Here is a 121965-nt window from a genome sequence, read left to right as displayed (position 1 = left end):
CTTTTTTCAATTGACAGTTGCAGAATTGTGGAGTGTTTTTACATTGATCTTTTGTAATGCAGTTAGCAGTATGTGTTGCACCTATGACTTAATAAATCCTTGAATCAGAAAGAAAAAAAAGACCTGTGCCATTGCCAGTGTCCCCTCCGCATCCTGGTTGCAGATAAAGATGTGAGCTCTAGGGGTTGGGGATTTAGCTCAGTGGTAGAGCGCTTGCCTAGCAAGCGCAAGGCCCTGGGTTCGGTCCCCAGCTCCGAAAATAAAAGAAAAAAGAAAAAAAAAGATGTGAGCTCTCTGCTGTAGCTGCTGGCCTGCCTTCGCTCTAACCCCCTGCTATCATTGGACTCTAACCCCCTGCTATCATGGACTCTAACTGTCTGCTATCACGGACTCTAACCGTCTGAAACAAACAAACAAACAAACAAACAAACAAATCCAATTAAGCCCTCCCTTTCATAGATTGCCTTGGTCGTGATGTCTCACCACAGTGTTAAAGAAGTAACTAAGGCTTTCTTCTTGCAGGACCATGTTGCAGTGAGGTTTGCTAACCTGCTCTGTGCTCCCATTGGGTCTCATGCATGCACCCACCCAGGAGCCATCTGGATTCTCAAATGAAAGACACATGCACGCACGCACGCGCATACACACACACACACACACACACACACACACTAGCTCAAAGACTGAACAGTTCTAATCCTTCCTGCTGCTAGCAAACATTCCCCTCTGGTACTTCTGAGTTAACATCTTTTAAAATCTGTATTTTGTGTCTGCTACCCCAAACGTAATTGGGGAAATGGCCTGTGTTCCTAGCCTGTGCAAATCTAAAGGTCTAGCCATTGGCCGTTGGCTCTTTATTGATTGGTCAAAAACCAGTTGGGGACAAGGATCTTCAGCATTTGGACACACAGGTTCCAGATTTTGGGAGCTAGACTAATTCAAACCAATCCCCAACAGGACCAAGATACCAAAGCTTAAGAGTGGGATTCTGTAACTGAGGAGAGCTGCCTGTTCTTACCACAGGTGAAGACACCCAGGGCCTAGAGCCAATTAGACTGCAGACCCAAGTGGAGGTGCATGAGTCTGAGGGCCCCTTGCCTGCTTATTAATCTTTTTAAAAAAGATTTATTTATTATGTATACAGAATTTTGCCTGCATGTACGCCTGCACGCCAGAACAGATCCCATTACAGATGGTTGTGAGCCACCATGTGGTTGCTAGGAATTGAACTGAGGACCTCTGGAAGAGCAACAGTATTCTTAACCACTGAGCCATCTCTCGAATCCTTCTACTTATCAATCTTTACTTCCTTTCTGGGAAGACAGATTGGATCCAAGAATTGACCCTGACCCCCTGGAAGCAGGAAGCATCGTTAAAATAAAAGCAAATTGTTTGTTGGTTTTTTAAAATATTAAACTCATCCATTCATTCATTTACACATTCATTTATTTGTTACATGTCACAGTGTGTGTGTGTGTGTGTGTGTGTGTGTGTGTGTGTGTGTGTGTGTGTGTTCCACAGCATGCATGTGTAGGTTAGAAGACAACTTTTGGGAACAGTTTCTTCCCTTCTGCTGTGTGGATTCCAAGGATTGAACTCAGGACATCAGGCTTGACAGCAAGCACCTTCTCCCACTGCACCACCTGCCAGCACGGTTTTTGTTTTAAAGGCAGGGTCTCTGTAGCACGAGGTAGTCTTGGACTTATGTCCCATAAGTTGTCCAGTTTGCCTTTAAAATTATATAATATATACATATGTGTGTGTGTATGTATGTATGTATATGACCAAAGAGAGTGGGAGAGGGGACAAATGACCTCCTGTGCGTAGGGAAGCTGAGACAGCTCAGAGGCCAAGCCTCCTCTGCAGCCCCCTGGTATCTACCTCTTCTTATACAGGGCCTGGCCCTGGAAGACTGGTATCTTACCCTCAGGATCGTATCTAATTTTTTAAAAAAGATTTATTAATTTTTATCTTATGTGCTTTCATGGGTTGCCTTCCTGTATGTCTGAAGGTTCCAGATCCCCTGGACTAGGAGTTACAGACAGGTGTGAGCTGTCATGTGGTTGCTGGGAATTGAACCCAGGTCCTCTGAAGAGCAGCCAGTGCTCTTAACCGCTGAGCCGTCTCTCCAGCCCCATCCCTATCTAATTTCTTAGTGGCTTTCTTGCAACATCAATTTGGAGGATGTACTCAGACCATCGAGGTCCATGAGCGTTCACTCCTCATGTGGGCCCTGAGTCTGGATCACAATTCTCTGTCTGGAACTAAAAACAAGCCCATCCCCACCACACACGTCTCTCTACACGCCACTTCACAGAGAAGTCTGGCCTGCTATGAGTCTTTCCCTGTGCCACGTCATGCGCAAAGCTTTAAGCCTCTGTCACCCTGTGAATCGTCAGAGCATGTCACTGTGAGGACTCTGTAGCCTGAGCAGTCACCAGATTCCAATCTCCTCTGTCAGCACTGCAGGTGGCTTGTACCGGAAGGGGACACCCAGCAAGATTTCTGACCATTGGCTCTGGAATTGTTAAGGACACGGCCTTAGGATCATACCCGGGCAAGTGTCAGACATGGATGTGTCACCTGACGCCAACACCCTCTTGGTGTGTGCATTTCATTGAGGCCTCTTTGCTCAAAAGGTCAGGAGGCATTGCTCACTGAGGAAGCTGATGGATGTGACTTAGAAGAATGCCTCTCTGGGAAGGGCAGGACAGAAAAGCTTAGTTCCAGGCAGAGCTACACACCGTAGCTGCATGTTGTGGTATGTTTTGAATGCAGTGTGCTAGATGGACCAAGAACATATCACAGCTTGGAGGATGCCTTGGAGCCATGGCAGCCTAAGCAGCGTAGCAGCATCAGCCTGGAGGATATAATCTGACTGCTGGGGTGGGATTGGTGTTTAGAGGTGAAGGGAGATAATGTCCTGTATCCTCAGGTCCTCGAGGATGGAGATAGTGTCCACTATCCGAGCCTTACAACACAGGTTGACTGTGTTTTTCAATATATTGACTAGGTACGTCGTGTGTTAGTTAAGGTCTCTAGTGCTGTGAAGAGACACCACGAGAGTGGTGGGAAGCATGGCGGCACACAGACATAGAAGATACTGGAGGATCTGAGAGCCCTACACCCAGATCAGCAGGCAACAGGAAGATTATGTCACAGTGGGTGTGGCTTGAGCACCTGAGACCTCAAAGCCAGCACCCTGTGACAAACTTTCTCCAACAAGGCCACCCCTCTTAATAGTACCACTCCCTATGAGCTTCTGAGGGCCGTTTTTATTCAAACCACCACAGTGGGATTTGCCTCTGCAGGCTCCCTCTGAGCCCTCATTGCCGTCATGCCATGGTTCCTACCTCAGAGAGCAACTGTGAGTACTCATACTGAGTAAGCCGGCTGCCGAGGATGCCCAGGGGGCGGGACTAGCCATCTCCATGACTTCATGGGTTAGACCTTTTGGTCCCTGCCCTTAAGTATGACATTTGCAACATGGCGTTTGGCAGAAAAGTGTCCCCTCTGTTATGTTGGGGTTATCTCATTCTCATCATGCATGTGCACAACTTGTTAGAAATGATAATGTCCTGACTGTTGCTATTCCTGTGACCTGGATAAATTGTATACAGGCTTTTCCCAACACTCTTTTTCAGACAGGGTCTTACACCGTGAACTAGAACCTGCTATGTAGAGCAGTGGTTAAGAGCGCTATTGCTCTAGCAGAGGACGTTGGTTCTATTCCCAGCGCTCATATGATGGTTTGCAAACTATTCATTCATAACTCCCCCTTTTTTGTTTTTTGTTTGTTTGTTTGGTTGGTTGGTTGGTTTTTTTTTCCCATGTGGAGAGGTTTAATGAGAGAAGAGTAGAAGAGGGGAGGAACAAAGGAGGCCCGCCATGGGCACATGGAGGTGGGGAGGGTAGAGAGAAGAGACAGGGAAGAGAAGAGAACAAAGAGCAAGAGGGCCATAACTCCTGTTTTAAGGGATCCAACAGGCATGCATGTGGTTCACAAACATGTATGGATCTAAAAATTTCATACACATAAACAAAAATAAATAAATCTTTAAAAAAATCCCTTGCTTTTCTTTTGAACCTGAAGCCCGCTAGCTTTGGCAAAGATCTGTATGGCCTCACTCCTTACATGTCCCCTGCCTGTGACTTGGAAATACCCATTAGACAGCTCCAGCATTGTTCCCACGTATTCAGTGGCCCAGCTGCAAAGCTGGCATGTTGTGTAACAGTTTCCTCCTAGATTGAAACATTCTATTCTGTAGGAAGCATCTTAAATAGGAAGGTAAACAACTCAAAATACCTTCAGGAAGTCCCTGAAACTAACCAGATTCACTAGGCCCTCTTTCTGCCAGAAAAAGCAACAAAAACTAAGAACTCCTCTCAGAGGATCCAGGCTGTGAAGACTTGAGGCCTGTGCAGCTGCTTGGAAGCCGTTTAAACCAATTGAGTTGCTTTCCAACTTGTTGAGCTGCCTGCTGCCTGTGCAGTTGCTCCAGGTTTCCCAGCTTTGTGAATGGTCAACAATGGTGGGGTGGGCCTTAGCGATATACCTGTCTTTGAGTCATTTCTGCTCCTATAAATAACACCTCATGCAAGTAACCCCAATAAAACTCTTTGGTTCACTAAGCTGGATTTTGGTGGTATTTAGAGTACTTTGGTCTGACATGAGATCCCTAATTGGGGTGAATAGACATGTGTATTTCATCTTTCCATTCCAGGGAAAGTTTTGTCACTCACATGGTATAAAGGCCGTCACTTTCTGGAAGTGAGGTGGAGGTTAAGCCAGCACTGCAGATGAGCCTCAGTGAATCCAGACAACTCCTTGAGAGACATCTCCATGTTGTTTTGCTGACTTGAGACTTCATTCAGGGTGAGGGTGTTGCTGCTGGTGGGATTCAGGGTCTCAGGAATTTTGGTTCTTTACAGATTGACCTCTGTCTTAGTTGGGATTGCTGTGATGAAACGCCATGACCAAAAGCAACTTGGGGAGAAAAGTGTTTATTTGGCTCACATATCCTGAATCACACACCGTCCTTTGTGGGAACCTGAGGCAGGAACCGATGCAGAGGCCGTGAGCGCGCTCCATGACTCTAGCTGTGTCAAATTGACATGAAAACTTCTGCAGCTCGGCCTCTGTGCTTAGCCTTTTGCTTTTCTGATGCAGGAATGACTCTCGGGTGCTAGATGCTGGGTCCAAGTCTTGGCCATCACTGAGTATAGATGATGACTGGGGGTGACCCTTTGCAGATCTCCAGTATTCTAGACTACAGAAGCCACCCTTCCAGGATTTCCTGCCTAGGGCCAGGAGCCACCTTGAGTGTGGTCTTGCTGTCGATAGAGTGGCTATGCTTAGGACAGCACTGAGTTCCTTACCTGCCTCACTGCCATGGTCCTTCTAGGGGACAAGAAGTACCTGTGTGTCCCAGGAGCAAGGCCATCTTCCAACCTTTGCCCCAAACTAAAGGAATTTCTTTCCTTTTTTTAGTCTCTTTCTTCTTCTTTTTTTTTTTTTTTTTTTTTTTTTTTTTTTTTTTTTTGAGACAGGGTTTCTCTGTGTAGCCCTGGCTGTCCTGGAACTTGCTATGTAGACCAGGCTGGCCTTGAACTCAGAGATCCACCTGCCTCACTCTCCCAGGTGCTAGGATTAAAAGCATATGCCAAAAAGAAAAAAAAAAAAAAACTTCTTGGGGTTGGGGATTTAGCTCAGTGGTAGAGCGCTTGCCTAGCAAGCGCAAGGCCCTGGGTTCGGTCCCCAGCTCCGAAAAAAAGAAAAAAAAAAAAAGCATATGCCACCACCCACCACCCTGCCCCCGGCTGAGGAATTTCTTGATATTTTTTTTTTCTGGAGTGCTTTTGGGGTAGGAGGGGTGCTCTGTGCATCTCCAATAGGGCAACTCCACAAACAGCTTGGGGAGAGCCCGCCACCTGCTGGCATCCCCAGAAGTTGCAGCTGGAGAGGACCTTCCCCAGGTTGCTGTCTGGTGTCCAGGAAACAGAAAGGGAGAGCAGGCTAACAGCTCTGTCTTACACATTAGCACCCCAGAAGGAAGTTCAAATGTCACAGCCCTGAAAAAAAGTAGGTTCTTCACTTCAAAGACCCAGCGTGTGTGGCTTAAAGTGGCAGGGTTTAGACAGAGTCTGACCCCAGCATCCTGCTGTCCCAACAGATCTGTCACTGTCCCAAGGATGCCCTCTACAGCTGCAAAAGTGGCTCTTCAGGCTTTGAGTTTGGTATTACCAGAGGGACCTTGGACCATGTCTGTCTGTCTGCCCACATGAAAAGTCCTCTGGCTTCTCTCCAGGGCTTGCTTCTTCTGCCCAGTCTGCCTGAATCCATGTTTCAGAAGCTGCTTGTTGGCATTCTGGGATCCTGCAGGCTTTCAAGTGTCCAGGCTGCTGCTGTCAGAGGCAGGAGCTAGGGGAAGGCCTGCAGCCGGCATTGTGGAGCAGCCACGCTCTGACCCAGCATCGAGATCTGGGGAGAGCTCCGGACCAGGCAGAAGATAAGTCACCACAGCCTTGGGGAGGAGAGCAGAGAGGGTGGAGGTACCTCAGGTGTGTGCACAACCCCTCCCTCGTTCAAGTCAACCTCTCAGTGCTGTACTCTGCCTACAAGCCCTCATGGGGCAGCTGCACAGATAAGGCCCCTGGCACTCAGCCTCCCAGGTGCTAAGCAGGGATTGGGGGGAGGAGTCAGGGTTTCTCTGGCAACCCTCGTACAAGTCCGCCTCTCTCCCTGACTCCAGCCCTGGGTTCTTAGATACCCACCCAGCCTCCTGTTCCTAGGCTATTGCCTACCAGCTGCCCTTCCAGTGAGTGAGTACCTGGGGAGGGTCCTACCACATCCTTGCCCAGTCTTCTGCAAGTCTCTGGGGGGAGGGGCAAGTTCCAGAAGCAGAGTATGGGAGAGGGTGGTGCAGCAGAGGTGGACAGGAAAAATGTTAGTCCCTCCGTCCTTCAGGCTACCCTCCACTGGGCTCAGGCCCCCATCATTGGGAGTTCCCTGTGTGTGCCCTAGACTGCAGTGTCTGTTGGAGGGCTACAGCACTACCATTTGGCTGAAAGGCCTGCTGGAATGGCCCTTGCCCCTGGAGTAGGGGTGTCTGTGTTAAGGGCTAAGGCAGCTGTGGACACTCAGAGCTGGTGCTTACCAGACCCCTGTTCTGAACCCTTTAGGAAGGGGTGCCCACGGGCTCCTTTCAGATGGATGCTCCTGGGCAGGAGCTGGCATGTTGCAAGGTCCTAGGAGCAGAGCTCTGAGGGCTTCAGCTTCCAGGAGATTGTATAGAGGCGGCTGTCTGCTCTTCCTTTTATGAATTTGGTAACACTGCTTTCCTCATGGCTTCCAGTAAGGAGCCAGAGCCTGGTGCTCTGCAGGCTGGGTCTGAATGCCCCAGGTGGTGGCCTGCTGAAGAACTGTGGTCCACAGTAAGGAGGATTACCAGAGCCTATTCAGCAGGGACTGCTGTTGTTGGAAGGTGGGGCTGAGGGACAATAGAAAAGCTGGCAGGCCTTTGCCTCCTGTTTAGGCTCACATTAGCAGTGAGCTGGGAGTTGCCTTCACTCTGGCTGCGTGGGTCCCAGTCGTGCTGGGGACCTTGGTGGGGCAGGGACAGTGTCTCCCAAGGTTTACTGGGCTGCTGTGTCACAGTTCTTGGTTGCTTAGCAGAGGGAAGAGCTTGCAGGAGCTGGGCTGTAGGGGTGACTTGGAGGGGGGCTCCTTGCATCTGTGTCTGCGTTTCCTGCCACCTCCTCTGAGGAGAAGTCAGCCATTGGTCCGCTCCACTTCTCTGCTTCAGTGCCATCCTTTCAGGACTTGTGTCTGCCTCCCTGCGTGGTACCACCCTTCCCAAGTCACTTCTATTGTGTCTGGTGTTTGCACACTTGCATCTGCTACCTCTGTGTAGCCTTTGTTCCCTGGAGCTCAGATCCACCCGAGGCATCGGTTGGCTTCTGTGGAGAGCAGACAGTTGGAATAGGCTGTGGGGGTAGAAAGAGAGGCTCACGAGATTTAGAAGTGCACCCAAATCAAAACCACTAGCTACAGAGCTGGCTGGCCGAGTTGCAGGTTTGTGTGTGTGTGTGTGTGTGTGTGTGTGTGCGCGCGCGTGCACTCGTGTGTTTCTCTGTGCTATGTGCATGATGTGTATGCTGTGTGTAATGGAAGAGATTTGTGCTTTATACCCAGGGTGCCCCTGCCATCTGCCAGTTATTCCCAGCTGTGACCTGCTTTGGCCTGTGGAGACCAGGGTGCTTTTGTTAGAAGCCAGAGACTCTGCTCCTTTTCCTGGCCGTTCGTCTTATGGTGTGTTCAGAGTAGGACGGTTGGCAGCTGCAGAGGCGCTGATCAGGCTGCAGTCTGGGAGGCCTTGTTGGCGGTTGGGTGCCATGCCAACGTGAGGACGCCAGGCCTGAATCACTGTTGCCGTGGAGTGCACTGAGGTGTGCAGCTCCAGGGCCCTTCACTGTGGTGGGTGTGGTGCCCTGCTCCCCTTCACGGTTCACTGACTGCCCCAGCCTGCTCTGGGGTTTGCCTTTGCCAGAGAGGAGGCGGTGAGAAATAAACAATGGGGCTAATTAGAGTCATTGCAGGCTTCCAGAAGAAAGCCCCTCCCCACAGGCTGCCACCTGCCCACCCAGACTGTAGCCTAAACAGAGCAAACACTTTTGGCTGAAGCCTGGAGGGGGCAGAGGGAGGTGCCTCTTAGCTACACTGTCCAGTAACTGTCACTCCTAGCTGTACCTAGGGGGTTCATGGAGGACCTGGACAGTGGCCTGGGCTCTGTCTATGGCATGCACAGACAGATAGACCTACAGACAGACAGATGAAAATTCCAAGCCCATCCAGGTGAGCACCTTGTCCTCTATGCACTTCTGACCTCCCAGGAGCCCTGCTAAGCCCTTCCCACTCTACTAAGGAGCAGACTTAGGCCCAAGGATCTGAATGAACTTGCCTGAGGTCACCGACCTAGCCCTCTTTCTGCTGCACAGACAACACATGACCATTCTGATGGCTTTTCCTCCCACCCCTTTCCTGATAGCAAGCTGTCTGCGAGGTGAAATTCTACACGGTCCCAAGGACCCCCAGGTGGCTGCTGGTTGCAGGGGTGTAGTGAATTGTAGAGAAGATTTGGTATTCTGGATATGACCCTGCCCGGGACCTTAGACATGTGACTTAGTCCCTTTGGTCAGCGTGCTTTATAGGGATGTCAAGACATGACACAAGGTCAAAGCCATCAGTGACTGACATAATTCCCAGCCTTTCAGGGGTCTCTGTCAATGCTATGAAGGGGACAGGCCAGAGCTTGCAAGTCTGTGCACATCTCTGATGACCTGACCTTTGAGGAAGGCAGAGGGACTCTGGCAGGTACCACCAGTGTGGGATCAATGTGGGGACCCCAGTCACACACTAGGATGGTAGGGACTATCCTCCCAAGAGAGGCAAGGGAGGAGGCAGGATGAATGGGGACATGTGTGACTGCTACTTTATACCCATGGACACAGAGGATGGTAGGTTGGTAAGTGTCAGGAGCCCGAGAGCAGGGTCTTGAGGGGCTTAGAGCTCCAGAGCCTTGCAATGAGTTTCCAGGTTGGCTGAGGTGCTGCTGGCAGTAGGTGCAGGCCTGGCTTGTGTGGGGCATGTGTGCTCTTTTTCCTGAGCTATGGTCTGCCCAGAGGCCATGAAGCCTTGCTCCTAGCTACCCTATAGCAGACACAGTGCAGAGTTCTGTCGTGCCAGCTGCTGTGGCAGTCCTAGGGCAAAGTGGGAAGTCTGTAGATTTTGTCCTGTCGTGGACTGGACAGCAGAGGTAGCCTGTGCTCCAATTTGGAGCTGCAACTGAGGCGTCCAGTGAGCCTGACCTGTGAGAAAGGGCATGCCAGAAGTCTTCACTGAGCTGTTGTATATGCCAAGGCTGAAGGAGACAGGAAGGGCGGGGTGCCAAGCCTGTAGGGTGGCCTGGGAGACACAGGATAGGAACTCCCAGCCCGAAGCATGGCGGAGGTAGACATGGTGTGTGGGAGCCGCTCTGCAGGGTATGCTGCTGCTTTGCATGCTGGGTATTATCTTCCTGCTCATCAGGAATGTTTTAATAACTCAGTTCAGGGGCTGGGGATTTAGCTCAGTGGTAGAGCGCTTACCTAGGAAGCGCAAGGCCCTGGGTTCAGTCCCCAGCTCCGAAAAAAAAGAACCAAAAAAAAAAAAAAAAAAAAAAAAAAACCTCAGTTCAAAGCGACAGCCACTACTGGTTCTGGCTAATCTGTTGTGTTTATGGTGCGGCTTTTTTCCAGACAAGTCAAGCCCCAGTTGGTGGACACAGCTTGGCCCCTAAGCAGCTTCCTGTAGGTGGGAAGCAGGGCTGGTAGCCAGTGAGGAAGTGCTGTCTCCTCTTCCTAGAACCACCCTGTTCCTCTGCCGGTAGGAGAACATTAGCAGGACCTCATCAGCTTCTTGGTGCCAAAGGTAACCATCATTCAAGGTCTTTGTGTGACAAGACTTTTCTCAGGGAGCTGCAACACACTTGTCTACGCACTCCAGATAGGGAGCTCATGACAGAGCAAAGTAGGGATACCACCAAAGTTCAACTTGGTGAACCAGTGAGTTTTATCGAGGTCAGTTAGAGGAATGTGGGTGAGGGGTTCCTTACAGGAGCAGAAATGGCTCAAAGACAGCTGCATGACCAAGGCCCGCCCCAGCGTGGGTGACAGCTCACAGAGCTGGGAACCTGGAGCAACTGCACAGTCTGCAGACAGCGCAACAGGTCAGAGAGTGTTCTCTGGTCTAAAACTCCTTTAGGCTGCTGACTGCTTTTGCTTCACCCAGAAAGCTGTTCTGGTTTCAATCTGATTTGCTTCTCCGACAGTGACTCTTGGCAGTCTTTGTTGCTTCTGGGCCACTGAGTAATCTGGTCAATTTCAGGGACTTCCTGAAGCTATTTTGAGTTGTTCGCCTCCTTGTTTTAGGAGCCTCCCTTTAGTTTGGAATTCTTCAATCTTGGAGGAGACTGTTTCACAACAAAGGTCCCAGCCCTGGGAGCCTGACCTGTGAGAAAGGGCATGCCAGAAGTCTTCACTGAGCTGTTGTATGCCAAGGCTGAAGGAGACAGGAAGCACCTGGCACCTCAGGGCTGACCCTATCTTGCAGGCAGCAGGGTGAGAGACAGGCTAGTAAAGGCTACCAGGGTTGTTCTGGGGAGGCTCTCTGGAGTCGGGAAGTCTGAAGCAGAGCTCTCAGAAGACCCTAGGGTGTGGTGATGTAGCTTCCTCATGTCTTGACTTGGGCTAGCATGCGGCAGTCTGGTATAATCTTAGCTGGCTGTCTTGTCCTAGGTACATGCCCTTGGAGGAGCATATCTGGGGGTCTAGAAGGCCTATGTGTTTCCTAGACAACTGAATATACTTGTTACTGCCCTGTAGTTTGCTTACAGAGAACACTGATGACATTAGGGGACATGTGAGTGGGATCTGCTCCAGGACCATGGGAGTACATGAGCCCCAGCAGGGTTGACCTAGGCCAGGGCAGTCAAGGCAGAACCATGCAGTTACTATTGCCAAGACTGGTCCACCTGGGCCCCCAGGTGGCCGAGCTCACCCTCCACATCCTCAGCCCCACAGCAAAGTCAGAACCCACTTCCTAAGGGTAGCTAGCTCCCCAGGGGCAGCCAATTGGAAGGTCTCTTCTCCCTCAATCTTGGGGAAAGTAGTGGATAGAAAAGCTGGCACCAGATGTGTCCAGGGTCCTGGAACTTAACTCTGGATCCTACCTATTCTGTACCAGAATGTCCTGGCTATGAGGAAGAGCCTAAGAGCTGGTGACATAAAAGTAGTCTCCTCTCACACTTAAGAAATCTGTCCTTGAGGGGCTGGGGATTTAGCTCAGTGGTAGAGCGCTTACCTAGGAAGCGCAAGGCCCTGGGTTTGGTCCCCAGCTCCGAAAAAAAAGAACCAAAAAAAAAAAAAAAAAAGAAATCTGTCCTTGGATTACTGTCTCCAGGGATTTGTGTCCACTCCCCTAGATCAGACCCTTTAGAAACAGTCTCAAGAATGATGCTTTGCTCAGTGGTAAGAGGCTCGCCTAACATACAAGCCCCGTGAACCATCTCCAGTGCCATTAAGGAAAAGAAAAAAAAAATGAAGTCTTGGGTTTTCTTCATGCTGCCTAGTCTTCTGTTCTCTGGGAATGTTTGGGAAGAAAAGCCCCAAACTAGGTAGGGTTCTAATCCTGTCCCTACCTTTGCTTCCCAGCCGATATGGAGGAGGCAAGACAGCAGAGGGTTTATGAGGGGCTCACAGTCTTCAGGGTGGAGTGTGGTCTCTAGTGTCCAAGGTTATCCTGTTTAGAGTTGAGATTCGAGTCTTTTGTCCTTTGAACTGTGCTGACCACAGGGCTTACTGACCAGAGAATCCCTATTCTTCCCATCATATTGACTTCCAGAAGTCTCTGTTGAGTGTGTGCTCCCTAGAGTGTCAGGGGCAGCTGGCTGCCAGCTAGAGCCATGAGTAGGACTTGAAGCCACAGGCTATCACTCAGTGACACGGGGTTATTATGCTGTCATGGGCCACCTGGAATTCTCTCCCATCCCATGACAAGCAGCCCACAGCCATTGGGCTATGAAATCCCATGGCCATTGTTTACCCAAGGCTAATACTCATTGTCCCTACCCTCCTTCAATGACTGTCCTGAGGGTCAGTGGACCCACACTGGACAGTACCCAGAGCAAGTCAGTGGCCAGTCCATGACAGGCACTGTGTAGTAGACCTACAGACTACCATGTGATTATACTGTTAGGCCCAAGGCCCCAAATGGTATGGCTTGCCATCTGTACCCTCCTGTCTCAGCTACAATGACAACCCCACTCATGCACCCAAGGGGAACCCTGCAGAACTGTTCCAGGGACAACCAGCCAGAAGGCCTCTACTCCCTCAAGGCCATGGGGAGAATGGCTGGTCAGAAGGACAGCACCAAGCACAGGTAGTGTTTGTGTGGATGAGGACAAGAGCATTAGTAATGCTAGTAGTCTTGTGGTTACCTTTCCCCAGGGGCAGCTTGTTCATGGGAAATAGGAGGGTACAGAGGTCAAGTGTGTGGGTCCCTGGCCAAAACTTGCTTGTGCCTTTGGTTTTGGCCTGGCTACTCTAGCCTTAGTTTTCTCAAGCATATATTGAAATGATCTGGTACCTACCTTAAAAAGGTTGTGGTTAGTGTCTGAGGGAGAATTTTCTGGTCCCTCTTGTCTTAGGCTGTGAGGTAGAAACAGAGAGAAAGGGGTGTTGGGGAGTATAGGACTCCATCCATCTGAGATACTGTGCTCTGACTGACTGTGTTGTCCCTCTCTCCAAGGGATGAAGCGTTCCATCCATATACAGCCAAGGACAACCTTCTGGCCACAACGCCGAGGTGGCCTTTCCTTTCTCAGCAGCTGAATCCATCTGGAACAGCTCCCCATGTGGCCTTGTCTGATTATATGAAGGAGGTAGACCCCTACATGAAGGCCTGCAGCCTGCCCACGTGGTCTGCATGCATGGACACCAGGAATGGGGACAGCTCTGTGTCATCCGGTAGACTGTCTGGCTCCTCAGGGGGGCATGAATCATGCACACTTTTCAATGGGCCCTGGAAGGAGAGACCACCCCTGGTATTGGGGCCCCAACGCCATCCCAGAAAGAGTAACCCTCGTCTGGAGCAGTTGAGGGACAAAATCCGAGCCCAGGCACAGTGGCAGGGTAGCTGTGCCTCCCTGGGCACCTCTGCCCCATCTAGTGTCTCATATCTCTGCAAGACTTCCTCAGCAATGCTACGGCGGAAGACCCCCAGGGTGACAAACGCTCTGCCTGTGCCTGCTTTCCCAGGTCAGTGGCCACTTTGCCCAGCTTGTGTGGGCCACAGCAGTGGGAAATATGGAGGGCAAGTAGTAAAGTTATGTTCATAAGGCTCCTGGAAGGGCTTGAGGACTGGGGGAGCAGGGTGGCTTGGGGTGGGGCTTCTCAGCTGAGTTTAGGGTGAAGAAGATTCATCATGGTGTCAATGAGATGAGAGGGATGGAACCTTGGAAGACAGAGTCCCAGAGAGCCTGTGGAGTTGTAGAAGGGACTTATTGTTTGTCCACGAAGCCTTCGGGTCTATTTAAGACTGGATAATGTCAGGTGCACCTGGTAAAGCCAGTGTGGGATTTAGAAGGTCTGCCTGCCACCCCACAAGCAAGATAGGTTGTGTTTTCTGGAGTGACAAAGGTGAGTGTCAGTTAAACAAATACCTGAAGAGCTTCCCATCAAAAATGCTGGAAGCTAGGCAGCTGCCTAGGAATTTCTCTAAGGAGGAATCGGTCCATTTCGTAAGGTAGTAGCAACTTTTTAAAAGCCATGGTAAGGGGCTGGAGAGATGGCTCAGTGGTTAAGAGCACCCAACTGCTCTTCCAGAGGTCATGAGTTCAATTCCCAGCAACCACATGGTGGCTCACAACCATCTGTAATGGGATCTGATGCCCCCTTCTGGTGTATCTGAGGACAGCTACAGTGTACTTATATATATAATAAATAAAATAAATCTTAAAGAAAAAAGCCGTGGTAAAATACATAACATAAAATTAGCCATCTCTACCATTTAAAAATGCATCTTATTATTTATTTATTTATTTATTTATTTATTTATTTACTTATGCACATATGTATCTGTGTGGGGAGAGCATTGCTGCAGCCCAGTTGTGGGAGTCAGAGGACAGCTTGCAGGAGTCAGCTTCTCTCCTTTTCCCATTTGGGTTCTGGGGATCAAACTCAAGACATGAGCCTTGGCATCAAGCCCTTACCTGCTGAGCCATTTCACTAGTCCCGTCTCTGTCATTTAAAGACGTTCTGTTCATTGCAGGCAGCCAGTCCTTGCTATGCAGCCATTGCTACTACCCTTCTCTAAATGGCCTTCACCCTCAACCCCAGCAGCCTCCCCTCCCCAGTCCCTTGCACCCATCTTCTACCTCCTGTCCATATGGGTTTGATGACTCTGGGCACCTCGTAGAAATGGGATCCCATGGGACTTGTTCTGTGACTGTCGTTCAAGGAGAACACCTTTTGGAGAGTTTGGATAACTACAGGGAGGAAACAAAATCATCACTGGCTTCTATGTGCCTTTTCCCAGCAGACTGCCCTGGCCAGTTCTCTGAGGTATGGCCTTGGGTTAGTTACAAAAATGCTGGAGAAAAATAACCTAGAAAAGGAAGGATTTTCTTTGGCTCATGTCTCAGAGGATTCTGCCATGGTCACTTGGCTCCATTGACTTGGCCTGCAGTGAGACTAAGGGCATGGCAGAGCCAACCTGCAGACCCCACGGTGAACAGGAAGCAGAGAGACAGAGAGGCAGAATCGAGGGATAAAATGTTACCTGCAAAGACACACCTCCTCCCGTCAGGCGCCCCTAGCCCATTCAGCTAGAAATCCATCAAAGGGCTAACTCATTCCTAGAATTAGTTTCTGGTCACCTCGTGTCACATCTGGGATCAAGCCTTCAGCACACATGTCAAAACCATACCATTTTGCCCTGGACTCGGAGGCTTGTCTTGGTGCAAAATCTACTTAGCTCATCTTCAAGAAGCTCAGAGACTTTGGAATTGCTGAAAGATCCACTCATGCTCTCCTCAGAGACGCAAGGCAAAAAGCGTTTCCGAGATACAGTGCTAAGGGCCGAACATACCCATTTCAAAAGAGAACAGAGAAACATCAAGGAGGTATTCGTCCAACCAGGGGTTCAAACCATCAGGGAAATCATTACATCCCACAGATTAAAACTTTGAATGCATGCCTGCGTGGAGGCCAGAAGAGGGCTTGGGAGTCCCCGCATCTGGAGTTAATGGCAAGTGAACTGCCTGGCATGTGAGGTGGGAATCGAACCAGTATCTTCTGCAGGAACGGCCAATGTGAAAATGCGCTTCATCAGTGAGCCACGTGCCCAGCCTCCGCTCGTGTGTAGGGTTATGTCCTTGGTTGCATAGGAACATGATGTGAGCTTCCAGGGGCTTGTGAAACCCCACTTTGAAGCCTTTCTTGCCGCAGCCCCTTGTCTTCTCTTCTGGGCTGGCTGTATTCGCTACCCGTGGCTTCCCACAGCAAGTCCACTGCCCTGGAACCTCTAAGTTCCCAGGGTCGTCTTTGCAGCTTACCCTCCACCTTCAGAGCGTCAGACTCATCCTTCCACGGGCAATCTATGTGGGGGGTTTGATCTCCAAGACTTTCCTTTGAAATTTCAGCAGGAGCCTCCACAAGTGCGTTATCTCTGTGTTCTATATGCCTTTAAAAAATGCCGACCGTGCTGAGGTCTGCTTAGCAGTAAGTGGGTCCAATTGGACTTTGGCTGGCTGCAGTGGCCTTTGAGTGCCTGGATGATGGACGACAATGAAGTGAAACCGTGGAAACAGCTTTGTAGGTGTCCCTCTGCAAGCAGGGTGCCCCAGCAGCTCTATCCTGAAATTCCTCTTTGCCCAGATCATCCTTGCATCCACCTTCCCTGGTGGCTCTTTTCTGGCCAAACTGAGACTTTACACATCCTCTGCTTCTTGCTTCTGATTTTCACTGTAAACCTGACCAAAAGCCAGCAGTACCCATACTGCACCCTGAACACCGGATTGCCTTGGAATTTCTTCTGGGAAGTTGAATAAGCTACCACCTTTGAACTCAGCCTCATACGCAGTTTCCGAGTGGAGACAAAATGCAGAGAAGTTCTCTGCTGCCATCAGTACATGAGGCCTCATGTCCAACTCCTTGCAGAACCTAAATCCTTAAGAGTTTAGGCTCTACCGCCCGCACTGCTATCAGTACTCTGGCCTTCTTGGCTTATGCCAAAGTCACCAAAGTCACCCAGTCACCCACTAACCTCATGGGATGGCTGTGGCTAATCTCACCTGTCAGTTTGATGAGATGTGGAATGACCTGTGCGACAGGCCTATCGGAAATGACCCTTTAAAAAAATCTCTCTCTCTCTCTCTCTCTCTCTCTCTCTCTCTCTCTCTCTCTCTCTCTCTCTGTGTGTGTGTGTGTGTGTGTGTGTGTGTGTGTGTGTGTGTGATGAGCATCTGTGCCATCACAAGTGGACGTCAGAGGGCAACATTTGTAACATTGGTTCTCTCCTTCCATTTTCCTGTGGGCTCCAGGGATTTAACTCAGGTCACCAAGCTTACATGGCCATGTGGTTTTACTTGCTGAGTTACCTTGTTGGCTCCAGAATTATCTTGAGTACATTGATTGAGGTGCCCAGTATGAATGGCATCATTCCCTGGGCCTGGATCCTAGACTGTATATACAAAGGAGAAAGATGTGAGATGTCTTTGCTTGTAGTTGGACTGAACAAGATGTTTGTGCTGGTTTTGATAAGAACAATGTGTGGCTTTAAGCACAATGCGATGTGTTCAGATGGCCTTTTGAGATGTGTTTTCTGACTTGAGGTGTTGAGCAGGAAAACACTTAGAGGGCTTCCGAGGGCTCTAAACTGGAACTCCCTTCTGGAAATTATTTCACTATGCATTCGTCTCTTCTTTTGTTTGATTTGTCTCCAGGACCAGGCATCCTTCGTACGGCTGAGCACAGAGGCAAAGACAGGGCATCTCTCGGCTTGAGACGGGAACTCTCAAAGTTTCCCCAGCATCGTATTTTAGGTGAGTGGTTCCAGGTTGGACCCTGATACTGATAAGGACACTTATGGGTCAAAAAGGACCCTGGCTAGGAAGGGGTCATGCAGGGCTTTCCTAGGATCCTGTATTTTCATGCTCTGCTTCTCAGGAGAAGAAATCAAAGTAGGAGTGCAAAGCAGGGCCTTCTCCTGGCAGACATCTGTGTAGAGAAGCCCAGGCCCAGGCCCTTCCCACATCCTTGTATGCCAGGCCTGTTCTGAACTCACACCTCTATCCCCTGACAGAACTGAGGCTCATTGTTCCATGTTGTAGATGGAAGGCAGCACTCAAGACACCCTTGACTGGCCCCGGGGCTGCTGAGTGATGGGCGCAGTCAGAAGACTCTTAGGTAGTGACAGCCATGGTCTTGGTCATTCTCCTGGTCAGCAGTAAAGGGGCATAGAGAGACAGCAGGAGCCTCTGCCCTGTAAGGATGTTGGGCTCACGTGTTGCTGGTTAGACCGCACATTAGAGTCTCGGGCTGTGCCCATAGGAGGGTTCAGAGATGCAAGGGAGGGGAGGGGAAGCATGGGGACACAGGTGCTTTGGGACTTCCCCAGATCATGGAGACCCTCAGCACTTTGGGAATAGGAGAGTTTCTTCTGGAAGGAGCAGGTCCCTAGCAAGGTGTGAAAGCTGCTCAGTACTCCAGTTGACACCTACTGGACAGCAGACAACAGGAGCATGCCCTGCCTTGTGATCATGAACCAATGGCGGATGTAGGCGGGAGCCCAAGCTGGCTGATGGGCAGGCTGGGCAGGACCTTCTTGAGCCGTCTTCTCTTCTGCCTTCCATGAGATCCTGTCTTTTCAGCTTGTCTGTTAAGCCATCATCCCTTTCGCACCACAAGCATGGCTCCTGGGCCACAGGTCAAGTTCAGAATGCAGAATACACTGCCCTCCCAGGCCCATTGGTCCCCAGCTCTTGGGTGGCACACTTTCTTCCCCATTCCTCTGGAAGCAGGATAGGATAATAAGCAAGAAAGCCTTGTACCCACAATTCTACTTCCTGTCTCTGTGGATCTGACGATGCTGGGAATGTCACATGATTGGAGTCCCACAGAACATGTCCTCCTGCCTCTGATTCTCTATCACTCTGCTTTTTCCTTTTCTCTTGTTCCTCTTCTTTCCTTTTTAGTCACGACCTCACTACACAACTCAGGCTGACCTTGAACTCTCTATTTTCCTACTTTAGCCTCCCAAACAGAAGATTCGACCCTAGTTGGCCACTGAACTTGCTGAGGGATATTGAAGGGGCTCCCCCATCAGAGTGTTGTCATCATGCTTGTTAGAGACTGGACCCTTTAGTTCCAGCCCCCATCTTCCTTCCCTGGTGGGAGCTACGTCCAGGGCAAAGTAGCTACCCTTGGATTCCCTTGGGGCTTGGCCCATTCAGTCATTCTTTTGCTCAGCAAATGCAAACCCAGGTCCTAATGTCTTGAGTATATTGCCTACTTGCAAAATATTGTCTGATTAAGGTTCCCTCCCTCCCTCCCTCTCCATTTCTCCTGTCAGATTCAAGGACAAACATCAAAAAGGTCAAAAATATTTCTTGCAAAAGAGAGATCTCTAAGTCATCTATCCTTCGCAGAACTACCAAAGGCAGAGGTAAGGTTTGCTACTTCAGACCCCAGAGTCTGTGATTCTAGCTGTTAAGATACATTGCTCTGGATTCCGTGCTGGGGACATTGGCTTCCAAGGGCTACCTGCTTTGCCATATGCAAGGAGCTTGGGACTCTGGGATCTGAAGGTTCCTTGCCATGAAGTGGTAGTCCACAGCTCCCCAAGTGATGTCTTGTGCCCCTGCAGACTGAAATGACATAAAGACATTGGCCACACTCCTAATGTTCTCAGCCCATTGGTCTCCAGAACAGTGGCATGCTGGGAAGACTGAGTAAAGTGGCACCCTTGCCTTTCTTCTTGTCAGAGATGTGTTGCTGCTTTGCTGCCCTTCCAGGTAGCCTGGAAGAGAGTGTGCCTTCCTGATTTGGGATCCAGGACTACAGGGGGAAGCGTGCTTGGTGGTACCTATGTCTCGGTAGCACCATGAGCTGCCTACAAGCGCTCCACCCTGACCCATGTGGTTGTCAGTTTTATGGCAAGTCTTCATGTGATCTAGTTAGTAACCCTGTGTGTGTGTGTGTGTGTGTGTGTGTGCGTGTGTGTGTGCGCGCGCGTGTGTGTGTGTGTGTGTGTGCATGTGTGTGTGTGTGGTAAGCTTTGATCTAGGATAGCCCCTTTCCTGAGGTTGGATCCTTATAGAATCCCAGACTCTCAGTCACTATGCAGACTGCTGCTTCTACAGCATGTGGGGGCAACCAAAGGGGTCCCGTCATCTAGCTGTATCCATGGACCCCAAAGAAAGGCTTGGTGTGAGCATTTTGAGATTGTTGGGAGAGAGTCAAGCAGAGTCTAGAATGTCTTTGAGGTATGTTGGGAGTGAGGTAAGTTGGCTCCCATTCTCTAAATGTGGGAACTGAGACCCAGGGAGGCTTGGCAGCCTGCTCACCACAAAGGTAAAGACCTGGGCTGGGCCTGACCCATCTGGCTCTAGAGCACCAGGTATATTCCGAGGCCATGCCTGAGCTCTTGCCGAGGCCCCCCGCTCCAGCCCAGTGTTCATTAAGACTTCCCAGGTGGGGAGATCACTACCCAGTGGGGTGGTTGTCAGTTTGGCAGGACTAAGCATATCTCTCCGCCTCAGTTTCCTCACCCCATGAGGTTACCATTCTGGACCTACCAGCATGGGTAGCATGTGTTCTGTGCACAACCTCACCTTCATTTCTGTTCAGTGTCCTGTCCTCTCTGCTCCCAAGCAATCTCCGTCTTCTAGAGTAATGAGTCTTTGCCTAGCGCACACTATGGAGGGTGTACATGACTCTTCCAGCTGGCCAGAGGTAAAACAGGTCGGGAAGGGCAAATACCTCTGGAATCCAAGACAGAGCTAGCAAAACCACAAGAAGATTCTGGAAGGTTTCGTGAACATACGTAAGATGTAGCTGGCGTCCGCACCATCCGCACCATCGTCTCCCTCATCCCCAGCTTCCTGCTGTTTTGTTTTAATGGCTTGCTTGAAAAATGACCTGCTGTCTGCCTGACACGGGGTCAGAGGGCGCGCCACCAGCTGCATTCATCATCGCAGTCACCGTGTCACCCTGATGGTAGTGACCATTAGTTTCTGTCAGTGACGAAGCCACAGCTGGGCTAAGGAGAGATGAGTTTGGGTTCAGGGGTCAGAACTACAGGACTTGGGAATTGGATGAATTAGAAATTTGCTGTAGTTAACAAAAAATTAAATCACAATAGTTATAAAATATTCATCCATCCGGGCCAAAGGAAAATGAAGCCCGATATTTAATTTCAGATTATATCACCTCACTTTGCATTTTTTATCATAGATTAGGTCGGCCTGGAGCTTTGACAGGGCACTCAGGGACTCCATCCATTTCCACAGATTAAAAATCCTCCCATAAAAAAATTAATTGCCATTAAACTGTTCAGCAGGAGAAAAAAATGTGTCCATCAGGACCCATTTATCGACCAGGACTCCTCTGGTGGGCTAATGGGGAGGCTGGATGGCTGTGCGGGGGGCCGGTGGGGCCATCCTACCTACATGGTGCCTCTGGCCCAGTGCCTGGGAGAGCACAGTCAGCTCGATGCATCACCACAGGGCAGGGCTGAGATGCTCAGGAAGCTCGTCCTCACCCTCACCCTCACCCTCACCCTCACCCTCACCCTCATCCTCGTCCTTGTCCTAGTCCTTGTCCTCGTCCTCATCCCCGCTGTGACCTGGATGTGGCCAGTACAGCCAACCAACCTCACCCCAGACTCCAGAATTCACTTGTGTACCCACCTTGCCTGTGAAGGCAGCAGCTGTCTTTGGCTGTCAGGAGGCACTGCTAGGCACATTCCCTCCCTCTCTTATACATGGGAAAGTCTAGGCACTCGCCCTACAGCCGGATCTGATGAACAGCAACTGGGCTTAGCCTTAGGTCTGGAACCATGAGGCTCCAATGTTGACCTTTCTTGGCCTGGGCTCCTGTTCTTCTGGGGAGTGTCTTAAACTGTCTCCGGTTCAGTGATGCAACTGTCTCCTAAAACAAAGCACATTTGCATACTAATGGATGCGTGCTTATTTGCATGTTTTGCATAAAGGATTAAATCCTTCCTGATTATTTGATACTGTAGGGTGCAAAAGCATCCTCAAATTTTTTCAGAGTTGATTGATGTGTCAGGAGTGTGTTCATGGCTATTTCAGAAACTGTTGGAAACTCTGTCCTAATCCCTTGCCAAAGTCCACTTGTTAGGGTTTTTTTTAAAGTTTATTTTACTTGAGTGTTTTACCTGCTTGTGTGCATATGCACCATATATATATATATACATACATACATATATATATATATATATATATGTATATATATATATATATATATGCCAGATGCCTGTGAAGCTAGAAGAGGGTAGGTAACTCCTAGACTGCCATTACAGGTCACACATGAATCACCATGTGTGGCTGCTGGGATGTGAACTCAGGACCTCTGGAAGAGCAGTCAGTGCTCCTAACCACTGAGCCATCTCTCCAGCCCCATAAGAATTCTTTTAAGTGAAATTGAAGCCAGCAACTCAAAGAGCAGTTTTAAAAATCAAACGCTCGAGTGCAATCTAGTCCAAGTGGACTGATTTGAGACTTCCATACTGAGGCATGCTCACAGGAAGATAGAAATGTTTTTCGAAGACCAGCATGTCTGTAAACTCATGGCAGTTCACGACATGCGCTGATCCGCAGTCTGGCTGAGGTGTTTGAGGCTGTGTGTGTTGGAGCTGTGTGGTGTGATGGCGTGTACAGTGCTCAGACCTGAGGTGGCTGTGAATCCTTGTGATGTTACATGGGTGAGCGCTGGCAGACGTCTTCATGCAGCGTTTGCTTATATTGACCACAGCTAGCAGTTTGTTTTCTATTCCGGGAGTTTTTGCCATGTTTTTTTACCATTGTCTTTTTTCTGCCACCACATTCAATTATAAAGCCCCTAATGGGATCAAGACCTACAGTTTAAGAAGTTGGTGCTCAAGCCAGGCAGTGGTGGTGCACACCTTTGATCCCAGCACTTGGGAGGCAGAGGCAGGAGGATCTCTGTGAGTTTGGGGCCAGACTGGTTTACAGAGAGAGTACCAGGTCAGCCAGGGCTACAGAGAAACCCTGTCTAAAAACAACAACAAAACCAACCAACCAAACAAACAAACAAAAAAAAAAATAGAGAAGCAGCTGTTCCCATAGAGTGCCTGGCTGCCGTCTTCTTCCCAGGAAAGGTAGTTTAAGGTGACTTGGAGCAGCTCACCCCAGAAGCAGAGTTTCTTCAGACTATTCAGCATAGGGCTTTGTTTTTCTTTGACCTGGAGAGGTGAATATTTTACAACTATCATGATTTAACTATTTTTCAGAATGTTTTAAAATTTTAAAAATATTTATTTTTAAGTTTTTTTGTGTGTGGGTATCTGCTTACATTTGCATGACTGGTGCCTGAGGAGGCCAGAAGAGACAGTCAAATTCTTAGGGACTGCAGTTGCAGGCATTGTGAGCTGCTCTGTGGGTGGTGGGATCAAAGCCAGGACTCTGGAAGAGCAGCCAGTACCTCTTAACCGTTGAGCCGTTGAGCCGTCTCTCCAGTCCCCAGGGGCTTGATTTTCTATACTAGGCAGATTGCTATTTAATTCACAACTGTCAGGTCTGGGGAGGGAGGAGAGAGGAGTGAGGAGAAGGGGTTGACTCAGGTAGGCTGCCCGCAGGGGTCGTGCTCTGGATGGTCTAACATATGACGTGCTGCCCATAGGGCAGAGGACAAGTCTTGGCTTAGTCTACATGGGTGATCCCAGCCTGGAGCAGGGATGTGGGCAGAGTGACTGGGAGATCACCAGATGTAATCTCAGGTTTGAAGAGCAGACTGGACACAGTGGTATGTCTGTGCCTGTGACCGTGTTTGTGTGGGAGCCTGTGTGTGGATGTGCATGTGAGTGTGGCAAGCATTTATATATGGTTGCCTGTGTGCTTTTGAGTGTGTGCTTGTGTATGAGAGGGCACTTCTGTGAGCACATGCGTGTGCTAGCATGTGTGCTAATGTGAACAAGCACATGCAAATGTATGTGAGCCCGTGCGGAAGCTTGTGAGTATGTGGATATATAAGAGCCTGTGTGTATGAGTGAGTGTGAGTGAACATGTGGACACGTGGATATGCAAATCTGTGCGTGAGCATTGTGGAAGAGCACTGGGAACTGTGGATGGGACGGAGTGCAGAGCGTTTATCCTACAAGGTAGCCTTCTAGAAGGAATTGCATAAATTGTAAGCGAATGTACCTGAAGGCAAAGGCTGGTGGGAATGCCCTGGAATGGCCACGTTTTCTCTGTGGGATGAACATCCTGTTCTCTACCACATCCTGGTTTATAGTACGTCCACAGATTGTTGGTTTGGTTTGGTTTGGTTTTTGAGACAGGGTTGCTGTGTAAGACCAAGCTGGCCCCAAATTCTCAGAGAGATCCGCCTGCCTCTGCCTCCTGAGTGCTGGGATTAAAGGCGTGTGCCACCATTGCCCGGTCAGTTCACAGCTTTTTTACACAGGCGTCTGTAGAGTGTGAGAACCTATGTGAGCCTATGAGTGTATGTGGGTTCGTGTGGAACTGGACATCATAGCTTGTGAGTGTGTAAGAGTGAGCCGTGTGAACACACGAGAATGTGAGTGTGAGTGTGAGTGTGAGTAAGGCCTGCCTCCTGCCTTTGTGGGGCTTTGTGACTGGGGTTGTCACGATGGCCAGTCAGTAATGGCATTGGATGCAGTTCGAGATGATGAAGTGAAACCTGGAACAAGCCTGTTTACCACGTGCGGTGTGTGTTAAGAGGAGCTTGGCTGTGCTGGCCATTTATTCCTGGACGTTAGGCGGTCTACACTTGTCTCTGATCCTGATCCCACTGCTGTGACTCTAACCAGCTTCACAGCACATTAACCTCTCTGCTGAGGCGTGCGCTCATCACGTTGCTGGCTGTGGTGACCCTGGTGTCAGCCCGTATGGCCAGATGCAAGTGTCATCTGGGGCTGTGGTCTTGTCATTGTTCCTGGTCAAGCCTGGGCTGGTGTTGGGTGGCCTGCAGGTAGACCTGTTAGGGGAGAGGTTTTATATACCCTCTACTGAGCAGAATCCTGGGGGTTCACCATCACACTGAGATGTACGTCAGCCATGCTGGCTAGTGTTCCCCCAGGGGTTCGGATATGAGGGGTTTCCCTGTGGGCCCTTGCAGGGTCTGCCAAGCTATCTCCAGGACTGGTGTGAACCCAGTGTTCTCAGAGCCACGAGTCCTGCTGTGTGTTTTCTATTTAAGATTCTGAGTTGGCTGGTGTGTACGCCTGGCGAAAAGGACAAGACCTTGTGAGGCGGTTGCTTGGGCCCCCTCCTACCTTCTCCCGGCTCCAGAGCAAGGCCCCTGCCACGGAATTAGGTACCTCACGCCTTGGCCTTGGCCTGGTGCTTTGCTCTGGCATTAGTGGGTGGGTACAGAGGAGATTCCTTTGTTGCTCTGGAGGGTGGGTATCCTCTCTTGAGATTTCCCTCGGAGACGGAAATTTGAGAGTAATTCTCTTTACAAACCTGAAGAGAGAGGCTCTTCTCAGCTTTGGGAGCAGATGGACTACTGCAGATCTTTGGTGAGGAGAGCAGATGGGAAGGAACGGCCACTCCTGTGGTGGCCACCCCTCCATGTGCATCCCATTAACACACATGGAGCAGGTACTCACTCAAAAGCAGTCCCTGCTCCCCTTCGTGTGCTGATCATGAGGGCTGAGGCTGAGAGGACATTTGCGGGGCTGAGGCCATGGCCTCCCTAGTCACCCCATGATGTCCCCTGAATGGAGGAACAGGTCTGTTCTTTCCTCCAGACCACAGACCCCCAACACTCCTCCACTGACTGTCTTTGCAGGCTCTGACAGGAAAGCAGCAGCTGTTGGGGCCTCTGCTGCCCACACCTGGTTGTGTAAACCCACATCTGCCCACAATGACCAGCAGGTTTCCAAGCATACACCCAGCCTGGCTTTCCATGACCAGTCAACAACTATCCAAGGTGCCATGGAGACCCTGCAAGACCTGCGCCAGCAAATCCAGGCTGGTCTGGAGCTTGCCAGGAGCCCCAGAGCGGCCAGGAAGCTCTCGCCATCAAAACCAAAGCCACAGAACCTGGCAGGGAAGAGGCACCAGGGACCCCGAAGCACCCAGGACACCCAGGGCTCCTTCTCAAAGGCTGCTTGGACAGTTACAGAAGGGAAGCGCTTCTCCTTGGGCAGAGCTGGAAACTTGCACAGTCAACAACACTGGAAGAACACTTTGGCTGAGCAAGAGTCTTGTCCACAGAGGGCCTGGACAGCACAAGGCCAAGACACCTCTTTCCTGAGACCTGGGAGCACCCGGGGAAAACCAACCCCCTTCTCACAGCGGCCCTGGAGTGCCCTGGCTTGGCAGAGTTACCCACAGAGGGCCAGAAAAGCTCAGGGCCAGGACACCTCCGTCCGGAGGCCTGGGAGCCCCCTTCAAAAGCGAAGCCCCTTCTCACAGCGGCCCTGGAGTGCCCTGGCTGGCCAAGCTTACTCTACTTGTAAAGATTGGGAGGTTTTTGAACCCAGTCTGAGTAGGCCACATTCCGCTCTCCAGGATTCCTGGAGTAATTCTTATGTGCAGAGGTCCAGTCCCTACAGCAAGAGCAAAAGTGCTGTCCCTCCTTCCTCAAAAGTCAAGGCAGCTTGGCCAGAGCCTGCCCAAGACTTTCCTCAGAGTAAACCCTCAGAGGAACAGGACATACCCTGTCCAAGGTCATGGGGGTCTCTCGGCCAGCCACATAGTACTGAGTCCTTGGGTGACTTCGTGCGTCAGAAGGTGCAGGACCGACGGCAGCAGTCCATGGAGCAGAAGGCCTTGGCTGCACACACCCTGGAGCTGCGGAACCAGAGGCTGCAGGAGGTGTACCGGAAGCAGCGAGAGGCTGTCAGTGTCAAGGCCATCCCTGTGGTCTCCCAGAGAAGTCCTGGCATTGTCACCTTTGTTCCCATACATTCTGGGGTATGTGCTGGATGGGTGACAAGAAGGGGACCAGCAAGTCTTTGAGCCTGAGGCTCTGTGCTACACCTGGCTGCCTACTGTCCACCCACATATGGGTGGCCGGGTGCCAGTGGACCCAGGGGTAGAGATAGCATTGGCTCTGGGCAGCTTCAGGCATTTACTTGAGACAGAGACCGTGCTAGGGCAAAGATGATAAGCAGGGGACCTTGGCCGTGACTGGAGTGGTGACAGTGTTGGGGAATGTTCTAGCTGAACTTGGTTCCTCTTTGGCTCTTTGGGGGAGTCCTGGCACACTGTCTGCACAGGCAGATGGGGCTAAGGGGACCCGTTTGCCTCCTCACCCCTAATTCTTTGAAATGCTCTGAGAGTCTAGCCTGAAGCCCTTGGTGGGAGCTGGAGTCCAGCTCTGAACTGAAATGTGGCTGTGGGACTTGGGAATCTTCTCTGCTTTAGGGCACGGAAGCCCCTGGGAACCTGGGATCTCCAATGCGGAAGTGGAGCAAAGTGACATCTGGCATGGTGCTTGGGGACCAAGAGGCTCCAGACAGGTGGGTGCGGAGGCAGGGATGCTCTTCCTGGGCCAAAATATAGGATGTCAGGGTGGGGGTAGGGGGAGGAACTCTGACATTGCCCGTGACAGTGGGTCCTTGGGGTCATCCTTTTCTTTCTTTCTTTTTTTTTTTTTTTTTTTTTTTTTGGTTCTTTTTTTCGGAGCTGAGGACCGAACCCAGGGCCTTGCACTTCCTAGGTAAGTGCTCTACCACTGAGCTAAATCCCCAGCCCGGGGTCATCCTTTTCTACTGGTCATGGCACTCCAGTGCTTACAGAGGAGAGACACTATGGTGTTTTGCTGAGGTGAGAGAGAATGTCACTGCATATAGGCCCGGGCTGATCTCAGATACTGGTTCTGGTGAAATAGCTACCTTGGGGATTTGAGTCAGGGTGTCTCATTGGGTCCTTCGGCTTGCTGGATAGAAATGTGATACTGTCCTTTTCTTGGCCCGTGTTTTGAAGTTTACTGTCGCCGTGGGAAGTTGCTCTTTTTCTGCAAGGGCCTCACTTCTTGGGGACCCTCTAAGGGTCTCTGAGGATGGCATACTTGTCTTTGGAGAACCCCTTGCAGGCGTGAATATGTCCCCAGGTTTCTAGGTTCCTTCCTTCAGTTTGCAGGAGCGGAGGCTGTGCAGAGAGCAGGTGGGCCCCAGCCACAGAGCCCGGCTTGCCACCCTCTCACTCAGGCCTTTTCCTGAGAACTTCAGCTTTCAGGTTTTGGTTTCAATATTCGGAATTTTATTACTTTGGGATTAGGATTTTAGACTTTGAGGAAGTTACTCTTTGGGGATTTCAACATTTGGCATTATGATTGGCCCTGAGTACCAGGGAGAGGACTTAACCTAAGTGTCCAGCTCCTAATCCACTACCTTCTGCCCCAGGTGCCCCACATCTTCCATCACAACCAGCCCAGCAAGGGGAACACAGAGCCCCGCTCCAAGGGGAACACAGAGCCCCGCTCCAAGGGGAACACAGAGCCCCGCTCCAAGGGGAACACAGAGCCCCGCTCCAAGGGGATGTGTGGTGTTCGTGTGCACTGTTTCTCTGCGGAGTTCTTTGAAGAATTTGCATGCTGTTTGCCACGGTGGCTTCCCCACCTTCCATCCCCACCAGCAACATGTGGGGGCTGATTCCTCCACATATCCCTCTTTCTTTCCTCCCTCCTTCCCTCTCATCCCCTTCCAGCACCACCAGAACAGGACAGCTCTTCCCCTCCCCCACCTCTGGTCTTGCCAGCCACTCCCTGGCCCCCTGCTAAGGTACTCACTGTACAGAAGGGGGAATGGGCGGGGGTTGGTGGTGGGGGTGGGGCTCAAGAGGAGCTTCCAGAAATGCCCTGCCTTAGGCTCACTGGGGACATTCCTGGGTATGTTTTTGGCATTGGGAGGAACCTGAGCTGACCTCCTCTGGTGCCTGTTCCTACCCCTCCATATAAACCATTAGCCCTAGATGAGACGGAAGATCCTCTCCTTCCTCCGACTCCTTCTAACTCCCTTCCCTCCTCTGCCCACTTGGTCCCTGACTGTACAGCCTGAGATTTCATTCTATGTCTGAAGGGCAGCCTAGGTTCCTGTGTCTGTGAACTTCTAAAGCAGCGTCTAGCTCCAGAGGACAACTCGGGTCCAACCAGTTACCACACCCCTGGGTAGCCCTGGCTCTTCTAACTCACCACAGTGTAAGAGGGTGTCCCCATCACTGCGGAAAACCATACACTTGTCTCCCTTCAACGAATCCTGACCCTTTTTTATTCCCACTTTTTAAAACTGTGCTAAAACACACATAACATTTACAACGATAACCATTTTTTAAATCCTCAATCCATCTGGATTTTGTTTTAAGTTTTTGCCGAACTGATACATAAAAGCTAAAAATTGCACATACAGATAGATGGGGTACATGTGGTGTTTTGATACACACACACACTGCATGATATTTAAATTAGTTTAAACGCACTCCTCTCCAAACATTTATCATTTCTGTGTGACGAGGCATATTCAACACCCTTTCTTCTAAAATCCTTGGTGTTTTACAGTATGTTTTGTTATGGGTGGTGAGAATGACCCCAACTATGGCCTGGGTGGTCAGCTTCTCCCCACCGTCATCTCACACACCCTCCTCTTGTCTTCTGTGTTGGGTTTGAACCTAGCCAGAGCTCCATGCGTGTTAGGTAAGCCCTCTACCATTGAGCTACGCCCCTCGCTTTTGGGTTTATGTCATGTATTTATTTTTGACAGGACTTTACTAGGCCCTGTGTAGTTTCAAACTCCCAAAGATCTACCTGCCTGCGTCTCCTGAGTGCTAGTATTAAAGGCGTTTACCTACATCATAGCCTTAAAAACAAAAGCAAAACGAACAAAAACCAGCCTTTTATTTTAAGACAGGGTCTCACTAAGTTGCCCAGGCAGACATTAAACTTGTGATTCTCCTGCTTCAGTAGCTGGTCTTATCAGGCCACCACCTAGCTTCTTTTTAGTTGATTTGAATAGGTTTTTATTATTTGTTTAGAGACAAGATCTGGTTGTGTAGCCCTGGCTGGCCTAGAACTCACAGAGATACACAACTGCCCCGCTTCCTAAATGCTGGGTGCAGCACCACAGCGAGAGTCTCACTGTGTAGTTTTAAATTCCCAGTGTTCTGACATCAGCTTCCTGGGTGCTGAGATTGCAGACATCCACCCCAGTACCTGGCCCAATGCTCTTAGGCGCACACCCATGGCCTCAGTTCCAAGTACTGTGAAGTCATCCCTACCATCCTCCCTTAGAATCTTCTCCTCTTCCCAAGTGGATCCCCCTTAATACCAACCCCTGTCAGTCCCTGCATTGCTTGTCCGTCTGGATCGGATGGCTTAGGTGAGCTCAGAGATGTGGAATGCCGTCTCACATGTCCTTGTCACTGGATGTCTCTGAGGTTTACCACTGGTGTAGCAGGTACCATTCTGTCTGTGCTTACATATGAGAAACCTCCCACTGTGCGCATGGCTGCTCCATCCTCTGTTCATGGGCACTCGTCTGTCACTGTGAGGAAGCTGTGCAGACATCCGTCCACACCCGATACTTTTACCCATGTGGTGATTTGGTATTTGAGATTGGAGGACTTGCCAAACTGCTGTCCAGGAACTACAGTTTCTGCCATTTCTGCTAGCGTTTCTCAGGTCTGCATCCATACTTAGTTCTGGCTCTACTGAGCTGTGTGTGGTCTGCTATGTGACATCGTGGCCCTGACCTCTGGTCTGTGGTCAACCCTGACTCTGTCACAGAGGTCCTCATCTCCCCTCCTTGCTTCCCACGTATATTTTGCACAACCCCGTGCTGCTGGGGCTGCGTCCAACAACTCTCCTCTCCCTGCAGCTTCTGTCTATGTTTGAACAAACCATGGAACCGCACTGAGACCCAGAACACTGGATGTTCCCCGGAAGGCGTGAGTGGTGCCCCCCTGCTACTATCTACTGACTCCTCCTCTGACCCCATGAAGTGTCAGGTCCTGCCTGGGGTGGAGGTGGGGCTGTGCATCTCTCTGGACCCCCAGGACACTAAGCTATCTGGGCCCATGGGCCCTCCTGCTCTTCCAGTACAAGCAAGCCCGGCTGCAGGCACTGGAGACCATGGCTGAGGCCCTTGAGCAGCGTATTGACATTCTATCCAACAAGCTACACAAGCCGACATTGCCTGACACAGCTGGTGACCTGGCCTCGGACGTGCTGCCCTTGCACCCCAGCACAGCACCCAGCAGCCCCACACTTATTCCTCCCTCATACCTCAGAACCGTAATGTCGAAAGGCGGTAGAGAAACCTCCCAGGACTTGGTGGATGTGCAGACCAATCCCCTTCTCCTCAGCACCTACTTGCAGGATGGTGAGATGCCATTGAGGCCCAGCTGGGAACTGCAGAACCCAAACCTGAGGACTCACACTGAGAGCCAGCCCCAAGGTAGGGCTTGGCAGTGGGTGTCATGTCTGTTGAATTACCTTTGGGCTTGGAGCAATGGGGCCCCAGTCAGTGTCTTGTTTGGAGAGCAGGGTGGTTGCTGCCCAGACAGTGAGGGTGGTGACAATAGCTGATGCTTCCTGGGTGACATATGGCACAGGCCATAGCAGTCTCATCCTGTGTTGGGGGAGGGGAGGCTCTTTCTGAAGCCTGCTGCCTACCCGCCCTACTTCCCTCAAGGGCAAGAAGGCCAGCAAGGCCTCCATGCTCTGCAGGTCCTGTTTCTAGCACTCCTGCCTCAGTGTCTCAGATCGTCCCTCACACTCAGCCTTGCCCTGCTGGCTCATCAAGTCGTGAGGCTCTTTCCAAAGACGCCATAGAGGGGCTGGAGAAGAAGTTGCAGAGAGAGATGGCTAACCTCCAGGCCCTCGGCGCCTGCATGAGGAGGTGAGTCCAGTTTGCTGTGCTACAGCTGTGAAGGCTGCCTCTCGTGTCCTCCGAGTTCACAGCCAGGAGTCTGGGTGCATCAGGTCGGGTGGACAAAACTCCCCAGATGTGCTATAGGCCATGCTGCTGCTAGCACTGGCCCATTTCATACATCTGCCCTGAACCTCACTGGGCAGGGAGTCACTTCTTGTGCTGGCCCATAGGGTTCATCAGCCTGCCTGGGTTCACTGCCCCATGTCTAGTTCACAGGCTTATCCATGTACCTTCTTCTGGCCTTGGTCCCTAGCACTGGCTTAGCCTTTTCAGGTGCAGCCCACGTGTGCTTATGATGTCATCTTCTGTGGTTTTTATGACCCTCGTCGTGCCCTCATGCCCATCTCACCGTGTCTCCTTTCTGGGCCCATCCTGCTCCACCACATCCAACTTTTAGTAGCCTCCACTGAAGCCCAGGTTGGGCAGGGTCCGGGAGGCTTTTGTGCTGTAGGAACTCTGCAGATGACCCTCAGCTATCGCCCACCAGAAAACTAAGGGTTTCCTCTGTCTGCAGCTGTGGTTCCTGGCCTCTCCAGGACTGAAAATTTCCTCTGCCTCCCAAAACATCTCCCTTCCCCTGCCCGCTGCTGTCTCACTGGGCCTTGTCCAAGGCATCCTCCAGCACTAGAAGCTCTGTGGTCCCCAACTGCTACCCCAACCCCAGCCTCCTTCTTGTAATCTTTTGTGCTTCCAACCAGAGGGACCACTCCGTGTCTCTCTCACTTTACTGTCCTTAGACTGGAGCACCCTAGGCGGTAACTCTAACCTGAACAGCCTCTCCACAGAGTTGTGGCCAGAACTGAGAGCACACACCCTGGAGAAGGCAGGGAGAACACTGCCACAGAGGCCCAGTTGGCCCCATGTCTGTGCTTGACACTGTTCACCAGGATGACCCCTGACCTCAGTTTGGCCCCCATGTGCAGGGACTGTGCCTCACTGCTAACCACAGCCGAGCTGTCTTCTACTTGATGTCTGGCTAGTTGTTTTAGAAGAGGAGAGGCTGTGCAAGCCCAGGAGATGCCGCATACTCCGAGCTGGAAGAGCAGGCTGTGAAGGAGGCTGTGGTTAAGATGGCTGAAGCCAAAGGGTGGCTGCTTCTCCGCTTGTGGCCCAGCCATGGAGGAGGGTAGTTATGTCAAGTCTCCGTTCTGTTTACCTCGAGGAAGCTCGTGCTTCCTCCCCTCCCCATCCACTTAAAGCAGCAGGTGATGTGACATCTCCAACCCCTGTTCCTCCTGGAGCTGAGACTTCTCTCCAGATGCCTCCCCTGCACTAGGAATCCCACCCCTAATTTAGTCACTCACCTTAGACTTGCTGTTTCCTGGATGGTAAGGTCTGTGGCATCACTGATTTAGGAAGGCCAGTAGGGGGCAGCATTGGGCCGAGATTTTCCTTGGCTAATTCACTAACACCACTCCAAAATGGATTCTTCCAGAATTTTGGGAGGGTTAATTTCAGTATCCCAGGCTCTTAGATAGACAAAGTGGCCCCAAGGTCGTAGACCCAGGTGTAGAAGGTCCTGGTGCCAACATTCCTGACATAGCTACACAGGGGTCGTGGCCTGGTCTCCCCTCCAGGGGTGTCCAACTTGTTGGAGTTTCTTCGCCACTTTATCATCTATATAGTTCATGCTGAGAACCTCTAACATAGGTTTCCAAGTGTCAAAAATAAATTGATTTTGCGTTGGACGTATTCTCAGGCGTCCTGGGGTACAAATCTTGGGCTGCAGGTTGGGCACACCTGTGCTGTCTTTCTACTGTGTTCCTGCCCCACATGAGCATACCTGTGCAGGCCACAGAGCTCTACAGGACCCGTCCTATCCCAATAGTTTAGAAGAGACCAGAGGAGGCAGAAATGATACTCAGAGCCTGTTTCCCAGAAAGGCAGCGTTTACCTTTCCAGACTTGTGGTTTTCCTTCTGTTCTCCTGAGATGCACCTTCTAGGGTCTGGACTCTCATGCTGAGATCTTCTCCTCGTCCTACAGGCACTTGGTGATGGGCGAGGGCCCAGCCTGTCATCCTCCTCTCACAGTTAAGAACACCATTGTTCTAGCCAGCTGTCCGTGGGGCTTGGTCCCACCTGCCTTCACATTTAACTCCACTCCATTGCTTCTGCTTTCTGGAAACTGCTTCTAAGTCTGCATTCCCATCATGCCTTGCAGCCTTAATGTATGCCTATATGCTCAGAAGGAGCTTTACTCCAGCAGGGGCTGGGTGTGGACATGCCATATCCTCGCCCTGCACAGTACCCGACTTGAAGAAGGGTGGAGTTAGAGACCTGCAGGCTTTGAGGGCTGTTGAATCAGGCACGAGTGACATTTGGTGATTCAGGTGGAGTCCAGGTCACTATGTACCAGGGACAGATGGTGCCTCAGGGAGAAAGTAGAGTGGCCAGAGGCTGTGTTCACCACCTACACCAGCCAATTTACATATCCATCGTCTGTGCTTCAAAGCCTTCTAATCCCGCAGCTGCTGCATACGCACCTGCACCAGCAGCTTGCTACCCATTGTGGCTGTTTTGACCTGGGTATAGGCCATGGCCTTTCCTGTCTGAGGGAGGGCAGCTGCCTGAGACCATGCAGAATAGAGAGGATCCTTCGTGATGATTGTACTTCTCTCCCGATGACCCAGCTGTACATTACGAGCACCGCTGTAAGGGCAGCGGCCCAGTCCTAGCCATGGTACTGTGAGTCCTCACCCTCATTCCACAAAGCCTTGTGGATGGTATTCTTAGCAGCTTGCAGGGATGACCAGGATAGCTACACTGCCACATCGAGCTGTGATCTCACCTGCACAGCTGGCTGTGATGGAGCTAACACTGCATACTGGCAGGGCGCTACACACACACGCACACATAAGCACACACACATGCACACACATGCACACGCGCACACACACGCGCACACACACACTCACACATGCACACACACGCACACTTGCATACGCATAGGACACACGCACACACACGCACACACACGCACACGTGCACGTGCACATGCACACACACGCGCATTATGCCCGTACTTGGCTGATGGAGGCTGTGACCTAGTGGCCGTCCTATGAACCATCCATACAAGTGCTACAAGCTCACTGCTGCTCTGTGTGTCAGAGGCCCATCCTCCGCCTGGGCTTAGTCGGGTCTGCTCTAGATATTCTTTTTTTTTTTTTGTAAAGATTTATTCATTTATTATATATAAGTACACTGTAGCTGTCTTCAGATACACCAGAAGAGGGCATCGGATCTCTTTACAGATGGTTATGAGCCACCATGTGGTTGCTGGGAATTGAACTCAGGACCTCTGGAAGAGTAGTCAGTGCTCTTAACCGCTGAGCCATCTCTCCAGCCCTGCTCTAGATATTCTGCCTGGATCTTGGGACATTCCCGCTGAGTGGGTATTGGCACTCATCCTTCCTCTGCCCCAGCCTGGTTGTGACTTCACTCTCCATGTATTCGTTGTTTTCTAGCTCACTTGGGGTGCCAGATGCCCCAGACCCCACCCGTGGCTCCCTTTGGCAGGAGGAGATACCAGAAGCCAAAAAGGCAGGCTTGGTAACGCCCTGGACCACCCGGAGCTGCGGTAAGAGTGAACCTGCAGCTAGGCCCTGGGCTGGCTGGTCGGGCAGCCACGGGGGCCTGCCATGGGCCTCTTCCACGGCCTAGCTTGAGGTTGGTCCTGCAGTGGAGAGACCTATTTCTATGTGGACAGCAGCCACAACTCAGCATTAAAGTGTTTTGAGGCTCTCCAGCCCCCACCACCAATTCTGCTCCTGTTGTGATTGTCACGACAGTTGTCCTCGTTATCTCTAGAAGAGCCACACTTCTGCAGCCAGGAGTGTGACCCTTGTTTCTTTCCTTGTGTCTGTCGGCCCAGGTTCTACCTTTTCTTTGGTACTTAAGTGTCCTTGTTCCTGGGGTTCAGCTAAGGAAACTGAAGAGCTGGCACCTGGCAGGGGGATAAGGCATTCTTCTGCTGATGGCAGAAGCCACACCCCAGGGGATCAGCCTACCCTTGGGTGCGTCTTGCTAGTGTTCTGTAGAGCTGCAGTGGGAGCCTCCCTGCCCAGGGTGACATGGAGCTGTGTTGGCACAAGCCTGAGACCCTGTTCACCCTGTCAGTGCTGTTTGCTTATTTTCCTCGAAGGACAGGTTTTGAATATGTAAGATATCATCCTGTGGGCTGGAGAGATGGCTCAGTGGTTAAGAGCACTGACTGCTCTTCCAGAGGTCCTGAGTTCAAATCCCAGCAACCATATGGTGGCTCACAACCATCTGTAATGAGATCTGATGCCCTCTTCTGGTGTGTGTGTGTGTGTGTGTGTGTGTGTGTGTGTGTGTGTCTGTGTGGTGTGTCTGTGTGTGGTGTGTGTGTCTGTGTGTGTGTGATGTCAGCTACAGTATACTTATATATAATAAATAAATCTTAAAAAAAGATATCATCACTTAGGAGGCTAAAGGAAGGTGATCATAAATTTAAGGCCAGTTTGGGATACATAATGAGACTTAACAAACAACAGCAAAGCAAAACAAAAGTAAATCACACACACACACACACACACACACACACACACACACACACAGGGAAATGGGACTGAGGATATAGCTAAAGTGTAAAGTGCTTACCCAGCACGTATAAGGCCATGGGTTCAATCCCCAATATTACACAATGAAGCCAAACCAAACAGCAACAATAGAAGTGGTTATGCCTGACTTTGAGAAACAGAGAGAGTAAATGTGACCCTTAGCTGTGCCCAAGTCCCCAACCAGACAGAGAAGCCCTAGGGAATCACAGGATAGGCATTAAGGCCCAAGAATGCCTGGGCAGTTAGCAGAGGCCCAGGCTTCCCCTCCAGGGTAGAGCTGGCAGGGTAGGTAGGGGAGGTCTTAGACTGGGCTCAGAGCCATAGACATACTGGTAGGTATGAGTCAGATCTTGTGTGGACTTACGGAGAAGTATGTGTATATGTGATGACGGGTATCTGTGTGAGAAACAGCAGTCTCTAGCTCTGGGGGGGCTCGCTCCACCTAAAACAGGACATCTAGGGGTGTCAGGCAAGAGCTGTCAACGCTCTCAGGCCCCAGGCTACAGCAGACCTCCGTGGTCCGTAGATTTATTGCTCCTGACACAAACTGAACCTGATAGCATATGTGACCTTGGTCAGAGGTCAAGCCCTATTCCAACAAAATCTGTACTTTAGGGGCGCCAGGAGATGGCAGGTAAGAGTTCTGAGCCAGGAAGGGCACGAAGGGGAAGGCCTCGGCCAGCACATGCCTGATGTTTTGGTTACTTGCCTTGTTACTGTGACAGAACAACCCAACTGGAATTAAGCTTGAGCGAGGAACGGTTATCTTGGCTCACTGCAAAGACAGAGGCTATCACCATGGAAAGACAGGGCAGTGGGGCTTGAGGCCTTCAGGAGGCACAGAGTAATGGAGGCTGGGGCTCAGTCCTGACCTGACCCCAAGGCATGGTAAGAGCCACATTCCAGGTGAGCCTTCTTACCTCTGTTAGCCTCCTCTAAGCAAACCCCCAGAGAGGCTTGTCTCCTCCGTGGTTGCAGAGCCTGCCACATTGGAGCATTAACATTGCGTGGGCTTCCAGCCTGTTCCTGAGCAGATAGTATAACAGCCTGAACTTACAATGAGCAGAAATGTGTGGGCTCACAGGCCAGAGGCGGCAAAGCTTAGGAGTACCCCCGGGCCTTCTTGTTACCCCACCACACAGGGGAAAGTCAGCAGAGCCAAACCCTCCCATCTGTACTCACTTGTTTTCCTTTGAGACAGGGACTCATGTAGCCTAGGCTAGCTCTTATTTAATCCACGATGTAGCCAAGGATGACCTTGAACTTCTGATTCTTCTTTCCTCATTTCCCAAGAGATGGGAGATCACAGGTATTGCCATTAGACCCAGTTTATGGGGCACTGGAGATGAAACTCAAGGCAAGCACCCATTGTGCTGCACTCACATCCCAGCCCCCTCCATTCCTGGCTTTAGTGGCCCAATTGCCCTTTAGAAGCCTTACCTCCTAACCCCGTTACCATGGCTACCAAATGTCTACATAAATTTGAGAAGGAACATTTAAACCAAAGCAAAGCCCCGTGTCTCCCCTGACAGTGAGATTCTCAGATTACCCCTTGGCCCTGCCCACCTGGCTGGGTTTATCCATGCTCTTCTCCAGCCTGACTGGACAGGGTCTGATGCTGTGTGAGAGTCAAGAGCTATTTCTGATCACAGCAGGAAGGCCAGCTCCTTCAAGGGTCTGGCCCTCTCCTTACATGGGGTAGGGACTCGGGGGACATCCTGTCCCTCGGCCTCATTTGCATTCTTGGAGCAGAATGTGCTGGTGAGCCCCAGGGACAGCAGTGAGAGGGGCCTTCAATTCCAGCCGTTAGTACTAGAAGCAGCCGCATCCAGTGGAACCCTCAGGACTTCAGCTCCTAGGCAGCCCTGCTCAGTAGGGTGTTTGTTGGTGAGGGGTATTATGGTAGCTGTCAGATACGTGTGGCTGCCGAGACCTGGAACTGTAGTCAGTGTGATGGGGTAGAGTACATTATATGTATGTATGCATGTATGTATATGCATATTTATAGTGTGTATGTGTATATGCATATGTGTGTGAGTGTATGTGTGTGTGTGTGAAGAGAGAGAGAGAGAGAGAGAGAGAGAGGATGTTCATGCTCACATGTGAGATTCATTTGTAGAGGCCAGAAATCACCTTGGGTAATATTCCTCAGACCTCTGCTCTGTTTTGACTCTCGATGGCTGGAACTCACCACTTAGGCTAACAGGCTGTCTTTGTCCTTCATCTCCGAAACGTTGGGATTACATGTGTAGCCCACCCTTATATTTTTAATATGAGGGGTCCAACTTGGGCCCCCAGTTTCCTCCTCTAAATGTAGAAAGGTTAGTATCAACTATGCCTTCTGCTGCTTTTCTGCTCGGCTCCCACACTCAGCGGGTCTCCTGGGGGCAGAGGTACAACCTGACTGAGCACCCTTGCGTCCTTCCTACAGTCTGCCGCTGAGCCTTCGTGAGGCCATCTCCCTGGGTCCCCACAGTACTGGCCTCAGGTGGTGCTGACTTCTTGGGGTTCCTCCCTAATTGCCTTTTGAGAGGAGCCGGGGATAAGGCAGGGTCATTCTCTGCTTGTAGGAGGTGATCTCACCCAGGGCTGACCTGGCTTTCTCCTGGGTCACAGGTCGGTACTCAGGGACATCAGCATGTAGTTCCCTCTGACCTGTTGGGGTGCCGACATGGCCAAGAAGACCGAGAGCTACCCCCAACTCAGATGAGTGGCTTAGAGTCTCTGGGTTTCAGTCTCTGGGATCTGTGGAAGGGTGACTTAGTCTGTGCACCTGCTCTGGCCTCCGTTTCCCTCAAGTTTCCCAGCCATAGCAGTGAAGCCTCGTCTCATGCAAAGGAACGGAAGTTCAGCCAATCCAAGAGTTCCGTTATACGGGGTTGGGGATGGAGTGGAGAGTACCCAAGTGTTTAGTGTGTGTTCTTCTACCCCCTGCCATACCCTGATGTCTCCTGGTCTTTTTCTGTCGTTGGCGATGCCCAGGGACTGTGTGACCATCGCTCACAGTTTTTCATCGGCTCGTATTCTAAGCTGTGCTTCTCTGTCAGTGATGACACACAGTCTGCTGGGGAAGATGGCCCTCCCTGGCCAGAGGACTAGGATTCTGTCCATGGTCCTCCCTACAACATGACTGCCCAGTGACTGAGGGTCGTCAAGGGCCGTCAGGAAGCCCTCCCCGCCTCTCGTCCAATCCAGAGTGGTCAAGCCAGGCATCCTCTGAGCCCTCTCCTAACAGCTAACTCTGAAGAAAAGGGGCTTAGGGTAAGGCAGAGGATAGTTCAGGGGGAGACACAGTCTCCACAGGGTGGGAACACACATAGCACGGTCTTGGAATACCCACAATGTGACCTTGTCCTTGGACTGGAGGGGGGCCATTAGAAGGATGAGAAGCCCCCTTTGATACCCTTGGGGACTTCGTAACTTACAAGAGATACAGTGTGAAACACCCCAGATTCCAAATTGCACTCTGGACTCCCCTCTGTAGCACATACCTACCTGAGCACCATAGGGAACAGCCATGGCTTCTGCCTGTCAGGCCTTGTAAAGCTATTGTGGGAGTCTCACACAGGGAAGCAGCGTTCCCTCAGACAACCTGGTTGGCCAGTGAATTGTTCCAGGTCACCTAGAAAGGGCAGGACAGAGCTGAGACTGGGACCCGAGTCTTTCTGGTATCGCCTGTCACCTATGCTAATTCAATTCTTGCTTCTGGAATGAAAGGTGGCCAGAATGAGGTGCAGCGAGGGTGAGGGAGGGAATACAGTCACATGGCAGTCACAGTCTCCTGAGACTGTAAGGAAGGATACCAGCACAGTCCTTGTGTCGTGGGCTTTTTCTCCTGGCCTCTGGCCTCAGTTTCCTTGCAGGCCAAGAAGCGCTGAGGCTCAACCAGGAGAGAGGCTCAAAGCGTACCTGCCACTCAGGTGCCCTCCTCCGTGGTCTGCAGGTCAGCAGGAGCCCGAGAGGCCACATTCCAGAGGCCTGCATGATGGGCACCTGACCAATTTCCAGCTGAAATCTTCCAGCTTTCTCGTGTCACTGAAGGTATGTCCTACGCCATGATCCCAGGCCAGTGGTAACTGTGTCTCCTTTAGGCTTCTTCTGTTTGGAGGTTAGCTGTGAGCAGCCTCTGTCTCCAAGGTTGAATAGAAGGCTCTGTAACTTAGCACTGAGGGTCTAGAAGCAGCCTCTACCCACTTTTGCTCAGCCTGGATAGAGAAGCCACAGAGAGAAAGAGTAATCAGTTGCTAGGGGGAGCAGGGCCTGACCAGACATGGGATCTGTTAAGGTGACCCCATGCCCCATTGCCAGCGAGACATAGGTGAACCTGGGGTGTGGTTCTCATGACAGCTGGACCAGCAGAAGCAGGAGCAAGCAATGGCCCTTCTGCGGCAGCGAGCAGAGCAGGAGGTGTGTGAGACACAAATGGCACTCGATGAACTTCTCTTCAAACAGCAGCTGAAGGTCAGCTGAGGCCTTAAGTGGTGTGCCAGCCCTGCCCAGTGTCCCTTCTACCCCACCTCTGACCCTCCCTGCCCCTGCCCTGGGAATGGTCAGCCGATATCAGTCCACGAGGGCAAATGGAGAAGAGACTACGAATGGGTGGGGGTGGGGGAGTGGGGAGGTGGGGGAGTGGGGAGGTGGGGGAGTGGGGAGGTGGGGGAGTATTTGAAAGCCCTGTGAGTACTGAAGGTAATGGCATACTGGGACCAGCTTCCTGAAATCCCAGGTGCTAGCAGAACGGCTTCTTATAGGCAGAAAGGAAGTTGAACCTGTAATCTAACGAAGGCTACATGACATCCTGCAGGTAGAGGCCTGTGGGGGTTATGGTCAGAGAAGGAGAAGCCCTACCGGTAAAGGGAGTCCTCCTTTTGTGTCGAGCCTACAAGGCTATCCATGCAATGGTAGACTTCAGCCTTTAATTAGCAGGGTTTTTCCTGCATCTCTCCCTCATTTATTTTCTAATGGTGAGGTATAACCGTACCCCTCAGCCTATGTGCTGGGGATGGCTCAGTATTGAACCAGAATCTGATTAGCAGTGGCGCTTGCAATGTGACTTATCTGCAGCTTTAAACGTTGGACAGAGCGGGGTGTAAGCATCCAAGTAAAACATAGCACAGTGTCGTAATGGGGTAATGAGGGGTGGGGCCAAGGAGACGACGGATTATTGAACCAATTTAATTGCTCGGTGGATTGAAATCTCCACAGCAAGTCAGAACAGTTTTTTTTTCCGGAGGGTATAAACATTGGTCCTTCTAAAGCCGGTCCCGCTGTCGGTCACACTGTCGGTCACGCTGGTGAAGGCAGAGAGGCACCAACAGTCTCAGAGGGAGCACAACCACGTGAACAGGGGACAGGGACTTGTTTGAAGAGACTGGATGCTTTGTCCACTCGTGTCCCAGGAACATCCACACTAGGGTGGGTGCCCATGGCTGCTTCCAGAGCTGGGTCACAGGTAGTCATCGTTGTCTCCCACTGGTCCCACTTCAGGACCTGTTAGGCACTGAGCAGTAGCTCTCTGTTGGAGCCCAGAGCTTATGACCTGTGGTATGCGTGACATACAAACTCCTGTGTGTCTCTCTTGCCTGGTCCTGGGATCCAGCCTGGCCTGGCCAGCCACAGAACCTTATCTCTCATGCCGCAAAACCAGACTCTTTTTCTTCACAGAGGTGGATGGAGAAACCCTCAGTCCAGCAAGGGCCAGAAGAGTCTTCAAAACAGAAACAGCAGCAGATGTGTGGTGGCCCAGAGCCGAGCACATTCTCTCTCCACACGATGACAACCAGATCCAAGTGAGGCCAAGGCTGAGGCCAGATGCCACCCCCCAACCCCAGGGTAGAGGAGTACGGGTGACCCGACTTCAGGTTTCAGGTGCTGGTGATGACAATAAGCTCTGGTGGTTTTCTGGCCCTTATATCACCGCTTTCCCCACATAGAGACAACACCTGGTCCTTGAAGCATCTTGAGGAAGCAAAGGCAGTTTCTGCAGGTGAGTGTCTTGTGTGACCTATGCTGGCAGGGGTAAAATGGGTGAGGATGGCGCTGTAAAACCTCCAGATGAACTTTTATCCTCAGAGAGCTAGTCATGCCAGCTACAGCTTCACACCCAGGTCCATCTGACCACTTCTCTGGGAAGTTTGGCCCCTCTGTCTAGTTCTGGTGGCTATAAAATTCATTTGTAAATGTTTGATCATCTCCACACTTTTGCTAATATATACCGTATGCTCTGTTCTGCAGCTGTTGGGTGGAGCATTCTGCAATCCTGGTAGACCAGTTGGCACATAGAATTGCTCAAACCTGCTCTTTGCTTGGGGAGTCTTCTGCCTCACATGGACCTGTTATTGGGGTTGGGAGGGAAGGGCACAGTACTGAAATGTCAAGTTGTGGGCTTGTCTACCAGCACATAAACATTTAGGATTCTAAGCCAGGGGGTGGTGACACCCCTCTTTAATCCAGCGCCTGAGAGGCAGAGACAGAGGCAGGTGGATCTTCGGGAGTTCAAGGCTAGCCTGTTCTGTTCTACACAGCAAGTTCCAGGGAAGCCAGGGCTAGACAGAGAAACCCTGTCTTGGAAAAAAAGAAACCATACAAAAAACAACAATAAAAAAACAAACATAAACCAACAACAACATCAACCAAAAAAAAACCCCCAACGAAACCATTTAGGATTCTGATGGGCTCTTGATGCACTGGCCCTCTTGGTCCAGGCACCTCTGCAATGTGTTTGTTCTCGAGTCCACCTTGTATGTACGTTGTTCTGTTTTGTTTGTCGTTGGGTTTTTTCCCCTATGCTATCATCTTAGGCTCTCCTAGGCTGGCCTGGAACTCCCTATGTAGCTGCGATGACTTTAACTTTCTGAGCCCCCTGCCTCTGCCTCCCAAGTGCTGGGATTACAAACGTTTGTGCTTATGTCTGGTCTATGCTGTGCTAGGCTTTGACTTTGGGCTTCCTGCCATGAGCATTATCAGCTGAGCCACATACGCTTTCCCAAGCCTGCTTTGACATTTGTAGGCGGTGACAGCTTTCCTGTGACTAGGAGAAGGGGCATCTGCCTCCTGCTTTGTATTTGAAGTGTTTTCTTGTGAGCAGTATGAAGTTGGGTGTTGCCCTCTTTTTAATCTAGTCTCTGACTTCTGAGAGGCTTATCCTATTTACGAGCATTGGGGTTGGCCTCAGAATCAGGTTCAGGTTATTCACCTTGATGTCCATTTTTTGTTTCTTCTATCTTTTATTTTCTTTTTTCACTTTATCTGCCTCCGTCTGGGTTATTTTTTTATTTGGTTTGTTGATACAGGCTCTCACTGGGCAACCCAGCCTGGCTTGAAACTATGGGGCCCAGGCTGACCTCTCACTCATAACAGCCTTTCTACCTCCCCGCTGGGGTGCTGAGGTTGTACGCGTGCACCACCCCTCAGCCTGGAGCACTGAGATTATGTGTGTGCACCCCTTAGATAGTCTTTAATGATCTCTTCCTCAGCGTTGAGCTAGGGTGAGCCATACCCACATCACAGCGGGTGCCTTAGGGCTGATAGCGTGCAGGCCACAGGCGATTTCTACTTCAGCTTTATACTGATGTGGCATACTGATATATATGGTATACTGATATGTTTATTCAGTGCGTTAAAGTGTGCTTCCGTGGTGGGAACTGAAGAAAGGGCTCCGTGGTTGCTGTTCTAACAGAGGAGGGAGGTTTAGTTCCCAGCACACATGGTGGCTTACAACTGCTCTCCTCTGGATCTGTGGGTGCTAGGCACTTACATGGTATATATACACATGCATGCATGCATAATTATACACATACATATACACACACCTACATATACACATGTGTGCATACATACACACATGCATACACATACATACATACATACATACACACATACATACATACACACATACACATACATACACACAAGTGTGTATACATATGTATACACATACATATACACACACGTGCACACATGTGTACATACATGCAAACATACACACATTCATGCATACATGCATACACATACATACACATAATACATACATACACACATATATACACATCCATACATGCAAACATACATACACATACATACATACAATATATACACATACATACAATACATATACACAAGCATACATACAAACATACATATACATACATACAATACATACATACACACACACATACATACATACATACATACATACATACATACATACATACAGGCAAACACTCATGCACATAAAATAAAAAATAAACACAGGGCTGGAGAGAAAGCTCAGTGGTTTAGTGTACACATTGCTCTTCCAGAGGGCAAGAGTTTAATTCCCAGCACCTACACTGAGTGGCTCACAACCATCTATAACCAGTCCTAGAGGACTGGACTCCTCTGGCCTCCATGAACACCTGCACACCTGTGTACATATTCACACAACAGGCACACGCATACACATAACTCAAAATAATAAAATAAAAGTCAACCTTCAAAATGTTAAGCCCATCCTTCATTGACATATTTTTGACAAACGATTCTCTTTTACTAGTTTTAGATTAGACCCAGGCCTAGAGTGAGGCTGTACCGAGTTCTCAGCCACTGTTTTTGACACTCCTGATTTCTCTGGGAAGATCGTATTTCTGGTTAACAATACTTCCATGTCCCTCACCTGACATGAACATCTACCAGTAACAGAAAACAAAATAAAAACACTTGTGTGTCCAAGAGCATCTTCATTCTACTTTTTGTTCCTTAAAGACTCCTTACTGGACAAAGTATTTATTTAGAAATAGGGTCTTGGGGGTTGGGGATTTAGCTCAGTGGTAGAGCGCTTGCCTAGCAAGCGCAAGGCCCTGGGTTCGGTCCCCAGCTCCAAAAAAAAGAAAAAAAAAAAGTGGAAATAGGGTCTTACTTTACAGCTCTGGCTGGCCTAGAACTCACTGTGTAGATCAAGCTGGCCTTCAACTCACAGAAATCTGCCTGCTTCTGCTTCCTGAGTGCTAGGATTAAAAGCATGGACACCATGCCTGGGTCTGGGTAGATTTTTTTTATAGGTTAGTGTGTGTGTGGTGTGTGTGTGTCTGTATGTGTGTCTCTGTGTGTGTGTGTGGTGTGTGTGTGGCGTGTGTCTCTGTGTGGTGTGTCTTGTATATGTGGTGTGTGTGTGTGTGTGTATGTGGTATGTGGTATGTGGTGTGTGTGTGTGTGGTATGTGGTGTGTGTGTGTGGTATGTGTGGTGTGTGTGTAGTATGTGGTGTGTGTGTGTGGTATGTGTGGTGTGTGTGTAGTATGTGGTGTGTGTATGGTGTGTGTGTGTTGTGTGTGTGTGTTGTGTGTGTGTGTATATGTGGTATGTGGTGTGTGTGTGTGTGGTATGTGGTGTGTGGTATGTGGTGTGTGTGTGTGTGGTATGTGTAGTGTGTGTGTAGTATGTGTTGTGTGTGTGTGTTGTGTGTGTGTTGTGTGTGTGTGGTGTGTGTATGGTGTGTGTGTTGTATGTGTGTTGTGTGTGTGTTGTGTGTGTGTGGTGTATGGTGTGTGTGTGTGTGGTGTGTGTGGTGTGTGATGTGTGGTGTGTGTGTATGTGTGTGTGATGTGTGTGTGGTGTGTGTGTGTGATGTATGTGGTGTGTGTGTGTGATGTATGTGGTGTGTGTGGTGTGTGTGTGTGGTGTGTGTGTGGTGTGTGTGTGTGATGTATGTGGTGTGTGTGTGGTGTGTGGTGTGTGGTGTGTGTGTGTGATGTGTGTGGTGTTTGTGATGTATGTGGTGTGTGTGTGGTGTGTGGTGTGTGATGTATGTGGTGTGTGTGTGTGTGTGTGATGTATGTGGTGTGTGTGGTGTGTGTGTGTGGTGTGTGTGTGGTGTGTGTGTGTGATGTATGTGGTGTGTGTGTGGTGTGTGGTGTGTGTGTGTGATGTGTGTGTGTGGTGTGTGAGTGGTGTGTGTGTGGTGTGTGGTGTGTGGTGTGTGTGTGTGATGTGTGGTGTGTGTGTATGTGTGTGTGATGTGTGTGTGTGGTGTGTGTGTGGTGTGTGTGTGTGTGGTGTGTGTGTGTGATGTATGTGGTGTGTGTGTGTGTGTGTGTGTGTGTGATGTATATGGTGTGTGTGTGGTGTGTGGTGTGTGGTGTGTGTGTGTGATGTATGTGGTGTGTGTGTGTGTGTGTGTGATGTATGTGGTGTGCGTGTGTGTGTGTGTGTGTGTGTGTGTGTGTGTGTGTGTGTGTGTACTGCAGTGCTGGGGTTGAACCCCAGGCTTCCTACATCCTCGCCTGCTACCGAGCAGTCTGATTCCCAGGAAGCACACCCGCCACCCCTAGTGTCTTCTTACTTACTTTGCTCCACGTGCAAGGAGCCCATTCTGCCGTTCCTCTTTTCATTTGCAGGCACCGTGTCCATTTGCTTGGCTGCTTTTCTGTTTCTCAAGCAAGTTTGTAGTGACACTCCCTAGTTTCACGCTCATGTGCTGGGGTTTAAGCGTCTTTGATCTTGGGTTATCACTGTCTGCCGTTTTGGAAAACTCCCAGGTCTTACTTTTACACTCGATGCTGTGATTTCTTTCTTCGGCAATGTCGTCTAATCAATTCGGTCTTCATTTGAAGGGTATGAAACGTTCAGCTTTGGAAATTCTATTCATATCTCTTCTTACGTCTTTCATAGTTGTGTTAACCTTTGTGGTTGATTTATTTTATGTATATGGGTATTGTGCCTACATGTGTAGTCCTAGAATCTAGCCCAAGTCTTCTAGAAGAGCATGTGGTGCTCTTAACCACTGAGCCATCCCCCCAGCAGAGGACTTATCCTTTTAAACACATGAAGACAGCTATGAAAACTTCTTCTGTTTGAAAATTTTACATGTATTTATTGACCGAGGGACAGCATGACAAGGCATGCATGGGGAGGTTGGATGACAACTATCAGGAATTGGTCTTCTCTCTCCACCATGTGGGTCCTCGGGATTAAACCCGGACCGTCAGGCTTGGTAGCAAGCTTCTCTCTCTGTGGCATCGTCTTACTTGTAGCACCCGTCTCTGTGCAGATTTTAGCTGATGACTTCCTACCTGTTGCTCTGCTTACTGCTGCCTGTTCTGAACTTTACCTCAGTATGAGATATTTTTGTTTCTATTCACGCGATTGTTTAAAAACAGGATTTTATTAGTTCTTTGAGAATTTCAAACCATATTTTGGATCATATTCAACCCCCTAAATTACTCAGATGCACCCCAACCCTAACACCCAACTTCACCCTCACATTCTCCATGTTCCCTCTTTCTCCCTCCAAACCATGGAGTCTAATTTGTGTTTCCAAATACTCCTGGGTGTGGAGCCTGCCATGGAAGTGGAAGGGTCACACCCTTAAAGAAAACCGGTTCTTTCTTTCCCAAGAGTTATCAAATGCCCTCAGCTCCTGAGCCAGTGGTCGGACTTCCTGTCCCTCACCACACTAGGATTTGATCCAGCCTGAGTTTGCATAGATCTTGTGCATGTTAGGTCAATTGTTGGGAGTTCATTTGTGCAGCTACCTTGTACCAGGAAACACTGATTCCCTGTGGTTATGAGCTACCCCTGGCTCTTCTTCCATGAAGATCTCTGAGCCTTGAGGAGAGGACTGGGATACAGCTGTTCCGTTTAGAGCCAAGGTCTCCAGTCTCTATAAACAGTTTTTTCCCTCTTTTGTTTCTCTGTGTAGCCCTGGCTGCCCTGGAGCTCATTCTATAGACCAGACTGGCCTTGAATAAGCACCACACCCAGGTCTCTATACACATTCCTAAGCCTTGTCTCAACTGCAGGTACTGGGCTTAATCTGATCCTTTCAAGTTTTACTTCTGTAACTAGCCAGTTCGATCCTGATCACTACTAAGGCTGATGAAACTTCTCAAAAGAGGCAAGATGATCTGTCTGTGTGCTGTCCAGTGATCTATAGGTCACGAGGCACAGAACCCACAGCCCCTTTCTGGATGCACTTTACCTGCGCAGATCCAGTCACTTCTCACCTGAACACCAAGAGATGCTGGTCACTAGAAGCAGAGAGCCTTGGGGTTCTCTTCGTGGTTCCCTCACCATTCTGTGGACCCTAGCGCCCATCTTCCCAGACTCAGCTCTGTCTGCTCTACGGGGGGTCTGTCAGGCTCTACCTCAGTTTGCTGTCCCTGAACTGTACCTCTCTTGGGATATTGCCATTGTTTCTGTCTGCGAGCACTGTGCTGGGCTGCTGATATCAAGTGTCTCAAAAATGTTCCTTCGTGTATGAGAAAGTTATGCAAATGTCTGTATAAAACATAATTTCAGATATGACCACCATCTAGTTCCTCTTGCCCTTTCTTGGTGAGGTGTGAAAAATATCCTTTAACTATTTTTAATTAAAAGGCCTTCTCCATGAAACCCACCAAAGCGGGATAGATTACAGGGATAAGCAGAGAGGGAGCTGCGTGAACAGGGAGTCTGGCCTCAGCAGTGCCCTGCCCCTGCTTGGTACCAGACAGAGGGCATCCTTCCCCTCTGGCCTCCGTGTCTCCTGTGAGAGCCAGAGCTGTCACTGAGTGCCTTGTGTTTGTTCTGCTCCTGTGTACAACTGTGAGTCCCATCTCAGAACCTCAGCTTAGGAGGCCGGAGGTCCCCTCCAGCACTGCCTCAAGCTCTGGTGTCACAGGCCAGCTGTGAACCTTTCCTGACTGCCTGTATACACTCTGTTTGTCTGGACCTCTTGTAGGAAAGGCCCCTGAGCACCTGCCACCACTTCCCTGGGGGCCAACCAAGGTCTTCTTTCTCTCTCAGAACCGGTGCAGCAGGGCACACCCTCCTCCCTGCTGGTTCCAGCCAAGTTCCACCCTTCAGACAGACCTACTTACCAGGTACAAAGAACGGGCACAGCTTTGGTGATGGGCAGTGGGTCCCCACTGGTCCTGGTCTTGGGAGGGCCACCCTGCCATCCCATCGGCCGTCTTTGCAGCTGGCAGCCACTCCGCTTGTTCTTCCCACACTGGGTGACTGCTGAGGGTCTACATGACCACAGGGTACGTTGGGTGGGGTTACACATAGACCAGACTGCCTTGCTAAAACTCTGCAGAGTATACACAAGGGTCTTGCCTAGCTTGGGGTGGGCGTGTGGCCAAGTGATGAGGACCCTGCCTGTCCTCTGGGAGCTAACAGTCGGGAAGGGGTGCCTTGCCAAGAAGGGAGCATGGTGAGGGGATAAGCTAGTGGGCATTCAGGGGGACTTCTTGGAGTCAGTGGTATCTTCTTGAGAGCTGGGATCTGTTCCCGGCTCTTGAGAGGTCCCAGCAGTGACAAGACTAGGTTAGTGTACCTCTCTGCAGTGGAACGGAGCGAGGCCAGAGCCACAAACAGAAGGGCCCAGAGACTTCCACCGCTTCAATGTTGCAATGCTGGAACAGAGTCTGAGAGACGAAGAGCTTCGCGCACAGTACCAGACTGCCGTGCTGCGACTGCGTGAGCTGGCCCTGGAGGAAAAGGCCCGTGCTGAGCTGGCCTACCTGGAGCACCAGAGAGGGTGAGCTCAGCTTGTGGCTGGCTCTGCTCCACCCCTGTCAGTGTGTTTCCTGCCGCCACCCACCCACCCCACCCTGCAAGACAGCTGTAATGATCCAGGCGTGATAGGCATTTGTGGAAATTTAGGTAAAATAGTAAAGTGTCCCCAAAAATGAAAAGCAGTCATCTTCCCCCTCTGTGTGATGTTGTTCCTCTCTATGCGATGCTTGTAGCATTTCTAGGATTTCTCAGAGTGTTGATGGGGACTCAGGCCTCACTCACGTCACCACATGCTTCTTAACACATGGGTCGTGCATCCCCTTGACCTGTCCTCAGTCATACCTTTAGCAAGCACCCAACTTTTCACCATTACGAACATTGAGGGCCTGTCTCAGGAGGATTTCTTAGACATGGTATTTCCTGCATGTGAGAGGCATCCAAAAGTCTCTTGGCCTTGTTAGGGCCAGCCTCCGAGGGCTGCTCCATTCAGAGTCCGGCCATGACATGCTGAGGGCGACCGTGGAGAACCCCTTGCCTGCATGTGGTCTCCACATGGGAGACTACGTCATCTTAGGCCTTAGTCCCTTAGACCGTGAGACAATCATTAACATGGTGGGAGGGAAGACTGACAGCCCAAGCTGGGGCCCCCAGACTCTGGTGTCTCCTCCATGGGGGATCGTCTAGGTAGCCCTGGCTGCCAGGGTTGTCCCAGTCCTGGTTTATGATTCTCCTTCTGTATCTGAACAGACCATCATGGCTGCCTGTGGCTTTTTCCCTCTCCTAGGTGCCTGGGCAATATGGGACGTGAAGTAGCATGGGCCACTCTGTGTGCAAAGCAGCAACGAATCTTCAGCAGACTTGAGAAGGAACGGGTAGGCGTGGGCAAGGAGTGGTCACACAGAAGTGGCCCTTCAGCCCTCCCAGTGGAGGGCCCAGAGTAACCCTGGCCCACAGAACATCCTTGAGTTCTTTCTTGCTCCTCCAATGTTACTTAGAACCATATGGTGTCAGGAATAGCCCATGGTCAGAGGACTTCAAATCTAGGCTGCCACATGGTCCTAGACGTCCCTGGGTCTAAACCAGGCCTAGACTCCTGCCAGCTGTGGCCTGCAACAAGTGGCCTGGCTTCTGGGGTCCTCAAGTCACCACTGAACAGCAGCAGTTATCTCTTTCCTACGTCTTGGGAGGTGTTTAGAATAAAGGTGTGTTAGAGAGGCAGGGCAGTGGCCAACATGTGGAGTGTGGGCAGGGATGAGCTGGGCCAGCTCCATTTGGGAGTACCCCAGTGCCCCTCCTGTCTCCAGCTGGGACTTCCTGACCAGAATCAGAGAAAAGCAAGAACTAAGAGGCTGAGTGGGGAGAGCCATGGAGGGGAGAGAGGCCCAGACAACACAAGAGGCAGAGGCCCCTGATGCCCCCTCCCTGCCCCTGTATCCTAACTGGGATTTTCTCCTCTGGAATTTCAGAAGGAAATCCAGTACCTAAAGAAGATGTACTTGTCCCTGCACCAAGGTAGAAAGCAGCTTCTGCAACATCAGCAGTCTATCCTCAATGTGCAGAGGTCAATGGCCCACTTGCGGCAGGAGCTCCGGGTACGAGGCCGGCTACTGAAGGTGGGCACTCTCAGCCTCTACCTGGCTCCTCTGTGTCGTGTTCGTCATCCTTATCGGCGCGGGTCTGGGGCTGGGTGATTTTGTAGAGGGAGAAGATGACCTGCTGGGGTCCCCGCAGAAGTACTGTGGGGGAAGAGTCAGACTTCCAAGCTGTGGTAGTTATTACAGACCAAGGGTAGAAGAAAGGCCATGCGGGAGGTGTCAAGCCTAGCAGAGGGAAGGGAAAGAAAGAGTCTAGCTGGAGGAGGTCCAGGGTATCACTCAGAAGGGCCAGCAGTAAGGGAGTAGCAGTGGGGAGGGACCTCGGTGTCCCCGGCAGCCCTGGGACCCACTGGTGAGGCTGGATACTCAGACAAGACATCGAGAGGCAGAGGGAGGCAGATCTCTGAGTTCAAGGCCAGCCTGGCCTATAGAGTGAGTTCCAGGACAAGCTGAGGCTACACAGAGAAACCCTGTCTTGAAAAACTAAAAAACTGGGCTGGAGAGATGGCTCAGTGGTTAAGAGCACCCGACTGCTCTTCCAGAGGTCATGAGTTCAATTCCCAGCAACCACATGGTGGCTCACAACCATCTGTAAAGAGATCTGATGCCCCCTTCTGGTGTATCTGAAGACAGCTACAGTGTACTTATATATATAATAAATAAAATAAATCTTTAAAAAAAAAAAAGAAAAACTAAAAAACAAAACAAAAAACTCCACTGTGTCAGTGGACCAGAGTTCCTCTCTGGTCTCTTTGTGCTGCTCTCACAAAGCAGAGAGCAAGAAATCATGTATGGATGAGGGCATGGTCAACCTCAGTCACTTTGTGCTCCCCCTAATTCTGTTAGCAAAGGACAGTGGTCTCACCTTAAGGATAGGGACAAAAATTGGGTGAACTGCTCTCTGTAGCATATGCCATAGGCCAGTCTTCAGGAGAGAGGACTTTGGGCTGCCTGACTAGAGTTCTCCATGCCTCTGGGTAACTTTGAGCAGAAATGCCAGCTCTGCCTTTTGTCTGCACCTTTCAGTAGGGGTACAGGCCTGATAAGGCCGGGGCAGCCTGCTCCAGCTGGTGTCCACTCCCATGGGCCTGTGCCATCCACAGTGCTGAGGCTGTCCCGAGTTGGCTACTGCCGTGTGCACCTGCCTCCTGCTTTTCTGAAGAGGGGACTGGTGGCCACACCAGGCTTGCCCTGTGCTGCTTTTACCAGAGTTGCAGCCCCAGAGTCAAGACCGCCTGGGAAGAGGTCTCCGAGGCAAGTCAGAAACTGGAGGGGCACAGGTCTGGAAGCTCCCAAAGCCACCACCCCCAGGAAATCTCTGAGAGCTCGGAAAGTGCACAGTGAGTGGGCCAGGGTTGGAGTGAGGGGCGCTGGCCCTCGCACTTGCCTTGGCAAGCCTTTCCTGTAATTGCTTTCTGCCTTTGGATCCCATTGCACTCAGCTTCTCCTGGAGAGGGCAGGGGAGGACCAGAGCGGTCCTGAGCTCAAGGTTATGGTTGGCAGGGGTGTGAGCACAAGGAGCTTCCTAGAGTGCTCCTGTGGGTATGAAATGACAGAGCACTCAACAGCCTGCCTTACGGTGGCAGGCAGCAAGTCGGTGGCCACGCCAGTCTCCGGGATTACTATAGGGTTTACTATAGGACTACTTACTATAGGGTTTTCCTATGGTCAGCAGCAGCTGGACTCTTTCTGAGGCCTGGCCGCCAAGGCCACCTGCAGCAAAAGACACCGAGGCTCCTGCCTGTGCTTGGAGGAGTTTGAGGAGTGTCCCTTGACCACAGGAAGGAGCAGCAGGACTCCTTCCATACGCACCTTCCTGGCTTCCCCATGCTGGAAACACTGTTCTACCCTGCCAAGCATGGGGTGTGGTGATCTACAGATGGTTCTCACCCTGGCCATCCCCTCTTCCTCAGGCACCTGCTGCCAGCTCTGGGGAGGCTATTACCGCCCAAGTCCTAGACATTAGTTCCTGGGCTCCCTCCCTCCACCTTAAGGGTGGGGGTGGGGACTGAATGAGCCACCTCTGAGAAGCACCTGCCTCAGGCTGACCCACAAGAGATGGGTCTTCTGGAGCTCTCTCTGGTGTCTCTCACCAGCTTTGGCAGAAATAGACCCTCTGTGGCCTCCTCTGCCCCTGTCAGCAGGGTGCAGGTCAGGCCAAGACAGCATATCTATTCCTGGCCATAAACTGATCTACAGAACTTGCTGCTTGGAAAACTTCTAGAGGTCCTCCTTTTGAACTTCTAGAGTTTTCCCAGGGTACCTAGAGGCAGGCTGGCTGCTGCTCACGTGATGGTGGGCCTGATCAGGAGCTCCTAGGTCCCCACCCATGCCCCGTAACGACTTCTCCATCTGAGGCACAGGTCCTGCTTGAGAAGCTGCTGAGTGAAGACGGACCAAGACCCTGTCTTCTGCTTGGCTACTGGTCACATCTGCCCCTGAATATAGCTCAAGGTGGCTCTGGGGATAAGGGCTGAGTGCACACCACATCTGTTCTACTGTGTCTTTCCCTCCAGCCTTTCCCATGAGCAGAAGAAAGTGACACCACCCCAGACAACTTCAGCTGCAGATGAGTACCTGAAGCAAATGGATGTCACGCCTGGGACCAGAAACCCATCCATGGACAGTGAACATGATGGCCAAGGTAGTTCAGGAGAGTGGCAGTGACCAGCCAAGAATAGACAATCCCTCAGTCAGTTGGCCGCAGCCTTCTGTAGGGGCAGTATTAAACTTGGGGTGAGACCGTCCTACATACTAGGCCACCAGGCCAGTGTGTGACCTGGGCTACCCAGGCCTCCCTGTGTATTCTAAGTTGCATCAGAGTGTTCATCGGGCTGGGCCACAGGAGGCCTGAGATGCCACAGGGAGCTGCCCAGACAGGCTCCCCTGCTGCAGAGCTAATCTGGCCTGCCACCCAGTGTAGGCCTGAGGCTGCCACAGGCAGGTCAGAACACAAACTTGTCAGAGCAGCAAGGTCTGGCCAGGTCCCGCTGTAAGAATTAGGGCTGAGCATGCCCTCCCCTGGGATGAAGGGAGTCCTTTTTCCTGGTTCAAGGCAGAAGTCCTAGGCAGGAACTTTAGTGGGGTTTACTGTGATTCCTGTCTGTTCCCACCTCCCCATGGCCTGGCAGGTTTGCTCACTGTCCCACCAGGAAGTCTCCCTCCCGCACTTCCTGTCCCCATCAGCTCATGGGCAGCTGGTGTGACTGCTCAGCCTGTGCCCCATTGTGTGCCCCCCTCCCCCAATACCCCTCCCCTCCCTGATATCAGTCTTTCCCTGTGATCAATGTCATATTCATTTCTGGTGCCTGCCACGGTAGAGTTCTGCAAACAAATATACACACTGGCTTGTCGAAAGTGACAAATCTACATTCCTTCCAAAGGCTGCAGGGCAAGGCCCTTCTAGCTCCTCTGGCTTCAGATGTCCCTAGACCTAAGGCTGTCCCGAGTCTCTGCCTCCCTGTGCCTGACTCTTCTCCTGCGTTCACTTCCGCTCTTATTCTCTCTCTTTTTAAAGTTTGGACTGGCCCAACTCTAAGAACTTGTGCAGAGATTCTTAATTATATCTGAACAGGCCCTCTTGCAAATGAGATCTCACGCCCAAGTTTTGCAGGTTATGACTTGAACAGCACAGTAGCTTGGACTCCAAGGTACCAGGCGCAGTCTGGGGGACAGAGGGTAGAGCTGGTCCCCCAGGACATCTGTGGTCAGGGATGCCGAAGAGTTTTGGGCCTGGGCGGGGGACCAGTCAGCATTATGGTCAGAGGATGAAGCAGGTGTAGAAGGAGGTGTTAGGAGCAGCCGTGGGGCCCTTGTGTCCCTCCTTACAGAGAGGATGAAGCTGCTTCAAAGCAGCAGACTGTGTGCTGCCTCTAAGTCTGGGTTCTGCCCAGGCTGGCCAGTATGAGTGACCCTAGCCACTATCTCTTTCAGGACCTGGAAAACAGCCTTGTGTCTTTCTTCCTGGTCTGTTCTACTTGAGCTCACTGGACCCTGGACATCAGAAAACCCCAACCGCCCCCGTATGTAACCCTCAGCGAGTTCCTCTCCCCAGCCCTGCCTGTTTGGGGGACCATCCCCTGTCATTCTCCCAGTCTGAAGCTTGATCTTGGTTGAGACTCTTGGATGCCCATGTTCTAGCCCCTGTGGTGTTGGTGGCCCCTGGGCACCCTAGTTCTAGAGTTCTCTCCCCAGGTAGCTCCTGTAACCTTTGGTATATCTCTCCGTCTGTCTTGTTGATGCAGGTCACCAAGAAAGATGGCAGCTCGGTCTCTCAGCCAAAGCCACAGGAGGCCAAGGAACTGCCTCCTCCAGGTAAGGCCTCTGGAGATGGTCTGTGGACCACCCCGTGTGGATCTGACCAGGAGCTTCCCCCACATCCAGCGGACCTTGTCCAAGGCTGGAGTTCAGCATTCGAGCAAGGACAGGGAGGTCCCCAGGGAAAGTCGAAGAAGACAAATACTTATAGCTCCCCCATCATGCCCGCGGACCCCTTCATGGCTAGAAGACTGGCCGACTCTGTTGCCCATGGGAGATGATTTGGCTGCTCCTCTGGGGGCATTAAAGACAATTCTTGGTCTGATCATTTCAGCTTTAGCTTGGTTTTATCTAGACATTTCCAAGAACTTAGAGATAAGCAACAACAGAAGCATCCTGTCCACATTAGCTGACCACAGTTTTATACCTATCAAATTCTTCACTTTCTGAACCACGTACTTGGCCCTGAGGCCTCCTTGAGGTCAGAACTCCTGATCTGCAAGGAGTGGGAGAGTCCACTTCTCCCTCTGGAGGTTGCCCACGGCCTGGCTGGCTCTCAGAATGGAGGCCACCTCTGAGTTACCCACTCCCGCATCCCAGCTCCACTACTCTACCCCCCTACTGAGCACCTACCCTCAGAAGCAGGAAGGATGTAAAATCTTGCCAGACTGTGCTGGACCAAGGTCCTCTACATTAGGGGCTAAGAGGGTGAGTCTCAAGTCAGTTAGGAAAAACTAGACCTTCCCAGAGCATGAAGGTTACTCTGAAGAGAACGGATGCAATTCCCAGTGCGTGGGGATTACCTGAGAGCTAGGACGGATGCGCTAGAGTCAACCTCTCCTAACCATTGTTCAGGACTCTCTGAACATTTATTTGTTCTGCCCAATGCCCCTAACTATTCATGCTGCTCTCTTCTGCCCTGTGGTCATGTGTGCACTAGCTGTCATGCTGCAGGCATCCACTGTCTACACCACACTTGAACAGACCTTTGTCTCTTGAGAGAACACACTTATTAACCACCCTGCAGATGAAGAGATTGGGGCCTAAGAAATGGTGCCAGGACCATGATAGTGGAGCTTGTTAGCGATGGTCTGGGATGCTCCAGGCTGACCCAGTGCCAGCTGCTCCCTAGTCAGAAGATAGTACCTACAAGGTCCTCAGGAACACTCAGTGTGACCATTAGAGAACTTCAGGGTCCTTCCTGCGATGACCCCAGGCTCTGGATGAGAGCTTTAGGCGTTATAGCTCCAGTCCAGCCAGAGGCCTTAGGCCTCAGAACTCAGATCTAGGAATGTGAAGGTGTAACCTGGGGAGGCTCTGCTGTGTCCTGCGTTGTGCCCACTTGGCTAGCCTTTTAGCTTGCCTCGGAAGATCCAGCCATACCCTTGCCTGAGTGTCCATGCCTATCACTGTGCTAGAGGGCCTCAGTACAGCTCTGAGACAGGAAAGGAACAGCTCTAGCAAGGATCCCCCAGCCACCTGTGGGAGGTTCCCCAAAGGAGGAAGAAAGGGCTTCTGAGACAGTCTCGAGATGTTAACTAGGTTGGCCTGGACCTCAGAGACCAGCCTGCTGCCTCCCAAGTGCTAGCTTGTGGTAAAGGTGCGTCCCACCACACCTGAGAATAGGGCTATGCATTTTAAATGACTTTCCTTACGTTCTTTTTCCCTGGGACTTCATATCACTAACCACCCAAGAGGGTAATTTGGGAAGCACATAATCGCATATGTGGGTCCTCACACTAACCAAGGGCCACAGTCACGTCTTCTGTCCATCTTGGATTCCCACATTCCCTCCCCTGGGAGCCACTCCCTTCCCCACTTGCATTTGTACCTGCCAGCATTCACACTGTTTGTCCCACAGGAGACCTACAGACCAAGCCCAGTGTTGCCCAGGCAGTGGAGAGGCCCTTGGCTACTACAGAAAGCCATGCTTGGAGCCTGCAGGGACAGTATGGGCAGTCCCTAAGTGAAGATGGTCCTTGTCCCCAGGAAGCCAGAGTGAGTTGGGGTGTGGCCATGTGCTGTGTGCAGGTTAAAGGGAGCATTGGCCTGCCGTGTGGCCTCTGAGGCCACCTTGTACATCACACAGGGCTCTTGTGGGCCGAGGGCTCAGAAAGCATTCCAGACAGTTCATCCAGTTCTGCAAGGTTCCCTGGGTCTCACCTCATGCTCAACGCTTGTGCAGAAAGAAAGTCTTCCCAGGGTGAAAGGGGGCATTGGGTGGTTGGGATCCTTGGGGTCCTCTTCAATGGGTAATCTTTATTCCTTAGCAACAGTGTCTGAAAGCACAGTCTTTGATCCCCAGCAGAGGAAGTGGGGAGGCCCTGATGGACTTCTTTCTCTGTATTTCCAGCACGTGGCTGAAAACAGAACAAGCCAAGGGCTGGATGTTTCCAGAAGCTCTAAGGAAGAAGCCCGAAAAGAGGCACACTCTGAGTCAGAGCAGCAAAGGTGTGGAACATGGGTAGGGTAAAGGTACGAAGCATGGAAACAGTCTCAGTCAGCGTCTGGAACTTCTCCATGCCTACCCCTAGCCCCACCCTTCCTGGACTGGGTCCAGCAGTACACTACCTACTGGGCCTGACTCCCTCTTAGTGTCAAAAACTACTGATACTCAATGAAGGGCCAAGGTGCAGCTGGGGGTTGCAGGTGTCTAGAAGTGTCACCTTATCAAGGTGACCTGTGGTCAGATGTCATCTGTCATCAAAGGCATCAAAAGCAGGGTCCCAGGTATCCCAGTGTGGCAATGTTCACTTCCAAGGCTGGGTGACGGGCAGGGCTGTTCCTAGAGTGTGGCATGGGGGTTACTGGCTGCGAGTCCTGGGGCAGGGGCAGCTGGGAGGCAAGACTCCTTCCCTAGCAGCCACGGCTTCACCATTCACTTGCAGGGGCGGAGCCTGTCAGCAGGAGAGCCGGGACGTCTGCTCGGCCCGTCCGGAAGCTGAGCAGGAGGCTGCTCCACCAGGTGAGGCTCCCATCCCTTTAGGACCCAGCCCCCACCCCTGGACCAGCTCAACACTTGACTTAGAGACTGTTGGGAAGTAGCTCTTGGATCAAAGTGAGGTCTTTCTGAAGGCGTGTTGCCGGCCATGGTGGGATGGGGGAACTCTACTGACCCCTTCCCCCAGGGCTGCAGGCTGAGTCTAAAACTTCAAAGTGAGCCAAGCAGGGCCACCCACCAGGTCTAACAGCAGCTGAGGGGTTGTAGGCTGTGTCCAGACACTTGGGGGACAACTACATGAGGCCCACCAGTAGGGAAGGAAGGAACAGTTAACTGGGGATTGTCAAAAGACTAAGCACACCGATACCATTGCTCTTTTTAGTGTCCTCGGTTGGAACACCCTTTTTTGGGACTGCCCTTGCTCTCTCTCTAGAAGTGTAACTAACGCTGCTTCTGGGATAGTCTTCCACCTAGGGTGTACTAACTGTGAGCCCCTCCCTAATTCAATTCGTCTCAGCAGCTCCTGCGGCCTATGAGGCTGAAGCACAGTCTGCCTGGCGCCTCGACAGCCCTCCATGCCAGCCTGCTGCCATCTCGGAGCTGTGTTCTGAGACTGCTTCTAGTAACCATTCAGGGTCTTCTGAAGGCCCTGCCTTATCTCTCACCCACTCAGCTGACTCAGCGAGTAACCTCTCCTGTGCATCTCTCCAGGAGTTTCAGAAAGCCACGGCTACCCTAGTCCAGCTTTCTGACAGTCCCGCATCCCTGTCCCACTTAGAAGCTGAAGATACCCTGCTGCATGCAGATCCTAGTTGGTCTAGGGAGCTTTCTGCTCATGATTCCTGGAAAGACCCAGGCCTGCCTTCATTCTGGGGTCTCCACCAGGGCCTTCCTCAGCTAGAGGGGGTTCCTGGCAATGTAGAACAAGTGACCCCGCAGAGACTGGAAGGTGGCGGGGCCAGACTCCTCAGTGGCTTCTCTGAGGAGGTAGCTGTGGCAGCAGGTTTAGAGCCAGACTTCAGCTCCCTTCAGGCTGGCTGGCCGCTGCTGTTCCCACGTGCTCCTTCTCCAAAGTTGGGGTCAGAGCTGTCAGAGTCCTCCAGCCAAATCTGGGAAGAGAACAGTGAGAACCTTGCAGAGCCCAGCCCTCGTGTTGAACCAGACTCAGGGAGCTCCTTGCCTACAAATGGTTCATTGAACCTGGAAGGCAGTGGAGGGCCCCATACCAGATATACCTCCCCAAGTCCTGGGGGAGAGCAAGAAGCTTCCAGAACCCATAGTAGTCTGAGTGATACATCCAATACAGAGAAAACCAGGCAGATGTCCCCTGTGGCCACCTTCACAGTGTTCCCACCCCAGAGTCTGTCTGTCAGTGATTCGACTCTGTCACTGTCTGTTCCTTTGGACACGTCCTCCTTAGAAGGGGCAGGTCTCAGTAAAGTAAGCATGCCTACTGAGGCCTCAGCTGGCTGCCAGGGGGAGCCCCAGGATGCTGTCACAAGCCCATCCATGCAGAGGAAACCCCTACAGGCCTCACCTGATTCAAAGGTGGCTACTACCCCACAGGCTCCTTCTGAGGGCGGAGCTCCCTGTGCCACAGAGCTAGCCAGTCCCTCAGGTGAAGGTGGCTTCTTGACTGAAATACTGTCTCCTGTGGATGAGGTGCTGTCTTATGGCAGTGGGGACCTTACATCCTCCATCCACAGGGTCACCCACCTCCTTCCACCCCCTCCCACTCCCCAAGCAAAGAGTGATATCAGTGAGCCCAACCCCAGCTCAGAAGACTTCCCTTCCCCACCTGAGGAGGCCATGTTTTCAGGTGACTCACTGGACACCCTAGGAGAGGGTCCAACCATTACCACTGACGACATGTCCTCTTTATCCGAGGAGGTTCTGGGGGAAGCCCTCTCCCTGGGGCCTCAGGAGTCAGGACACCTGGGAGCATCTGGGCAAGCTGGAGACCTGGGTGACTCAACTTCAACATCTCCCTTGAGTAATGGGGATGGAAGTGCCCCTGGGAAGTCCACAAGACTGTCAGCTCAGCCCCTGACTTCATCCCCCGGGTCTTGTGTGGCCAGAGATCTTCAGGCCTTAGACAGCCAAGGTGGACCTCGGGAAAGGGTACAGTGTTTCAAGGGTGCAGAGCACCAGCAAGGGATAGAATACATCTCAGACAGAAGGGAAGCCACATCTTCACCCTCCTGGTCTACACCTTCTGAAGGCTCACCCCCAGGCCCAGTGCCAGTGGTGCCCAGTGGCCAGGCTGAGTCCCTCAAGCACACTAGCGAGGAGGAGAAGGCAGGTCAGAGCTGCTGCACAGAGGACCAGTCCAAGCTCCAGGATTTGTTGGGTACACAGCAGCTCCCTAGGAGAGACTGGGCTTTTGACCCTGTCTCTGAGGGTGCCTGTGCTGATCTTCTAGGGACAGGAGATGCTGGGCCAGTGGATGTGGTGTCCACCCAACTCAGCAGGAGAATCTTGCGTGAGTCTCTGGCTGCACTGTCAGGGCTGGTCCCTGGAGACAGTCCCTAGGTGTATGTGCTCTAAAAGATGATAGAAACTCAGACATCTGACATGCCACTGTGTGTGTGTATGTGTGTGTGTGTGTGGTATGTGTGTGCGTGTGTGTGTGTGCGTGCGAGCGTGTGTACATGCATACGCACCATGGTCCCTGTGTAGAGGTTAGAGGATGGCTTTTGGGAATTGGTTCTACAGTGGTTCTAGGGACAAGGGCTTTTACCTGCTGAGCTGTGTCTCCGGGATTTTGTTGTTGTTGTTGTTGTTGTTATTTCGTTTGGATGGTTGGTTAGTTGGTTGGTTGAGCTTTTGTTGTTTAAAAAAAAATAGGTTCTGGGGATTGAATGTTCCCATACTTGCAAGGCAAGTGCTTTACCAACTGAAGAATGTCTTCAGTTCCGTCTGTCTTCAGTTCGTCTGGATCTTGCTGTTAGACATAGCAATGTTTCCGATGGATTGCTTGTGGCTGAGGGACCTTTGTTCATCCTGTGGAGATGGAGAACATGTAACTAGGCACTCTAGGCAAGCAAGGCCTACAGCTTCTTCCCAGAAGAAGAAGCTTGTCCTGTGATTTACTATTTTACTCTTGCTCTCATAGCATTTTCTGCAACACTGATTTTTCTCAGGAACACAGTGACTAGGGACCCAAAAAGAGTCTTGTCCCTTGTACACCAAGGCCAAGACTACCTCCTTTATTCCTTAGGGGCCTTCTGGGACAGAATGACCAAGGTGGTTATTGAAAGTGTGGGGAGGTGACACAAGTGGTTCTTACAAGGAAGCAGTGACCATTCTCTACAAGAACACCTTCTTCCCTGAGGACAGACATCAGGGACTTGTTGACCCAACCACTCAGGATTTCCTGCTTAATGGTGGGAATGAGACCAGTTTGCAATGTCCAGGACCTCATCTAGCTCAGGGGTGGGCTCACCAGGTGTCTGGGATCTCTATAGGGACTAGAGTGGCCCTGGGATGGGTTCCCATGGTTAGTTCCCCAGGAGAACAGAACAATTCGGGGGCTTGTATAAGGGCAAGGAGAGGTCACCAAAAGCAGTGACTTCTGTTAGAGGCTCCACCTTTCCCTCCCTTTGTGGACTCTGGTAAGATCATGAGGGAGAAAAGGCTGCCTGCCACTCACTGCTGGCAGCCTGGTAACCACAGTGTTGTTCTGGCTGTTGCTGCTGAGTGCTGGTACACAGGCTCAGACAGTGGTAAAATCTTGTCTACCTCCTTAGCTCCACGGAGGCTCTGTGGGGCCCAGAGCAATCAAATGGAAGGGCTGTCTTGAGGGATTCTAGGATCTTGTGCTAGACTCTGACTGGATGCCTCATGCAGGCAGGAGTGTCCTACGCGTCTTACTTGTACAGTGTTCTCCCCCTGTCTTCAGTGCCCCAAGGAGGTGGCACTGTGTGTGTATGTTCATGTATGACAGGGGTTTACTCTGTGACCCAGGTTAGCTTTGAACTCTCTCTGCCTCAGCCTCACAAGTACTGGGATTATAGACATGAGCTGCCCTGCTCTCTAACAGGAGTGGCTGGCTTTTTACACAGACCCAGAAGTCAGTCAGTTAGGTTTTTTCAGAGGAAGCAGATTTCAAAATCTGATTTTTGAATCCAGCTTGAACAGGATATCATAGGATGAAGCTCATATACATGGTCGGAACTCCCAGAGGTTGCTTTCTGTGTCTTAAATCAGCATGCATGTGCACGTGTATAGGCATGTGTGTATGTATATACATGGGTGTGTGTACCTAATCGTCTGGCTTGAATTCTTCACAGTTCCCTGTTTGTTGATGTATACTCACTGTTCATCTTGCTGGTCTCATGACATTGTTCCCCAAGTGTGCCATCTGACTGCACTCATCCTCTACCACTCGCTCTCCTCCCCATCCATCCCCTTCAACTCTCAGCTTTGCTCTTGTCTTATTTTACCCATAAAAACTATGCTTACTGCCAAGTGGTGGTGGTGTACACTTTTAATTCCAGCGCTCAGGAGGCAGAGGCAGGCAAATCTCTGTGAGTTCAAGGCCAGCCTGGTCTGCAGAGAGAGTGTGTTCCAGGACAGCCAGGGCTACACAGGGAAACCCTGTCTGGAAAACAAAGCAAAGTTACGCTTACGAATAATCTGTGCCAATGACGTTGGTTTGTGCTCCATGAGGAAGCTGGGTTGTAGGAGGTGGCGTTTCGCTTGGTGATAATGAGAAATTGCTCATATAAAAGCAGTTGAGGCTTCACACAGTAGCCAGGTAATATATACGCATTTGCCTTATATATCAGTTTTTAAAAAATTAAAAAATAAATAACCTAAAATTTGAAGAAATTATCTTTGGAAAATGACATTTTTTTATACTTCTGCGTTACCAAGATTCCCCCTCCCAGTACTAATTGAAGCGTCCGGCTCCCATTATTCTATCAATACTGGATCCTCACCGGGACTCTTCTCACATATCCTGTTGTTGCCCTGTGTAGTGGAGGTCCCCTCATGCCCTCTGGCAGTTCATAGATGGAGTAGATGGGGAGGTCCAACTCTAATCCGTGGATCTGGACCTGGGAGGTAGCTGAGTTGGTCAACCTGTCGGCTCTCCTGTGCCCACACCACCAAGGTGAGCTCTCTAGCTCTGCCCTGCCTTGCTCACCCAATGCCACAGCCAGCGAGGCTCAAGGCCTGTTCTGAGTGCAGCAAACAGTGAGGGGCAGGGTCAGCTCTCCCTTGACTCACCTGTGCCTTTGACTCCAGGGTCAGTTCTATTGTGTCGCTCAGGCAAGGTGAAGGGCCTGTTCCCAAGTGCCACAGCTGGTTAGCGGTCTGCTTTCATGACCTGAGACAGACATTGAGAAGCAAGGTGGGGAGGGTATCTTTCCCTTGCCCAAGTCATCGCATAAAGGCCTGGGGGAGGAGCCAGCTCTCCCTGGCTCATACCCTCAGGGCTGGCTCACCATCTTCCGACATCAGGGTCTGCTCTACTTGGCTGCCCAGGTGAGGGGCCAGCTCAGCACAGTGCCTCAGGCAAAAGTCCAGACCAGGGACACCTGCATGGCCTTTGGCGGTAACATAGGTCTGGGACATCAACACAGATCCCAGTGCCATAGGACAATGGACCCAGATGTGGCCCCTGCAGCAGCTTGGGCCCTGATGTCCCCATGGCTTCAGACGGCAGCACAGGCCACTCAGATCAGCACGTCCCACTGTGGCAGCACAGCCCTCGGATATCCACGTGTTGTGCAGGAGGACCATGGACTCAGACATGGTCCCTTGGCAGCAGCCGGGCCAGGATGTCACGATGACCTCACATCTGCCTGTTCTCACCACTGTTGAGCCTCCAGTTCTACCTCTCTCCACAGAGCGTGAACTCCTCGGCTTCCCTCACTCTTCCATCCCCACCACACACTCCACCTTTCCCGTCTCTCCATTGCACATGTACCCATCGTAGCAGTGCCGGCAGCAGGCGCTTGTCTATCTACCTTTCCACCGATGTGGCCAGGGCCTCCTTTAGCCACGGGAGTCTTGTGGATCAAGCTCAGGTCGAGAGGCTTGGCAGCAAGCCCCCTTTACCCACTGAGCCATCTCAACACCCCCTTTAAGTTTTTATCAGCACCCGGAGAGAGAAACTAAGACCTGGAGGGACAGGAACTCACTGAGGTTCCCAGGCTGCCCTCAAACTCACTCCCACCCAGGCAACCGTGAACTTTCAATTTCCTCTCTTGGCCTCCTGAGTGGCACAGGCCTCCATTACAGTGCTTAGCTGTCTTAGGTTTTTAACACTCTTTTTTCCCTGAGTGTTTCCTGGGTGTGGAATGTGCTTTGATCATGGCTCTCCGACTGAGTCTCCCTTCCCTGGCCCATCCAATCACCTTTTAAAATTAAAAAATGTTTGCGTGTGCCTGTTTTGCCTGCATAAATGTTTGTGTACCACGAATGTGCCTTGGTGCCTGTAGAGAGTCAGAAGAGGGTGTTGAATCCCTGGAACTGGAGTCACAAACAGCTGTGGGTGCTGGGAATCAAATCCTGGTCCTCTGCTAGAGCAATGAGTGCTCTTAGCTGCTGAGATCTCTCTCCTGCCTCTTCTAGCCAAGTTTTATTGACATAACTTACATACCATAACGTTTTCTTTTAAAAATGTACGTATTACCTGGGCACAGTGGTGCATGCCTTTAATTCCAGCCCTGGGGAGGCAGAGGTGGGTGGATCTATGTGAGTTCAAAGCCAGCCTGGTCTACAGAGCTAGTTCCGGGACAGCCAGAACCACACAGAGAAACCCAACTTGAAAAATATATATGTATATATTAGCGATTTTTAGTATGTTAAAAAAATTGTGCCACTACTCACTTTTTGAATCAGAGGGCCCCTATGGGTGTGGATTCCTGATACATGAGCATCCTGCTAGCCTTGGAGACATGGAGTCCAGGGATGATCCATCCAAGTCTTGGCTTCTCCCACCTATGCTCAGATGCACAGAAGTATGGATGGATCTCCTCTGAATAGCTTATGGCCCCTGGGGATCCCAAATTTAACGACAGGTGGAATGGGAAAACCCCTTGGGACTGGTCACCAGATTTGTCCTGCCTCTGTTACCTGCTTAGGTGCCAATTCCCAGGCCACTTACAATTCCTTTGTGCCCCTGCTATGATGTAGGTCACTTTCCCAACAGCCCCTTGCAGACCTACAGTTTAACTTGCCACGGGGGCATCCCAGCCTCTTCGCTCCAATGAACTGCTCAGTAAGCCAGCTTTTATCCAATAGACCCAGCCAACACTCGGCTCCAGGGATCTGCCAGCTTGGATCCTGCACCAAGTTTCCCAGCCCACCCAGAGCACAGGAAAATGAAGTCTGTGTACATGATTTCAAGACACATTGCTGACCTATGGCTTTCCTATCGTCTGTTCTCTGGTTCTGGAATGAATTAGTCAGTTTTTTGTTTTGTTTTTACTTTTTTTCTTTTCTATTCATTGATAACCCCATTGGACTTGTGAGGCCCAGTGAGAGAGATTATGCATTTTACACACACGTTTGGCATGACATTAAGTATCCCCCATCGAAATCTCACAAAATTGCCTCAAGTTCCACAGTTCACCTCCCTTGCCCCTGCCCAGTTTATTTCATGGGGATTGGTACTGAAACCTGGGCACAGTAGGGCTACACATGGTACAGCCAGAATTCTCCCTGGCCCCAGAACAGGTGCAGCATGCTTTAGCCTTGGCACGGTGTCCTTGGTGGGAAGCTGGTGATGGGAAACTAATGAGAATCAGGCCAGGCCATCTGCAGGAGCCAAGTCGCAAAACTGCTCTTGTGGGCGGAGAGAAAGCATATCTGCAGAAAGTGCTAGATGCGTTTTATCTGCCCAGGATGTGTTTGAGCAGAGCGCTTTGGCATTCAAACGTATTGACCGTAGTGAGGCTTCAGTCCAAGGTCCCTCCCTCCAAGGTCTCAGGCTGTACCCGCCCTGGTTCTGATCCCTCATAACTACTTGAACCAATAAATCTTGACGAGAGCCTCAGGAGAAGTTATTATTTTTCATAGAAAATAGTTATTTCCCAGTTAAACCACACTTTTGATTTTCCTGTGATCCGTCTCTGTCAGTGCTTGCAAACCAGTCCCCTTAGACCGTGCTTTCTGCTTTCCACATGCCAAACTGTCACATGAATTTCCCAAGTCCCTAGGGTCCCATGCCCTCCTGCTCCACCATGACAGCCACTCTCATAAAACATACACAAAGGCCGCTGGGGCTTTTACAAATGGTTGAGAGCCATAAACTCCCTGGAAAGTGTATTCTCATCCTGCCTGAGGCTGAGCTCTGCCCCAGGACTGGCTGTGTGGGCTGGGGTTACAGCTTGTCATCTGTGAGACACAGTTGCAGCAGTAGACACAACCCACGTAGTCCCCAGCAACCTGAGGCGTCTCCTCAAACTTCAAGGATTTCCACCCAGTTATTGTCACATCTTTGACTTTATCACAGATAAGAATTTCAGGATGGACCAGACAGCAGGGGAGTCAGGGTTCATTAGGAAGAAAGCAACAAAAACTCCAGCACAGTGTTAACAGAGAGACGCTCAGATGCAAGATAGGGCACACCCAATCCTGGATGTTGGATTTTCAAAGGAGAGTCATACCAAAGTGGCTTTGCAATAGCCATGTACAGGATTTCAGAGGCTGTCAAGAGTTTCTTGCTCAACAGGTATCTAAGGGATTCTCCCTTCCTCTTTCTCTTTTCCCCTTTCCAATAAGTGAGATTATAGGATGCTTCTAAAGCCATCTTGGATGGAATTAAAACCTGGTAAAATAAAGCTTGGTCCACAGGAGTTGAAGGAACTTCTTTTCCTGTAAACGAGTTCCTTGTGAACTTCCTAGAAACCTGCAGGTTTAGATCGAGAAGACTCAAACATGGCTTGTTGCTACTTTAACCTCCTTATTTGAAAATGTTGTCTTCGTGTCAACAAATGTTAACTGTATTGGAATTCTTGACTATCAGCTGGAGACAGCCTTCAACCAGTTTCCAGACTCCCTTCCTCATATCCCCAGAAGTCTCCCTATCCACATCCTGCCTCCCACTTTCTTGCCCTCTGTGTAGAGAGCTCAGGCTCTTCTGTCCCAGACTGGCCTTGGCCAGATCCTTCCCACACACCAATCCAGGCCAATCAGCCAGTCCTGCTCTAGTGCCTGCCTCCCCGCCCCCAATACCCAGGCAGCTATCAGTTCTTCTGTTCCCTGGTCCTGCTTACTCGCCCTCTGGTGACCATTAAAAACCAAACAGCTTTTCCATATTTTCTCCCAACCATTGTCTCCCTGTTGTAGGATATTCGATCACACTGTGAACCCCAAGACTGTGTTATTTACTAGGGGGAAAAAACCTGTTTCTAGTTGTGGTGTAGCTCAGTCCCAGCACATACCTTTAGTCCATGAGCTTTCTGTTTATCGTAACAGGATTAAATAAAGTCAACCATAGGTCAAAAGGGAACAAGAGACCAGTTGACAGGGAGTGAAGGTAGGAAAAAACCATAGAGTGTGAAGGGAGCTCAGGCAGACAGATAGAGGCGCACAGGAAGTAGAAGAGAGTATGTGCTCTCTCTAGTGGTTGGTGAAGAGCAGAAGATTAGCATAGTAAAGTAGACTAAGTGATTGGAGAAGCCAGGCATAGTGGTGCACATCTGCAATCCCAGTGCAGGGAGACAGGAGGACAGATTCAGCTACATAGTGAGTTTCATGCCAGCTTTAGAACCCTGTCTAAAAAGGAAGAGTCTGGTCTACCTGTCCCTTCTACAATCTTAGCAGGAAGCCGGTCGACTTTGCCTGGTGGTTCTACTGTATCTTGTGGGTTATAAAAAGGTCAAGGGATTATCATGGACGTTTGAAGTTGACAGTTAAAATCATAGGTTGCATGTAAAATCTAGGATGCATGTTACATATGAATACAGGCACATAGCAAGCAGTTTCTCAACCTATTTATGTCTTATTAAATCTGCATTTCAGATTGAAAATCTTGGCCTGGTGTTTACTCCACATTCAACGTGGCATGGGCTATTTCCCCTTGCTAAATCTGGCTACCTAGGCCCAGGCCTTTCTCTAGGTGAAAATTGCTTGTGGTTGGGTAAGAACTAAGATTGGAATAGGGCCAACCATGATCCGGGAGCAGGGGCGGGGCCAAGAGTATAGGGGCGGAGCAGGCCTAAGGAATGAGGCGGGGTCTACATTCTGGGGCGGGAACAGCGCCCGGAGGCGGAGCAAAAACGCGAGCCGAGCCAGACATTGAATGACCAGCGCTCGGGGCGGGGCCAGATTATGGGGGCGGGGCGAGAAGAGCGAAGGGTGGTACCTGGAAAGACTAGCGGATTCGGGGGCGGGGCTAGTGCACAGGGCCGGACCGGCGCGCGCAAGCACGTGATGGCGGTTGCTAGGGTGAAAGGTCAACGCGCCGGCGGCACTCCCAACATGGCTGCCGCCCGGGCTGTGGCGCGCGGTCCCGGAGCTGATGCGCGGCGGCCACTCTCTCCTCAGGCGGCGCGGGGGCCGCGGCTGCTCCTGCTGCTGGCGGTGGTGGCGGCAGTGGGGCCCCAGGAGGGCGGCGGGGCGCGGCTGTACCGCGTGGGCGAGGACGCCGTGTGGTTGCTGGACAGCGGCAGCGTGCGTTCGGCCACGGGCAACAGCTCAGCCGCGTGGCTGGTGCAGTTCCATTCGTCGTGGTGCGGCCACTGCATCGGCTACGCACCCACCTGGCGAGCGCTGGCGGCGGACGTGCGAGGTGAGGGCCCCGCGCGCCGGTGGACGTTCCTCCGGCGCAACAGCTGCGTGGGTCGAAGCCACAGCAGGGACAGATGGCTTTTCTGAGGTCGCCAGCTCAGAACACCTTCTTCATCCTGTCCCCAACCTCTTATCTTAGCCGCTACCTGATAATCTGATCAGCTTGACTTTCCCCATACCCAGCAATAGAGCCTACCCTCTCAGCTCTGGAAGGTCCCCATTCCTGTCAAACCTCAACCTGGTTTGCTAGATAGCCAGCCATATGGTGGGCACTGGGCCGAGAAACTTAGAAACCCACTCTGGGGACTGCTCTGCAGAAGCAGAAAGTTTACAAAGCGTCTTCTTGCTGGGCTTCTTTGTTCACTAACCATAGCTTTTAAGGAATCTTTCCACATGTGTTTAGTTCTCCCTTAGTGCTAAGTTATTCACCTTTGCAGACCTCACACCCCTTCGAGCGGCTCCTGTAAATGGGATTTAAGTGGCTGTGCAGTAGCCTTCCCAGCGCTGCTTAGGTTTGGCTTCACTGGCTTACAACTGTTGAACTAACCTCTAATTACAGATCTCACAGGGCAAGACAACAAATTGTTACTCTTCTTCTTGCACCTTTGGTTTTAGGTCTAGTGTTGAACACTGCTGTGTTCCTCTTAAACAGATTTGCAAAGGAGCCCTTTTTCCAAGTACACAATTGCAAATGACTATTTTAAAATGTTTACCTTCTCTTTCCTCATTGTTGGCTACTTTGACTTTTATTTTTTTAAAACAGAGTCTCATGATGTTGTCCCAGCTGACCTTGAACCCAGTGATTCTGCGTGGAATCTAATGAACTTGTTCTCTTGGATCTCAAGTTTTCCTTTTCTTTCTTCCTAATAGTTTTGTTTTGAATTATGTGGGCATGGGTGTGTGCAGGTGAGTGCAGTTTGCCTTGGAGGCCAGAGGTGTTGGAATTCCCTGAAGCTGGAGTTCGAGGTACTTCTGAGGAACTGTAGGGTGTAAGTGCTAGGATGGAACTCTGGTCCCCCGAAAGAGCAGTGTGTGGGGTTTTGTTTGTTTGCTTGCTTGTTTATGATTTTTCCAGCTAGGGTTTCTCCGTGTAGTCTTGGCTGCCCTGGAACTCACTCTATAGACCAGGTTGGCCTTGAAAGATCTGCTTGCCTCTGCCTTCTGAGGGCTGTGATTAAAAGTGAGCACCGACAGCACCCTTATGCAGTCTGTGCTTTTAACCTCTTAAGCCATCTCAGGTTTCCTTGAGTCCTTGGCAAGCACTAGCCAAAACTAAGACAGGACATTGAGAAGACAGTTTATATCATGGTTTTTGTGAGGTTTTTTTATTTTTATTTTTTGCCACTCAGTAGAAGAGAGGACTTTTTATTCTTGATACTTGCTGGTGGATCTGCAGGTGACCTGGCAAGACTTGTTGTCATCTTTTTTGCTTATATCAGTTCTGGCTTTCGATCTGGTAACTAACTTGTTTAAGTCACATCAGATGTTGTAAGCTGACTCTTCTGTAACCAAACCAACAGAGAGTGTTGCAGTTGTCCCAGGAACTTGCAAGGAAAGACAGTTCCAAAAGTGCCACAGTAAAAATCCACAGCTAATGCTGTGGTTGACTTAATGAACTGCCGTTGTCTTTAAAGAGTGACCGGCTGCCAAGAAGTTGTGGCAAGGTATGGTGAAAGTGAAAGCTGACTGGCAGGAGCAGGTGAGGGCCTGAAGAGGGAAGCTAGAAGCTGACGGCAGAGCTGCCTGAGTCAGCCATGGATGTCAACGCCTGGGGAAGCAAGTCCCCCAGGGATTTGTAGATGCTAACCCTAGTGTTATCACAAGCTCTGGAGGTGTCCGATCACCCTGTATGAGGGATCCTGCCTAACTGCAAGACACCTGCAGAACTGATGATATCCCACGTGATGTCTGCCATGTTGGAACTCTAAAGAACAACTTCCTGAAGAAGCTTTGTCTCTCACTCCGGTTCTCCTGGGATACTGACCTCAGTACATCTGCACCTTATCTTGTAGACTTCTGTGCAGAACATTGGAAGCACCAGACCCTCTGCCTGGCCTCCACTTGGCTATGCTCTCTGCCTGGGTGATCTAACAGGAGAGAGGGTACTTAGGGGTAATTGGTCACCTGTGAGGTGGGTGTGCAGACTTTGTATTGGGTCCTCTCCAGGAGTTTCTTCTGCACCCAGTGGCTTCTCCTAGCCCCCACCCCAGTCTCTGGTTGGACTGGCTTTGTTGCCGTGGGTGGGGATTAGCTAGAAGGTGTCTGATGCTTGACTTCCTGCCCCTCAATCTTTTCTAATTGAGAGAGCAGCTAGAAGGTCTGTGGGGAGTGCATCCCCAGACTTCTGTCTTTGTTTCAGGACACCTGCCATTTCCTCAAAAACTTATGGTGAAGTTTCTTTGGCTCTTCACTGACTGTGGGGAAATAGTGGTTTTCCTTATGAGAGATAGGTTAACAGAAGGTCTACTGTTCAGTGGCTTCAACGGGCATTCTAGTGTTTGTGTCTGTGCTTTAGTATTATCTAAGTGTTTCCTAGAACAAAACCTGCTCTGTTGAAGTCATTTGTCTCAAGCTGTCAGGCTTAGCATAATCTGGGTTGGCAGTTGTCACCTGTGCTTACTTTCCTGGCACTGAAGGATTTCTGTAGAGACCTAGCAGATCAGGAGTGTGCTCTGAAGCCGTGTCCTTCCTCTCTCTCCTCTTCAGTCCTCCGTGGAGAGAAGACACATCTGTGGTTGCCCCGAAGTTCTTGGTGAAGGACTTGAAAGTGAACAGGAGACCTGGCAGGTACTCACCACAGCATCTAGAATGTGGCTGGAATTGGCTGGCAAGGAGTTGTTTAGTTTCTTTTATTGCAGATAATGGCACCAGGTGACAGACAGGCCAGGTGATTCCAGAGCCCCATTGGCTCACTTCCTGTGTCCCTCTGGAGGATATTGGGGATTGAGAGTGGAAGTGTTAGCCAGGTGGGTAGGCACAGAGTGTGTTATCCACAGGCGAGGACACAGGTGATTGTTGTTTCTGCTGCCGGCTTTTACGCCTTCCCTCGGTCCCTCATTGCCATGGTGTCTGCTGTCTTCTGCTTGCACAGGCTCTCAAGATGACTGCTTAGTATTTGCAGGGTGCTCATTATCCATTTACTGAGAACAGGCAGAGAGGGACACTGGGGACAGCAATTGCTGAGGGTTGTGGCAGAGCCAACAGCAAAAGGCAGCCACTGTCTGGGTATATCACAGCTGTGTGGTTACTTTGCTGTTAGCCCCAGCTGCCAGCTGACTCCAGAGAGTGTGCCTCTTCTTCAAGGTAGCCGCAGGCAGTACATTAGGGACCTAAGCTGCCTGTGCATTTTCAGATGGCCAAGTGGGCTGTTTTACTCAACAAGACTGGCCAGGCCATCCACCCCAAGGACTGTCACCACTGCATCTCAAGGGCCAAGCAGTGAAACAGACCCAGGCATCACAGCAAGTTCTTGTCTCTCCTGCGGCATGGTTTGCTGTCTAACGTTACATCAGGGCTTGTTAACCCCAGTATATCCTTGAGTGCTTAGGGGCACATTACTTTTCAGCTTACCAATACTAAGCCAAATGCTAAGAATGGAGAACCAGGAGGCCCCAGCCACTTTGAGGCTGGGGCATACATAGTTCCTGGTTCCCATGCTGTCCCTGGGTGACTGGAGGGTGTCAGGTGCTGAACTACACTGGAGAAAAGTGGGTTTTCTTTCTACCCAGACCCATGTGTCCCCACTTGGAGCTCTTCCAAGAAGACCTTACCTATGGCAGGAGAAGAAATACACTCAGAGAGATGGCTCTGGCTGTCTGGAAGTGGAATTGAAGACATCATTGCCCAGCATTTGTGAGGGTGAAAAAGCCACAAGCAAGCTAGAACACTCTAGGCCCTCATTTGAACCTGGAAGCTAATTCACCTGTAATCATTTTCTAGAACCAATGGTGCTTGGCTGCAGATAGAGATTTTCTCCACCTCCCATTCTGAGTGATGGGAAAGGTTGAATCTTTTCATTCAGCAATGGGATCACTTGACAAGTAACTTTGAAATAACTTGGTCTACTGTGTTTGTATTGTAATTATTTTATAGGTATTTCTAAGTCTGTAGTACTAAAATAGCTAAGCCGTGTAACAGGCCAGAAGTGTCACAACCTCTGCCCTCTAGTGGGGCCCTATTACCCCAGTATGGAAGGGACAGCCTGGCTGGTGCAAACAAGTAATTTGCACTCCTTTTTTTTTTTTTTTTTTTTGGTCTGGACAGGCAGGTAGGCACTGCTGAGTGAGGCACACACTCCAAAGCCAGCATCTTTAGAGTTCTCAATCCCATTTTTAGTAAAGTAGGTGCTGTGTCTTTTGTTTTCTGTGAAGACTGTCCATCTGCCAGCCTTGGGCTTCAGGCCATTTCGGTTTTGGCTTTCTCAAGGTACACAGGCCCATCTGGTGTTCCAAGGCCTCATCAGATGCCAGCACATAAACCTCTTTTCCAGCACACACTGTGGAGGGGCACTTATCTAAGTGTGGCTCTTCTGGTACTTTATCAGCTCACAGAAATCTGAAGTAGCAGCCAGGGCAGGTGGTACTTGTGTGAGAATGAAGCTGGACTCTCTCTCAGTGTTGGCAGGTGTCAGGTGGTAATGTGGGCTCTGAGTTAGTTCTCACACTTCTTCACCAACTTTGCTAGGCTGAAGAGAGGGGTGAGCAAAGCAGGCAGGTTTAGGACTGACCTGCCCATGCTAACGAGGCTAGATTGGCAGTTGAGGAGGCCTGGTGTTGCCCTCTGACGAGTTATTCCTGTGACTGACTACAGCAAGGGCAGAGACCCCAGGTAGGCAGGACCCTAGGTCTAGTGGATGTTAAAGGGATGGTGACTGGGAGACCAGACAAGCAGCGTCCATCCTGCTCCTGCATGAAAGAAGCCAAAGAATGGCAGAGCTGATGACGGCTGGGTAAAAGTCAGGAAAAACTGGACACTAGGAAAGGCAAGCTAACTCCTCATACAGGGTATAAAAAGTAAGAACAGCTTAGAGAATAGTGGGTCACTGGTTCCCATAGCCAGGGCCCTGGCTGGCAGTGAGGAAGTGAGAGAAAGTAATGTCTTCTAAGGTCAGCTGAGGAATTTTGTGGGCCATTTCAGGCCTGTGAGGCTCTCAGTGGACAGAACAGAGGCAAGACACTTACCCTTTAGGATCCTTTGCACGTTTTCAGCAGGCAGAGAGAGAAATGATTTGCTGTGTAGCCCAGTCTTGTCCTCAAAGCTGGAATCCTTTTGCCTCTGCTTTTTGATGCACGGTTACAGGTGTGCGCTACCTCACCCAACTGTATAGGCAGATTTGGACCAAAGTTTACCTAAAGCCAGTGAGGAGTGGCCCATGGCATTTCAGCCCAAGGTGTGACCGTGTCCTCAGCCTGGCCAGCTTCCTCCTCCAGCCGCTTTCCTCCTCAGCCACAGTGAGCCTCAGTCCTTCATCTGACACTGGATACCACTGAACAGGACTGGTGGTCATTTCTCACTAGCTCTGGCAGGGTCATGTGTGAACTTCACTCGGTACCCAGTCATGCTGATGGGATGTATTGGCACTAAGAGGACTTTGTTCTAGCTACCTCCTGTCCCTGGAGGACTTGTGCTCTGTTCCTCTATGTTCCTTGATGACATGGGTTCCCTTGGTGAGAATCTGCTTTGTGTGTTTGTTTGGCTTTTTGTTTGTTTCCTGGAACTAGCTCTGTAGGTCAGGCTGACCTTGAACCCAGACATTTGTCCACCTCTACCTCTCAAGTGCTGGGATTACAGGTGTGAACCACCACAACTGGCTGGAGAATCTGCTTTTTTACCCCAAAGATTGATTGGTTTGTTTATTTGTTTTATGTATATGAGTGCTCTGTTTTAATGCACACCAGAAGAGGTGATCTGATTCCATTACAGATGGTTGTGAGCCACCATGGCTACCATGTGGTTGCTGGGAATTGAACTCAGGACCTCTGGAAGAACAGCCAATACTCTAACTGCTGAGCCATCTCTCCAGCCCCGAGAATCTGCTTTTAATTCTTTGGAAATTAAACTTTGATGCCACAGGGAAGACTCGTGGTCAGGATTTCCATCAGTGACAAATGACCTTGTTTTCAAATCTATCTGAAAAGGGCAGGTTCCATGCACCTCCTTTGCTCCTGTCAGTGCTGCACTGATGTTCCCTTTCTACCACCAGTGTGGGCAACCCATGGCTCTCTCCTCTCTCTCTCTCAAGCCATCAGTTGCCTCATACGGGATCAGAGGGCAGGGTCCACTTGTGAAATGATTACTGTGAGCTGAGGGAAGAGAGCAGTGGTGTCTCCACTGAACCTATATGAGAGGGACAGGACATTTCAGAAGAGAAGCTAGGATAGCCGGCTGTAGATGTCATAGGGACAGGACTAGGGAAAGGCCAGGCCAGCCGAAGCCAGAGAGGCCAGAAGTAGGCACCATGGTGAGTTGGTCCCTTTGCCCCGACAATGTGGAAAGGAGGACTTACTCCTAACCCTTGTCTGTGGTGCACATACACAGTGTCTGATAGAATTTGTGCTCAGGAGGTCTAGTCCTCTGACTCTCTTGTCTGTTCATGTGCTAAGTAAGATCTGTCTCTGTGCCCTAGAGTCATCTCAGCATTAGTCATTACCCAGCCTAGGCATGCTGTCGTCCCAAGAAAGCCCACAGCTCTCACTGGCTGGTGATTGCTGTTCTGTTCACAGTCCTCCCCTTTGCCTTCATGCACCTGATGCTGTGGATGTTTTCAGTGATGTCCCCTCAGGGACAGGATGGAGACAGGAAACCACCCAGTCAAGGGAGCAGAGAGGGGGCCCAAGGCAGGAGGCCCAGGCCCAGGATGAGAGATCTGAAGGAGTGCTGTGTTACTGTGGGGACCTGTGCGGGTTGTGATCTGAAGCCATTGAGCCTGTCCAGGCCTTTTGTGAGCTGCTGCTGGCTGCATGGGTTGTACTAACTTGCTCCCAGAAGCACAGCTGAGCTAAGAGTCTCCTTCCACCCTGGTAGGGTGACTCACTGTCTGCAGCTCGCTGACTTCGCTGACTCCGCTGAGCCACGTGGTAAATGAGCACTCAGAAGCAGCAGCTTCCCCACTCACACCCTCTTGTCTCTGCCCTCGTGTCGATGTCGGCAGAGGTGCTTCTGGGGTTCCCTCTCCCTCCCTTGTTAAATGGGTACTTAGAGTGCAGTGTCCTCATCTGCACTCACAGGACACTGGGTGGGACAGTGTGGGTCAAAGGCACTCTGAGTGTTCTGTGCTCAGTAGATTACATTGCTCCAAGGTTGCTCATGTATTTAGGGACAGTGCCCTACTGTGGGTGGGGTGAGATCTGGGATCAGGCCTTGCTCTGATGGGGATCCAGGGTGCAGTTGTCATTGAGCACGCCTCCCCATCTCAGTGCCTTCAGCCGTTCAGAGGCCAAGTTGTGTCAGGGGGTCTTGTGTGTTCAGTGTCTTCTGCTTGGCTACATTCAGGGGGTTATGACAAAAATATGATCTTAGCACTCAGGAGGCTGAGGCCAGGAGCATTACAAGTTCAAAACCAGCCTGGACTACATAACCAGAACCTATCTCAGACACAAAACAAACTACAAAGCCGACTGTGGTTTGTCTTGCTGAGCACCATCTCCTGCAGGATTCCTTGGGAACCCTCTTTTCCTGTGTCTTGTGTTGGAGTGGCCTTCTGCTGCAGACTCCAGAATGCAGTCTGAGAAATACAAGGCTAGTGCACAGCACAGGACCAACCCTGGGGTGCTCTCTACCACTAAGCCCCGAGCCTACACTCAATTCTGAGTGTGCATGCTTAAGGAAAATGTCAGAAATAAAACAGGACCAGACCCACCATGCAAACCTTAGGTGCACCCATCCCAGTTCTGGGTAATTTTGGTATTTTAGGTAGCAGGAAACTGGTTCCTGCGCTTTACTCTGGAATTTTCACTGTTACATGCTTTTCTGTAAAAAGGGCTTTTCTAGAGCATGGAAGGAAAGTAGGGGGAAATACCCAATGAGTAGAGTGAATTGATTGGGTCTAAGCCAAGTCAGGGTGCAGAATGAGGTGCTGGGCCAGATATAGGGCATGCGTCTGCCCTTGAAGCACCTTGGACCTCAGAGTGCCTTCTGTGCCATCTGCCTCTAATTTGATGGGAGTATTAACTGTTCTTCCTCAATTTTGTGTCATTCGAGACTGCAGGAAGCTATGGCTGTGATTCAGAAATACTGGAGGGTTTTGTCTATGCTTTTAAAGCGGCCTTGGGACAGGGCTGGTTTTGTGTAGCTGGCAGTATTTGGTTACTACTTGTGAATTACCTATTCTTGGTTCTTACTCTTTTTTTTTTTCTTTTTTCTTTTTCTTTTTTTCGGAGCTGGGGACCAAACCCAGGGCCTTGCGCTTCCTAGGCAAGCGCTCTACCACTGAGCTAAATCCCCAACCCTTGGTTCTTACTCTTAATAAAAGAGGGTGGTGTGTAGGACACTGGGGTGGTTCACATAGAAGGCAGTCACTGAATTCTGGCACCTGGTATTTGTAAGTGTCCTCTGACATTGTCCCTTCCATCCTGGCTAATGCCTACATGTAGCCTCTGAGGTTTTTGAGTATCACTTGTCCTTAAAAGAATGGTTTCATGTACCTTTTCAGCTAGGTTGCTGGTGAAAACAGAATAACATTTGCCAAGCGTACCAGTAACCCATTGCATGAGCTCCTGCCAGAAATCAAGCAACTTTCAGACAGAGGGTATGCACCTAAGCAGCTTCTGTCCGTCTCTCATGCCTGCCTACCTGTATCTATTCCCCCTGCCCACAGTGTACACCTGTGAGCTATGTTCGTTGCTGGCCATGGGGAGACCACCAGGCAAGCCACCACTTCTTGGGCCTGGGCCTGGACAGAACCTCTGCAGGGCCAGGTCCCTGGCAGTGTGAATACCAGCATAATTTTAACACTTTGGAGCAAGAAGAGTGCACATCTCTTAGATTGATGCTGGTGACCAGAGGGCAAGGCAGGACACAGCCAGGCACTTAGGTCTGTATTGCCAGGAGCAGCTTCCATTGTAAAGTGTTCCTTCCCTGGGTGAGAGGTGAGAAGAGGCTGCAGCCCTGACCTAATGTGTCTTTGTTATAATAATGTGGGAGGTGCCGAGTCCTCCTCATGCTCCTGCAGAAACGCACTTCACCTTCCCCAAACATGGGTTTCTGTGTCGCCCTGAGTGTCCTGGAACTCTCTGTAGACCAGGCTAGCTTCAAATCAAGAGATCTGCCTTCCTCTCCCTCTGCATGCTAGAATTAATGGCGTATACCACTGTGCCCAGTTACACTTCACTTTAGAGTAATCCCAGCAAAAGAACCTGATAAAAATCTCTCCCTTGCCACTTTTATGGGCGCTCAAGGGGAAGTGTTGGATGTGTGCAGGAAGGAAGGAGATGGCCCAGTTGGGTGCCGAGTGGCACTAAGAGCACATGCGGTCAGGGTTGGGGATTTAGCTCAGTGGTAGAGCGCTTGCCTAGCAAGTGCAAGGCCCTGGGTTCGGTCCCCAGCTCTGGAAAAAAAAAAGAAAAAGAAAAAAAAAAAAAAAAGAGCACATGCGGTTACTTGCTGTGGCTGTAACAGTGTGCTGGACTGAAAAAGAGGGAGAATCATGACCATGATTTTGCATTTGAAGTTTGCGATTTGAGTTCTAGAACTGGGAAGGGATTTAGATAAATCATTTTACACAAGAGCTGATAATTACTGACACAGACACAGTGCACATGTAAGAAGTTGATTTACCTTTTTGGTGTGCGTGTGCCCATATATTTGTTGGATTCCCAATAAAAAGATTGAAGGTAAGAAAGGAGATCTAAAACTGTGCCTCTTCTGCCACAGTGACATGTGCATCCTTAGTGGGGTGGAGTTATCAGTGCAGACCACCAGCCTGACTTGGACGTAGGCCCAGCTCTGGGCCCACCAGGTCCAGCTGATTACTGACAATGCTTCAGCCCTGCACTCCCACCCAGCAGGTGTCTTACTAGGAGACTGCTACACGGCAAGCTGCTGAGTGGCTGGAATTTCAGCCAAGATGGGTTATCCCTCCTGGTGCACAGTGGAGGACACCTAGCTTTGGCTGATAAGTTCCCCTGCTTTCCCAGCTCAACACAGAGCTGTGAACAGCATCCAGGGAGGTGCAGGGGCTTCCCTGCGGCAGCTGGTATGTAGATGCTGCCCAGGATGGAGTGGCTTGGTGCTGGCAATCCTGCTCAAGGTCCCGTTTCTGACTCGTAGACTGGGCTGCTGCCATCCGTGTCGCTGCTCTGGACTGTGCAGAAGAAAAGAACCAGGACGTGTGCCGCACATATGACATCCACTTCTACCCCACCTTCAGGGTGAGCCCCCAGCAACCTCGACCCCTGCTGCAGTCCTACCTTTTTCACAGGGGGCTTTTAAGGCAGGATCCATGTACCAGTAACTCCTAGGTTAGCATTTCTGTCTGGAAGTCTGAAGATTGTAGGGATTTGCATTTCCAGCACATTGCCAGTTTGTTTCTCATCTTGGGTTACAGAAAGCTCTGATCAGGGGTGGGTACTGTATGAAGCCCTGCTTACACAGAAGCCTGCTGGGTACATATCTTTGTGGGGTACCATGCTGCTGGGTCTACCGTTACTGGAAGAAGGGAGGCACTGGCAGCTCGAATTGGCTCTTCCGTACCCTGCTGCCTGGGCTGCAGTTGGCTCTGCTGACAGACTTGTACGTATTTCTTCCACTAGGGGGCAGAGGTACTACCTGAGGCACTGCTGCAGGTCCGCAGTTCAGTGTGTGCACGAATGTGCACCCACGTGCTTGCATTTGAACATCTCACGCTCACGGGCATCTCCAGGATTATGTAGCGCCTTTGACACTTTCTCTTCCTCCTCATCTTTCTTTCCTTTTCTTCCTCCTCCTTCTTGCTCTCCTCCTCCTCTTCTTCATCCTCTTCCTCCTATTCCCCATCTTATTCTTCCTCCTCTTCCTCCTTGTCCCCCCTCCTCCTCCTTCATCCTCCTCCTTCTCCTCCTCTTCCTCATCCTCCTCTCTTTTTTTCTTTTTTTTAGACAAGGTTTCTCTGCATACCCCTGGCTATCCTGTAACTCACCTTATAGACTAGGCTGACCTAGAGCTCAGAGACCTGCCTGCCTCTGGCTCCTGAGTACTGGGATTAAAGGTGTGTGCCACCACGGCCTAACTTGGAGTTAATTTCTGAAGAGCCTGTGACTGCAGTTCTGCACCTCTATTCTGTTAACACTGAGCATCCTCAGGGCAGCACCCCCGCCCCCAGCACAGTTTCTCCCCACCCATCTATTGGCTGAGCTTTGGTACTGGATGCTCAGTGTGGTGCCAGCCCCAGGGACCTCACAGGTCCTTGTTGCTTGTTTTCTTGCTTTCTGGCCTTGGGCTGATAGTGTCATGTGTATTTCTGTTTTCCATTAAACTGTTGTATGTAAATGCCTAGGCCTTCTTTCTTATACTTCATATGTCTCTGCCAAAATTTGCCCATGATGCTGGGTACTGCTGTGGCTCATTGGGTTTAGCTGTGCAAAAACTCTCTCATGTGATAACCCTCTCTGCTGAGTGTTGAACTATCTCCTGGCTCTTATTACATGGACTAACATTGCTGTAAGGGTCCTCTCGACTTGTGACAAGTCTCCCCGGCTGAGTCTAGGAAGAAGGCCAGAGGACCCTGTGGAGCCCTCTCACAACATGACACATCTGTCCGTCCATGGTGCAGGGCAAAGGGCCTGTGCTCCCTGTTTTCCTGGTGACAAGCACATCTGCTTTTTTTTTTTAAGATTTATTTATTTATTTATTTATTTATTTATTTATTTATTTATTTATATGAGCACACTGTAGCTGTCGTCAGACACACCAGAGGAGGGCATCGGATCCCATTAAAGATGGTTGTGAGCCACCATGTGGTTGTTGGGAATTGAACTCAGGACCTCTGGAAGAGCAGTCGGTGCTCTTAACCACTGAGCCATCTCTCCAGCCCCACATCTGCTTTTTTATTCTTGTGGGACTGCTAAGGTATCTGTCCACTTTCTTCTCGACTGCTTCTGCTTCCCTCTCAGAAATATAGGAAGTCCTGAATATCTCACTCAGTACTGGCTTCCTTTGGCCTATGTTGGGAATATTCCCTATCCTTAACTATTATTGATGTGCTTCTGATGGAGCAGCTCTGGTCAGCTCGTCCTTGGAACCTGTGCCGTCAAACTTCAAGGGACACCACCTTTGTAAGGCTCCTGCCCTAGTGCGTTGTCTTACTTCTGACCCTGTTGGGTTAGATGTGACATAATGGAACCCGGTTGGTGCTTAGCACAGCTGCAGGAATATTCATGCCCATAGAGACGTGGAACTCGTTTTGTCCAGTCAGTGCAACGTTGGGAGGGACATGATCAGAGCTTCTGGTTGAGACAACAGTCATCTCATTTACATATTAAACATATGCACAGCTCCCTCCCCTACGTTCACTCTTATTTGTTTTGTGTTTTTTCCTTTAGTATTTTAGAGCATTTACAAAGGAGTTTACAACTGGAGAAAATTTTAAAGGTAAGAACATACAAATTCTATTTTAACCTTTTAGACTGACTCACTCAACCTGGTAAAGTGAATGTGGCCTCAGCAGATGGAGTCCGGGGCCTCCTCCTTTCAGTCAGCAGGTCTGCACTGGTGCTGCCTAACTTCTGTGAAAAAGTTAAATCCTAATAGTTTAGTTTGGGTGAGAATAAGGTTTTTTTTTTTAATTTTAAAAATAATTGTGTGTGTGTGTGTGCATGTGTCCACTCGCCTCTGTGTGTCTGTCCTTAGAGCGCAGGAGTGTCGGTTCCCCTTGAACTGGAGTTATGAGAGGCTGCAGACAGTCTAGAGGTCCTAAAAACTAAATCCAGACCTCGGGAATGTCCTGTCCTTCAGACATGTTCTTACCACGGAGCCAGCTCTCCTCCAAGGAATTCTTCCTTTTGTGCCTAGCTCTCCTCAGAAACTGTGGAAGTCCATTTTCTGTTACAGTCTTATGAAGCTGTCCTTTGGCTACCATGCACGTGTCTCCTTCATTCTGCTCCCTTGACTCTGCCCCTCCCAGCCCCTCTCTTCCCTGCAGGTCATGTCCCCCCTTCCTGTGGTGACAAACCTTGATTGAAAAGTATCTGGTGGGGTGTGCACATGGCAGGTGCGTGCTCACGGGTGTGTGTGAGCCTGGTCAGGTGAGAAGTGCTTCATAGGCTGTCCCTGAGGACACCTGCCATTCCTGGCATCAGGAGTAGTTTGCCTCTGTTAGCAGTGTATGTGGAGTTAGCTGGTGCACCTGGCCACCTCCCGCCACCACATGTGTAAGATTTGGCCACTTTGCCTTGTGTCCTGTAGCCTGTCGTCTGCTCTCAGCTGTGTGGTCTCCTACTGTACACATCTGTGGTGACAGATATGGCCTCTCAGTGAGCAGCAATGCACCTAGGATTGTGTGGACAGCGCTGCTGCCTTCACTGCCCTTGGGCTCTGGGCTTGGGACAGCTGTTTAGGTACAGACACCTGGAGCCACAGCTGTGACCCAGGCTTTCTTGTGTAGGACCTGACAGGGAGCTACGGACGGTCAGGCAGACAATGATCGACTTCCTGCAGAACCACACTGAGGGCTCCCGGCCTCCTGCATGCCCACCCCTGGATCCTATTCAGTGAGTAGCTCCATTGAAAGGTGCCCTGTGGGGAGCCCTGGTTCACCCCTCTCCCCAAGTTCCTGGTGCAGATTGGGCATGGTTTCTAAAATGTCAGTATACGTAGTAACTGGGGTACTGGCTTGCTGTAACAGCTTGTGATCATGGATGACACTGAAGGGTTGTCTTCTTCTGACAGGTCCAGTGACATCCTTTCCTTCATGGACAGCCACAGTGGCCAGTACCATGCTGTTGTATTTGAAAGCAACGGTTCTTATGTTGGACGAGAGGTACCACGTGTCATGTGCTTTGGGGCCACAGCTGGGATGGACTATGGTGGGTGGACTATGGTTAGTGCACTGATGGCCACAACCTTGAGCCTTAAGCTGTCATTAGTTACAGAGGCCCTAAGGACCAGTCTGTGTATAGAAGAAAGAAAAACGCTGGAGTGACAGGACTTGTCTCAGGGTCCAGCCATAGCTGTGCCTTCCGTTAAGGCCATCATTTCGCACTATTACAGATCTCCTGCGTGCTGGGTTACCACACGCAGGAGTCTGCAGGGCATTGCTGCTTTTGTGAGATGTTTGTGTCATATAGGTGGTTCAGAAACCTTCAGCTTTGGCTGAGTATCAAACCAGAGACCCAGAGACCCAGTTGCTAATGCCAGGGTCCCTGGAAGACAAAAGGCCTCCTGGCCTGACCTTTGAGTTCCTCCTTCCTGCTGCTTGAATGCAGTTCTCTAAATTATCTGGGCAGTTTGGAAAGGAGACAGCGCTGCTCCAGGTAGGCCCTGGAGGTGTGAGGCAGGCTGCAGAGAGATCAGGGTGGCAGCCATATGTACCTGACAGCCCTCTGGGATCTCATGGCCTTCCCTCCAAGTTTGGCAGGATTCCCAGTCAAAGGACTAAGAACAGCAGAGCCCAGAACTTATTCTTTCCCTACTTCCCCATATTACCTCTTCCAGGCCCTTTCCCTATGTCCAGAACCACTCCATGCCAGCTCTTCCAGGCCCTTTGCCCTTCATACCTACACATGGACACTTACAAGATGAAAACATGGTTTCCTCCATGATCACCCTCTCCCATAGTGCCAGCACATCGCTGAGGTCTGGTCCTCTGGGTAGGACTGTGACCAAGTGTACCATGAGAGTCAGTATCAAGAAGAACCACTGTGCCCAGGTGTGCTGGTACACGTGTCTAAATCCCAGCACTCAAGTGGCAGAGGCAGGCAGAGCTCTGTGAGCTTAAGATCAGCCTGGACTGCGTATGAGTTCCTGGCCATTGAAGGCTATCACGTGCCTCAGAAACAACAACAAAACAAACAAAATAATAGACAGCCACCATCACCACCACCACCTCTGCCACTGCTACCACCACTGCCGCCACTGCCACCGTGATCTTAGGGGACAGCCCAGGAAGTAGCTGGCTTTGTCGGCATCAAAGAGCATCAGAGAACAACAGATTCCTCTTGCCATGTGGTGAACATAGGAAGGGTTTCTTAGACACTGGAATGCCTCTGTGACTAAGACCCACTGCAGCTCCTTCAGGCTAAGCAAGCCCAGCAGGTACAAGTGACTCGGACAGGGCTGTATCTGGACAGTTCAGTACCTGTGAGGTGAAGGGCGACCTGTAAAGTGGGTGGGCCTGCACACCCCAGGATGTTTTCTGAGAAAAGCAGGGCAGTAACATGCCTCTTTGTTCTGCAGGTGATCTTAGATTTGATTCCATATGACAACATCATGGTGAGCCGAGCACTGGATACGGACAAAGCATTTCTGGGGACCCTTGGCATTTCGTCAGTTCCTTCCTGTTACTTGATTTACCCAAATGGGTCTCATGGTCTGGTTAATGTGTAAGTGCTAGTTTGTATAAAGAATAGGTCTGCGGAGACTTAAGCTTCTCTGGCATACTGGATAAAGGCTCAGAGTCCACGTGACAGACTCTAGCTGGCTAAGATGTAGTGAAGCCATCTTCCCCTGGCCATCTTCCCAAACCTGCTATGACAGTGTTCCAGGCCCCAGGATCTGGGGTGGTCGTTGTCCCTGATTGTTTCCATGAATTTCTGAGCAAACCCCAAGTACAATAGGTGTCTGTTGACCCCTCCTGTGGTACGTCTGGGCTTTTGTTTGTGTCTGTTGTGTTATCAGCAAACTCTATAGAGTGAGAAGTTAGGGTGGGCACCAGCAACAGGTCAATAAAGTGTCCTTGACTAAAGCTTCAGAAAGCAAAACAGATGTGAGAGTTAATGAAAGTTGCAGGGCTGCAGGAGAGCCTTCTTAAGATCTCAGCTACACCCCACAGCTGTATGCAGGTTAGCCTTGGTTAGAGCACAGGCAGCCTGGGTTTGATCCTGTTACCACATGCCACTAGGCATGGTGGCTCATACCAGTAATCTCAGCATTTGGAAGGTGAGGCAGGAGAATCAGAAGTTTAAGGCTATCTTTGGCTACATAGGGTCTACATGAGACCCTCTCTCAAAAAAGGAAACAGAAAATAAGAATCCAGGGCACCCAAGGTCATAGAGCTTCCTGGGATAGACCCTGAACATCTGGGAGGCTGCCATTGGGTTCTAGTGAAGGTTGTCTGTAATCTTAGCACAAGCACGTCACGTGCAACCTCTGTCACAAAGCCACGTTAATACTGTACACTACTGTACGTGTACTGCAGGTGTGGACGAGATGACTGCGGCTGTAAGCCAGTGAGTCTCTGTCCCCATCTCAGGTGGGAGGGTGGCTCCTTCGCCAGTGTCCGTACAAGGGGAATGGCTAAACAGCTCTCCTCCAGGCTGCGGCCTGGAGGGGCTGCATGATCTTCATAGCCATAAAAACATCCCTCCCTTCTTCCTTTCACAGTGCAAAGCCTCTACGGTCGTTTTTCTCCTCTTATTTAAAATCCTTACCAGATGTGAGGAAAAAGTCACTTTCCTTGCCTGAAAAGCCCAACAAAGAAGAAAATTCAGAGGTTGTGATTTGGAAAGAATTTGACAGGCAAGTATGAGTAGGACTAGGAGCAGCAGGGAGGCTACCCTCTGGAGCAGCTTCCTCAGTTTACCTCCCACCTGGGGACTTCGCAGAAACAAGAGGGGCCTTGGATAGAAAGGCAGAAAGTATTTTTCCTAACTCTCCACTGTTCCTCTCAGGGCCAAGCTATACACCGCAGACCTGGAGTCGGGACTTCATTACCTGCTGAGAGTGGAGCTGGCTGCCCACAGATCCCTGGCCGGAGCCCAGTTAAAAACATTCAAGGACTTCGTGACTGTCATTGCCAAGGTGTGGGTGGTTCTGCTCAGACTATACTACTGGGTCTCATTTAGTATGGGCTGGGATCATCTGTCTGCGATGTGGGTGATTGGCCAGCCTCGACACCCTGGTATCGACTGGTATGTGCCTGTCAGGGAGGGGCAGAAGTGGCTGAGAACAAGGAACAGAGCACACTGAGCTCTGACTCCCCCACTTGGCTTGGGCAGTTCAGCAAGCTGAGCTTCTGTAGGTGAGGCATAAGGAACGGCGTGTTGCATAGATGTAGACGAAAGGTTGTGTGGATATGAAAGGTGCAGACCTGCTCCTAGGCAGCTTCAGACTGGGCTCCTAGGAGAGTTAGGTGTCCAGGAGTGGGGGAGGTCATGGCACAGCACAGCGTAGGCCCTGCCATGTCAGAGTCAGGTTGAAAGGGACTGGCCAGCATAGCCACAGTCTCCCAGAAGCCATGTGAGAGGATTAGCTCCATGCGTAAGTGCTGAGCGAGGCTGAAGGGTGACTGAAGGGAACCTGACAAAGCTGATGCAGGAAGGCCCATAGGCGTGGCAGGCGTGTGCTCCGGGACGTTCTGCCCACTAGCTGGGCTCTCAAGGGGTTGGAAGAGAAACCCTACGTTGGCAGCTTCAGATGGCTGGCCCTAAAGAGCAGGACTTCTGCTTAGCGGGTGAGAAGGGGCAGGCAGAAGTGCAGGAATAAGACAGGGCAGAACACTTGGCATCCTCAGAGGACCCAGCTGGGCTAGGACCTCCATCATGGTGATTGTGGTACAGGTTCGTGTTCTGGTACTGGCACGAGGGTGAGAAGTGTCAGGCTCAGTTTCCTACCAAGTAATCATCTCCAGCGCCCGGAGATGGGGGGAGGAGATTGCCCTGCCCTCTGCCAGTGAGCCTGAGCCGTCCTGATGCTCTGTCCAGCACTGTTCCTGCCACAAGCGCAGGCTCGCCCCTCCTTATTGTACTGTGCACAGGTGGAGCAAGGTATTTTACAGGAGGCCCTTCACTCGGCGGAAGGCCCCTTGTTAGGACCACTTTTGTCTAGCTAGTTCAGTTACAATCATTTACATTTATAGTGTAACTTCAGAAAAACAAAAGAAATCTAATTTATGTTTCAAGGAATAATGGGTCAAATATTGCAATGGAAAGTGCTAGGTAAGTTTTTAGTCCACTGTGCTGTTCAGGGTTGAGATGGCTCTGGATGGCTTTGTTCTGCAAGTGTCTAGCCAGGTGTGGTGGAGCATGCCCTGATCCCAGCACTCAATTGGCAGAGACAGACAGATCTGTGAGAATTTAAGGGCAGTCTGGTTTACATGTTGATTTCCAGGTCAGCAGGGCTACATAGAGACCCTGTCTCAAAACCAGAAAGTGTTCAGCTAAGCTAACCATAGATCTGTCTCTCTTGACACTGCTGCCTGGACTGACTCCCAGCCAGCACACTCACTCCAGGAACGCAGTTGTTGGCCTGCAGGCACTGGCCTTGTCTCCGTGAGCATGTCTCCTCACTGTTGCCCTCCTGCCTTCTTTCAGTCAGGCTTGAGGATGTGCCATATGATAGTGACAGTTCCTTAAATCACAACAAAGTTACAGCTGGAAAATTAACAAACGTGATATTTTTGTAATCAGTTCATAAAAGCCAGGTGGTAGTTCATGCCTTTCACCCCAACTCTCTCTGTGTTCAGGGCCAACCTGGTCTACAAAGGGAGCTTCAGGATAACTAGGGCTACACAGAGAACACCCGTCTTGAAAAACCAAGACAACGAACGGACACACTATCCAGAGGCAAACAGTATACTATCCAGAGAGAAAGAACCACCAGAGTTCTCTTAGCTACGTGCTCTCCAGTGTTAGGAGTCAGCCATTACGCTGCATGTCCTCACTGCCTGTGATAGGTTCTCGTTCCTATATACCTTGTGGGGCAGCTGGTTAGAGGTAGTAAAAGAGGCTCCTAGAACTGAAGAATTGCAGAAGAGAGGATAAATATGTGGCGTGTCTTCTGGATGACTTGGGAATATACCACACCCAGCAGTCTCCCTGTCTGACATCATGAAATGGCCATCTGGTATCCCCCGAGTTCTTCAGGAAGCCCCAGTTCTAGGCTGGTCATAGGGTTGAATCCGTTTCCTTAAAGGACTGCCTGAGGCAGGGCATGTGTTGGTGTGGGACTTGCGTGCTTTGCGGACCTTGTCCCAAGGTCACAGCTCTCCGCGCTGCTTTCAGACCTTGGTAGGTAGTGGCAATCCTTTCAACATCTCAGAGGATGGGGTCCTTTCTCTTAGCTGTTCCCTGGCCGGCCACCAGTCAAGAAGCTGTTGGAGACCCTGCATGAGTGGCTGGCCAACCTCCCCCTGGACAAGATTCCATACAATGCCATCCTAGACCTAGTCAACAACAAAATGCAGGTGAGTCCCAGCCCTGGCCGTGTCTAGTGTACGTACTGCTGTCCCTTCACTTCGCATGTGCCTTCCTGCGGTTCAGGCCTGACCTGCACCCGGAGTCTGTAGAAAGGAAGAGTAAATCTGCCCGCCATGGTGCATGCCTGCTTTGCTGCTAGTACTTGGTACCACAGCACAAGCCCCATCTCCCTGCTTGGAGAAACCAGCCTCCCCATGTAGAAAACCCCTATGTCCCCGTGTGGAGAAGCCCCGTGTTCCCAAATAGAGAGGCCTCATGATATTACTGTTCCTATTTCTGTGATGACTTCATGCCTGCATCCTTACTCAGTGAAAACACGCTGTGAGAACTGCCTTCAAACAGCGGAGCACCGAAGGCTTTGGTTTTTACATTGTTTGATTCCTCCCTCCCTTCCTCTCTCCCTCCCTTCCTTCCTCCCTCCCTCCCTTCCTCCCTCCCTCCCTCTCTTCCTTCCTTTCTTCCTCCCCTCCTCTCTCCCTTCCTTCCTTCCTTCCTTGAGATAATGTTTCTCATGTAATCACACTAAAGATTCTGCAGTCTTGGCCAATTAATCCAGCCTTGATCCAAGGCTGGGATTGTAGGCGTGCAGTGGGAAACTTTGATAAAGACATAGCCTTGACTGATCATCTCCCCACTCAAGGGCAGCGCACCCTGCAGCAAGTGTTCATTTTAACATTTGTCTTGTGTCCTTTGTGGATGTTTTCCCCTCAGATTTCTGGACTCTTTCTTACCAGCCACATAACGTGGGTAGGATGTCAAGGAAGCCGATTGGAGTTGAGGGGCTACCCGTGCTCCCTCTGGAAACTGTTCCACACTTTGACGGTTCAGGCCTCCACCCATCCAGAAGCGCTGGTTGGCACAGGTAACCACTGCCAACCCGAGCTGGCACTAGTGGCCTTCTGTGTTCACTGTCTGGTTCAGTGCATGGCATGGGCAGCACAAGGACCTGATATGTGTGAGGCGCCAGTCACCTAGGTGTCTGGGAAGGGGACACACTAAGTGTAGAGGTGAGCATCTTAGAATACAGATACCACAAGCACAGCCTGCCTGTGCATGGAAGGCAGGCGGGAGACTTCTGAACCTTTGCCACAGCAACCTTACTTTAAAAAAAATCAGAGGTCAGACCAGCCCTCTGTGATTTTGTAAAGCACTTGTAGCATAAACTCACCTTGGTTTACTCAGTAAAATAAGGCAGGTGAACCTTGTTTAGTGAGGTGTATCATTTATCATTTGTTCTAGAACAATTTAGCCTCAAATTGAGCAGCTAGAGTTTCTTTGGGTCAGGAATCTTGAATGTAGTTTAACTTGGGTCCTCAGTTTCAGTATAATGAGATCCAATTCAATTTGGGATAGACCCACTTCCAAGCTCTCTCAGTACCCACTGGCTGCTCCCCCAAGGCCCTCAGGTCCCTGTTGTGTCCTGGCTAGAGGCCCCTCATCCATTTCTCTGAGGTCTGCTCACATCTTGGCAGCTGGCTTAATAGGGGGAACCAGCAGAAGAGCAACGCTCATCACTTCTGTCATACTGGTCTCACTGGGCCGCTCTGCTCCCATGGGAACAAAAACCTGTGAGTTCTAAGTTTCAGAGGCAGGGACTGAGCACAGTCCAGGGCTGCCTGTCACAAGGAGTAAAACTAGGAATCCTGAGGACAGGGACTGAGAGCGGTCAGTAGTTCACAACAGCAAAATGAGAAGTGCATCTGTCTCCTCTTCAAGGCATTAGCCTGCATTGAACATGGAGGTGGCCATGTGGGTACGTTCCAGTCCATCAAGTCCCTGGGGCTGTAGAACAGGTGTTTGTCTGTCCTCCAGTCTTCCTGACCCACATATGTCCAGTCCTGTTGGTACCAAAATCTAGTGGGATCCGTGAGATCCGTGTGACGCCCTCCGACAGCGTCATAAGACTCCCGTAACTCCGTGGTGTTGCCAAGCACCTACCACTTTGCTTGCTCATGCAAGATGGGTGTGCAGTTGGGTCTGGCTGGGCTGCATGATTCTTTGATTTCTTCTGTTTCTTGTGTGGGGCGTGGTGATAGCTGGCCGCCCAGAGGAAGGCTTGGATTGACTCACTCCTGCAGACTAGCTTCAGCTTCCTTCTTGGCACCAAGATTGGGAAGGACCTTGAGGGCAGGCTGTCATTCAGGCAGGCTGTCTATCCTGTTTGTCCAAACTCAAAGCTAGGAAAAAAGACCCACTTCATTATAGACCCAAGTCGCTTTGCAAAAGGCTATGTCCAGGATACAGGGAGGTTGGTCAGTCTTAAGCTCACATTTCCATTAGAATCAGAAGACAGAGGACCACACACCAGGGAGGAACCCCAGAAACAGTCCAGACACTGGGATCAGACCCATGGCACTATGTGTCTTATTGCATCAGGACTGCTTCTGAGACAGGCTGACTCCAGAGGTCTCTTGTCTCTGCGGAGAAAGGGAAGAGTGCTCACCCACTATGCTCCTGCTGGGCTAGCTCCTCAGAACACTGCTGCTGTGTGCTCAACAAAGAGTGCATGAAGGAAGTTTGGGGCAGCCAGAGGCAGAGGTGCTAGGACACACTTATGTCTGCATGACAGATGCCAGGCAGGCAGCTGCAGCACTGTCCTGTGAACGCAGCCTGATGGGCCTGAAGGAAGCAGTTCCCTGCCAGTGGAATTGGGTCAAGCGGGGAGCAGGATTAAATCTTTGAGGTTTTCTTTTCTCATGGCTGATTTAAACCCGTCTACTAAAGTGCTGACTGCATGGTCTAACCCTCCCCCAGGTAGTGGTTTATGGTTCTTGTCCACTTTAAAGATTAGGGCTGGAGCGAGCAGTGGTTTGGTGGGCAGGAGGAGGGATTACTGTGATGTGAGGCAGATGTTTGAAGATCTGGTGGGGAGAGGAGGCCAGGCAGGCTGGTCACAAGACTAACAACGGTGTCTCACACCAGGCATTGCCCAGCTACTGGTGGTGTGGTCAAAGTCGGCAAGAACAATGTATGCTGGTTTCTACTCCTAGATACAAAGGCATGAGTTTAGCTCCTCATGTCCAAGAGTTTCTTGTGGACCCTGGGTCAGGCTGTATTGAGAAGCAGAGACCCATGAAGGTTGCTGGGTGGAAAGACTCCCTCCCTCCCTGGTGGGAAGTGTACTTTCTGCTCAGGCACTGTCTGTGGGGCCAGTCCCTGACTCGCGTGCTTACCTCTCCTGGGATGCAGCCCATCCCTGTGTAGTTGGGTTGTCTGTCTCTGGCTGCTTGTTTCTGCCTATGGGATGGATTGCATTTTCTGAAAATGCAGTGTACCTGTCAGGTCTGTTGCTATCCTGTAAGCCTCTGTTTTGCTAAGATGCTGGACTTCTGTATTTTAAAATCAGCCAGGTGGTGGTGCATGCCTTTAATCTGAACACTGAGGAGGCAAAGGCAGGTGGATCAGTTCAAGGCCAGCATGATCTACAGAGTGAGTTCTGGGACAGCCTGGGCTACACAGGGAAACCCTGTCTTGAAAAACAAAACAAAAAGGCAAAAAGACTCACCAGGCATTTTATAATCCTTTAATTTCCAAACTCAGAGGCTGAAGCAGAAGTACAACCTTGTATTCAAGGCCAGCCTGAGCTCTATTGCAAGTTCTAGGTCAGCCAGGATGACATAGTATGAGCCTGCTTCCAAAAATCAAAACAAGGGGCTGGAGAGATGGCTCAGCGGTTAAGAGCGCCCGACCGCTCTTCCAGAGGTCATGAGTTCAATTCCCAGCAACCACATGGTGGCTCACAACCATCTGTAAAGAGATCTGATGCCCTCTTCTGGTGTATCTGAAGACAGCTATAGTGTACTTATATATAATAAATAAATAAATCTTTAAAAAAAAAAATCAAAACAAGAGAATAAAACTCACCGTTTGGAGATGCTTAGTCCTTTTGAAAGAGTGCAGCCCTTGCCAACCTGCCTCCCTGTTGGCCTGGGAGAAAGGGTGCAGCAGCTGGCCAGTTGGTAACTGTGGTAACTGTTGCTGCCCATCTACCCAGGGAAGATTGTACGCAGCCATCTTTGCTCTCGGACCTGGTGGACTCTAAAGCAGAATAGCCCCAGCTCAGTGAGGGCCTCACCTCCATGAGTGTCACTTTTAGGGGTTACAAAGTAGGCAGTGCACACAGCTGGCAGACTGGCAGATCCAAGGGAAAACAAATGCTTTGGGGTTTGGTTCGTGGGTCATGAGGTCAAGGCCATCGACAACCAGGGACAAGGCTGAGGAATGTTAACACGTTCCTTTTAAAGCTTGTGGGGATGGAGGCATCTGGGTTATTGGGCTTGCTCCTCTTGGAACCGCACTCAACCTTCAGAGTGCCATGCTACTGACATGTTCCCAATGTGACTGCCACTGTCCTTGTGCACTGGGAGCAGCCTTCACCAACCCAGTTGTATTGTGGTATCTGGGAAACCCATCCTGTGGGCTCTCTTAGATGCTGAGTCTTTCCCCGTTTGAGCTGTTTGACAGATCCAGGGTTTGGTGGTTTGTGGGCTGGCAGCACTGATGCTGTCTTTCCTTCTGCAGGCTTTGAAGGTGACCCCCAGGCTGTGCTGCAGACCATGAGGAGATACATTCGCACATTCTTTGGGTGCAAAGAATGTGGTGAACATTTTGAGGAAATGGCTAAGGAGTCCATGGACTCCGTGAAAACTGCAGACCAAGCTGTTCTCTGGCTTTGGAGGAAGCACAACATGGTGAACAGCCGCCTGGCAGGTGAGAGGCCTGAGTGTTCCTTGCTGTTCCCACACTTGAGCTCATAACCTTGAACCTGGGTTTGGACGGTCTAACCCACTTCAAGGCCCTCGAGGGAGCCCTGGACGGTGTGTTTGAGGACAATAAGTTCCCTCTTGCTAGTGTTTGCTCAGGGTGTCTCAGACCACTTGGAGCCCCTGGCCCTTGTGGCCCTGATGGTGCTCTTTCTTCATCCATATCCCCTTCCCTACCCCCATCCGTACCCCCACCCCCCTACCACTTTACCACAAATAATTCTGAACTCTGGGGGGAAAAGACCCTATAGAAATTTTGCTAAATACTTTTATCGTCTTTAAAATCTGTTGCAGGGACTGGAGATCTAGTTCAATTTGTAAAATTCTTGCCATTCAAGCATGAGGATCTGAGTTGATCTATTAAAAAAGGCAATCTGGGTGCAGCAACACCTATAATTCTGGTGCTGGGGAGATGGAAAGGATCCCTGGCCAGTCTAGCCCAATCCAATCCGCAAACTCCAGGTTCAGTGAAAGACCCTGTTTCAGAACGTAAGAGCAGTCAGAGAGTAACTGCGGAAGATGTTCAGTGCCCTGGCCCCTTCCAGAGTGTGTGTGCAGACACGTGCACACACACATCTCGGATCACTGAATAAACCTCACACGTGACTTTGTTTTAAGAAAACAAAATAGAGGGCCCATGTTGTCTGTCAGGGTTAAGTAATTCCCACTATTCCAAAATCAATGGCAGATTAAAATTAGGCTTAAGAGTAATTCTACTGAGAAATGAATTTAATAGAGATGAACAGAAAATGTCACTAAACTCTAGGTTTTTGTTTAATCTGCTGTATTATAAAGCATATTACAACTAAAGCACTAAGGAAAATTGGTTTTTCTTGGCACCAAGAGCAGACGGTGCCTTTCGTGTGGAGGATTTGCTTTGTCTCAAGGCGCTGCTGTAGCGACCCTTATACAGGGATTTCTCTCTAATGCCTTCCCTATCTCCCTCCCACCAGGCGCCTGGCTCTGAGGCAGCCAGAACAAGACACCAGCTGGGCCTTGCCCAGTCCAGGGCCCCCAGCGGGAAGGGGCGATAGAGCCTGGTGCAGTGTTGCTCCTAAGATTCCTTGCCTGCTCAGCAGCCACATCACCAGCCTGAGTTTCGGGTCTTCATCTCTTTGTCAGATCCGTGCTTTGTTTTAGCAAGACCCCTGCTGTGTGTCTCAGAGAGTTCATCCTCATCTCCTACTAGCTGACTGTCCAGGGAGTGCTGACTGGCCTGGGCCTTGTCTCCTCACCCTGTGTGTACACACAAAAGATGGTCCTGCCGTTATGTAATTCTGTACACACTTGGAACAGTGGGACACAGGGTAATCACAGCAGAGCAGTGTGCACTTCCAACTCTGGGGAGGGATCAGGGCAACAGTAGGGATGTGGGAGGCCCCAGGCCAAACACTTTGGGAGAGTCGTGATTCTGACTGGGAAGCTGAATCCCAGCTGGGAAACACAGGACAGCAGTGCTGGGTGGCTTCTTGTGTGTGCTTGTCTAGACAGGTGTGGACATGACCTGGGAGGTAGCAAGACTTAAGGGAGGCCCGTTTCCATCAGGAGCCAGGTTCATATGTACTGCAGGTGTCCTGGTTTGTCTAAACATGACTTCCCTACTGGAGTCAAGTCCAAAGTCTTTAGGAATCTTCAGGGCCTAGGGTCATGGGAAGGGGTCTAGAGCGTGGAGAAATGTTTGAGTAAGTAGTGTCCTGGGGAAGGGGTGCTTTCAGCAGCCAGAGTGCTCAAGGACTGCGAGGTGGTGGGTCTCAAGGGCACTTTAAGAAAGACACATGGTGGTGTAAGCCACAGGCCGATCTCTATAATTTCAAGGCCAGCCAGGTCTATAGAATAAGTTCCAGGACAGTCAGAGCTACACAGAGAAACCCTGTCTCAAACAAAATAGGACATAGGAATGAGAACTTGATGGGCCCAGGTAGGAGGGAAGGTCTAGGTAAGTCACAGAAGAGTGTAGTCCTGAGAGGCAAGTAGAGCCCAGAATGCAGTGCACTTCCTTTAAATGCATGGCTTGCCAGAAAGAAGAGGGCATTTGGATGCCCAGGAGTTGGGGAGGGAAGGAAGCTGGGACATGAGTGCTGGTGGGTGAGAGTTTTATCACCCTGTGGCTGAAAGGTTTCTCTGGGGTTTTTCCTTGCCTCCCTTCTAGGCCATTTGAGTGAGGATCCTAAGTTTCCAAAGGTCCCATGGCCCACTCCAGACCTCTGCCCAGTCTGCCATGAGGAAATTAAAGGACTAGACAGCTGGGATGAGGAGCAGGTGCTTGTGTTCCTGAAGCAGCACTACAGCAGGGACAACCTGGTGGACACATACTCTGTGGACCAGGGCAGTCCTGGTGAGTGGGAAGGCATGGGCAGACGGCAAGAAGAAGGCAAAGGTCTTAACCCCTCAGGGAAGGCCTGGGGACACCAGGACACTGAGAGTCTCCGTCCAGCCCATATTCTGGGGCCCAGAACTGACCTTTCCAAGAGCCTGCACCACAGGCTGGACCTAAGACTACAGAGCCCTCAGGGACCCCAGACCCTTGAGGAGGCCAAGGCAGTCGTGCCCTTCCTTGGGGTTGGCTTCTCCAGTCTGGACATGAGCCTCTGTGTGGTGCTCTACGTGGCCTCCTCCTTGTTCCTGATGATCATGTACTTCTTCTTCAGAGTAAGGTCCAAGCGATGGAAAGTTCGGCTCTACCACCCAGCTGTGTAGAGTGCCTGGGTCGGTCATTCCTGGTGACACAGAGGAAGCCTTTGAAATCACCCACCCACCTGCAGCTTTAATGTTGGGGTCAGGGATTTTACAAATGTGCCCAGCATGGTGTCGGGAGGAGCATGTTTTGTTCTGTTTTTTTCTAATGGAACATTTTTGCCTTGTCCTCACCTTCCTGGCCTCCATGTTAGACTCGTGTGATTTGCCCCTGTAGGCTAGAAGGAGTCAGGTCCAACACAAAGCCACACACCCTTCCGTATTGCTGCTCCTTCCAGGAGGCCTCACATCTACGTTTGTTCCCTCCCCAAACCCCATCTCATGGGGGCAGTGTCCAGAGATGCGCAGCCAAAGCACAGAGGCCTCCAGAGCTCACTGCTACAGATGCAGGCTGTGTAGCAGTTCCTGCACAAGCCTGATGTGTTTTCATAGGAGTGCAGGTGCTCTGGTCACCTTGTGGGGTGCAGGGCCTAGAGGCCACTAGGTTATGTTATGGCTTCCCTGTGTCTTAAATAACCAGATCAGGTGGGCGATCCTGGTCCCTGTGGGGCAGTGCAGTCTCCAGGAAGCCTCTAGAGCCCCTGTCATGTCTTTCATACACACTGCAGAAGACACTGGTGGTAGCGTGGGGTGCTACCCCTGCATACTAGGCCTCCTGGCCTTGAGGGTAACTTAAGAACAGCAACATCAGTTTAACAGATTAAATACATTATTTGTAAAATCCCAATGGTAAACTTGTGCCTAAAGACTTTTTAAAAAAATGGACTAAGCCTACATTCCTACCGAGGCTCCTCACGGCTCAGGAGCCTCTCTTTATTTGGACAAAGCAAGCTAGTTGTGTGTCTGTCTGTCTCTGTGTGTCTGTTTGTCTGTCTGTCTGTCTCTGTACATGTATGTGTCTGTCTGACTGTCTCTGTGTGTGTCTGTCTCTGTGTGTGTGTGTCTGTCTCTGCGCATGTATGTGTGTGTCTGTCTCTGTGTGTGTCTGTCTGTCTCTGCACACGTGCGTGTGTGTGTGTCTGCCTGTCTCTGTCTATGTGTGTGTCTGTCTGTCTGTCTCTGCGTGTGTGTGCGCGCGCACGCATTTATGTGTGTGTGTGTGTCTGTCTCTGCGCATGTATGTGTGTGCCTGTCTATTTCTGAGTGTGCATGTGTGTGTGTCTGCGTGTACACCTCTGTACTCACATGGGGATGACTAGGTTACATATACATTCCACTTTGCATATTCTATATTTTATATTTGCATCCTTCCCAGTGACAGTTGGTCACATGGGTACCATTTAAGACCCTGTATTATCAATGTCCCTGCTGCCACTTAAGAAAATGGACAGCTGTCTCCTTGGGCTGTTGTTAACCCTCCTTTCATCACATGGGAGGATCAGTGCTGAGAGCCAGGCCTCCCTGGCTGGGGCAGATGGCCAGACTCAGCCACTTGAACCTCCTGCTTCACTTCCCTGTGGCAGGAAGTGTCTTCTTTGAAACCTGGAGTCCTGTGCTTAAAAACAAACAAAAAATAGTTCATCCTGGGGCTGGGGATTTAGCTCAGTGGTAGAGTGCTTACCTAGGAAGCGCAAGGCCCTGGGTTCGGTCCCCAGCTCCGAAAAAAAAGAACCAAAAAAAAAAAAAAAAAAAAGTTCATCCTTAGGTATTTCTAAGGATAGACACCACTGGTCTGTCAGGTAGAGAATTGGGCCTATTTAAGGACAGGTCCAGTGAAATCCTTCAGCCCACAGTGGAACCACTGGGGAGCATTGTTGAAGGGGGCCTCAGCTGTGGCCCTGGGGTGCCATAGCACCTCACAATGTTTGCAGAAGCTCACTCTGGGCAGATCCTACTTCAGCTGCCCTTGTAGAGTCCCAGGTCATCCCTTCTGGGGGACAAGCTTGCCACGGACATCCCTTTTTGAACTGCTCATTCTGCAGTGAAAAGGCTTGCCTTCTCCAGGGCCCTGTTCAATACAGGGACCCACCTTTGGCCAAGTATAAGGTCTGTTCTAAAGTCTGAAGTTTTATGAGAGGTATTACGATTAATGTCTAGAATAGTTCAGTAATTTAAATGTTTATTTATTTTTGATGCAAATATTTTGAATAAAAAGCCAATTGGCATGAAAATGTCAATGAAATTTCTTAACTTAAAGAAGGGGTACATTTTGTATTTAAACTCTAATGTGTACATTGTAAGAATAAAGAAATTTGACATTAATAAAGTTGTTACAGTTTTTTGACATGTGAGCAGCCGTGTGTAAAGTTAGACTCGGGATTCTCTAAACCGTTCTCTTCCTTCTAGTTTGCAGCCCCAACTCGGGAGTTCTAGGAATTTTTGCATAGATAAAGTAGAGGCTTTTGGAAGGACAGCCTAGAGGCCAGGCAGGAAGTGAGGAATGAGAATCAACTGTGCTGAGAGCTGCAGGACTCCGAGCCTTTGTCAACACAGGAGAGGAAACAGTGCAAGTGCCTCCTCACACTGTTTCCAAGCCCACAGACAGGACTCTAGACCCCGAGCTGGGGAAGACCAGCCAGTCAGTCTAGAAGCTGCTGAGCTTCTCACCAAATTTCCCTCCCATTTGTTCCCAGTCTGGGGCAGATAAGGCTTTAGAACCCGGAATCTGTTCCACCAGGGGAGGGCAGTCCCAGGCTAACAGCCCAGAGGCTCCCAAACCCGTGTACTACGAACATAGCACCTCTAGCCAAGGCCCAGAGCCCAGGGCCGAACAAGTTGGAGCCACTATGCTACTCTGATAGGTAAAGGGAGTCCTGAGAAAGGGCAAGCACACATTCTAGACTAGTCAAATCCAGCCCTGGAGTGTCGCCAGCCTGACTCCGCCTGTCCGCCTGCCGGGGCCTGCAAGGGGCCAAGGGCGGGGACAGAGGAGGGGCGGGGCAGGCTGGTGAAGGTCCCCAACAGGCTAGTGCCTCCTTCAGCACCGCGGACAGCGCCAGCTCAATGAGTAGGCCAAGGCCTGAAACAGGTCCAGCACTCCAGGGAACACCCAGCAGGAACCACTGGATTAGTGACTACCATGCTGTTAGAAGCGGAACTCGATTGCCACCGAGAGCAGCCCGGTGCCCCTGGAGCTGCTGCCCTCTGTACCTTCAGCAGGACTCCAGGTAAGAGCCATTGCAGTCCAGAGGCCTCCATACCAGGCAGGTAGAAGAGAAGAGACAGAATGCAGAGGGGTGACTAGGAGGAAGTAGCATAGGAATGGTTGCGGAGAAAAAAGTAGAAGGTGATAGCAGGCAGGGAGGCTAGGAAGGCTAAAGGCTACAGGGTCAACAGTGACCAGAAAGGCCTGGGGCAGAATGAGGAGCATAAAGGATCCCAGAGATTGGATGCCCCACAGTTTCCAGAGCTGCTTTGGCTTGCAGCAAGGATCCCCAGGGCAAGCCTCCCACTTGAACTCTGATCCCCAAGGGCCATTCCACTGCCATGGACGTTGGAAAATAATGGAAGCATTGTTGGCGGCAAGCCAGATGCCCAGTAGTGGGAGCCGCCCCTTCCCTAGTCTAGTCACACATGGCCCCCGCCCCACTGCCTCTGCAGCAGCTGACACTCAATGGCTCACATCCTGGTTCACCCAGCACCCATTTCACTCCAACTGATGTCTCCAGACCGTCTCGGAATAACAAATTCAGAGCAACATGACAGGATGGCTATGGGTGGGCAGGCAGGCGCAGGACTCTTTCTGAGGCAGCAGGTGTGCTGGGACCAAGTGGGGAATCCTGCGGCCTTTCATTCGCCCTGCCCTTCGTATTCTGGGCTCTGATCAGTCACAGCCCTAGGGACAAGGACAGAGGCAAAGCAGGGCAAGTAGAGGAACCAGGAAAGTGGCAGCAACCTGCTGATTCTGCAAACACTTATAGGGTGTCCCTGATAGATACCAGGGTGCTACACCCTGCTGGATTCTAGTTCCTACCGGTGACTGCACAGGTCTGGTGCTGTCTCCTGGCTGAATGCTAGGAGCCCTCAGTGAAGGCACATGCAAGAATAGGATGGGTTCTGGTGGGCTCACCTGTTCGGATGGGGATGAGATGTGGAAATCCAGGTACAGGGATTGTTTTAAGGAGTTGGGGTGTGGAAGTGAGGTTGGACCTCAGGGCTTCCGCAGTTCAACCCTTTTTTGACCTAGAGTCTTGGTGTGTTCCTGCAGAGGACACCAGGCCTGAAGTCCTAAGAATCGTTCCTTCTCCCTACACTGGCTCCAGGAGGCAGTTCCAGTAGTGGGGTCCAGAAGTTCAGAGTTGGGGGCCTTCAAATAGAGCTCCTTGCAGTTCTACTGTGGCTTCTTTGCCTCCACGTTCCCTCGGTGGCTATCAGGTTGCCCTTCTGCTGGCCCGGTGTGGTCCCAATGATTTCCAGCTCCGGTTCAGAGGCTAAACGTGAGCAAAGAGAATGCAGTCCCCTCCCTGTCACTTTCCTCAGGACCTCAGCCTTCCGGGAGCCTTAGCGAACTTGCTTGGGGTAGGGGTGAGCATCTGTGGGAAGCCTTGAGTGGTTACCCAGCTGTCTCCGTCCTCGGGAAGTGCAAGTCGGACGGCTTCTAGGCACCTCAATTCTGGCTGAAAGGCGCACAGAGTTTCCAGTGGCATCCAGTGGCCTCCGGAGCGTCTCTGCGACCCCCGTCCCAGCCCCGCCCCGCGGCCCCGCCCCCCGCCGCTCCGCCCTCCGCGGGCCGGAGGCTTGGCGCCCAGAGGCCTCCCGTGGGCACAGCGCCCAGCAGCGACACGAGTCGCTCCGACGCCAGCTCGGAGTCCCTGCAGCGGTGGCCTCGCTGGACCCAGGGGAAGTTCAGGGTCGGAGGGCGGCAGCACCAAGCGCCCGGCCCCATGGAAGCTCGTGGGGAGCTGGACCCGTCCCGGGAATCCGCGGGCGGAGACCTCTTGCTGGCTCTGTTGGCGCGAAGGGCTGACCTGCGCCGAGGTGGGTGCCCGACGGAGAGGCTGCACTGAACAGATCCGGATGTCCTCGGTTTTTTCTGGCCCCTACGCGGAGGCTAGCAGAAGCCAGGGTATTTGGACAAGGGTGTGTCTGAGGGGCTCTGGCATGGCTAAGCAAAGGCGCCTCAACCTCCAAAATGTGTTCTCCGCCTGATGCTGTGTTGTCCTGGCACTGGGAGCCCTTGGTGATTCAGGAATGGTTTAAGGGACCCTTTGCAGGGGCTGAGGCCCCTGGGCTGGAGGGAACATGTGAAGATGTTTCAAGACCCAGGAAGCAGGAGTATCTCCTTAGGAACTGCCTTCACTCAGTCCCTTCCCCGTTTTCAGAGGGATCAGGGCCCCGTCGTGCTGAAACGCGCATCTCCCCTGAGTTGAGTGAGTCTTAGTGTCTGCACCGGCAGTTTACCGCTAAGCTGGTGGTCAAGACTCCATTAGAGGGAAAAGTGGGACTTGTCGGGGCCCCCAGCTTCTTGGTGGTACCAGACTTTTTTTGAAGGGTTTTGGTTCTGGGGAATGAGAGCTCTCTGCGTTTTCAGGCGATAGGAAAAGAATCAGTTAGGCTGGCAGAAGGTCGGTCGAAGCAGGCGGGAAAAGGATTCTATGCAGATTGGGGGTGTTGGATATGAGCTACTTGCTTATTTATTTATTTTCCGATGGTTTATGGGATGGGTTACCCTCAGGGGCTGGGAGGAAAAGGTGGGAGGGGAGGATGAGAAGGGGAGGGAGGAAGGCTTGGTAAGCTAGACTCCAGAATTCTATGAGGCTTGCTAGAGCGCTGGTGGCTTCCGAGGCTCCATTGGGCCCTCCAACTCTGTATAGGAAACTGTACTGAGACTGGAGTTCACCATGCAACGTAAGCAGGAGGAGGTCGAGGGTGGCTTCCCTGGGAGGCTTGACGTTGGCGACAGCTTTTGTAGGAAGCGGGCCCCCTGCTGTGAGCTTCTTGGCCGAAGCGCTGTCCGGGCCTGGGTGCTGAATCTGCAGTGTATGGCCTGTCCAGCCACCCCACTCTCTTCTGCGTATCCTTGCGACCTTAGGACGGCTCTGGTGGTGCTCTGGTACAGTTCTAGTCGATCTCCATGTCCACACCTGGAGATGTGGTTTTGCTCAGTGCGGGACAGCATCTATCGCAGGCTGTGGCCAGTGCTGGAGGGAGGTGGGGCAATCCTTTTCTAATTCCTCCCACCATGGAGGCCAGCCTGGAGCTAGGTGTCTGTAACACGAGATAAAGACACTGGTGTGGTTGTGACATGAGTGGGTCCTGGGTCCTGCACATGGTTCTCCTTTTTCTAGAAACCTTTCCTAAATTACCAGGGACTCTTTGTCATGAACATAAGGAAGAGCCCCTAAATGTTTCCCCTGGCTCTCGAAAGGCACCTTTAGATTTTCCCACCCGGTTTCCGGAGGCCTGCCATCCTGGGGATGAGAACTTAGGTGTTAGAAGAAGTGGCGGTGTACAGAATTGAAGTCACTGCAGCTCACATCTGAACAGGAAAGGAATGGGTCTTTCGTATATACATATGTGTGTATGTATACGTATATGTGTGTATATATCACATTACATACATATGAAAGCATATGTGTGTGCTCAAAAAAAAAAAAAAAACAGCCGTTGCACTCATAAATTCCTGCTGTCATTGAAGCGGGGCCAGCATCCATTTATCCATACCTCAGGTGCTGTGGGCAGGGGCCATGCTGGACAGACTTACTTTGCTGGAACTCTGCAGAGTGGGGCTGAGATGCTCTGTTGATCAAAACCCCAAAGGCAACGAAGTTCCACGTGTGGTCCTTTGCCCTTGCTTGTAAGGACATGTTGTCTATTTTCTGTCCTGGCTTTCCCGATCACCCCAAGGGTGGGGTTTTCATTTGAGATGGACACGACCCGTCTGGCGCTGGAAACACTTTGTAGAGCAGTTATTCAGCTTACAGGACAGCTTGGTCACCTTCTTGCTGCGGACACATTTCTAGACCTACTTCACTTTCCCTTGACTACAGTGAGGCTGAGGATACAGTACGTGAGCACTGCTCTCGCTGGGGAGCCTGTGGCCCTGAAAGCCGCAGGAGAAGGTGGCAGAAAGGCAGATCCTTGCACAGCTCTAAGGCCTGCAGGCTGACTCCAGCTCACGAAAGGACCATGCGCGTCATTTGTGGTTCCATGACCTGGCTTATTCTTGTATCCACAGAGATCCCCATGTGCGCGGGATGTGACCAGCACATCTTGGACCGTTTCATCCTAAAGGCTCTGGACCGACATTGGCACAGCAAGTGTCTCAAGTGCAGTGACTGCCACGTGCCTCTGGCTGAGCGCTGCTTCAGCCGCGGGGAGAGCGTCTACTGCAAAGACGACTTCTTTAAGTAAGCTGGCTGCCGAATTGCTTTCACAGGGAAGAGTAGAAGGGTGATAGGGCTGGCAGAAAACAGGCTGGGAGTGAGCGCCATACCTAGGTCTCTACCCAAATAGGGCACCCTGGAATCTGGCTAAGTTCAGGATGGGGTTTCCTGTGACATTTTTAATTTTTTTATTTTATATGTATATGTGAACGGCTACATTATTTATACTATGCACCACATGCATGACCGGTGCCCTGAGAAGATTGAAAGGGCATCGGATCCCGCAGCTGGAATTACATATGATTGCGAGCTGTCTTGTGGGTAGTACCTTAAACGACTGTTGGTTTTATAAATCATAAAAGCAGTTGTTCGGTTTAAAAAAAAGATTAACCCAAATTTGTAGAGATGTATGAGACTTACTCTCCCTCTTAAAATCTGCTTTTTGTTCCTTAAATATCTGGGAAGTGGGCAGCTCGGGCTTCTCAGAGCTAAGGGAAGTGAGTCAGGTAAGGTCGTGGCCTTCTAGATCCATCTTTCCCAACAGCAAGGAGAGGGTTCTGCTACCCAAGGTACTGTGGCTCTGCCCAGGCGGCCGGGGAGAGCTGATGGAGTCTTCCTGACCGCGCCTCAGGCGCTGGGAGCTGGCTGCTTTGAGACCCGCTCCAGGCGAAGGAGCCCCTCCGCTGAGCCGCACCTTGTGCATCTTGCAGGCGCTTCGGGACCAAGTGCGCCGCATGCCAGCTGGGCATCCCGCCCACGCAGGTGGTGCGGCGCGCCCAGGACTTCGTGTACCACCTGCATTGCTTCGCCTGCGTGGTTTGCAAGCGGCAGCTGGCCACGGGGGACGAGTTCTACCTCATGGAAGACAGCCGGCTGGTGTGCAAGGCGGACTACGAAACAGCCAAGCAGCGAGGTCAGTGGGCGGAGATGGCCCTCACGGGCGAGGAGGGAAACTCTCAGGTCTAGAGGCTGGGGACGGGAATTGGTTTGGTCCTGGGAGGTGGGGCAACCTGAAGCCCCAGGCACTGAGCAGACTGCTCCGGGGAGCCTGCAGTAGCAGTCGCATCGGCGGAAACAGGAGGTTGCCCTCTTTGAGAGAATTAGCAGCGCAACACCCTTGATCGTGAAGACCTGATTCCCACAAACTCTTAGAATATGGGGGTCGAGGACCGTGTCTGGCAGCGAGGCGCACCGCTGCGGGTTCCTAATACAGAGCCCGTCTGCCGGCGCTCCGCGTTCCGGGAAGCGAGCGGGGCCACCGGCGGCCTTGGCTTGGGAGCCAGGACCTCAGGGGCATCCGGAGAACGACGCGGGGCTCTTGGGGTGAAGCACAGGGCGCAGGCTGGCGCAGCCGGAGCGGGCTGGCCGGCCTCACCGTTTGTCCCGCGCAGAAGCCGAGGCCACAGCCAAGCGGCCGCGCACCACCATCACCGCCAAGCAGCTGGAGACGCTGAAGAGCGCCTACAACACCTCGCCCAAGCCGGCGCGCCACGTGCGCGAGCAGCTCTCCTCCGAGACCGGCCTGGACATGCGCGTGGTGCAGGTCAGCGCTCGGTCGCGTCCCCCGGCCCCAGAAGGGGCGCGCGCTCCGCGGGAAGCTGGGCAGCCACTCACCATCCCTACCCCCCAGGTGTGGTTCCAGAACCGCCGGGCCAAGGAAAAGAGACTGAAGAAAGACGCAGGCCGGCAGCGCTGGGGACAGTATTTCCGCAATATGAAGCGCTCCCGCGGCAGCTCCAAGTCCGACAAGGACAGCATCCAGGAGGGACAGGACAGCGACGCGGAAGTCTCCTTCACTGGTAAGTTGGTCGCGTTAACTCGGGCTGGCCTCCCGGCTCACTTCTCCAGCTGCCTCTCCGGGGAGGATCCATGTTGGCCCTCAGGCTTCATGTTCCTGAGGCGACCGGCTGCAACTCTGGAATTATACAACACGAAGCTTCCCGAAGGCAGAGAAGGTACTTCCATCCTCCGCTGAGGGACCCAACTCTTATTTTCTCTACCAGGATCGCCGCTCACATCCCTTAATACCCACTTCCGTTTGGGACCGTATTGTGACCTCGGTTACTAGTACAGCCTCTGGGCCCTTAAATTTTCTCATCTATGAAATGAGTCCCTCCCAGAATTGCCACATCCTGGGCACTGGCTGGGGTTGCAACCTCTCTGAGCAGAGATCAAAGCCTTCCTTGGAGGGGCAGAGGGTAGAGGAGTGAAAGGAGGAGGCTGAAAGCTGGCCTAAGTTGAGAGTGCTGAAGAGACTGCCGCTGACCCATTCGTTCTAGTGTATAAGACGGCCTCCTCTATTCAGTCAGAGTACTATTCAGACACTACAGGAACCCGTAGTCTCCTGGTAGAGGCATGAGCTTCTCAGCAGAGCTCTCTTTTCTGTTGCAGATGAGCCGTCCATGGCTGACATGGGGACTGCTAATGGCCTGTACAGCAGCCTGGGAGAGCCTGCCCCTGCGTTGGGCCGGCCTGTAGGAGGCCTGGGCAGCTTTACATTGGAGCACGGAGGTTTGGCAGGTCCAGAGCAGTTTCGAGAGCTGCGTCCAGGCAGCCCCTATGGCATCCCACCATCTCCTGCGGCCCCACAGAGCCTTCCCGGCCCCCAGCCTCTCCTCTCCAGCCTGGTATACCCAGACACCAACTTGGGCCTTGTCCCTTCGGGGCCTCCAGGTGGGCCCCCACCCATGAGGGTGCTGGCTGGAAATGGACCCAGCTCTGACCTCTCCACAGAGAGCAGTGGTGGCTACCCAGACTTTCCTGCTAGCCCTGCCTCCTGGCTGGATGAAGTAGACCATGCTCAGTTCTGACCGAGGGCCCCCCAGTTCCCTTGGCTCTAACTCAGGGGTCTTGGTGCTGCCTCTGGGTGGGCAGCTAGCCCCACCCCATGATGTCCATTTCAAGGACCTCTGAGGGAAGGACAGGGTTCCCACGTGAGAGAATAGAGACTGTCCCACTTCCAGCTTCTCTGGCTGCTCCCTGGGGCTGAGGGACTCCATAGCCCTTCCTTGGACACAAGCGTAGCCTGCCTCGTGGGCGGCTACAAGCCAGTGATTCTTGACCGTTCTGGTAAGCATTGTTCTCCCTTTATCAGCCAGTGAACTCTTGCTGCTATTTTCCACAGGGCAGGAGGCCAGGCCCTACCTAGTGTCCTGGCATAAAACAATAGTAACAACTTGCGTCATCACTTCTGATGGGCTTGGTAGGAGACTGTGCTCGGCCAGCCGTGCCTGGTCACTGACCTCTCCTCCCAGCTGCCAGCTCTCCTGACCTGGAGTCTCCAGGTCTTTCTGTTCTGGAATGCAATGCGTTGGGGAGTGGAGCTTTCTGGAACCCCTTCTCCAAGGTGTAGTCTTTAAACGTGAAGACAATTCCCTTTCTCCTGAGGCACAGCCTCCCTCAGGTGCAGAGCAGAAATGTGCAGCAAGGACAGACACCGTTGCCAAACAGACTGTGGTCCTGTGCAGGGGGTGGGGTGTTCTGTCAGCCCAGACCAGGAGACCTCCCCCACTGGAGGAGGTTGGGCTGGGGGGGTCCTCCCAATCCAGTCTGTCTCAGACACAAAGCTTGGCCATGTGTCAGTTAAAGTCACTCCTGAAAACCAGGATCTTGGCTACCTGTTGGTTCTGTAAACATCCTGTGACTTTTATTTATTCCCCGGTGATCCGCTCTTTCCAAGACTTCAATAAATTTGTCAGTTTCCATGCTAGAAGGCCTGTGTTTTTAGTGAGCCTGGAGCTCTGGCTGAGATTGTCGCATGGGGCTGAGGGCATCCTCTCAGAGGGTAGTGGTGCTGGCGCTAAGACAGGCCCCTGGTATCGGTTTGGCATCTGCTTGCTCTCTCTGGTTTTTTTCCAAACCGCTGAGCCCTGGAAGTAGGCATAAGACTGACTATTCACGGGGTGGGGGTGGGGGCAATGACTAAGGTCTCCACATCGCCCAGGCTGAGCTCTGGGATGTCCAAGGAGCCACCAAACACAGCAGGGAGTGCCATGAGGAGGCTCCAGGAAGACTCAGGTGCTCTGTAATTTGGATTCCAGAGCCTTAACTGCCCTGCTAACTTGCTGTGTAACCTAGAGCCAGTGACGACTTCTGTGAACCCTAAACAGGAAGGCCAGAGCCCTTGAAAGGGAAACCTAAAGGTCAGGGCAGGGCCACCAGCCTGTCAGGCTGTGTTCAGTAGAGACCAGGAAAGCAACAGTGACGGGAACACACTCCACCTCTCTGTGGGTCTGCAGGGCTGACCTCCGCTGAGGGTTTCCCTCGGGTAGAATGGGCGTCTGGACAGGGTACTGGAGGAGGAGGAAGAGGGTAGATTGATTCTGGGGTGAGGGATGGCAAGTGCTGTTCACTGCACAGAAAACGGTTGGTATGGCCTGGGATCTTCTCACGAGGGACTCTGCTCGCCCAATCCTCATCTCCACGGAACTTTGTGTCTCTTGAATGGGCCTCAGCTGAGAGATCTGATGTTACGGGTGTTTTTAGGCACTCTGTGAATATCTCCAGCACCCACCCTTCTCACTAAGGAGGCAGCCAGGCCCATGGAGAGGAGGGAAGGGGGAGAGAGGCAGAGAGAGCGGCCAGATAGACTTGGCCCCAAAAGGGCAGAGAGGAGCCCCTTCACAGTGCATTCAGAGTACAGTGAGCCAGGGCCAGGAACTCTCACGGCTGAGCTCCTGAACTCTATCTCGCAAGCCTGTCTCCAGACTTCTGCACACTCATCCACCGGCTGTTGCCCACAGGGAGCCTGAAGTCCAGAGTAGGAAGGGTTTATCCTGGTGGGGCACCTGCTGTGGTAAAAAGGAGCCCTGCCCAGCTCCACTTCCCAGACCTACAGCTCTATCCTGAACTGCCTGGTGAACCGGGTCACCATGCCTCCCGGTAAAACAGGTAAGAAAGAGTCCCGCATCCCCTGCCCCTAGGCAGGGTTTCTCTGTGTAGTCCTAGCTGTCCTGGAACTCACTCTGTAGACCAGGCTGGCCTGAACTCACAGAGTGCTGGGTTTAAAGGTGTGCACCACCACTCACTGACTGACTTGAAGGGCTTTTAAGGCCATGTCTGTGTACTAGGAGAGAGACAAGACGCACTCCTGGGATCTACCAGGCATGGCAAGAGGACAGTGCTAGTCTGAGAGAAGTGAGGTGCGGAGGGTGGAGAACTGAGGTGGAAGAGAAGAATTTGAATTTTCTTTTAGGAGGCCGGCCACTGAAGAGACAGCAGTTCAAGCTCCACCCACCAGGCCAGCCTACAGCCCCTCACCCCAGGCCACTCGGGACCTTTTAGGCGTTGACAGGTTAATGAAGTGCTAAGCGTCCCCTAGGGCCCTCCTCCTGTCTGCTGAGCCCCACTGGCTCTCTCCAGCTGGCCTTGTCGATAACCTTAGCACCAAAGTAGCAGGAAATGGGGTGGCGCTGAGGGCAAATGCCTGAGGTACTGCCCACCTTTGTAGATCCTGAGTGTGTTCTCTTGACTAATCTTGCTTGCCTCAGTTTCCCTATCTGAACAATCCCAATAGGACTGCTGTCTAATTATCCTCCCCAGCTCCCAAAGGCCTAGAGGCCTGTGCTTGCACAGCAGCACAGATCAGAACCACCTGTCCCCCTCCCCGTTCTGCTCAAGCTCAAGCTGCAGGAATCTGAATGCAGATACTGGCCTCACGGCCGAGCCCCTACTCACCAGCAGGTATCCAGTGAGGTTCCAGAGGAACTGAGGGGATGCAGGCTACCAGCTGTCTTCAGGAGGAGTGGGGGGAGGTGAAGCCCTGCCCCAGGGTTGCAGGTGGTGTAGATCTGCAGGGATTTACTGCGGGTGGTGCATGAGTGAGGTATCCATCTGAAATTCAGGATGCTGTGCCTGGCCTCCCCACCGCCTGGCCTCCCGGAGCCTCGGACTCCAGGGGGGTTAAAGTACCCGGGTCAGCGGGCTGGGGTGGGGGTGGGGCAGACAGGGACTAGCCCTAGGTAACTGAGAGAAGCCTGTTCAGGGTCCTGGATCCCGGCCTGCGTTTTGAATGCATCTCTTGATTGATCGCAGAGACGCCCCTGCCCAAGGATGGCGTGGGTCAGCCTGTACCCATCTGCTCATCAACCAGCCAGCAGGAAAGTCCCACGGGCTTTGGGTGGGAAGCACAGAGGAATGGTGGGGGTGGGGAGGCTGCGATCACCCACCTGGGCTTGTTAACTTGTGAGCCTGAGTCTAGCAGCTATATTGTATCTTTAAGGGGAAGAACCCCGGTGATTTTTAAGAGAGGGAGCATTTTTACCTACAGGTTTGGTGGCACTGCTCATAATCCTAGCACTTGGGAAGCTTAGGCATAAATGATCAGGAATTCAAACCCAGATCCGTTTGAAAATAACATGCACCACATAGTGACCTGCCTAGAAGGGGTGGGGAGGTTAATTTCAACCAACAAACTAATTTTAAAAAGCTTTTTCTGTCTTATATGCAAAATTCATACTTAGGACCCCTTCAGTCTAGGACACCTGGGGACACACTCCTCCCCCGTCCCCCCCTCCCTACCATCTGCCACTGGGCCAGCCCCCAGGCTGCTCAAGAGGGTTGTAGCTGGAAGGGTCCAGTTCCAGGGCAAGTCCTGTGGAGTCGCCGAGGCGATAAATCAGAAGGGTTTCAAGGGTTCCAGTGTGGAGTGCTGAATCCTAGGGGCTGTAATGATCAATTCTTTAAGCCCATAATTGTTCAAATTACTCTGAGCAACATAAAACATTAATTTTAGGAAATTTAATAGAAAAAAGCTCTTTAAATCCGCAGCGAGATAAATGAGACCAGTGTGGCCACCTTCTTCCATACCTTGGTGACATTGAAGGATCTGAAAGCTATTTACATTTTCATTCTCCTCGGAAAATGTTGACAAGCTTTTGGCCACTGGTGAGGTCCGCTGCAGCATGGGAGGGCCCCCTCCCCCCTAATTAATAGGGGAGCAGTGACTTCATAAGCAGAGTTTTCATCCATCTGCCTGGGCGACCTCAGGTGATGGCTCCCACCCTTCTGAAGCAGATGCAACCGCGGCTCATTTTTTACCATAAAACTAGTCCTCCCTGACCAGCCACCCCCCTCTTGGCATTTCCGAAGCAGGTGTGACACCAGGAACCAGCTGCCATAACTGGACATATGGATAGAGTCCAAGATCGTGTCTGAGAAAGGTCCCGGTTCTCTAGCCCGCGGGGGCAGTGGAAGTGGAGCTGCCCTGACAGATTCCACAGATGACACCCAGCCAGAGTCCTCGAGTGCGTGGATTCTCCCCGCACTGTCGGGGCGGGGCGGGGGTGGGTGGGGAGCAGGCATTTCTGCCAGGCTGAGTGAGCCTGGCATCTTCGGAGATGGGGCAAGGGAGTGTGCGTGGGCTACTAAATGAAGCGGGGCTGCCTGGGGTTCCCTGCAAGCCCTACAGGCCCATTACTGATGATCTGGTAGCGCCGGTATGAGGCACAGGCTGGAGCTTTGGGCTGGTATCTCAGGCAGCCTTTCTCTAGCTGCACAGTTTCACACTGGGATAGGTTTTACCCTGGAGGCTGGGGTGGGGATCGGGCGGTGGAGATGTGTGATCAAGGGGAAGTCCTGGAGGAGAACTCTGGGCGGAAACTCAGCTCAGCTCACTTTTGATCAGCTGTGAGATCTGGCAGTCACTGGGCTGGCCCCTCTTTGAGCTTCATTTGCCTTAGTCTCAGTCATCAGGAAAATGCAAATCAGACCACAGGAGTTGGACCGCCTTGGCACCACACTCTTTCAATAAGCGCAGCACCCCAGGTACAATTCCCAACACCACCAAAGCAAACAAACAGCAAAAATGCCACAAATGTGGGAAAATGGGACCCAGTGCGTAGCTGCTAGAAAATAAAAATGGTACTGCCGGACTGGGGGAAACCGGAAATAGAAATGGTACTGCGGGACTGGGGGAAACCAGTACGAAGTTCCTTGAAGCAAACAGTTTTCGTCGAATCCAGGCTTAGGTTCCCACCCTGCAGAACTTAAAACAAGAGCCCAGCAAGTGCTTGCTCACTGTTCACTCTGGGCAAACGGAAGCAGACCAAACGCCCATCCGTCAATAAATGTATAACTCAAACCCTGGTCCTCGTTACTGAGGGGATGTTTTCAGCCGCACTGAAGGATTGGTGCACCTTAGGGTCTGCACAGGAAGAGGAGAAAGCACATGACTCCCAACATGAACACAAGAAATGTCGGAAAGATCTGATGCAAGTAGAATTTGGGATAAGCAAGGAAGGCTGAGGGACCCAAGCTCTGTTCTGGAAGATGGAATTTCATGGAGCCCAGTGTGGGGAAGGAGGTCAGCACTCACTCATTGCATCTAGTTCTGTTATGTGACTTTTATCTCCTTTAAAAAGAAGACTGTCATAGTTAGGGCTTTACTACTGTGAACAGACACCATGACCATAGCAAGTCTTATTTTTCTTAAAAAAAAAAAAAAAGATTTATTTATTATCTTCAGACACCAGAAGAAGGCATCAGATCCCAGTACAGATGGTTGTGAGCCACCATGTGGTTGCTGGGACTTGAACTCAGGACCTCTGGAAGAGCAGTCAGTGCTCTTAACCACTGAGCCATCTCTCTAGCCCCAAGGCAAGTCTTATAAAGAACGACATTTAATTGGGGCTTTCAGGTTCAGAGGTTCAGTCCATTATCATCAAGGCAGGAACATGGCAGCGTCCAGGCAGGCATGGTGCAGGAGGAACTAAGAGTCCTAAATCTTCATCTGAAGGCTGCTAGCAGAATGATCACTTCCAGGGGGTCTTAAAACCCATGCCCACGGTGATACACCTACTCCAACAGGGTCGCACCTTCTAATTATGCCACTCCCTGGGCCGAGCATATACAAACCTTCACAGGTTACCTCCTCTTGCCACCAGAGCCTGGCTCCCAGCAGATGGGCAAACTGGGCAACTGATCTGTTGAGTCAACCCTAGCTTCTCCCTAAGGTGGACCTGGGCCTTATGGCAGTAGAAAACAGGCTTGTTCTTTCAAGCCCTCCCCACAGCCTGAGTGGCAACAGCCAGGGCCTAGCCTCTAAACCATTAGTATTAGGAATATATACTCTACCCACACATGAACCTGGGTCCCTACAGGTTTGCCTTGGCCTTGGAGCACCCTTCCTGGTGAGGAGGCTTAAGGGACATATTGCCCTCCAAGGGCTTAGTACTCAATTGTGAAGTAGCTCTCTCCTACCCCCTGGTAATGTCCCCTGGCTGGTTCATCCTGGTCACTAGCCTTGCCTTACCTCAGAGATAAAGTTCTGTGATGCCCACCTGCTCCCTCCGAGTTGTCTCTCTTTGCTGGGGGAGCTATGCTTCTGGGAGGGGAGCATCCACCCTTTGGAGAAATGGGTTTGATTGCCACTTGCTCTGAATGGGATGGGGACTTCCTGGACCCTTACTGTGGAATACAGGCAGAAGGCACTGAAAGACATGGGCCAGTCTCCTTGGAAAGGAGCCGTCTACTGTTGCATCACCTGGGTATCCAGGACTGAGGATGTGTCCACAGGACTTCAGACCATTTTGTCTCCAGGCATGTCCCAAACTGCCATGGAGAATTTAAGACACGGGACCCTACACTTTCCAGAAGATTCCTGTTTGAGCTAGTCCTCCAGGAAAGATTGCACCTAAGATCTACACCCCCACTCCCCAAACTCATGAGTATGGGAGGAAAAAACTGGGCACCATACCTAGCTTCTCTGGAGAGGGCTAGCTGCCCCTCCCACCCTCAACGCTTTGTTCAGACTTCTAGCTAATCCCATGAATGACAAGGTTTAAAATTTAATTAGCAGGTTTCTCTTATGCAAACTCTCCTCATTAAACTAAGTGTCCCATTAGTTAAAATGGAGGATGGTGGGGGTGGGGTGGAACTAAGGCCAGCAGGCTTGTCTGAAGTGTATAACTGGCAGGGCTTTATGGGTAGGCAGACCCATTTCTCACCTACCCCAGGCCTTGGCTACCTCTGATTTGGGTCAGAACAGAATTGATGTCCTTCAGGGGACATTAGCAGAACTTCCAGAGTGGCCAAGCTGTCAAGGTGTATGGTGTCCAGGACCTTCCTTCCACCCCTGTCCCAGATGATGCTGTGGCCAGCAGGGTTATGAAGTCTAGGCGCCACCAGGCATTTAAAATGGGATAGGGCAGGTAGTGCTGCCCCGTCACCCTGGCCACCTGTTAAGGGCTCAAGTCACAAAGCCTGGTAGCCACTGTGCCCAGGAGTCCCACTCAGCTCCCTCCCCTATGGGTCCAAATCCTAGGGGCAGAAAGAAGAGGGTGGGGCTCGATGTTTGTGGACCCCTCAGTCTTTGCTGTCATTCCCTCAGGAGAATTTGGAAAATACAAAGCCTCATTTCACCCACATGTTCAATTCTCATAATCTCTGTACACACACACACACACACACACACACACACACACACACACACACACGTCTCTGTGTGTATGCATGCATGAGCGCGTGCGTGCATGCAGCCTGTAGAGGTCAGAGGCACTGGATTACCTGGGAATAGTGTTCCAGATGGCTGTGAGCCTCCTGATGTGGGTGCTGGGAACTGAACTTGGGTCCTCGGGAAGGAGAAGCAGTGAGTGTCTTGATCACTGAGCTCCCTGAGCCACATCTTCGTTCCTTGCATTTTTTTATGGTTTTGTCTGGGTAAAAGCAGCTCGTCCATAAGAGCAGGTAAGCCAGGACCCTACTCCCCTGTTGACTGAAGTGATGGTGCAGAGTCAGCAGCAGTTCCAGATGCACTGCAAGTACCCAGCAGTTTGGAACCAGCCTAGGGTGACATGAAACCCTGTCTCAAACAAGGAAACAAACAAATACTAAGTGTTTAAGGAAAGTAAATTATATTGCAAAGGTTCCTAATCGTTATCCTTCCAGGGAGTCACGGGAGTCCAAGTACGAATTTTTCATATAAAAGAGAAAAGCATTTTTAAATGTGCCTATTGGTTGAAACTAATCCCCCACCACAACTGTTTTAGACAGGGCCTCATGATGTAGCTCAGGCTATCCTCAAACTGAGCTGGGTTTGAACCTCTGATCCCCAGGCTCAGCCAAGTGCTAGGATCACAAGCGGGGTGGGGGGGTGGGGGGGTGGGGGGATGGGGGGGTAGAATGACTGCCTTTTTAATTGTTTGGGTTCTTCCGTGTAAAGGCACAAAAGAGTTGCTAGACTCTAAAGCTGACAAACCAAGTGGGTGATCTCAGGCTGTCCCATCACTCAGGGCGGCACAGCAGCAGAGAACAGAGGCAGAGGTGGGCCAGTTCACCACCCAGGCTTCACAGTGTACAGGAGAGGCTGGGCTGATTCTTCCTCTAAGCCAAAGAGGCTCTCAGCACTTGAATCTAGGCTGAGACAGACCTGAGCTCATCCAGTTGCCAAGTTGGTGGTCCTTTCTTACTGTGGCCCTTACATTTCTACAATAACAGAACTGTCCAGACTGGCTCCCTTCTGGAGCTGACTGGGCTCCTAGGACAGTGGTGTGTGGACATGCAGGTCCCTATTTGGTACTGAGAACAAGTTCTTAAGGAACTAGCCCAGGTGGGCAGCAAGCCTACAAGCCCCTCTCTTCCTAAGACCTGATGCTTTCCCCAGTCCCTTGCTGCCATCCAGCCTCATACTCTGGGCAAGGTCTGTTGCTGCATCCCATGACCCAGAAGATCCCCTAACCACCCACCGCCTCTTTATAACCTGATAGGGGTAGGATTTAAACCCCTCAGCCACCCCAAGGCCCAATGACCCTGCTCTGGCCTCCCAAATCCGAGACAATATTACAAAGGATTTGTGTCCCTGAGGAATAATGCTGAGTTAAATTACATCCGCTCTGGCTTAAATTTTCATATTCCTGTCTCTCATCTCCATAAAGAATTTCCACTCAGAGCTTCACGGGGTTGCCTCTGCCAGCTGCGCGATGCTACTAATGAAATTATTCCTTCGGTGGGAGAGGTAGGCTTCCGGGCGGCCCGCCCACTGGGGGAAAAGGTAAAAAGTCAGAGTTCAAATTATTTATCTCCCTAATAACTTAACAGAGCACATGCATTATGTGTCAGAGGCCGGCAGCTGTCAGGGCCTCAAGCAGCCCTGGCAGTGATCTGTGAGGAGGCAGGGGTGGAAGTCATCACAAGGGCACGGCCTGAACGAAGGTGTTACAGTGAGGCACCTTGGACTATGCTGGGAGGCGTGGGTCCTGAGCTCTAACTCCACATCGTAGGATAAGGGTAGCAGGTTCCTGTGGGTGGCTGCAGCTGCGGCCCCTCACTAAGCTAAGCATGGGCTCTCCCCAGAGGCTGGCAGGACCTATGGGGCGGGGGGGGGGGGGTGTTAGCGTCTGCAGACTTCGTGCCCAGGCCTACACAGCATGTGTTCAGAAAACATGGAATGAGTGAAGTGAACTCAGGGCCGGAGTGGGGAGGAGGAAAGCCTGGAGCCTGTCCCCAGAGGACCTGAGGGTCAAACAGAAGGAGGTGGGCTCCAAGGCAGAATCAGAGGAGGCCTCTGGGGGGGCAGCCACCCAGGGAACATAGAATAATGAGAGACTCAAGGCAGGGAGTCATAGAGGCAAGAGGAGGCAGAGGCCTTGGAAGGAAGCAGCCATGATGACTTGGGGCAGGTTTATGGTCTTGAAGCATGTAAGGGAAAGAAACCTCCTTTTGGCTTAGAGGCACTGCCCCGGCTCACCTCTCAGGAACTTTGGCCTTCCTAGGCCTTGGAGGCCATATCTTTGGGCTCTCACATGCCCCAGCTGAGAAAAGTGAACAAAAAGAAATTCTGGGTTGAGCCCTACTCCTCAGTTGCCTTTAACCTGTCTCTTGGCCGATGGCTCCCAGAATGTCGCCTCTTAGGAGGCACCAATGGCCCCTTGTCTTGTACTTATAGCCACTTAATCTGTTTGAGCAGATAACCCCCAATATATCTCCAAATATTGATCAGTGTTGGGCTGATAGAAGTTCAAGCTCACAAGGTCTCGCTCTTTGACCCCCAAATAGGGTATGAATCTCAATCGAATAGACTGATATTCACACTTGGCTTCTACACACGGGCTGGAGGCTGCGGGGAAATCAATGAAGAGTGCAGAAGACTCACGATTTATAGAACACCTGCCATTTTAATATTAGAATAAATGTTATATTGCACAGGGGGAGGGGGTCGCAGGGAAAATATTTCTTAGAGAGCTGTTTCTGTTGGAGAATGATGTGTGCGGGATTTTATGAAGTTAAATTTATAGACCTCATTTAGGCTTATAATTTAAAACTCCTGATGAGAAAGACATTAAGTAGAGTGCTTGGGTGGGGGGTAGGGGCTGGACAAGTGGGTGGACCCAGAACTGGAGTGAGTGTTAGCTGGGGCATGGGGCCAGGAGGCCATCTCTGCCAAGGCCTATGCAGCTTGACACGAGGTCACAGCAGGCTCAAAGAGCTGGGCTGGGCTGGGGGCAGCCGCTGACATGGCAAAGCAGTCCAGGTGTCTCCTTCCTAGGATCTCAGGACTCCAATCCCAGGATGCTGACACAGCAGAGCCTGGAGAGTGAGCTCCTTACACGCACACACCCACACACTCAAGGTGTTGTTGCCCATCCTGTGTGTGCACATGGCTACAGAATGTCCAGTCACATGAATGCACACAAACACATGCATGCACGCACTGCTCTAAATACAGACGTGTGCACATGCTGGTGTGCACCTAATCACGTGCTCACACACACAGGAATTCACAAAGAGACATCATAGACACAGTCATGCACACACAGGCATGCTCCCCTGTCCTGCCGGAACTCCTCCGGCTCTGACCATTCACTATGCTGCTCCTCAGAGGCCAAGTGTCGCCCTCATCAGAGGGACCTCAATGCCGTCTATCAGACAAACGTCTAAGAAAGGGCCCTGGGCTCTGGAACCAGGCACTATTCTGAAGGCCAATGAAAGCATGTACTGTCAAGGATGGTGCCACAGAAGGGAGCAGGTGTCCACCAAGAGAGCAGCATGGGACCAGAGTATCCTTTCATAGTAGCCTGACAGTCTACAGAGGGGACCCACTGTGGGGTGAGTGGGAGGTTGACCCAGGGTGTCCCTTAAAGAGTCACTCTCAGTTGGAGGCTAGACAAGGCCCTCTTGGAATCTCACCTTCTTCGTGGCCTTGAATACAGCCTTCACCATTGAGGGTCCATTTTCATTTTCCTGCGTGTAGCTAAAGAGGTTTGACCATCCATCCATCTGTGCCTGGTGGTCTGAGCATATGACTCTGAACTCTCCTGAGGGGCTAACTCAGACTCTGAACTGCTCCTGTGAAGACGCCTGCATCAAGCTTTAGAACAATTCTCCGAAGGAGCAGACAACAGCTGTCAGGGGTCTGGCAGGACCTAAAGGACGAGGGAAGCCACAGACAGTGGTAGAAGTGGCCAGAAGTGGCCCTGCAGGTCTGGGACTCCTCGGGGAAACTGGGAGAGATGGGTCCCCAAGCTCTAACTCCTATCATTAGGCATAGCAGCTGTCTGCCCTGCAAGCAATCTCTAGGCTTCACCTAGGGCCCACTCTGATTATCCCTCCTTTCCGTGTCTCCTCCCTCTCTCTCTCTCTCTCTCTCTCTCTCTCTCTCTCTCTCTCTCTCTCTCTCTCTCCCTCTCTCTCTCTCCCTCTCTCTCTCTCTCTGTATGTCTCTCTTTCTCTCTCTCTGTATGTCTTTTTCTCTGTCTCTGTCTGTCTGTCTCTCTCTCATACACACACACACACACACACACACACACACACACACACACACACACCTCTTCGCATTTCCACGCACCCAGCCAGGTCTACCTACACATGCCAGGCTTGGACCAGGAGGCACATCCCGAATACCGGGACAGCCTATTCTCTCCTTTCAAACTTCTAGGCCCAGCCTGCTTACATCTGGTCTTCTACCCAAAGTACTTAGAACTAAAAGGGACGTGGAAACGCTCAGATCTCATAGCAAAAATACAAATAATACGGAAGATCAAGCCCGGGTTGGAGGCAGCAGCCCCACCCTCGGCTCAGCCCCAACTGGAGGAAAGGCCACTCAGCGCCTGCCTAACCTGCCCTGGTCCTGCAGGTACTGGCCACTTCCCAGAACCCATGTCAACTGCCCAGCAGGGGAAGCCTGCGTGCACAGTTGGGAAATGGACCCCTCAGCAACCACACAGAGACCTCTGCCCGCTTCTCCCAGCTTTCTCTTTCTGCAAGGGCAGAACAGGAGTGTGGGAAGAGTGTCCTAAACGCAAACGGGTCCCAGGACTGTAAGGGACAAGATACGAGTGGAGCAGAGGACCTCCCAACCCACACCTTTCAACCACATAGAAACCTACAGTGCTGTTCCATTTCCTCCAAATGCCACCTGCTGCAAGTTTCTGGTCTGGGAATGTCACTTCTTTCCGGGCACGGTTTATAGGTGATCAGCTGCTGTCTTAGCTTGGCTGCAGCCCCAGGCTCCAAAGCCCCCGAGGTGTGGGAACAGTGCCTCCCCACCCCCATGCAGTACTAGGCTCTCTAAGCTGCCCCACTTTAATCACAAGTGCTTGGGCAGCGGCCTTCCAGCCACTGGCTGTGTCTCTCCTGTAATGAGATGGGGACTCTGTCCTGTACTTCCTTCCATAAACCCTGCCCACTGCCCACAGCGCTGCGCGGGGTGGAGCAGGCATATTTTACATTTTCAACTTTATTAAAGGAGTGGGTCGAGCTGGGGAGACTGCATCCTCTCCGTGGTCCATTCTGCCCCTGGAGGCGATAAATCTCCAAGCCTGTGATTTGTGGCTTTGCGCTCCCAATAAATTAAATCTTTCTCGATGAAAAGGTTGGCGCTCCAGGCTCAACACAGGTCACTGTATTTGTCCAAAGTGAGTGGCTGGGAAGCAGGCACTGGGCCCAGTCTGGGCCGTCCACCCGGCCAGGGCACTCCTGAAAGTGAACAGCTTACTCTGAGGAAGCAGGGCGGGTGCGGGTGCAGAATTATTCAGTTCCTGAACACAGCCTGGCCCTCAACACCATTAGACCCCAGGGTAGGTCTGTGGTTCCCTTTAAACCTTCACCACCAGGGGACATTTCATCTCTCCATCTAAAAACTCCAAACTCCATCATCTCAGAGATGAAGTAAAGCTGCCCCTTACCCAGCACAGCCAGAGTGGGTGGAGCATCTGCACTACCCACAGCTCCCTGCAACACCCCAGCAATCCCTGCTTCCCTTCTGTGACATGTTTCCTAGGAGAAGGGGGCTGACGGAGAATAGCCAAGAGGTGGAGTCCTGCCTCCGGGCCTCACTGCCAGCTTGCTCCTGGCTCACTAGTGGGTGTCTGTGCCCAGGACAGGTTGGTACTGAAAACCTGTGCTCCATCAGCTTTATCTCAGACCAAGAGAAGCCCATCCCCATCAGGGCTGAGCTCCCTGCCTTTCCTGGGAGCGGCCATGAGGGTTGGAAGTGATGGAGAATTCACAAAATCGGTTAAAACTAACACAGCTCCTGGCTGTATTAAACATTCAAACCAGTGTCAGCGACCGAAAGGTCTGCATTTTGGAACGAAAAGCCTTATGGCCCTAGTTAACACGTGACCTCAAGGAAAGTACCCCAATTACTCCTACGGAGTAGCCTTGCAGAGTCTGAAGAAGCTGGGACCCTGTCCAGGAGCCAGAGCCAACACTGCTGGGCCCCGGTCTCCGGTTTCAGGTGGTGGGACTGACTGGGGTCTGGGAGCTCACATTCTTGATGGGCAGGGGCTTAGGCACTGGCACCGGACACAAAAGCCTTAACCCCAGCTTCCTGGACTCAGGTTGCAAAACCATTACATTGATTAATCAAGTCGCTTGCAAAGCTCTAGGCCTCTTTGGCTGATTGCATTGGGCAGCCCCTCCTGCAGCCCCCCCACCCCCCGAAGTCCTGACTATTTATTTTCTTTTGGGTGGAAGAGTGAGGGGCTGGACCAGGTCACCCTGCCTTGGGCAGGGCTTGGTGTGGGAAAGAGGAAGAGGCCAATGGGCACTTAATTGCCATACAAGATATTGGCATTGATCCTCAAGTGGACAAAACAAAAACACACCTTGAATTCCAGACTGGGTTCAGCTGAGGGAGGGAGCAAAGCAGGAAGAGGCCAGGCCTGGGTCAGAGTTGCGCTTCTGGCCCACCGAGCTAGCCCACCTAGACACCTCAGAAGGGGAGACCTGAGAAGGCCTCTCCCCAGCTTTCAGGAGCACAGGTATTACCTGCTGTCTTCCCATCTGAGGTGGAAGCAGGCCACGCCCACATAACCAGCTGGGCTCACAGCTGGCAGCAGCTGCCACGTCCAGCACACCACTCCCAGCTTCCTGGCAGTCAGCCTCTCCTTACTCACTCCTGCCCAAGCCTCTCCAGCAAACCGCTCTTTCCTGAGCCCCTCCCTCTCCACTCCTGCTCTGAGCTCTAGCGACTCGCCCCATTAGAATCACAGAAGTATGATATAAGTCTGCGTGTGTTGCCCAGGCCTTCCAAGTCAGGACAGGAAAAGGGATAAGAGAGTTGAGTTGGCGTGGGCCAGACGGCAGAGCCAAGCTCAGGGAGGGGGCCAAGAAGCTGTCAGTTGGTTTTAGGGTCACACATCAGGTCTGTGTAGAAGTGCTCTGAGTCTAAGACCACAGCTACCCTCAGTGTGGCTTGATGCAAAGGAATTAATAGCCCCAGAGGCCAGAAATCAGATGCCTGGGTGTGATGGGACCTGCCTTTCTCTATGCCTCCCTTGGCTTGTGGCCACATCACCACCTCTGTCACCCCATGACTACTCTTTCCCTGCCTGTCACTTTAAAGACAGTTGTCACTGGATGAAACGCGACCTGATCACCAGTCACATAGCAAACCTCATCTGCAGAGACCCTTTCCAAGATGGGTCTGGGGTGGGGTTTGGACACTACTTGGGGCATAATTTAGCACATTGCTGTGGGAGACTCAGTTTTCTTGTGGGACAAGCTGGGGAACGCCCTCACATCAACTTAGATGGGCATGTCTCTCCTCACTTAAAACAACGGCAGAGTTTACAGAACCGTCCAGAAAGCCCTACCCAGGGAGACCCTGACTAATTCTTGGCCTAAGAATTTAGAACCTGGGACTCTTCCTGCTTACGGGCAGGCAAGCTGAGGCTAAGGCAGCCATGGCAGTGAGCTGCTGCGTTCTGCTCTCCCAAGCAGGCGTCTTGATCTCACAGAGCATGCTCCAGACACTGTTGTGGCTCTGAGCCCCACTTCAGGTGAGCATTCTTTCTCATCCAGGTTGAAAGTCCAGGCTCTGCTGTTGGCGCGTCAAAAGACACCATATTGGTATTGGAGCTAGGGCTCAGCTGGTAGAGTGTGTCTAGTCTACACGAAGTCCTTGATCTGCTCCCGGCACTGTAAAATCTGGGTGTGGTGGCACACGCCAATGACCCCAGGCACATACCGATGACTCCCAGCACTCAGGAGATAAAAGAAGAAAGACTGAGCGTTCAAGATCCTCTTTGGCTATATAATGAGTTCAAAGCCAGCCTGGGCTACATGAGACCCTGCTCCAGAAAGTGAGGTGCAGTCATGAAATGGCTACTCTCTAGTGTGCCAACTGCCTCTTGGGGTCATTGGCAGGGTACCAGGTACTAACTGCATCTCCTCGGTGTGTGGGCT

At 51.3% G+C, this 121965-nt stretch overlaps 3 protein-coding genes and 1 long non-coding RNA gene across 16 annotated transcripts; 3 read left to right on the top strand and 1 right to left on the bottom strand.

Moving 5' to 3' along the window:
- The first annotated feature begins 6670 nt into the window (after positions 1-6670).
- On the top strand, positions 6671-63381 carry Ccdc187 (coiled-coil domain containing 187). Of its 8 annotated transcripts, none has more exons than XM_039106125.2 (28): positions 6704-6818; positions 10297-10468; positions 13346-13854; positions 17541-17639; positions 19169-19261; positions 25021-25137; positions 25615-26744; positions 27198-27292; positions 30644-30713; positions 30865-31222; positions 31495-31666; positions 35165-35277; positions 40224-40321; positions 40628-40741; positions 41945-42069; positions 42214-42266; positions 49042-49118; positions 49569-49777; positions 50540-50627; positions 51222-51368; positions 52560-52690; positions 53867-53994; positions 55284-55372; positions 55595-55664; positions 57469-57605; positions 57961-58058; positions 58496-58572; positions 59066-63381. In XM_039106125.2, exons 3-28 carry the CDS (start codon positions 13470-13472, stop codon positions 61078-61080), a joined length of 6288 nt encoding a protein of 2095 aa, XP_038962053.1. In that variant the 5' UTR covers positions 6704-6818; positions 10297-10468; positions 13346-13469; the 3' UTR covers positions 61081-63381. The 8 variants fall into 8 exon arrangements, with proteins under 8 accessions (XP_038962055.1, XP_038962053.1, XP_038962054.1 ...); XM_063285235.1 differs by having other exon boundaries at positions 6748-6822; XM_039106127.2 differs by lacking the exon at positions 10297-10468 and having other exon boundaries at positions 6671-6818.
- LOC120101510 (uncharacterized) lies at positions 55936-69006 on the bottom strand. Its single transcript, XR_005502058.2, has 4 exons — positions 68870-69006; positions 63781-63880; positions 61289-61551; positions 55936-59657 (listed from the first exon to the last, which is right to left on the bottom strand). It is a non-coding gene; the product is annotated as an uncharacterized LOC120101510 (long non-coding RNA).
- Qsox2 (quiescin sulfhydryl oxidase 2) lies at positions 68934-98582 on the top strand. 4 transcript variants are annotated; one of them, XM_039105855.2, is made up of 13 exons: positions 69178-69295; positions 72001-72081; positions 79561-79661; positions 81810-81858; positions 82871-82976; positions 83155-83245; positions 84661-84806; positions 85807-85941; positions 86094-86223; positions 88484-88606; positions 89331-89481; positions 93141-93329; positions 95532-98282. In XM_039105855.2, exons 5-13 carry the CDS (start codon positions 82906-82908, stop codon positions 96077-96079), a joined length of 1584 nt encoding a protein of 527 aa, XP_038961783.1. In that variant the 5' UTR covers positions 69178-69295; positions 72001-72081; positions 79561-79661; positions 81810-81858; positions 82871-82905; the 3' UTR covers positions 96080-98282. The 4 variants fall into 4 exon arrangements, with proteins under 4 accessions (NP_001102904.1, XP_017447529.1, XP_038961783.1 ...); NM_001109434.1 differs by lacking the exon at positions 72001-72081 and having other exon boundaries at positions 68934-69295; positions 95532-98582; XM_063284545.1 differs by lacking the exons at positions 69178-69295; positions 72001-72081 and adding an exon at positions 69367-69382.
- Positions 98583-99035: 453 nt separating this feature from the next.
- Positions 99036-107053, top strand: Lhx3 (LIM homeobox 3). Of its 3 annotated transcripts, none has more exons than NM_001426997.1 (6): positions 99036-99183; positions 103194-103365; positions 104052-104254; positions 104733-104884; positions 104972-105140; positions 105733-107053. In NM_001426997.1, exons 1-6 carry the CDS (start codon positions 99096-99098, stop codon positions 106149-106151), a joined length of 1203 nt encoding a protein of 400 aa, NP_001413926.1. In that variant the 5' UTR covers positions 99036-99095; the 3' UTR covers positions 106152-107053. The 3 variants fall into 3 exon arrangements, with proteins under 3 accessions (NP_001413926.1, XP_063139099.1, XP_038962056.2); XM_063283029.1 differs by lacking the exon at positions 99036-99183 and adding an exon at positions 100781-100993 and having other exon boundaries at positions 105733-107050; XM_039106128.2 differs by lacking the exon at positions 99036-99183 and adding an exon at positions 100782-100993 and having other exon boundaries at positions 104733-105140; positions 105733-107050.
- Positions 107054-121965: the final 14912 nt, after the last annotated feature.

This window comes from Rattus norvegicus, chromosome 3 (assembly GCF_036323735.1).
Source record: "Rattus norvegicus strain BN/NHsdMcwi chromosome 3, GRCr8, whole genome shotgun sequence".
Taxonomy (NCBI): domain Eukaryota; kingdom Metazoa; phylum Chordata; class Mammalia; order Rodentia; family Muridae; genus Rattus; species Rattus norvegicus.
This window is presented reverse-complemented; position numbering and strand designations above follow the sequence as displayed.

Coding starts and splice junctions, on each gene's coding strand:
- Ccdc187 (XM_039106121.2), top strand. CDS start 12,813: ATGGCTTGCCATCTGTACCCTCCTGTCTCAGCTACAATGACAACCCCA. Junction 27,293..30,643: donor GACCAAGAGGCTCCAGACAG/GTGGGTGCGGAG, acceptor CTCTCCCTGCAG/CTTCTGTCTATGTTTGAACA. Junction 31,223..31,494: donor CACTGAGAGCCAGCCCCAAG/GTAGGGCTTGGC, acceptor CATGCTCTGCAG/GTCCTGTTTCTAGCACTCCT.
- Qsox2 (NM_001109434.1), top strand. CDS start 68,938: ATGGCGGTTGCTAGGGTGAAAGGTCAACGCGCCGGCGGCACTCCCAAC. Junction 69,296..79,560: donor GCTGGCGGCGGACGTGCGAG/GTGAGGGCCCCG, acceptor TCTGACTCGTAG/ACTGGGCTGCTGCCATCCGT. Junction 93,330..95,531: donor GGTGAACAGCCGCCTGGCAG/GTGAGAGGCCTG, acceptor CCTCCCTTCTAG/GCCATTTGAGTGAGGATCCT.
- Lhx3 (XM_039106128.2), top strand. CDS start 100,900: ATGGAAGCTCGTGGGGAGCTGGACCCGTCCCGGGAATCCGCGGGCGGA. Junction 104,255..104,732: donor CGAAACAGCCAAGCAGCGAG/GTCAGTGGGCGG, acceptor TGTCCCGCGCAG/AAGCCGAGGCCACAGCCAAG. Junction 105,141..105,732: donor CGCGGAAGTCTCCTTCACTG/GTAAGTTGGTCG, acceptor TTTCTGTTGCAG/ATGAGCCGTCCATGGCTGAC.